Here is a 142,392-nt window from a genome sequence, read left to right on the forward strand (position 1 = left end):
AAGAGTATATTTAGGTGGCTCGTTTCCCTGCTGAACCCAGGACAAGTGCAAACTCAGGTGGAGCTCTATCAGCCCAGCTGAGCCAGCTGTGCTCTGTATTGCAGTAGCAGGGGTGAGCTCTCTGGGGGCTTGCGCAGGGCACAATAGGCATCGCTGACACATGGTATGGCCATAGGGACAGTTATCCATGGGAACACACACCACACTGAAAAGGTCGGCTAGATTTACCACCTGTGGATGTTGCTTTGTGAAGGGAACCTGTGGCTGAGCAGAGGAATTGATTTGGGAGACTGGGAAAAGGCAAATTGGTTACCTCTGGAAAACCTCCTCAAAGCTTTCCTCTTGGGGAAATGGAGATATACTAAATAGGGGTATTTAGGCTTGCACAAATAAGATATACAAGCCTTTCAGGTAGCAAGCCCTAGCAGTATGTCTTCATGGAAGGGGAAGGTGTGATGCTTATATGAGCCTTCGTACCTGTACTTGCTTCATCCAGCCAGCTTCTTACGGAAACAGAGAAGACTGTGATTTAGAGAACAGCTTCATCTAGAGCACATCCTTGGAGAAATTAAGCATTAGCCGTCCATCTAACCTTCCAGCTACCTTGTACCTACACTGTTTATCTCCATGTGAGACAAACTGAGCTAACAAATGGAACAATCACACCTCCACTGCATTCTTTTTTAATGACAATTTAACCAATCCCTTCTTCTTCATTTGTTAGGCTTGGAAAGTGATTGATCCCTCAGGGACATTGTCACTGGGAGTACTCAAAGCTGCGTATCTGGATGCAGAAGGTAGGGCAACTGAGGCAGTGAGACAGTATGACAGATTACTATAGACAGACTAGGTTACAGTTGCCAGATTAAGTGGTGCCTGTTGGCCCAAAATAAGACAGATATAGCCTGACAGGTTAGACCAGGGTCACAGGTAGCCTCCTGCAAGCTCTTTCTTTTGTCTGTGGTGGTGAAGTTGTTCTATCATGATTTTCAGACGCCATATGTGACCTGCTATACATCTCAGGTCTCCTCACACTCTGGCTCCTTGTCATGTGCCTGCAGCTATAACTTCAGTTTTAAAGTGCTGAAGAGCTGTAACAGGCATTTCTGTGACACATACATGTGTCTGAAAGCCTGGGCCCCAAAGCTATTTATAGGCTACTAGACATACTTACCTCCTATTTCTGAAACAGGCACTTCCCCATCACATTTGTGACCAATGTGACCCAAGCCCAGCTCACGCAATTTAGGTTTTCTTCTCTCTTGTGCCACCCCTTAACAGAAGACCTAAAGTGGTGGAACCAAAATACGTTTCTCCAGCAGGGAAGAACTACGAGCAGAGGGTAGCTCTTTTACAGGAGAGAGATTTGTTAGGGCAGGGACTCAGCCATCAGCAGTAGGTGGCTGACCATAACATCTAGCCCTGGGAAAGGAGGGACCTTGCAGACAGGAGCAGAGCTGTACAGTGTACAGTAAATAAGTAGATCAAGGAGAGGTGTGTAAGGCCCTGAGCAGAGGCTTTGGGGGTTTTATAGATCACTGTTTTGGACTGATGGTACAGAGACCATGTCTCCAGATCAGAAGGAAAACAGTCCCAAAACAGCTCCAAACGTCCCTCAGGTATTCCATTATTTTCAATGAAGTTCAGCAAAATGAAGGAAAAAGAAAAACTAAAATACAAAGCACTGAAGCAACCCACATAATTCTCCAGATACAGGCTGCCTCACAGCTGCAATTCCCCAGTCCAACCCATTTCACTAACAAACAAACAAGAGGCGAAGATCAACCTTTTTCCAAGTGTGTGGGTAAAAATCCTGCTGCCTCCTCTCACTCTGCCTGGCAGACTGGACAGTGTGATCATCCCTGTGGATGGTCACTTCACCCAGAGATGCCTAGGAACAGCCCCAGGCATCACGCTTGTTCCCTGCCTGGACACTGCCATGCCTTAGGAGGGTTACAGAAGAGGCGGGTGCAGGTGGCTCTCTCTGCAAGAGCCAGGCTAGCCACCTCTCTGCATGCTTATAAAGCGGTCTCAGCTCCAGGGAGCTAGTCAATGCAGGGTTAATGGATGGTGAAAACGCAGACTCTCTATGCAAAGTATGACATCTTGTATTGTATGAACTGACTGTTCACATAAGGTAAAAACACGTTTTAAAATCACCTAAGCATGTAGGTGGGAGTGGTTTAATTTCTTTCAAAATAAAAAGTACTGAAGGGTGCCAGGGTTCCCCAGTAAAAAAGCTAAAACCCTCAGCAGAGGCCTGGGTTGTTAAATCACCTTTAACCATGGTTCATGCCTATAGGTGAGGGGTAGACATGGCAATGCTGCTGTGACAAAGGAGGCAGGATCATGCTCTCTGCCCCGGACTAGGCTGAAGGGTGCAGAAGCATCCTGCAGGATGCCAGGAGCATTACCTGGCTATGGAGATCCACCTCCCTCTGCTCTGAAAGGAAAAGCGCTGGGGCCAGATGTGAATCTCACGGTGGTTCCCCTCAATTGCATTTTTCAGACCACCCCAAACTTGCACCTGAGTCCTTAGGCTGCATATCAGGAGACAAAAAGTTTGAGTCGTACTGGGAAGCGGTTTCCAAAGTACAAAATTGATTTCACTGGAAATGATCCCTAAACTCTGAGCATGTACTTAGGACAGTCAGGGAAAGACTCAAACGTATGTAAATGTCCACCCTGTCTGAGACACGAAGGGGAATGGCTTTAAGCTCAAAGAGGGGAGATTTAGATTAGATACTAGGAAACGATTCTTCACTCTGAGGGCGGTGAGTCCCTGGCACAGGCTGAGCAGAGAAGCTGTGGCTACCCCATCCCTGGCAGTGTTCAAGACCAGGTTGGACAGGGCTTGCAGCAACCTGGTCTAGTGGAAGGTGTCCCTGCCCATGGCAGGGCATTGGAACCAGGTGGTCTTTAAGGTTCCTTCCAACCCAAACCAATCTATAATTCTACGTATAGTTCTTGGAGGTGAGCACAAGTTTAGTTCTCTTCCTGGGACTGTGGGGCTATGGGCTTGAAAGCCAGAGTCTGGGAGCTGGTCCCAGAGTGTGAGCAGAGATCCAGGTACCATGAACATAGTGGGGTCTTTGTTCTGCACACCAAAGACATTTACTCCCACCTCCTCATCCTTCTCCCCACCTGCTAGCGCTTCTTCCCCACTGTGACAGGGGAAAGGTGCAGGTTTGACATCAGAGAGAGGGTGGAAAAGGAAGACCCGTGACAACAATAACCTCCATGGGGAAATGTCTGTCCCTAGTGCAGTCTGTCCATACATAGTACACTGCTACCTGCAAAACCCCCACTGCATGTGGCTGCATGACACAAAATCCAGCCCCAGCTCAAGGGAGTCGAGCTGAAGAAGAAGACAGCAATGACACAGATGCAGAAGGAGGGCATCCTTGCAGGGAGCCAGTTTTGTAAGCCTGTGGCACTGTTTTCCTGTTAAATCCCAATTAACTCAGGCTTAAAGGCTCAGCCCTGGCAAGTGTCTGATATGGAAGGAGTCCTTGAGGCAGCTCAGGTAAACTATATGCTTTATAACCTCTGCTTTTAGTGTCTTCTTTTTAAGAGCCTGTTAACTTAGTGTATAAGTCACATCCTTTAACATAGGAAAGAGAGATAAGCTTGAATTAGAAAATGCCTGGAAATTCAGGTTTTGATTACTATTCTTCCTCTGTACTTCAAATTAAGAGCAGGCTATTAATGGCAGCACAGAAATTCCTGAGTAATACAGTTTAAGCTGGATGTTTTAAACCATTTAAATGTAAAGGACCAGATTCTCCTTTATACAAAGGCACTAAAGTGATAGAAAATAATATTTAAATCCTCTTCCAGACTTAAATATTTTCATTAAGAGCAATTTTTATAGTGTCTAATCCAGTCTAATCTTGCAAAAGATGGTTTACTGCATTTAGTACAAAGTATTTACATGATAACAGATAAAATGAATACTTCATTTTGCCAGCTATTAGAAAATACTTAATAATTCCAGTTGGAGCACTCAGCTGTAAGAGTTGCTGCTTTCCATTTCAGTGAACTTTCTGTTACAGAGAGGAAAGAAATGATTCCTCCACATGGCTGAGCATCAGGTTTCTTTGAGCATGAAAGCTGGCTTGTAAAGGGTAGGTGTTTATTGTTGCTTGTTTCCATCAGGAGTGTTTTCTGACATGTAAATAACCTGCCATCCGGTAGCAGTTTTAAGCAGCTCTGCTTTAAAGCTCTCTTCTATGAGCCCTTGTCAGCCCATCCCAGCATGTGCACACACTAGTTCCATTTTAGGAGGCAGTCTGTAGTTTCTTTGGTGCTGTGCAGCTACAGCTGTGTGAAAAGCACTGCGTGCCAGAAGGGAAAAGTGGAAAAGGTATCCATGGGTCACAGGCTGGCTCTCCTGCCCTACTTCATCTCTGAATTCAGCTCTGAAGACAATCTCTGCTACCTCAGATGAACCTGAGAGGTTGATTTTCAGCTAAAGGCTGACTGGGGGCAACTCTTTTTCTGAACTAGTCTTTACAGCCCATGGCTGGTTTTTAGTCTTGTTTTGTTTTAGCAGTGCTCATTGTTTAAACAAATGAGGTTGTCCTTGTACTTTCTGGTAAACTGAATGGTGCTCTGTGCTCCACAGGCTGTACATGGTGCCTGAGTTAACTCACTCAGATGTTTAAGCTATAGCATCTACAAGCCCCCAGCTGGTACCCTACCTTGTGCACATGTGTATATCTGACTTTGCATCCCAGGAAACAAAATGTTTGTATTGCACAACCAAACTTACACCATGAAAAATCCACTTTGGTAACTGGCAGCTCAGGAATAACCTCAAGCTGAAGCCAGAGTCTCCCTCTGTATTTAAAATATCTAGGGACAACACTGCTTTTACACTCACTCAACAGAGAGGGGTGGGCCCAGGGCCCCCCTCAGCCTGTCAAGTTGATGCCGGGGGCAATGCTCTCTCATGTGGCAGCCCTGCTACAGGTCCCAGGTTATGAAGTCACCCTGTCCCAGCTCTCACAGCGCTCCTGCTGCTGACATGCCAGATCTAGCAACCAATCTGGATGATGAAAAAAGCAAAAAACAGACCAAGTTTTGAAGAAAAAAGCTTCTTTATTCCAGCCTAGCGGGGAGGTAGTTTGTGGGTAAGAATCAGCAGCCAAAACCAGGGCAAGGCAATAGCCGTCTAAGCCATCTGACAATAGTAAACTGAAAAGTGCCTGGCAGATGACACATTAAAACTGTCCAGTCTGTAATCTGGAGTGAAGGGAGAGAGAGAAGAGAAAGGCCAAAAAGGCAGGAAGGAGAGAGCTTACACCCATTGGAGCTTTGCCCTGGATGGAGCAGGACAGTTCAGACCCTCTTTCTTGGGCAGCCACACATGTCCCTGCTCCATAGAGGCTCTGCAATAAAACGTAACTTAGCAGGCAGCACAGGGAGCAATCCCCAGGTCCCTGCACTCCAGCCACACCTGCACAGCAAGCAGTATGTCTGCCATGTCACCATTCATCTATGCAAAAAGAACTAAGGGGATGTTTTGGGGGACAGCTAATGTTATGGTACTTTTCTGAAAGGCAATCTGCCTATGGCAGCATTTCATAGTTGAACACCAGGCTCCCATAAATAATTAGTAAGGCAAATCTTTTCCTTGCCTTTTATCTTTGTCACAGTGACTGGAATGCACCCCGCTACCATCTGTGATTATAATTCATGCGTCACTAAAACCACAAGGTATGCTTTTTGCACGGCTGATGTCCATCCTCCACCCACCAGCACTGCCCATAAATCTCCCTTTTATCCAAAGATGCTAGGACCCACTGGCAAAATCTGAAGACTCGCCAAGTATTTGCTTGAAATATTAATATATTGTTAAAACCAGGAGCTTTTCGCAAAAGACATATCTGACATTTCTAAGGAGTGCCTGGTGAGCTAGACTATCTGGAAAATGTCAGTTGTGAGCGTGATGGAAGAAGTGGTTCAGAATAGTCTTTTGCAGTAGGAAACAGTTTCAGCAAGGACCTTGCTTCATTAGGAGAGATGCTGATAGAAGCTAACCTAAAACAGCTGCTATATTTATTGCCATCTTTAGGCATTTTGGTATTACTAGCAATAACAATTACATCAATAACAACGATAACAATAATAAAACAATGGAGGCTGGACTGCCCACAGCAGGCTCACTGCCCCACAGTCTTTCCTGCTTGTTTACTGTGCTGTACAATATCCCTAAAAGTGACTGCATATTAAAGGAAAACTAAAACCAAAACCAAACAAAACCCATCTCTGCATATTTTTAAGACCCACTGCAAGGTCTATGTACAGCCAAAGTACTGAAATAATAACTGAAAATAATAAACCCCCTCAGGCAATCCAAACCAAGAGCCTTTCCTTGTGTACACAGACTTGATCCTAAACAAAACCAGGGAGACTGCTTAGGGCAGAGACTTTTTATGCCATGGCACTATGGAAAACCAGGCCATTCCCCAAGGGACTGACACCACAGGTATCTCACTTGTCTGGGTACACCTACAGGCTGATAAAATGTTTTTATCCTGACGATTGTTAAGGCGCCTGAAATCGCTTGATATTATGAAATACTTAGTTCAGTGTGGTCCTCTGCAATGCTGCCAGCTGGTTGGGAAATTATAGTACCCCAGTGCAGATTCTTAGGGAATAGGCTTTTTTTTCACCTCTGCCACAATAATGCAGGTGTAGTTAAACCATCCACAAAAAAAATCATGATTATTTTGTCTGAAATGGCTGGCATTAATGCTGCAGTGAGAAAAGGACAATGATTCTTCTGTTGTACAATACAGAGGTCATGACAGCCCAGACTCTGATAACAGGGAAGGGAGGATGCAAGGTGACTGAGGACTAGCTCTAGATCAGACCTATTTTCTTGTGTGCTGTGGTGTGCTTGTATGGGCAGCTTTTGAAATAACTGGTGTCAAGAAGAGGAATTTTGACAAACTCTCATGGAAAACCCCTAATCTCTTCTTGCTTATCTTGGCATATCTCCACCTGTGGTGCCACCACTGGTCAACCTCTCTGACCCCCTATGGCACAGCTAGCCACATGTTCTTCATTCCTTTGGTCTTTACCATACCATGGGGAAGGGGAGAAGATCCTTATGAGGAACAGCTGAGGGAACTGGGGCTGTTTAGCCTGGAGAAGAGAAGGATCAGGGAAAACCTTACTGTTTTCCATGAGGAGGTTGTAGCAAGGTGTGTATTGGTTTCTTCTCCCAGGTGACAAGCAATGGGACAAGTGGAAACAGCCTCAAGTTGCACAAGGGAGGTTTATATTGGTTACTGGGGAAACTTTCTTTCCAAACCTAGATGGTTTCTATGAATTCTATGAATATTGCACAGATGCTATGGGTGCATAAAAACAAGCTAACATCTGTCGGAAATGGTATGTCTGCAGCTGATCCGGCCCAGGGGCAGAGGATTCAGCCCTGCTTTTCTATTAGTCTGTGGTATGCAGTGAGTCCCACAGTCAGGAGGAGGAAAGCTGGAAGAAGCCACAGGGGCACCAAATTTTCAGGAAGATGTAATAGCTTTGAGAAAAAAGTTAATGGAAAAAAGAGCTTTGGGGAAATGTGAGAAGTATCAGAAATTCAAATTTTGAAACTTGCCTGGGGCACCACTTCTGGAATAATCAAGCCACAATAAACAGTATTGGCTTGATGTAAGGTTATCCTTACAGCTATGTAACATTCATTTTCACTAGAAAATGGTGCTAAGTGTGTGGGGTTTGCTATAAGATTTAGTGCCTTTGTGGAAGAGCCTAGTGAGAGGCTTTGGCAAACATTGTTCTGAGCTGTGCCTGGCACAAATTGTACCAAACAGAGCTTATAAAATCACTGGTAAATCCTTAGCCTTCACCTCAGCTATTTGCAACGTAAGGTCTCGGAAGCAGAGCTGGTCTAACTCACAGTAGTTTGAATGAATCAGAGGCTTTAAAACAGTTCTCATCACCTCAGCCTCTACCACTCTGTATGTCTGCATGTAGGACTACTTTTATGGCCAGATTCTTATCTGCCTCTGTAACAGCCTTGGTGTAGAAGTTCATATCAGCAGGGACTCAGGTCTGCAGAAGTTTATCTGTCTGTTGCATAAGCCATTGTCTCATCTATTAGGCTGCAGCTGAAAATTTGCTATCTAAGGTTTTTTGCATAGCAGAGAATGGAATTAAAAGCTACCTGTCTAAATGCAGCACCAATGGCCTCAGCCGTTTGAACAGTGTGGTGGCTATTTGCAGAGATCATGTAGAGTTCTCCAGCCCAAATTGAAGCAGATGGTACGCTACCGGAAACCTACAGTGTTACCAGAAAAAGTGTTATAGGGTTACAGAGCCACTTTCACAGGGCTGTGTGTGAAATTATGCAGTCAGGGACCAGGATAAGGACCATTCCTGTGATGTGCAGCTCCACTGATAAAGGCAATTTCATTGCTAGGACAGAGTCAGACCCATCCTTCTTTCTGAGAAGAGGTTCAACTACCATATCGTGACAGAGACCTGTTTGGGTGCTGGAGAAACAAGGAAAGGGAGAGGACGACTTACAGAGTGCTAATGTGCAATGTTTATAGGACATGTGTGTTTTCACCTTGAGTGTAAGGCAGGATACTCACTTTCTACCACACTGCATTTAGGGTTTGACTCAAAGACCTTGAAAACTTCCCATTGACTTCACTGGATTTTGGATCATGCCTAAAGCTACCCAACAGCCTGGAAGGGGGAAAAGATAAACTGCATTTTTTCACATGGAAAGATCCAGAGCAACAGTTCCGGCAGAGAGAGGTGGGATATTGTGATGTTTTGGGGTTTTTTAGGGGTTCTGTTTTTTGTTGCTTGGTTCAGTTTTTCTTCCCCACAGCAGCTTATAATCTAATGCCTGGCTTATTTTCAATGCTGCATTTTTCTTGTTGAGAATGTTAGGGAGAACAGCCCACATGACCTTTGGCCACAGGGCCCAGCAGACAGCTGAAATGGAACAGTAGGATATCCTGCAGAAAAATGCATTCCATGATTCAGCCAGGACTCCCACAGGGCCAGGGAGAGCAGGATGAGGTTGCAGAGCTGTGCTCAGATGTCCTCTCACCAGTGTCATGCTGGGCAGAGGCTGCCATGGGGGATAGAAAGGGACCAGCAGCTGGTACAGGAGCACCAGATAACATTCGGAGCCCATAGATTCAACAGCAGGGTTTACAAACCCACTGCAGTCCTTGTGACTATCCCAGGGGTTAGTGAACAAGCCCCAGGAAAGATAAAGGTTTGATTTTAACATGAGCCATGCTTCTGTTTAGCCTGGGCCTGGTCCAAAGTCAGTCTTAATGCTCTGCTTTGTGTTCTGGCTGAACTAAGCTTTGCTTTTCCATTTCTGAGAAAGACCAGAGAGCAGGCTCCTGGTGTAAAAGCCCTATCAGCCAGGCTGCTGAAGTGAAACAAAAACATCATGTTTGTTTCCTTTCACATCCTTTTGGGTTAGAAGCACATAGATGCAATTTAACAGGAACAGACATCCTAAAAATAGCATCTTCAAAACAGCTGGAAAATCAAGATTTTTGCTTTTTAATGATTACCTTAAGCAGCCCTGCTTTATGATCTGGCCTTGGAACTAACATCACACAACCAATCAGCCTTACAAACAAAAACAGTTTTCACACCTTGCTAGCTTTAAGATAGAGTGCCTTTTAATGTCTTTTCTACTAATTAGCAGCAATAACTTCCCAGTCTCTTGGCAGAAGTTCTTTTTAATGTATGTCAATAAACCCACCAAGCATTATGGTCTTTTATTCAAAGAGCGTTGATAAGGGATAAACAAACATAATGGCACTAATTTCTCCCTACAAATGGCCACCTCCAAACATCAGCCGTGCTGTGTCACCCACCTGCCTGGGCAGGAGTTGGCAGGAGGGGCTGAAGATGGGGAGACCCTTCAGTAGGGCTGCGGTGGCCAGGAGGATGGAGCAGAAGGTTACTGTTATGGCCCTGTCACAGGTTTCTGTGCAGCTAAAGCGAAGTGCGAAGCCCAGAGGAAACCATGCAGCACCCAGGATACAGTGGATTAATAAACCCTGTTGCTTTTCCAGAGGCAGAGCATGCTGTGCAGCTGCTGCGATGCTGCCTTACAGCTCTCCTCTTTCTCACAGGGGAGCTCTGAGACATCTGCCAATAAACATAATGTCAGTAAAGAAAAAAAGCCATCCGAGTACAGATGATAGGGTCCAAAGCCTCCTTAGCTGTGGTTAGTCTCAAAGCATCTCTGTGATCGGATGTTGCCAACAGTAAATCCAGCTCTTGCACTCTCCCTCTTACAAATAGCTGTGCTCAAGCAGTATCAAGTACTGGCTGGGCTAATATCAACAGTGGGCATTAAGGGAATACACAAGCATGCTAGGAATAATAAATGATCCGGAACACGTCCTTGCATGCCCATTTTAGAATAAACATTTACAGTCTGAGTTCTTCAGCAGTCCACAACAGGGACAGCCTAATGCCATAATGCTGAGATTTGTCATCTTGGATTGCACTGAACATAGACCTTTCTATGCAAGCTGTCTCATTATTCCTAGCTAACATAATTATCTGTGCTCATATTTTCCATGCCATCTCAATACAACACTCAGGCATTTCAAACTGATAGTTTAATTAAATTGTGGCAATTGGAGTTATTTCAGCTGCAGGAGTATCTGAGAGAGAGATAAACGTGGCACTTGTGTTCAGAGAAGGGGATAGACTCTGTTCTGTGTGAAGATGAGGCTTTCAGCAGGCTGAATTTCATTAGCATCCAAATCCTCTATAAATCATGCTCCTTTCACACATTTCAAGTTGGATGCTTCAAGATGGAAACCATCAAGCTCACTTGTGGAAATCTTGTTTTACACACATAAGGAGAGCTGGAGATCCAGCTATTCCTCTGTGCTTAAGAAGTATTTTTATGTGGTTTAGACATCCTCCATGCAGCCAGATTGGCCTTTACTTTTACTAGCCACCAAAGACCAACATTAGATTTCTGTGTTTCAAGTTATGTGACTAAATAGCAACCACAGCAGGCAGTAAGACCAGCAAGGATCAATAACAGACAGAGGCACCCTGGTGACCTGAGCAATGAAAATAGGGCCCACTAAATCAGCAACATCATCCGTCAAAGGAGAAGGATTAGACCATTACTGATGTGAAACAGCCCATGGTAGGACAGCCAAGTGGGTCAGACAGCCGTGCACAGGAAAGGCAGATACTGCTTAATATGATGCAGGACTTAACAGGAAGGAGAATTTGAGGATTGTATAAAATTTCTTATGGAAGATTTTCAGGGGACTGTGGATTGTGTGGGTCCCAGTAAGGGGTGCTTATGACAAGGAGGAGGCATTCAGTAGTGGAGGCATCAATATGACTTGGAGGGGTAATAAGCATGGAGAAATAGAGGTGAAAAGGAGATAAAACGTCCCAGCTGAGTGTGCATTTGCTTGACTGAGTCCTGTGCTTCATCACCACCATCTGGAATGGGTTGCCAAAGGAAGTTGTGAATCATAGAATAGTTAGGGTTGGAAAGGATCTTAAGATCATCTAGTTCCAATCCCCCTGCCATGAGCAGGACCACTACACACAGAACCATGTTACCCAAGACTCCATCTAACCTGGCCTTGAACACTGCCAGGGATGGAGCATTCACAACTTCCCTGGGCAACCCATTCCAGTGCCTCACAAAGAACTTCCTCCTTATATCCAATCTAAATTTCCCCTGTTTAAGTTTGAACCCTACTGCTACAGTCCCTAATGAAGAGTCCCTCCCCAGCATCCTTGTAGGCCCCCCTTCAGATACTCGAAGGCTGCTATGAGGTCTCCACGCAGCCTTCTCTTCTCCAGGCTGAGCAGCCCCAACTTTCTCAGCCTGTCTTCATATGGGAGATGCTCCAGTGCCCTGATCATCCTCGTGGCCCTCCTCTGGACTTGTTCCAACAGTTCCATGTCCTTTTTATGTTGAGGACACCAGAACTGCACACAATACTCCAGGTGAGGTCTCACAAGAGCAGAGTAGAGGGGCAGGATCACCTCCTTTGACCTGCTGGTCACGCTCCTTTTGATGCAGCCCAGGATACGGTTGGCTTTCTGGGCTGTGAGTGCACACTGAAGCTCGCTCATGTTCATTTTCTCATCGAACAACACCCCCAAGTCCTTCTCTGCAGGGCTGCTCTGAATCTCTTCTCTGCCCAACCTGTAGCTGTGCCTGGGATTGCCCCGACCCATGTGTAGGACCTTGCACTTGGCATGGTTAAACCTCATGAGGTTGGCATCAGCCCACCTCACAAGCGTGTCAAGGTCCCTCTGGATGGCATTCCTTCCCTCCAGGGTATCAACCGAACCACACAGCTTGGTGTCATCGGCAAACTTGCTGAGGGCGCACTCAATCCCACTGTCCATGTCAGTGACAAAGATGCTGGACAAGATGGGTCCCAACACCGATCCCTGAGGGACACCACTCGTTACTGGTCTCCAGCCGGACATGGAGCCATTGACCACAACTCTTTGTGTGTGGCCATCCAGCCAGTTCTTTATCCACCGAGTGGTCCATCCATCAAATTGACGTCTCTCCAGTTTAGAGACAAGGATGTCGTGTGGGACAGTGTCGAACGCTTTACACAAGTCCAGGTAGATGACATCAACTGCTCTACACCTGTCCATCAGTTCTGTAGCCCCATCATAGAAGGCCACCAAATTGGTGAGGCAGGATTTCCCCTCAGTGAAGCCATGCTGGCTGTCACCAAGCACCTTGTTGTTTTTCATGTGCCTTAGCATGCCTTCCAGGAGAATCTGCTCCAAGATTTTGCCAGGCACAGAGGTGAGACTGACTGGTCTGTAATTCCCTGGTTCATCCATTTTCCCCTTCTTGAAAATGGGGGTTATATTTCCCTTTTTCCAGTCATCGGGAACTTCACCTGACTGCTATGATTTTTCAAATATGATGGACATTCACTGAGCAACTTTGTGAGCCAGGGAACTTGGAAAGAAACATTTGGCTACCTCTGGCTTTGTATCTTTTCTAGGAGAACAGTCCAACACCTCCCTTTACTGAATTGTCATTTCTTTTGGTATGGAATGGAATGGCAATGGTTTCCTAGTTATCCTTAAATCACTCCTACCACCAGACAGACTTGAAGATAAAGTAAGGAATGTATTTATTCAGGAATCCAAAGATCAGCGTAAAATACCCTTATTTAGAGGCAGCTGTGCAGAAATAAAAGAAAACTTGCAGCTGCAGACAGATTATTCTAATGCTGTTCTCTGTTTTATCCACTTAAAAAGTTCTCAACATGCTTACATACTGGAAACTTATCTTTAAGCAAGACTTTGTCCAGAGCATGGGTTTCAACGAAGGGATGTTTTTCAGGGATATGTGTGTCCTTGCACACCTACTTTCTCCCTTAGGATGTTTCAAGTGCCACTCACACCCCTCCCACTCATGCCATCAGCTGACTTTAGTGTTGGTGCCTACTGGGCAGGTGGGCACTTACCCATTTTTTCCTCAGACAGGGAAAAGATATCACTATCCTAGTGCTTACCTTAATGCATGCTGCCTGTGAAGGAAAGCTTCTCCTTGAAGGCTGAGGAGGATTTAAGCTTCCCTGCATTAATTCTTTATACACTCAAAACACTAGCTCATATATATGCATAAGCTAACAATTATAGTAGATACAAACATATAAACAGTGATAATGTGTGTAGTTAGTTAGATCTTGGCTGTGTCAAGACAAGAATTAATGTTAGCAAAACTATTTCAGGCTGACAATGACATGAACATGCTTGGCATGAACAATGCCCCTGCAATATCCTGTGAGGGTATTTTCTTCCATTGGAGGTATACGGATATACTGCATGAGAGATTTTTGGAAAACATTAAAACCAAAAGTCATTTATCATACTCCATATTCTATTAGCACAGTTTGATTTTCCATCTGTTCTCCTAGATCCACAAGCCATGTCAGCCAATGCTTTGCATCAAGCAATCTCTGTGTTTAGATCCCGTGAGACATTAGTGCCCATCTTCATTTGCAAAGTTTCCAAACTGGCCACCAATAGCAGAAGTTTTTGTTTCTTTTGTTAAGACTGTAGATACACATGGCATTGTCACTTTAATATTAGGAATAATGATCTTGAATTGTTTGACAATAACCCAATTCACCCCTGTGAAGAATGATTTTGATCTACGAGTTATTTTGCTTTGCACAAGCACTGCTGGCTGGTCATTATTATGCAGGAGGGTTGTTCTTGATCAGATCCTGGCATTCAAATATACCAAGCTAGCAAGAAAAAGCTGAACAATTTAAGCTGCTAGCATGATGCACTTTTTGAAAGGAGCAGAAATGCTCTGTTACAGTCACACTGAGAGATGATGCAAATAATTTTTCATCATAGCAGTAATAGGTCACATGTTTGAAAGGCTTCTTTATTCAGTCCTTTAGCACAACTGTGCCAGAAAGGTGACTTTAAGAGCTGTGTTTCTGGGATTCTCTGGGCCTCCCTTACCACACCTTCCTCCTCCTCTTCCCCAAGCCACAGTGCCCTGCAGCATGTAACATAAGTGGTGTAACACTTTTCTATAGACAGGGACGTAACTTCACATCATGTTTGGTGTCAGATGGCTATGACTGCAGAGTAACTCCTACTGGGCTGGGTACCCTGGGGTGAAGCTGCAGCAGAAGCTGGGGAGTGAGGTGTTTCTCCTACTGGGACAGTGAGAGGCCTTGTGGGAAGGGTCCATCACAGAGCTCAGTTTTGTGTCCTGAAACATCCCATGGGTGGTTTATGGGCCTGAATGCCATAAACCAGAGGAATAAAAAGAGCAGCTGAGCTGGTTAAGTGCTCAGGTGAGCTTTTACGGATGTTCCTCTTGGCTCTGCACAAGCCAGCCTGGAAAAGTCCTGCAGCTTTGCAGAGGAGCAGGTACCCAGCTGTAGAGTAAATGGAGATTCACACCTCTTCTGCAGCATTCAGATTTTTCTCTTTTTTTCTTTTTTTAAGATATAACCTCCCCCAACCTATTAGATTTTATTAATGAAATTATTGCATTTCTATACATCAGCATTTGCTTTCCTAAAAATTTGATCTGTAGAAGGCAAAGTTGTCTCTAGAGCCTTTCCTGTGCAGAAGGATAGATCAGGACCAAAGCAGGATCAGAGCCACAGAGCCCACCTCTGGGATCTGGTGTCATTTTAGGGTTTGTTGTGATGATGCACAGAGTTGAATACCCTAAAAACATTTCAGCATGCAAGGCAGAGATAGCTTTTCTATTTGCACTTCCCTTTGTTCTGGTCTTTTCAATGCCATGAGACCTTTATTTTTATAAACCTTTAGGTTTAGCAACTATTGAGCATCTGCAGGTCCAAGCTCAATTGCAAACCATGGACAATGCCCACAGTTCATGCAGGGACTCAGAAAAACACCTTCTTGATATGCTCTTGCAAAGCAGCACATTCTTCCTGAAAGATAGAAAGAATCACTGCTGTCTGCTGAGCTGGAGCCAAGTTTAGTGCAATCACAGATCAAAGAGAGGTGTGAACTTCTCATCTCCATCTTGGCAGGGTGCTTTCAGGAATAGTTAATGTTTGTGCCCCAAAATCAAATGGCAGATTTGTTTACAGAAGTGTTTTCCAAGAGAGGCTTGGGTTACACTCAGCAGCTGCCCCTATCACTGGTGCTGGGCATAACTTGCATGTCTGGGTGATTTATCCATTTGAACTGCTTTCCACAAGGCCCTCCCTTGCGAGGCACGAGTGTGCTCCAGCATGGTGGAGGAGCTGTAAAACAACAGCTGCAACAGATGGCTTCAGCTCTTGTCTTGATTTGGTGTGCCCTGCCAAAGTAGAGCCAGTGCTTGTGCACGGCTTGATGGATGAGGGATAACACGAGAACATTTGTCAACTGTAAACAAAGAGGAATAATGTGGAGATAAACTGGGAGATCTGGGGAATGAGGTGAAGGGGGGAAACTGCAGATGTTTGGAGGAAACACCTGTTAATCCCAGAGGGGAAAGAAGTGGTTGCAAGGATGCAAAGGAGGCAGAGATGGAGAGGATTAGCTTGTGGGTTTCATAGCTTGAATGGGGAGGGGCGGTTGGCAGAGCACACTGCTGACACCACAGGTGCCTGGGGCAGAAAGGAGGCAGGGGAGAGATGTGGTGTGCCAGCTGTAACAGCCAAGAGGAAAAGAGGTGGTGGAACATGGAAAAAAATGCAAAGAAAATGATGGCAATGCTAAGGTGATCTAGTATTACATTGGATGATAGTTTTGCGCATGTGCGTACATACGCAAATTCATGGTCAGGAGATGTGCAAAAGCAGAATGCAGATTTTGCATGATAAAGGCTCTAATCTTGCCATCCTTCAGTATTTTGTGTAGAACAGGGATGGATTTTGGTTTTGTCTATTTTCCCTCCAGTGAAAAACAGGTACATAGGTTCCTAGGTAAACTGTGGTCTGTTTACCATGACCATTCTCAATGCACAGAATCATACTTCTTCTATTTTATAATTCGGTACAAAAATAAAACAGGAACAGTATCCGTTAGCTTGGTGTATCTTTTTAAAGCGTGAAAAAGTCACTACGGTTTGGGGCTTTTTTTCACAGAAATTTGAAAATCAGAGAGCTCTTTGTGCATTTTGATCAGTGTGTTAACTGACACATGGCAAAGACATGCCACTTCCTGGTTCAGCATGCTTTCATTTTGGTTTCTGCCCTGTAATGACTTAATGGCTAAACATGTCTGTTAAGACTTTTAACGCATGACTATAGAACTTATTATCTGTCTTAGAATCTTTTTGGAAAAATCTGAGCAGCTCTGATGATGACAGAAGTAGCTCCGATGTTTAGCTGAGGTACCATAAAAGCTGTCCTCCTGGTAAATGTCCTGTTCTCTGCCAAACTTGGCCATCAAATTAGGATGCCAGTTATCACCCATATAGCTTTTTCAGGCACCAGCAAGATCACTGTGTGCTTTCACAAAAGACATCACTGAAACAGATAGAGTATTCATACAATCAGCTGAAGAATTTTATGTTATGGATGAGAAAAGAGGCAAATCAGTGACTCAACAAAGACAGAAAACAAGCGTTTGAGGCTCATCACAGTCATGTACAGGATCTGGGTAAAGGGAAACAGTAGGTGTCAGGTTTGACATTAATTTTGGCACTTGTGTCGTGGCTAATCTAGGCTCCAGAGTGAAATTTTTCTCCTTGTGCTAAATGGCCTGAAGGGAACGTGGTAACCCTGTGCTGCACTTCTGTCAGCAATGCAACAAACCACTAGCGAAGATTGAGTTACCAGTTACGAAACTGATGATGTCTCCAGGGGAAGGATATACACCGTAACGCCAACAGCTGTTCTTTATAAACATAGCTTTTTAATATTGCTGGGCTTGTTGCAAATTACACACAATGGCTTTCAGCAGGCTAACCTGAGCCACAAGGCTTACACCAGGGGAATGCCAAAAAGGGAGGACACAGCCCTATTCCACAGTGTGCAGACGTGATACAAGGCTTAAACTTTTTGTGCACCATGTTAGATTTACCATCGCTGCCAGCTGCATTAGCCTAGTTTCTATTCCTGAGCTGTTTTGAGAAGCGCCTTTGAAGGTAGTGTAATGTCATACTAGTCTTACAACTGAAGTCCTACTTCATATGTCCTAAGAACAGCCTATTGATTGTGATATAGTGTGTCCCACCAGATGATTTTGGGGTGCTTAAGCACTTCTGCTTGAGACCATGTGCTCGCCATCCAGCATGAACCTTGAGGCCAAAGATGTAGGGACAGGGTTATCACAGCCAGGCTTGGGGCTTCTTGCTGGGCAATGTGCTGCTTCCACAAGAATCCTTCTAATGGCTGTGGAGGTCTCAGAAGTGCTTAGTCTGTTGAGAGTTGGTGGGTTTTACGATCTTGGTGTGTTTTCCAGATCTTGTTCTCAGCAGTGCTCTCTCTCATAGTTTCCCCTGTAAGTGGGAAACCTGAGCCCCCAGGAGCTTAATTTGATTTTTTTTAAGTGGCTGGCACTTACAGCTCCTCTGTCCTTCAGCAGGACTTGCACACACTTGCCAGGTTTGATAAAGTGGATGTGAGTGTCATGTCCAAGGTCACACAATGAATTAATGCCACAGTTGGAATTATTATTACTTATTATGGGTGGGCTGGCAATTACACCTATGCTTAGGGCAATCTACAGCTTCTATTACAAAAGTCTGCTTTAGTCTCTTAAGCATGCTAAAATAAAACTGTTTAGACTGAAATTCCTTATCCACACAAACCACCCTTGTACTTGGGGGCAGGGGAAGCAGGCTGGGCTTTTGCTTGCCTAATTTTGCTTGTGGCTATTCCTGACTCTTGCTGCTGGGGTTGCAGTACTGCATTTCTCTCAGATAACAGTTGTCTCCTGAGAAAACACCTCTCTTCTAAAAGGAGTCCTAAAAGTTTCTTTTGCACATGTACTCATACTCACTGGTGGAGTTAGGTACAGTGAGGTAAAGACATCAATTCAAACAGGCAGGTAAGCGTGCAAATGGGACACCGAAATTCAGCGCTACTGGGATTGCTTCTCTCATCTGCTTCGAATTCAGGCAATCACTTGGATCCCTTTGTCACTGCAACCCATAAATAGTTGTATTTCAGCCTGTTGTTAAGTGAAGCCTGCTTAGCTTTACCAGGATTTAGTATGCTGGATTATGAGGGTAGATTTAGTTTTGGATTGAAGAAGTCTTAGCATGATCCAAAAACAGCAGCTACAGTGGCCTGAGTATTTCAGCCAAAATGGGAAAGGGCAGAGGTGGGGCCATGAAACAGCTGCTAAGAGCAGTGGCCTTTTGTGAGCTGGAACATTTGCTGGGCAGATAAATGGAGGAGTGAAGAAATTATTTCTTTTTTTCCAAACTTGTTTGCACTCTGAAAATACATCCAGAGCTCCCTCTGGATAAAGAGGCACCATCCAGTCCTCTCTGTCCTCAGGGCATTTGTCAGTGCTGTGTCACTAAGATATGGAGCTGTTAAGTAGGGGCAGAAACACAGCAGTGCAGAGGGAAGACTGGATTCATCTCCCTCAGCGTGGTTTGAGAATTGGGTATCTGAATCTTCAAACTAAGGCTCATCTGCATCACTTACCTGAATGTGGTATTTGTGCTGGGGAAGAGCTCCTCCCTGTGCTCTGAGCATCTGACAGCCTCCAGGCCTGGGGGGTGCAAGACTGGGCATGGGATGGACCAAGCACCCTGAGCGTTTGGGTTCAGAAATAGATGAGAAATTAATGGAAAGAAAAGGAAAAAAAAAAAAAAGGGGGGGGGGAAGTCTATCAAGGTCATTAAATTTAGTTTGCTCTGTCTCAGAGTGTCCCCAAACCAAAACCTGTGGGAATTCAGGAAACTGTTCTGGGAAGTATATATTCCCAAGCATGAGTTACTGACCACTGCCGAAGGCAATAAAATGGGCTAGGCTAACCTACATCTGGTCGACACAGCACTTTTGTGGCACATGACACAGAGCAAGGGCATCTCACGCTGAGTGGGGCGCATTTCACACAACTTCAGTCCCAAGAAGTTAGCTGCCTGGTGTGAGTCATCTCTCCCCCTGTAGTCAGCAGCGGGAGACAGACACCTCTACGCACCAAAGAAAGCCTGCAGATAATCAGCTTACTCTAGATGCCAGCTCTTGATGGCAAAAAGTAGGTGAAGTGAACTGCTGATGACAGCACCCATGGAAAACACAAAGGTCACAGGGCTCTGAGTGTTTCAGCCTGTTCTCAAGCCCGCATGTATCTGCAGTGATGACATCTTCTTGGCGCTTCAGCTCAAAACACAGGGCAGGAGGGGAATCCAGGCAGAGATGGGGCCCTTGGGAATCACACACGCACGTTGCTGCTTCATATGAAGGCACCTCCAAATTGCCTGAGCTCCAGAGCCTGGGCATGGTGGTGGCAGTGAGGACAGCCATGCACCAGGAGGTAGCTAGGGTTGGGATCCTTCAGGAGCTCCTCCATCCTCAGGATCTAGAGGTCACAGGCATCCCTGGGGCTGCCACTGCTGTAGCCCAAATGCTGACTGCTACAAGCATTTTTCACAGGCATGGGAAGGACTGAAGTTATGCAATGCTCCTGGTGCCTCATGTGCCTCCTGGCAAAAGCTCTGTGCCTGCAGGTTTGCATAAGGGTCAGCATCTGTGCATGCTCTTCCTCCACGTGCAGCATGGCTGGGTTTGAGGTTTTCATAGAATCATCATAGACTTGTAGAATGGTTTGAGTTGGAAGGGACCATAAATATTATCTAGTTCTAACCCCCTGCCATGGGTTTTACCATTGATCCCTCACAGTGGGGATTTGCCTTGCCATTCTTTGCAAGTCACAGAAGATGCCAAAGCATCCAAGAAGGATGTATATCTTCAGGATAGCTTTAACGAACAAAAATCTCACCAGCTCACACCAATACTGCCTTTTCTAAAGGAAGAGCTCTACTAACAGATACTCAGGGGAATCTGACCTCGTTGTCCTGACATTTGTGCTCACGGTAGGTAGCACAGTGATTAAAACCATGATGTTGTTGAGCCTTTAATCTAATTTGGGGGATTTAAAGGTGGGTTCTGTACACACAATATTGACTGCCAGAGACTTAGCAGCAGGCCCAGAGGGGAAGAGACAGCCTGTGGAGATTTTGCTGGTAGTCAATATTTTGCAAACACTTTACACTCAGGTCCTTGCAGTGAGGAAGATAGGATTAGCATTTGCTGCTATGAACCGGGGATTTGGCTGTGCTAGCAAGCCACCAGCTTGCCTGCTTCTTCTAGCCCTTTGCAGTCCCAGTTCACACCAGTACCTTTCAAATAAGACATTTGCACATAAAAAAAGGACATGAAGTGATAGGCCAAGGGGAAACAGCTTCGAACTGAAAGAGGAAAGATTTATATTAGGTATTAGGAAGAAGTTCTTTACTGTGAGGGTGGCAAGATACTGGGACAGGCTGCTCAGAGATGTGGCTGCCCCATCCCTGGCAGTGCTGGATAGGGCTTTGAGCAACCTGGTCTAGTGGAAGGTGTCCCTGCCTGTGGCAGGGGTCTTGGAACTAGATGAGCTTTGAGGTCACTTCCAACCCAAACAATTTTGTGATTCTGTGAAAGACAGGACAGTGGGGGCAACCAGCTTTACAGGACATTCTCTTTTTTTCAGAGAGAAAAGAAGTAATGCTCATGATAACAGATCTGTAAACCACATTCTCTAGTAGTTAGATGAAGTGTGCTGGGAGTCCACATCTACCCCAGTGTTTACACTAGATCCAAATGTGCTCTGTAATTGGGTTGACACCTGAGGATTAAACATGTCGTTAGTGCTCAGTACATCCTGGACTGGGGAAGGGGACAACAGTCTTTTATCCAGGTTGTTTCTACAACATCACCCAGACCTCGGAATCATGCAAACAAAACAATTGGCTAACATGAAAAAGTTGAGGCTTTCCAGAGCTGTCCAAACATATGTCCCATCTACCACATTTTTGCTGCTTATACAGCTCCTCGTAACTGTTTATTGTTCTGGGAAATGCGAAAGGGCTGTTTACACAGTAGCTAAAGGAACATGTGGCAAAAGGCCACCAGATTTAGGATGAACACTGTTTTCATCAGGAATCATAGAATCTGTGTGAATCTCATCTCCCAAACCTCTCTAGGCCATGCTCCTCATCCACAGTGCTTGGAGGCTGGGCACTTCTGCATAGACAAAAGGAGATGTGTGAAAGTCATTTGTTCCAAGAGACTTAACTCAGGCTGTCAAATCATGTTGCTTGGCAGAGGCTGAGGACATGCTGTTGTGAGCTTTTTTACTTTGGGATGAACCTTTCAGATGCCAGCTTCTCATTGGTTTGGAGTTCAAACCATAAAACCTGACTGGGCCCCATGTCAAGCCATAAATCAGTTTGTCATGTCAGAAAGCCCGGCACATGGTCTGTGTTAGTTTCCAATCTGCACAGTTTGACCCGTGCTTGTTATCCAAGTCAACTGCTCAGAGACAAGCTGGGAGGTGACACTATCTCCTAGAGACTACTGCTTAACAAACACTCTGAAGAGAAGAGAGAGAAGAGGGAGATAAAGGGAACGGAGGGGTTCTTCAGGACTGTAGAAGTAATAAGTAAATCCAGCAAAGAAATTAAAGCCCCAGGGTGAGTAGTCGTGCTTCATCCAGGAGGATGAACTACATGCAATCTCAGTGCAACAGCACATGAAGTACTTCTTCAGAGGAGTATGCTGCTGTGTAAAGGGGTGCCATTTGCCTGCACATGGATACTGCCAGAAGCTATTTCTTCACCTCCCTGTCTTAAAGAGAGGTTTTCTTTTTCCTCCCCTTAATAAAGTACCTTAAAATAGTTCAAATCATATCTAGGACTGTGTCTCTGCCACAGCTTTCTCTGCAGAAGTACATAGAAATGCAGAGATGGACCCAATATTGGCAAATTGTATAGGCAGGTTGTAATCCCACCTCTGCACTGAGCTTTGCCTGAACAGATTTTCCTCCAGAACCAGCAAAACACTGTCTACACGAGCTGCTGGAAGAGCTTTTTTCCACCTCTTTCTCCTTCCATGTATGACTGTCCCCGTCACCCAGAAGCATTGAGGCAGGAAGGGAGTCCTGAGCAAGGAGCTCTCTCCTGAGCTATAGCCCCACTGCCCATGCAGATTAATTTTGTGACCTCAGGCTAGTCTCTAAAGTTGCTATCTTTTCTGCTGGGACACGATAGCACTGGCACTACTGCTCTCCACATGAAGTGGTGAAAGGCTAAAACAAGACAGGGCACAAGGCACAGGCCCTCCCGCAACAAGCCTGTACACCTGGGATGGACAGGCAGACAGATGGATGAAGCAGAGCTGGAATATGTTACATCCACAGAGCAGTCAGCATTCCCTAGGGTGTTTTCAGTCAATCCCAGAGCCCTGGCAGATAATCTGATTGAGAAATGAGAGTTGCTCACAGCTCAGCCAAAATATCAAGCCCTGAAATATTGCCACCTCCTTAGGGTCCCTCACAGGACCTCCATGTAGCAGGTGAGTATATTTTAAGGTCAGGCTCTCAAGTGGAGCAGAGTGAAGGGTTGGCACAGCTCAGGAGTGTGGCAGTCCCTTCCATCGTGTGCCCTGTGTTGCTCTCACTGTGATGCCTTAAAAGGCTGGTAGCACTTAGATGCTGTGGTCCTTATCTCTTGCTGATGGATGGTACTTTGGAGATACTATATTTATAGTTCACTCGAGGCACAAATGCCTAACTGTCTAATTGCTGAACACATAATTTGGGCAATCCAATAAAGCAGCAAGTCTGTACCTGTCCTCTCTCATTCACAGGCTGACAAGCAGAGGCAGCATAGAGCTGCAGCAAGGTAAGGCAGTGCTTTTTTTGTTTGTTTTCATTGTCCTTTGGGCCCTTTCCTCCTTTTAGCCTTTCCCTTTGCAATGATTTCTCAGGGCTCGGTGTAGACATCGTGAGAGGAGCGCTGTTTTCTCAGGGGAAGAGTGGATTTTAAGCTGTTTGTTCCCTGGTTGATGCAACACAAAGGGCGCCTCTCTTTGTATTTCCAGTCTGCTGTTGAGAACCAGGTGTTAACTAACAGCTGCTCTTTAGTTTCTGCACTAATAATACTCTGCCAGGTTTTCATGTTCTCAAGGAACACAGCTATGTCTGGCTATAGAGACTTTCCTGGTTTGAATAGCAAACTGAATGACTCCAAGCAAAAAGCTTTTAATTAGGTTTGTTTGTGTTTTTTTTCTTCACTTTATAAGCATTTTCTTTTTTATGATGACTATTTGGAAAATGAATAGGTAGTGGAAAAAAAAAAGAGGACAGAAGGAACACTTTAGTGTTTTCCCCTCTTTCAGTCTATTTCCTAATGGCCATGAAAGAAAGGCAAATTACAGGAGATGCTTGCTGATTTCATGTTTCAAAGAATTCCTTGTTATGGATTACAGCAGCTGGGGGAAAATTGAAAAGAAAGAGAAGTTACTGAAATGTAACTGTGTCTCAAAGCAGAAATTTATCAGAAGTAGCCTGTTAAAATAGCTTTAGGAACAACTGCCGAATGCCAATTATCAGGCTATTGTTACATTAAATGACTTTTAAACTCATCTTATGAGAGCATTAATTTTCAAATGAAGCCAATAAAAGAAGAACTCTTCGGAAAAATAAGATTGTTTGTGCATGTGTGTACATTTGTTTGGATGCATTTACACATGCATTTTCAATATAAACATTCTTATAACAAAAGGCTTTTTTATCCAAAGATCACAAAGTATGACACAAAGGTAAGCAATACAAATTTACTTTTAGCCGGAGAACTGAAGCCATCACAGTTTGCACCAGAGTTTGTTTACTATTCCATTATTTAGGAAATTAAGTGAAAGAAGGCTTTTTTCCAAAATGCTGAGCAACTACTGCTGCGTGGGCTTTGACAGGATCGTGGGTCCCTGGCACCCTAAGGAGCAGGATTCCTTACTCCCGACCCAAAGTCAAAGGTAGTAAGAAATGTCAGCCCACTTAAAAGAGTTTGGGATTGGGCTCAGTCCCTAAGTGAGGATTTCAAAGGCAAAAGGGTAGGTCCTTAGTTGATCTGAAGCTGACGGAGAGCCACCATCTTCTGCCGAGAGCTGCTTCAGCTCCTGATCTGTTCAATGGACATGGAGCAATTGTGTCTGATCCCAGGGCTGTATCTTGGGCTCTGTCATGGCAACGCATGCAATACACTCAGCAATGTTCCCGTGGCAGATGCAGCACTGGGGCTGTGTCCAGGTCATTAAACACCCTTGGCCTCTGAAATCAAGTGGCCACATCCAGAACATCTTGTAGGGACAGGATTTTCTCCCAAGCCATGTTTTGGAGGGAAAGCTGCAGCCAGGTCTGGGCAGCTGACCAGCGTGGTTGACTGAGTCTCAGTGCCTGGGAGCATCCATGTTTGATTTATGAGCATAGACATGGCCACTGATGGTGCCCTCACATGTCCAACTTCAGCCACAATAGGGACTCAGTTCCGTGCTGGATGTCCTCATAACATGTCTTTCTGGCTGAGCTGTCCAGACTTATGCTGATGGGGGCTGTGGTAGTCAGTGTAGATAGTGCTGAGAAAGCACACTTAGGAACAAGCTCGCTCCACGTATCATGTGAAGAACAGCGCAAAACTTAATTGGAATAAAAAGGAATGTAAAATACCCAAATCATCTGCACATGCCTATCTTATCTTGGGGCTTACTGTCCCTGCATAGATGTCTTGGAAGGCTTAATGTCTTCAGACACTGCAGCCAGCGCCTCCGCATGTCTCTCTGCTCTCCAGCAGTAACAGTCTCACCACTAGACTGTGGTCTGCTCTGTTCAGATCTGCACAGAGCTCCGATCTCCTGCCCCCCAGCACTGGTGAGATGAGTTTTGTACATTGGCTGGAGCCCAAAGGTAGTGTGTTCCACCAGAGAGCACAGCATTGACTATTAATGAGCCACCAGTAGGAGCTGGCAGCTACCTTAGCTGGACCTGCTGCTCCACTCAGTTTGTTTCTTCCAAGATCTTGCTATTAAGCTAAACTGATGTGCCTGCACAGTAAACTGTGCAATAAAGAAATCATGTACAAAACCAATATCTTTTAATAGTGTCACTTCTTCCGTACTAGAACTTTTCTCATGTCCTCAAATTCTTTGTCTGTCATCCAAACCTCAGGCTAAAACAATAAAAATAACAATCATTCTGGTTGGGCACTTAAAGTATTGCCACTGGTGTATTAACAGTATTCCCTCTGAAAAACAAGAAGCAGACGCAGCATTCCAATCATGTGCAGCAAAACATGAGGGTATTTTAAAAAAAAATTACATTGGCCAAACATCTTTAGCTTGAAAAAATGCAGGAACATGCGTAATAATACAGTGTTTTTTCCACTGGATTTGAATTTAAAAGTGAAATATAACAAAAAGACCCAAAGCCTCATTCCTGAAGTGAACCCATTTTAAAAACAGTCTTTCCAACAATAATACTTTTTTCTTACCTACCATTTGAAATTATGATTAATGGATGAATAACTTTACTTTTTCCCTTCCAAACAGCAAGCCTTCAGAACAAGGCAGACCTTTGATTGCAGCTGGCAAGAGGCTGGGAGGGGGTAGACTCATTCAAATGCTTCTTTAACGCAGAAAATGTAAAAGGCCATTTTACAAGGAAGAAATCCAAAGGAGGAGGGGGATGTGAATACTGACTTGGGGGTGAAATCCTGTCCCCACTGAAGTCAATGGGAGTTTTCTCAGAAACATCCACAGATTTCAGCAAAGCTCAGATCTCCTCCTTTTCCTTATGATTTTGATAGTGCCAAACTTGTGTAAATTTGTACCACCAAAGCGCATTTTCACATTTCTTCTTGACAGTTTTCCTTTTTTGTAGCTGTGTGTTGTCTAACCAGGGTACAGGCACTCTGACACAGTTGTTTTTCAGTGAGATGAATTATTACTGCCTACAATACTCTATCTTAGGCTTTATATCACAGTGAGTACAGTTTCATGCTGATAAATCTGAGGCTGTTTCAACAATGTTCATCATCTAATGCTGATAAGCTGTGAGAAGCATAGGGTGTATTACACAGAGTCCTAGATTTTCTGAAAGCAGTTGGAGCAATCCTGCCTGGTTTTGCTCATCTCATTCTGACATAAACGTGGAAGGAGCACTACACATTTTAAAGGGATCCATCAGCTTCATAAAACTCAAAATGTTTCTGATGCAGGTTGATTTATTAGCTACAGTTAACATGTGCCGCCAAGAAGTAATGAAACTGAAAGAGCTATAAGGAAAAATATTTCCCCCCGATTCCACTTTATATTGTCAGTAACATTCTGTGTGAAGTCAGTTGTGCAGCTTCTCTTTTATAATATTATTTCCTGCTGCCTCTGTGAAACTTCCTTATTGCAACAAATGAGAGGAAAACTCTCCTTCAAAAAAGGAAAATAAGTACACTGTCAAACCGCATTGCCATGGAAGTAGAAGGGGCACAGATGTGGGGACTAAAACTATTTCACACACTTCATAAAACAAAGCCAGGGGGTTTCAGATCAGCAGATTCTCTATCAAGCTTAACGGGCTTTCACCGAAGTCTGACTAGAAATTTGCATGCTTTCTGTGGAGGGAAGTAGGTAACACTGACTAGTGCTCCTTTTTGGTAGTCTGCGGCTAGGAGAGCAAAGCCCAGCATGCCTAGAGATTACCATATGAAAACTGGAATACCTGCAGTCCACAGATGCCACCACACAGAAGCCCGTTATTCTGTTATTTACTCCCTTTTTTGAATGCTGAGTGTCCTAATTTCCTATGCATGAAGTCATCAACAGCAACACACCCCACAGCCTCCAGCATTGGATGCAGAAGACGGCAGGACACTCAAAGGGTTAGGATAGCAAATATAATACAGAGAGAGATATATATGCCAATGCTGTATAGCATGGCACTCCTGGTGCAGAAAAACACAAGAGAAGAAGCTGTCAGAATAAACTCTATTTGTTATTGCTTTCAACTTTTGGGTGTAAATCCCCCAGCTCAGGAATTCTCATGAGCACAGATTAAACATTCTGTTACATACTCGTATTGCTCTTATTTCATAGTGTAGAGTATTTCTTCTCTCAATATCCTTTTAGGGAAGAAAAGTAGCACTTTTGCCTAATTCAGAAAGGAGAAGTAAGGGCCAGATCTGAAGGCACACTCTAGCGCTGAAGTGTGGCGAGGATCGGCAGGCTGTGAGACCCAGCTCAAGGCTGCAGTGACCCAGGGCTCCAAGAAATATGTCTTGGAGACAGACTCATCTGCCTCTTCCTTTCATCTCCCTTAAAAATCCTTTAGCCAGCATGAGTGACATTGTGTCCAGTTCTGCTCAATTAAGCAGGGGGGAATATAGTGCCTGAATTCAGGTGTGAATTCTGCCTGGACATAATCTGCAGTGCTTTAGCCATTCAAGGTTAGGTATCTGTGTGAATCAAACATCTGGATTCCCTCTAGATTCAATGTGGAATGAAAAGCACATCTATAGGGCAATTCATTTCATCCTCAATAGGTGTCTAACAAATCACTGCTCACAGCCACCTCTCTTTCCTTATCCGCTACAGTGGGACCACAGATGGGTTGTTTGGGTCAGCTCACATTTGGTCAGTTAAAATGAGGTGAGATGGATGTCACTATAGGTTTTTTGCAAAGATTACACAAAGCATTTTGTTGATCAAGGAACAGGCTTTGTTATCACAAGTCCCTGACTACGACCTGAAAACTCTCCCCTCCTTTATAATTTTATGAACCAGGGTGCTTTAGTAATGCAGACTCTCTGTAATAAGAAGTAGGTTGTGGTGATTTCTCATCTTTCTCCTTGGTCATTTTTACTTCTGGTATTTGTCTTTCTATATATTACTGCGTTCTGGGGCATTCTCTGGACATTCATGAGGTGAACCATCTGGGTGCTGTAGGAACTCTTGAAAGTCTGCTTCCAGGAGCAAAGTGGGATCAAGATCACAGAAAGAATAGATGAATGGGAAGTGCTTCTGGTGGAAACAAGACCCATGTGGAAGTGTTTTGTCAGGAATTTTTCCTGTCTTGGTAGGGCTGTAATAGAGAGCAACAGTCTAAAGAAATTGCTTTGCCTCTCAAAACAAAAGGCTATGAAAGAGTTTGCTCAGGAATGAAGGGTTATGAAAGAGCACAGAAATTTAGGATGAGACACAACTCTGGTGGTTTTCTTGATCATCTGTCGTGGTTTAAAACCAGTGAGACAGCTTGTTCACTCACTTCCCCCCCTTCTTGCCCTCCCTCTACTCCTGGAGGGACAGAGAGGAGAATCGAAAAGAATGCAACTCCCACGGGTTGAGATAAGAACAGTTCAGTAACTAAGGTATAACACAAACCACTACTGCTACCACCAATAATAACAATGATAAAGGAAATAACAAGGGAAGAGAATACAACATCTCAGCACCAGCCGACCGATAACTCCCCCCCCCCCAACCCAACCAAGCACCAACCCATACCTCCTCCAACCCTGCAGTCCCAGCCCTTCCGGCTCACTCCCAGTTACATCCCGGGCATGACGTGCTGTGGTATGGAATACCTCTTTGGTCAGTTTGGGTCAGGTGTCCTGTCTCTGCTTCCTCCTGGCTTCCCCTCCTCCCTGGCAGAGCATGAGGCTCACAAAGTCCTTGGCCAAACCAAAACATCCTTGTTATCAGCTCTGTTACCAGGCCGAAAGTCAAAACGCTGCACTGCACCAGCTACCAAGAAGGAAAAAAATGACTGCTACTGCTGAACCCAGGACACCATCCATTCTCATCTACAGGGAGAAAAGAGCACAAAACTATTTGGAAACTTGTAGCAGCAACAGCCTTTTCAGACAGCATGACCTGAAAACATTTCCATCCAGTGCATCTTTTTGTGCAAAACTGTAGGTCTCTGACAAATTTGAGATTGCAATGGAAACATTAAGAGTCTTTTGCAGAAATCTTGAACGGAAAGAGGAGGTTTTGCATGGGATTGGTTTCCTGATCTGATGCTCTGAGTTAGACTTGTAGTCCAAATTATTTTCACTGAACTGCTTCAGGGTGGCTGTGGTACCAATGACAGCGAGGATGCCGGTGTCTCTCATTTTAGACTGACCATTTAAAATAACAGAAAGAACAGAACTTGCACTACTAATGGAAGGTGCTTATGTAAGTTTGTTGGTTAGACAACCAATGGGAAAATACTTAATCACTATAAACAACCTATTATGAAAGACAATTAGAACTTCTTATCAAGACTGCTATTCATTTGTAAACTCTGTAACCCTCTATCTCATCTAATTCAGCAAGAGTTTTACTCTGAGGCCTCCAAGATTGGCTGCAGAAGCATTTCTGAGCTTCCTGGCAATAATATTCACATTTCTTTGTAAACCACAACCTTAAATAAAGCTGTGGTGTTATTTGTAGTGTCATCTTACTTAAGTCCCACAGTTCAATAACTTGTAGATTCATAAGCTAAGGAGGATTTAGATTTATTAGTGTAATTAGTGTCATAGGATACAATTATTTGTTGCTGTAGAATACTGGTGGCTAAGCAGAGGATATAATTATACGGACTTAATTACACGAACATAGTATATGATGTGCATAGCAAAAAGACATGTTGTTCTGCTTAAGAATATCTTCAGGCAGACAGAAGTGAGGAAGACAGTGGTTGCAGGTGTCGTAACCCCAGCACACACTTGAAAAACAACCAGCAAAACTGTTTCAAGGATCCATGCTCCACCACCTCTAAAGACCAAGGGACCACAGAATTACAAGCAACAAAGTACTCGAGAAAGAGGGACTAGAGTGGGCCAAAAAGGCTTGATCCTGACCCTGAGGAATAAACAGTGCATGAGACAGAGGAACAGACTACATCAAGCAAATTACTGAAATCTCAGGAACAGGTTTTCTAAGGACATCCTTATGGAAAATAGCTAGATCTGCTTTACAGTCATGTTTCTCTGTAAAATACTTCTGTCTGAGTTAGAAACATTTTGGTTTATAAAGGAACTATTGGCCCTGAAGCCACCTGGCGCTCGCACAACTGATGTCCATACTGTTTTACCACGCAAAACGAGATGGGCACATCCACCCTCCTTTGAGCAGGCCGGCTTTTGGGCCTTACTAGAGACTCCTTGGGAGAGCAATGGGGGCTTTGGGCTCAACCAGACCTAGGGCTGCACTTACAATTGGACAGTGTGGACCATCCTCTGCTCTGTTTGGACGAACACAAGCTACAGGTACAGATGCAGGAGGGGAAGGCAGAAGGGCCAGAGGAATGGGTGGTGCGGTCACCCTGAGATCTCTCTGTCATTGGAACAAGGAGGTTGCAAGGAGGTTGCAGTATGTGAGAGCAGTTTGTTCATCCATCCTTTTCTCCTTAGCAGCCCTCACTTTGCTTCCAGTGGCATACTGCACAGATATCATGGCATGACCAGGCCACACTCTCCCACCATCATGAGCAGGAGCAACCAGATTGCACGCTGGGGATCATTTGGGTCCATTCACAGTCTTCCCTTTGCCCTAGCCATTCTTCTCCATGCTATCATTGCTTCCGACTGGAGTCTGCCACTTCTCCCAGTTGTTAATGTTTTCCTCATTTGGTGAATTAAAGCAGCTGAGTTAGCTGGGACCTATCAAGTGAAAGGCATGGGCACATGCAGCTTATCATGCCTGGAATGGGTTATGGTTTGATTATTCAAGCAGTTGTGCCGGCTGCTGGGAGACGATTTGTGACCAGACTCTCTGCCCTGACACCTACAGCCATGCCTCCTTTCTCCCTTTTCTCCTTGTGCTTACAAATGCAAATGTAGGGTGGGTATGCAGCTTACTAAAGGAAACAGCAAACAGCTCTGGGTCCAAGGCATGCTCACATAGAAAGCCAGCAGGAGGAGCAGTGTGAGCATGGCTGTAGAAATGCTGGGGGCACCCAGCAGGGAAGCCTGCCTTCCTCCCAGGTCTTCCTCTGCCCTCTCCTGCAAAGGAAGTTTCTGCTGCCTGCCAGTTCTGTGTCTGCTGCCAGACAAGCCAGTGTCTTCCCCACAGTTTTTTCTGAACATCCACGTATTAGGAACCCTTCCTTGCAAATAAAGAGTCTGGATTCTTGGAAATCCTTCTGGATATAAAGAAGAGACAGCATCACTATGGACTGGGTCCTCAGGGAGCAGCCTAGCAGGCAGACAGTGCCATTAAGAATAAAAGAAAGGACTAGTGCTGCTTCATAATGTGATTGCTGATTCCACCCTAATGACCCAAAACAATTACTTATCTTCCAGCATGAGACTCATTACCCTCAAGACAAGCCATTGTTACAAACCTTTATTTCATTTTTGTTTGAATTTTATTCACATTAACACAGCGCCTCCACCAGAGAGTCTTGTGAATATAAACTTGGCAGGGACAAACACAATCCATATGTCTATCAGGCTGACAATGGATGGTATGTTTTTTCAGCTCTGTGTGAAGTGCTAGACATGAAATTCACATCAGCAGCTAAATGATTATTTTAATCCTATTATTTAAAGAACCTGAGCAGTTATAGAGCTCAAACTAAGCACAGGATCAACAGGACCCTACTTCAAAATGCACAACCTAAGCTCGTATTTTCAATTATATGTCTGAACCTATGTCTCAGACCCTCTCATCTTATCTGTAGTATATACAAACAGTAGTTGAGCAGAAAAACTACTGTTGCCATACAGAAGGACCTTTCTGCAAAACAGGATGTCCCTAATCATATTCATATTGGAGAGGGTGACTGTTTCTACTTATATCAAAATATTAGGAGTCTGAAGTAATCTGGGAAGTGATTTGCAAATGCATACTTCTTTTGAATACTGGGCAAGTTGAAAGGTTTGGGAAATTATAGGGCAAATAGATAACCAGGGTACAGAAAGAAAGAGTCCTCAAGGAAGAGATGGTAGTAACAGGAAAAGCTAAATGATTTTTTTTTCTGCTCCTGTGCTCACTGTGAGGAACTTGGAGAGCTTCCCACAGCAGAACACTTCATTATGGGGATCGTCAGAGGATCTATTTCAAGCTGAAGTGTGTGCAGAAGAGGTATGGAACAAATAAACAAAATTAATAGGAAGAAAATGTTAGAACCCGATGATGTTCACCCAACAGATCTAAAGGGACTCAAACATGAATTAGCTGAAATAATAATAGTGCATGGCCTCTCGTTTAAAACAGGCTTAGAACTGATCATCTAAAAGTAGTTGATAAGGTGCCAGACCTTTTATATGGTTCCAAGAGAAACTGGGGAAATTAGACCCTGGTGAGTTTGATAAATTACTAGAAATTACTATACAGGGTAGGAAGGAGGATAAATATGATACTTTGGAAGAAATTCCATACAGCTTTGTAAAGCAAAATAATACTTTACTAATCCATCAGGTTCCTGTAAGATGGTAGGAAGCATGAAGATACAGGATGTCTTTGGTTGGTAACATCTGCTTATTTGTACTTTTCCATGTATTCAACAAAGGCCCTCACCAAACACCCTTAAAACACATAAGCAGCCACAGAGTGAGAAGGAAGATCTTTGCATGTATTGCATAAAATCAGTTGAAAGATAAACAGGCAGCTCTTACAGCAAAGGAAGATTAATAGGAGGTTAGCTTTGGAAATCCTACTAAGACTGAGAAACAGAAGGATCTTAGGCAACAGCATGAGTGGGCACTGGAACAACATCTTAAACTGAATGTAAAGAGATGCACACAGTGAAAAATGTAGGAGGAAACTGTGCAAGTTCATGGAAGTGATATTCAGTACAGATACTGCCTCCAGGTTGAGAAGTCGCTGAGCTAAAAGATGTTGGAGGCTGGGAAAGTATTGTGACAGACTGTTCTCACTTTCTTCCCAGGACACATCTTAGTCCCCAAGAACAGGATAACAAGTTGCCAGAACCCTTCTGTTCAGTGATTCTCCTCTTGCTATGGTATGGTCCAAATACATACAAAATTACAGGTTCTACCTGACATTAGTAATCCTTTAAAGGCATGAATGTAGACTGAAAAGTCCAGTCTGAATGTCTTCTTTCCTTCTTTCTGTCATTTTACATCTATGTTGGACTGACAAAACTTATGTTCATTCGACTTTGGAGGCAGTGGGGTCTTAATATTAACCTTTAAGGACAAATTAGACAAATTTCTACCAGGAATGAGTTCCATGTTGTCAGTCCTGCCTTGGGAATGAGTTAGGTAAGTTCTTGAAGTGTCTGCTAACTGCTCAGTTTTACAAACCTCTCTTTGCTCAGAAGCTCCCAAGGCCTCTGGCTGCCTGATAAAGGGAAATGGCAGTTACAAATGTTGCTGTTGGTTGTTTCTGGAGGGTCATAAAAGATGTCAGGGATGCAGGCAGAAAAAGAGTTAAGGGAAGTAGAAAGAAATTATTCACAGACAAATTTCTGGAGGAGAAGCCATGAGCAGTGGGGGGAGGAGGAGGATTCTGGAAAGGAGTCTTTGCCTAAAAACACTGGAGCGTGCTGGGAACGCTGTGGGGAATGTGAGCTATTTTGTATGGAATTGAATGTCTCTTGTACTATCAGAAACACGGAGCAATTAGCTTTTTGGAACAATCACAGTGTGCTTGTTTCATGTGTCTGAAACAGGGAACAATAAATCATGATTATACTAAATGAGTAAACCCTAAATTGAGGGGCAGTATTTGCCAATTCAGAAGACCGGCAATTACTGCAAACTCTGGAGTAATTTGCCATCCCAGGTTCCACATGCGGGGGTAGGAAACCCAAAAGCCTCTTCCAATCTGTCGTACTTGGGGCCCCACACTGCAAACAAGCTGAATGCAGAGGAAAGGAAAGAAGCAACAGCTCCTCCTCATACACCTCCACACTGTCAGAGTTTAGAGTCATTGTTTCTAAAGACCGCTCACCTCTTGTCAGAGATTGTCTCTGGATCCCAAAGCACTTCCGAAGATGTGCCACCAAGCTCTCTGTCCCAGAAGAACAAACAAGTCTTACAGAAACACCCTTGAATGTGAGTCAGCTTCATATATCTTATTACATAGCAATATATTATCCTTCTGCAGATAACTTTTCCTACGCAAACCAGAAGTTCTTTGGTGCTACTGAGCCATGGCACCTTTTTCTAAATTCACTGAAGAAAATTGTTTAAGACTGTATGTGAAAACTATTCTAACACATTAAGAAAGCAAACATTCACACTGATTTTGGCTAAGCACCCTCCCCAAAATAAATCTTGCATCATCCCAGAGCTGACAGACTTTTACTTCATGTTAAGTTCCCTATCTGCCTTGGCTGAGGAGGTTTTAATGGGTTGTCCAAAGGTACCTGTAATTCCTTCATCAGAATCTAAGAAGCTCTATTATTTCTTACTTGCTGAGTATTTGTGCTAGAGGATCTAGTTACCTAGGGGAAGAAAGGAATATCAGAGTATTGCAAAAAGCTTTGTGACTGGGAGAGTGGCTGGGGAGAGAAAATGCACACTAAGAAAAATTTGTTTACCCTTTGCATATTCCTCATATGTTGGAGAAAACTATGTATCTGAGAGCATTTTGTAAGAATGAAATTTCGGGAAGATATAATATTGCCTGTCTATTATTTTAGGTTTAATGAACTAAAATGCAACATCTGCGTGAGTCTGTAATACTTCTGAAGCAGTAGTGCCAAAAATAGTAGTTCTTCTAAATGCATCTTCTCATATTCAGTGGAACCTTGTGTTGCACAGGTTCCAGCATCAGAAAAGGATTTGATGAATTCTGATAAAGTAACTTAAGTTTCCAGGATAAAATAGCTGTGGAAGGAACCAGCCAGCATCTTCGCCATTTTCAAACCTAAGAGTGCGGTTTTCCATCTCCCCTGCACCCTCTCAGAGACATTAAATCTCTCTACAACTCAAACTGGGGGAAAGTGAAATATTCCACTTAACAGCTCTTTCCATTATTTTTCTTTGTTCATTCTATTCAGCCAGAAAAAGAGGTAGTTATTCCAGCATCAACCCAGTAGCTGAAGTGAGATTTCTGAAGGATTAGTGAAATCATTGAGAAGCCCTGCTATGAAGATGATACGTTTTCCATCTTGTTTCCCATATGTGAGGTATCACCTTCTCCACGTAGAATTAAACCTTTTAAAGCACACAGGCCACTGAAAAGCAAAGAATATGTGCTATGTAAATGCTACATATATGAGGAATACATAAACCATAGGATAGGCTTCTAAGTCACAGGATGGCATTGAATGGTACTTGTATTTTCAACCTTAAATTTAGGCAACCTGTTGGAAACATTGTCCTGTTTTCTTTGTGTTGTGAAGCCTTGAAGAGGAGAGACAATGAAGTAGGAGGGTGTGGGGGGAAATGTGAGTCACTTAAACATTAAATTTGTCAACAGTGAAAAAAAGCCCCTGCCCTTTCTCTCCATCTCCCTGATGATTAAGGAAATACAGTTTTCTCCCACGCACCTCCATTGGATTTGATGCTGGTGGAAAAGAGAGTATATGGGGATTTGCCAGTCACTGATGAATATTTACTTACCAGATAAAAAGCTGAAGTAATCAGGATCTACTAAAGGAGGATAAGAGGTCAGAAGTTTCCCCTGCCCTCCTTAGTAGTGTTTGGTGGCATGCATTCACCACATCATGGGATGAGGGAATGAACTTGGTAACTCCCTCATCCCTTTCACAGCTCCATGTAGCCTTGATGTGGCTGCTGAGAACCAAGTCCCCGAGTGAGCCCACAGATCATGGGGCTTTAAATTGTCAGAGGCTGTTCTGCCTTCAAGGAGTCAGAGATGTTAGATTAAATCAGAAAAATTATCTTCCCAAAGTAAACCCATGACCTGCAACAGTTAAACTAAACCATTTCAGCTGGAGCCAATACATATTTTAACTTGTAACGGCGGAAAACACTCGTATTCCAGCAGGTCGCATCAAAAAATCTCAGGTAGAGTTGCTGCAGTGGCTGTCAAGGGAGAGCTAGGGAAATAAAAATATCATGCAAATTGAAAAAAAATCAAACAAGTTTGGAATATTTAATTTTTTTAGAAATGTTTGGGAAGAAACTGACTCAATTAGCCCAAATCTAATCAAATTCAGGGCCTATTTTACTTCTTTGCACACACTTCCAAATCAGCTTTGAGCTAAGAACTGTAACTAAGATGGAAATTAATGATTATTGTTGTCACTGTGCAATAGTTTAAAAGAAAGAAACATTATTATTATCACACTCTAACTAGTCCTTCGTCAATTTGTTAACAACTCATATAAAAGTTGGTTTGTCCTGATCTCTATATTTAGGCAGTGAAACTAAAGAACAGAAGGATGCAATGTCTTGCCCGAGGGCATCCAGCAAACCAGTGACAGGGCTGGAAACCCAAGCAACAGCTCTCCCAAGACATAAGTGCAATTCCATGTACCTCAAGGGCTCACTGAAGATTGCTCACTGGCTGGTTTAAGTCATCTTTTAGTGCCAGTAAAAAGGCAAGGGAAGAGACAGGGATGTGTGGCTAGCAAGTGCAGCAGCTTTGATTTAAATAAGCTTTAACTTCCATAGAATCATACTTCTTAAGCCCACACATCCATGGCTATTCCTTCAGGGAACAATGCCTGCATTTTGAAAACACAACTGCAAAGGCTGCAGCAACAGACAGACCGACCCATGGGCATTGCTGTTTATCAAAATAACTCTCATTTCAAGATGAAAGGTTTTACTTATGATGGAAGAATTAGGACTAGCCTTTCCCTGCCATTTCATTCTGTCTGCACTTTTGCAGATTTGGGGTAGCTCTTTGACTGACTAACACATTTCATCCCTATATCAAATCTGATTACCACTTGGCAGCATAAGAGGACAGTAAGTACAGGACAGGGTTCTGGGATAAGTTTGCTTTACAGAAGAAAGCCTTAGCTAACCCATATGGACACATGTACCACTGCCCAGACATGTGGCAGCACCCAGTGTCCAGCACAAAAGGACATTGGACTGCCTTGCATCATCTGGATGCAAAACAACAGCATCACTGTCTGGGGCCAATGGGTTTTGCATATTTATTCTACAGGTTTCTGTTAAGGTTGAAAGCATTCATATTAAAGCACCTCCCTTTGGCAAGAATGAGTAACTACTGAAATGTTTCCCCACTCTACACCTCAAATGTCAGACAACAGCCATCTCCCATGTGCTTCTGATCCAAATTCTTCCCTCTGGGAGGTTTCCCAGGACCCTCACAGTTTTGATTAACAGAATGTGTTTCTGCTAGAGTGGATGATAGATGAAATTGGATTTTGCAGCAGAAAAATTAGTTCCTGGTTATAGCACGATTAATGGTTGCCCCTTTCCTTTCCATGTGCCCACTGACAGGGCTCTCCGCTGGGTCCTGAGCATGTGCTGAGACAATCTGTTCCTTTGGCTTTCTCTTACACAAGGGTTTTTTTTTGTTTCATTAATTTCCCCTGCTTCTTTTTCCTCCTCACTATGGAGGAGCTTGGAAAGAAAGAAGGGTGGGGAGAGACAAGAACAGTCTCCGAACACTCATAAAGAACCACCTGCACACTTGCTCCTCATCAAAATGTGCACCTCTCCACAAAGGAGAAGAGAGACAGCTTGTTTTGCTCTTCTCTGGGCAAGGCGCTAAGTCGTAGCAAGCAAAACAGTCAAAGCAAATAAAGCCTCATACCAGTTTCAACCAAATACTTTATCCTCTCAGCCAGGTGAGGAGCCTTACAAATGTTTGGGTGTGAGTCGCTGTAAACCCTTCTGTAAAGTGCGGTCCCTTGGATTTAGCCAAGCTATGCGATTAATAAGCATCGGGGGTTTAGAGAAACAAAGGCTGGAGGAAAGGAGGGAGGGGGAGCCCTATTTTAGGATGGGGGCCAAGACAGACAAGATGTTTAGGAGGGGGAAGCATCGACACCCTTTGGAATAGAGAAAGTGTCGAACGCCAGCTGCAGAGCGCCTCAAAGAATGAGTGTCTCTGAGGCTTTTGTCTCCTTATATGGTAAAATGATAGAGAGGGGTTTTGCCGGGCAGGGGAAGGCAGCAGCCTCCTTCCACACAACGCCGGCTGCGGAGCGCTGGGATCGGAAGAGCACCGCTCTTGGCAGGCAGCGCAGAGCCCCGGAGAGCTCCACGGCTCTCCTCCGCGAGCAGCCGGTGCGCTCTTCACACATCTGTTCATGGACGTGACCCCCTGTCCCCGGGCCAGGAGGTGACATTAGCTGCCCGCTACTGCTCTGTAAGTCGATAACCCTTTTCTTTCCTCTCCTTCCCTCCCTCCCTGCTCCCCATGGAATATATCTCTGAAGGTGTCGCTTTAAACAAAGGGTGCAGAGAGGAGGAGAGGGTTGTTTAGTGAATGCCCCAGTGGGTTGTCGGGTAAGGATGTGCCGGTCCCCCTTCTTCCTAAGCACACCCTGAGCACGGGGTGTGAAGAGGAGAAAAAGGCAGATTTCTTAGCGGCACAATTACTGCTGCATGTCCAACCATAAAGTGACACATCAGCGAGCTGATGAGGCACTGGGTCATTTCATGTGCAACTATTTTTAATGACTGTATTGTGCTGCATGTGTAATCTACTGGGGAGGTGATGAAAAGTAGGAGCCAGGGTCTTATATCCTTTACACCTACCTCTGTGCACACTCCTGCTGCCGAGCTCAACAAAGGAGCATTTTGCACTGTAGTAAGAGCAGATGCACATGAAACAAAGGTAGCTTTTCCTCTTTGCAGACAAACGCTGTGGACAGATTGTGTACTGAAAAATGGGTAGGCATCAGCATCCTATTTCTTCTTTTTAAGTGGAAAGAATAAATTAGAATGCAATTCCCAATTAATAGCTCTGAATTCCTTCTTTTCAGGCTTCTCTCTGCATGCGTGTGTGTGCAGCCACAATAATCCAGGTCCTTAATGTATGCTGTTTAACGTGGATTTCTCTGTGTATATAATAAAGGAAACACTAACTTTCTTTGTCTGCATTAATGGCTGTTCCAAACTTTCTACTTCCCTAAATGCATACAGCTTCTAGTTAGTTCACCTGCGTGTGTCATCTTTCCTGTGTACAGAGACACATACATGAAACGAACAAGAAAACGAACCTTTTAAAAATCTGTATACAACCAGCAGTCAGTCTGTTATTGTTATGCCCCTGACTCTTATTTAGAGATATCTTAACTAAGATTGCTGATTGACATCGAGATTGCCATGGTCAGTAGCTATAAAATTTATTGTTGGCTATACATATTTGTTTGCTGTCTTACATAGGAATTGTCCTAAAAGGGACCACCAGAAGGTTGTGTGTTATTAGATACTCACATGCATTTGAGTGTGAAGGAACGCTATAACTGAGAACTAAAATTCAGTTTCTGCTATATCAGTTCATAAACATATGGAACTCCCTGGTTTTTGGCTAAAATCTTCTGTGCCTTTTATCAGCCAGATGGTAAACTGAAAATGATTGCTTCAGGCATCTGGATCTGGAAGGCAGGACAAAAAAAGTCTATTTTTTTTAAATTTTATAAAAATTTCAATCTGTTTTTTGTTCCTATACGTATAACTGGGAAAGGATGTACTCTGAAGTCTGCTCCCTCAATAGAGCACCTGTATATTCTTGACCACATTAGGAGATAATATTAAAAAATAAGATATGAGATACTATAATTATTGAAAAACTCAATTTCTAACACTACCATGGGGTCTCTTCTGTGTCCGAAATCTGAGCAGAGCACCAATAAAACTATCTTTCACCCTGGCCATAACACAGGTGATTAGCTTTGGCTTCCAAACCAATACATGGTTGAGGTGAATGGCACAGCTGGAAGGACACAAACCACTATTGCTGAGAATTCATATTTGTGATAGTTACCTGGGGTTCCCACCTGACGTCTCTGTCTGAGTAATAGAGGCTGTGGGATGGACCAATTCTCAAGCTGTTTCAGAAAGCTTAGAAGATCCCAAGACTGTAGTGGTGGGGTAGAATATACCAATTTTTGGTTCTTGCCATTCTGTTAAATGTGCTCCCATGGGAATCAGCAGCACTACACATGCAAGCACTGAGTAGTTACTTCAGGTGGTTGGGATTCATAGTAAAATATTATTAATCTTTGTGAGATCACTGTTATCACATAGCAGTGGCAATACTGTGCCAGATACTGTTTGTATATGCAAAGCTCCAGCCATGAAGAGCATGTAATGGTGACTGCCAACTGAAGTACTTGGGTACAGATAAGGCCCTGTTTCCTACCAATGATTATACATTAATTAATATGATTATATGTTTCTTAAGGAAGTCTAGGGAAGCCCTTTCCCTGAAGTCACATCTTTCCTGTCCGTTGAAGCATCAGTACTTCCAGCTGCCACACTTTGTATTAGAGAAGAATCAGACAACTCCTTCAATCACACAGAGCACAGTCCTTCAGCATCCCATCTTGCTTTAAACACCAGGAGCCAAAGAAACAAAAAAATGTTGGTGACAAGGTACAACTCCTGCAACTGTGGGAGCTGGTGACGGTCTTTTCTGCATTGCACTGCAAATTCAAGGTTTTGTTCCAAAAGAAAGGGATGAGGAGGGCTGAAAAGACCTATACTCACATAAGTGACTCCTGGCTCAGTTCTCCAGGGCACTGAGCCCTGAGCCTGCAGGCCAAGCAATGCTGTACGTACTGTCATCCTCACCTCCTTGCCTTGCCTCACAGAGGTCATTCAGAATTAAGGGAGGATGACATAAATTTTAACAATATCAGCCAGAAGAAATGGCTGCTTCTCCATGAAAATCAGGCTGAAAACTGAAGTAATGCCTGTTGTGGATGACCAGCATGCTGCCACTCTTGTGTGGTCCCCATAGAATACTCACATGCAGGTCTGAGGCTTATTCATATTTCTCTGATGAATTAATTGGTCCTGAGCATCTTCAGAGAAACCCTGGATGGTGCAGCATTGTAGGCAGTCACCTTCCCCCACTTGGGAATTTCTGTTTCAGAGATTGGGGATCTCATAATTTGCATTTTTAGACTGATTAATTCTAATTGTGTCATTTTAATTTTTCATTTACATATGCACAGTTATTTGAGATGCAGATTCACCCCAAGTGAGGGTGTGGAATGACAGGGTAATGACAGGTTTCATGGAAATAAATCTTGGTTACATTGACAGCTGCTGAAGCATTAACATTCCAACAATACTAATTAGCTATATATACAGAAAGAGTGTTTGATTAAAAAACACTAGAGGCTTTTTTTTTTAAGACTGAACATCAAAATGCTCATGCCAGGTTAAAAGTTACAGTCCTAATTAGGTTACTTTTCACACAACCTTCTGTATTATATTGGATAATATTTACTAGGACGCTAAATGGCTACTGTACATATAATAATATACTGTAAGAGGAATGTAGGTGAGCATGACACCGACATAAGAATATTCACCTCTCCCTTTCACAGCAAATTTTCATCTTTAAAGTTGCAAATATATCAACTGCAGCAGAGCAAGGCCTAAGGTTGCACTTTTGGTGGTGGAAGCTAGTTTTAGACCCTTGGCAGGCACAAAGGCTCAATACCCACCACTCTTTACTTCATCTTGTATAATAAAAGTAGCAAGTTGCATAAACCCACAAAATACCTGTAAGCCTTTAGCTAGCTCTATTTTGTCATCACTCTGAAGCATTCTCAAGGTTTAGTCCAAAAGTATCTTCAGAGATCAGGATCCCACTGGTGATGAATTTGCTCCTCTGCCCATACTATGCTATGCATCTCTCCATGGTGGACCCAGCATCTTCGTTCTTTGGTTAGAAAGGATCTCACCCACAAGAGGCTTGTCAATGTCCGTGTCCCCAGGCTCTCTGTGTCTTTCTGCGCTTGCTCCTGCATCTCTCAAGTACCACAGGTATTTGACTCAATGTTAACAGCTGATCTCTTTGCTTTTTGTGTCCACCCTCCAGCCCCAAACTCCAGCAAACAAATTGGATCAAATTAGTTTCACCCATCTGTAGTCATTCCATTTTGCTAAGATGTGCACACTGAACAGGTACCTCTAAGTTTACCCAGACTCTTTTGCTGTGCTTTGGAAAGCCAATGGCCCAGAAGCTAAGCAAGGAAGTATGGATACCTCACAGCCCTGAAGAGTTCACTGCTACAATAGTTTTATACAATAGCTGAAAGACATACATTAACTGATCCCCCAAGTCACCACACATGTCAATTATCTTAGACAGAAGCAGGCTTTTTGGTCTTGCCTATGTAAACAGAACCAGACAGACCCCTGTCTGTTCAGCTAGAGGCCAGGACAAATAACAAAGTATTCTTCCTCAGTAAGGCCCTCCCAGTTTTGCTTCTATTATTTCTAGAAAGAAGGAAACAGAATATTTGTGACACTGTTCTGGTTCTGTGCCCTGGATAGTAGTACGCAAGCTTTCAAAAATACAGGAGAAGACAGAAATGTCACTGCATGGCAATACGTGGCCTCTGAGATTATCAGAGAAATTATACCCTAATTAACAGAGAAAATCCCTGTCAAGAAGAGAAAGCAATCCCTTTCTTGGAAAAACAAACCTCCAATGGGGTTTAGTGTCTACAGTCATTTAGCTTATGCATGACTTCTGTAGGGTAGGGCCAGAGGTAATATTTTATTAATCTTATACTATTTTTCTCCTCTATCATTTTCTGTTACCTGCTTAGATGCTTTTATTAGCATCTTCTATTCTTAAGTACTATCAAGTATTTGATCTTTCTCTTTGAGTACGTCCTTTCTTATTTTTCAAGGGAAAGAAGGTAGAGAGCACTTTCAAAGGCTTTAAAATAGAAAATAAGAGCAGCCTTTCCACTTGAACTGTGCTCTTTCTTGCTGTGGTAAAAAGTCATGTTCCATGTTATTTCAATAGGGTCCTTTGTAATGAAATGTATGCAGGAATGTTGTTAAGACCATACATCCTCCATTCATTTTAGTATCAACCTCAGATAATCATAGTGTAAACTGTGTGTGGTACACTTTCAAAGTGTCAGCACTCAGTTCTTCTGTGGCATCTGTAGTTACTACCACCGGTGCTTGGTCCACCACTGCTGGAGTGGATCCATAACGAAACAGATCTCTATTGACAGCCAAACACAACAAATCACGCAGAAACCACAACTAGAGTGCTCCTTCTTCACTACTATGACTGGGACTGCTTTAGAGAGGCACATGAGGAGCTTCACCACACAAGAAATATTTTCTGTTTTTCTTTATTAATAGTATGTTAAGGAAAACAATCTTAAATAGCAGACTGTCCACTTTCCAATTTATGATAGGCTGACTTTGAAAGCCAGACAGGAACCAGGTATGCTTTGGTTACCTGCACATGTCAATGCAGTCCATCTGCTCAGAAAGCAGACCTTTTTAAGGACCTGCACAAAGATGCTGGTAGGAGCAATAGTGATAGTAACAAGCTTCAGTGTCCCAGTAACCTTGCAAATGTATTCTCATTTTCCTCTCTTTACTCAAGGAATGCAGCAGTACCCCAGTAGCCACTGGCAGGGACACAGGGGCTATGGAAGGGAAGAATGGCTGGCTGGGGTTCCTGCAGCATGGGCTGTGCATCACTTGACACTCAGCACCTGACTAGCTTTTGCATTGGCTGTCTTTAGCGTAAGGAAGTTAATGTCCTCCTCTGGCCCAGGGAGGGAGACCTGGCTGTTGTGCATCAGCCCCCTTGGCTCCCCATGGCCAGGAGCCTGCTGCTGAAGGGTCGGGGATCCAAGGAAGTCAAAGAGGCAACACCTGCCCTACAGCCAGCAAGACCTCCAAGGATTCAGGTTCCCTCTCCCTCTGCTCTGTCATAACAGTATCTGTGGGTGCTCAACCCATGAAGAAGGGCATAAGCTACACCTAGCCAGCCAAAGAAAGAGGGATACCACCCCTTAATGTCTAAATCTAGATTTAAACACACAGGACTGTTTTAGTGTCCATGGTGTGCACCTACACCAGCTAACTTCCACACGCTGAAGTTTGGATGGATTCTGACTGTGTACAGCTCTTTTTCACCCCTTTTTAGCCAGTGCTGGTGGCAAATGGTGATTCTTTCTTTTCCTACAGTAAATGAAAACTAGACAAGATTAGCTTTCCTCTGCATCCTCTTGCATGGCATTATAGCCTGGTTTGGAAAAATTATTAGCTGTTCTAAGAGTGGCTTGCAGTTGCTGCAATGAGATAATAGATAAGGAATGTGGCAGTAGCTGCAACAGTTACAGGAAAGCAATCACCTCTTGCCAGAAAGACCAGCATAATTTGAACTTCTAGTTCAGAGCTGCAAATAAATCTTTGCATTTTAGCCTTTGGAACATTAACATAATTTTTTTCCAAATGCTCTAGACCTGCATGGGTTATGTCACTGGAGTTGCCAGAGACAAATCTTCCTTTCTCAGGGGAAGGAAAATAAACAGATAGAAAATTCCCAATGTTCACAGTTCTTCTGGGAAAGAAGCTGGATGAGAGAAATGTGTGTTCATCTTGGAAGAAGAGGGGTGTCTCCAAAGACCTTCTATTTCCTGCACACATGGCTAACAGAACATCCTGCTCCAGGGGCACAGGTAGATCCCCATCCCTATTAACCTAACCGAAGTCAATAGCAAGTCCTTTGGCATCTACTGGGGCTTAATTCCATGTCTCCAGATACTGTTACAACAAGAGATCAGATATAAATCAAACAACTCTGACATTATTTAGACAGTTTCTCTTGGCTTCTTTCTCTCTCGGCTTCCTTCTCTCTCTTGTGCGTGTGTGCCTGTACCTCTCAGTGTTCAACATCCCCTAAGGGGAGTTCAGGTAAGGGATGGGCAGAACACCTTTTATTAGGCTTGCAGATATAGTTGAAAAAGCAGGCAAGGTCAGGTCCAGCTACTCCCCTTTCCCAGTAGTCAATAGTTTCATGCAATGGGAGAACACTAGATGATTTCTTAATGACATTACAATCCCTAATTTTTATGAGGTGATATGTTAACTGTAACGATTACTGCTAGTAAAATGAAACTGAGCAAACAGGGGGAGAAGAGGAAAGAAGCATAATTTTTAAGTCAGCCTACTAACTTCTTGGTAATTTTCATGCCAATTCTTACTTCCTGGGAGACACAACGTGGGTAGTGCTAACATTTGGCATAAGCTATAACTTCTCTCCTAGGCACGCAATGGAAAGCTCTTTTCCTTTTGAAGATGTACTTATTATGTCTAATGTTGTAGGAGGAAGGCTGCATGGCAGAAAAATCAGTTTCTCCTTCATGAAGTCTGAAAAAACCCCACAAGTATAGAATGACTACTTTTGTTATGATCAGATCTAAAGACCTTGTTGTACTGCAAAGAGGTGCTATAAAGAAGAGCCTCTGGCCAATAAAGTTTTACAGTCAACAGGTATCAAATACGTGAGGAAGAAATAGATCAATGGCAAGGAAGCTGAACTGCAATTTGTGTCCATCCACAACTGTGCATGTCTTCTGCATTTTTTCCTTAAAGCCCAAAGCAGAGCATAAAGCCCACACTAAACTAAGCATGATTTTTTTGTATGACAGGAACCAACAGACCTGTACAAAGTGACGGGCAAAAACATTTACTTAGGATTATTTCACATTTCTTGTTTGTAAGACAAAAGTGAACCAATTTGTTTGACATTCCTGATGATTTTTTCGTAGATAGGACCCATAATTACTTTACATTGAATTCTTTCTAGAGGAAAAAAAAAAAATTGTCAAATACCCTCAAATTACCACATAGTAGATCATGAAATCCAATCCAAGATCCAGATCTAAACAGCCTGGAATTTGAGATGCACCACCCCAAATTACAATTTTCTGAATGAAACCACATGAACCTGAAATCCTAACTTGAAGAGATATTGGATCTGAGACTGGTGTCAGATCCAGTAAAGGATTCATGCAATTAAAACCAAAACGCAGATCTTGGAAACTTTCCCTTCTTGTCTTCTGATTTCCCAGATCTCTGGAGTTTTGCTTCGAACCCCTTCCAGTGATGCCCCTCCACTGTCCTCATACAGCAGAGTTCACCCCTAAATCTGTTTGGGACATAGAAATCAGGCCTGCATATCCCTGCTTTGGGTGAGGGGTACAATCCCTGTGACAATCTTAGAGCACATTTAACAAAATGAGATGGCTTTCAGGATAGGGAGGCAAGTCCACAGGTATTTTCTAGAATAAAGGCAGAGACTATTAAATGATTATTGCATAAAATTTTTAATAATTAAATAAATTATTAAATAGATCTATTAAATAATGCTTAAATAATGCTTTCTGCTCCCCTGAAAAGCACTCAGAAAATCATACAGCACTCACGAAGAAACCTCATGTGACCAAGAGACAGGAACGTCCATCTCCAAAGGAATAGTCCCTCTTCTAGTCACAAAGCACTTCTGTATTTCAGGTTTAGCAGCTTTGGATGAAGGACAGAAATGGTATAAACCTGTAAAAGAATCACAGTCTATGGTTTTGCTTTTGCACATCGTGACTGCAGGGAAATTTTTGACCCTTTGGTATCACACATCTACTTTTAATTCAGGGGTAGAAAGAACTAATCCTGAAAAAGGTGAAAAATGCAAGTTCATAAATGGTTCCTGCTCACACTTTAACTTAGTAATAATGTACATTAATTGCATAACCAAATCCTATCATCTGGAAAAATTATCTAATAAAGTCTGGTAAAAAGTACTGATTTGTCTTAAATATAGACTATTTGGACAAAGTTATCACTCGTCTCAGACCCAGTTTATATTGGTCTAACTCCATTAATTTTGCTTAAATTACTCCTTGAAGGAAATTAGGTCCTTTCTAGTTCTTTCTTAGGAAAGTGCAAATGTGCTATGTAGGTCGGGCATGTAAAACTGACATATCAGAGGGGAAAATAAATTCACCATCACCTTTTTAAATGTTGTGGCAAAGATGACATATCTGCTTCAAGAGGAGGATAACTTCCTGGAAGCAGCTATTAAGGAAAGATCACTCTGTGCTGGTCCTGTTCTCCTCCCTTATATTTTCATTGCTAGCTGCTGCTGTTGAGACATTCTAGAATGGAACTTTGGGTAGTCATTGCACTTTTCTCTCCAGCATAAGTCTTCTTACTTTCTGTCTTTTTGTTATCACCCTCTATGATCCTCCCTGCTCTTTAAGGACCAAGAGCACCTAACAGCCTCCTAGTTCCCCTTTGGGGTAAGACAGTAAATTAGTTCCCAGAGCATTTCTAGGGTCAAAGCAGCTGGACTGCTGCTCCTGGGTTGTCAGTAACACAGATAACCAGCTGTCAGGATTTTTCTTCCAAGCACAATTTGGAGCTTAGCAGTTTCTTTCTCTTTCTTCATCAGTAGTTACTTGGAGTTCAAAAGACTTCCCAGCAGCTGAGCCATCACTTGTCTTCTTCTACGTGCTAAGAACACTCACCCCTTAGTCTGTGCTAGTTGCTACACAAATCAGCAGTTGAGCATAGAAAAAAGCTTTCTAGCCATTAAAACAAACTTTGCCTGTTCAGACTGCCCTAAAACTTTAATCAAACCCCAGAAATGAGGAATAAAATATAATAATAAAAGCTGAAATCCTGGAGGAGAACTCAGGATTTCAGAATGCCCTAAGGGTGATTTCTACTGGAGAAAAAGAGGACAAACTCCAGAACTGAGCAACCTGTGCCAAGAACACTAAGCAAGTAACAGCTTTCTGTTTAAAACCGAGAGCTGAAGTTGGCAAAAGGACTGCAGCTGCTGTAAATGTCACTTGCACATGAAAGACAGAGGTAGACTCTTAAGCCATTAGTACCCAAAACATTTTAGGCTTTATAGATCAAATGGGGCTTAAAGAGGAGATGAGTCCTAGCAGGCAGTGAAGATCATGCAGTCCAGGTGGAATGTACTTTCCGCCTGGGAAATTTCCCTGCCTAAATGGACAGCTCCAGCTGTAACCTTCTAACAGATTTCAGGTGCAACACATGCTGCAAGCCTCAGGTTAAGAAAGAAGTTGATGACTCCAATGAAACTCAAAATAACTTGTCCCAGGCAACAATGAGTATTCATGCAAGTAATCAAAGGCATTTGTGTCATCATTGCTTGTGTGCACATCAAAAAAATGCTGGAGATATAACAAGTCCTGAGGAGCAAACAGCAGTTGTCCCTAATTCAGACAAGCTGACAAACCATTTGCAGGTTCTTCTGCTTGTCAACAGTCATTGTTTGACATTTGTCTGAACAAGGGCAGCTAGCTCCCATTTGTCTCCCAGTATGCCACACTTGTTGGATAACTCATTCAACGGCATCAGGGAAGAATCAGATGTACAATCACTGCCCCACGTTTCCTGCTGTTAACAGCGCCCATAGTCCCATGCATGAGCAGAGCTGCAGGGTTGGTGTCTCACTGCAGGGCAATGATTGCCAGACATTGGCTCATTGAGAATGTAGAGAAGGGAGGGGCAGGAGCACCTAACAGTGGTGTCCAACAATTTGTGCATGACTAAAGTCTACCAGCAATGCAAACCTTTTTCTTGCCCTATGGAGGAGATGTTGCTCCTTCTGCAGACTAGCTGGCTCATTCTCTTAATGTACTTGGCTCCCTCCATCCCCTACAGAAATAACTTCTAGTTTTGGACCTATTGGTCAAATCCCATTCACAAATCCTATGTGAATTCTTCAAACACAGGCTTTACTCCTCTCTCACCTCTAACACTAGCTCTGGTCAAAGACAAGTTCACTGTGGGGGCTAAAGTTAGATAGACTATTTTCATTACCCAGCACTGCAAGATTTAGGGTCCAGTTTCTTCCTATTGTGTTCATTTATATGACTGAAAGATTTACTTCAAGTAGAGGTAAAATGTGATAAACTAGAATTGATATACCTTTACTGGGGGATTGGGTCAAAGGTATCTCAGTCTGACCTGTGCCTATTTCTGTCTTCATGACAGGTTAGCTGGTCTCCAGACACCAACATGACTGAACGCTTTGACTGCCACTACTGCAAAGAGTCACTGTTTGGTAAGAAGTACATCCTGAAGGAGGACAGCCCCTACTGCGTGAAATGCTACGAAAACCTTTATTCCAACACCTGTGAGGAATGCAAAAAACCTATTGGCGCTGACTGCAAGGTATGCCAGACTTGTGTCTTGTTACAGAAACCCTGACAGAGTAACCTGGATACGTAGCTCTGAATCATGGTGCTGGAAAGACCCAGCTTAACAGCTACCTTGGGGTTTCTTGTGATGGGAAAGCGTGCTTTCTGCCCCCCTGTATCTGTTTTTCACCACTTCACATGGCAAACCTTTCTTTAGCAGGCATGTTAAGGAAGAACACCTCTTTCTTCCTGTAAGATATAGGATGATCTGATGTTAGAATATATCTCTAACTCATCAGCAGAGTCCAGTTGTCTTTGGGGCCAGCTGGGATTTGGAAAGGTGGCAGAAACTGATTCTGCCAACCTTTGAGTCAGAGCCAGCTCACTGCTGGCTTTGCAGTGACCTCAGTTCAGTTGCCACCAACAGACAAGATGCATTCAAGAACATTTGCCAACTCACGGACCACAAAAATCTGGCTAATGTTGACCCAAGCAGTAAGTCAGAACACAGAATAATTATTCTTGTAAATACAGTGGAGTATAACTAAAGATTGGAAAGGACAGAGAAAAGGCCTCACTTGCCTGAGCTATGCACTGCTGCACCCCATGGAAACACCTACCTGGCACAAATAAGGTGCCGCCACCTGCATTTCTTTAAAATTAACCAAAGCTATCAGAATTCATGACAGTTTGACTGAATGAAGCAGGTGGTATTTGAGCCATCCAGTGAAGTGTGTGTTGGGCTGCTACAGACAGACTTCATCCAGTATACATCCTCCTTGCAGAAAACTGACCTGCTCAGAATTGGCTGAGAGTTTCACTGACAGAGTGAGTTTGCATTAGAACAGCAATTTGCAGTGCATGGCCATGTGATTCTTGAGTGGTATGAGGAGGTCTGGCGTTTGATTTCCTACATCACTGATCCATATCTCTAGAAACATCAATCAGTTCCTATTACTCAAACTACCACTCTATCACTAGTTCAGAGGTATAAAAGCACATGCTTTCTCAGACTGGGAAAAATAAATGTCTCATGTTCCAAACTGATCTATCCCACCCTATTGGCAAATCAGTAGGAAAGCCCCTTTCAGAAGCCTTAAAAAGGTTCACCATCATGACAGGGAACTGGCAGTAAATTGTAAGAGGGTATAAAACTGCCAGCTTTCCTACAGCTCATAAGTATTCAGATTAGAGGAGAGATACAGCTGGCTTGACCCGAAAAAGCAAAATATTTCTGCCCCATTCCAGAATGTGCTTTTGTTTTAAAGTCTCTTTCTAATCCCCTGAGAAGGTATTTCCATGTGTTGATATTCAAGAATTTAAAAACTTGGACCAGCTTCAACAAATCTTGGACAAAGTGTCCAGGAATTAATCAGGCTGAACTTTTCAACCCAGATTTATGGATTTAGGGAGTGAAGGTGTTATCTGATATACTGATCCTCTGTATTTTTAAGCAAGACACACTATAACAGCAGATAGGAAAAAAAGCCTCTAACTGTCTGCAATATAAGAATATCTTATATTGGTAAATAATCAGACCAATATGTAGAAAACACAACTAAAAAAGATTCTAAGAAATCTTTAGCACCTAGGATAAAGATTTCTTTAGAGAGCTATAAAGTGCACCAGAAACAAATGCATCTTTTTTGTTCCTGTGATTGCTGAAATTTGTAGCTGTTCATGCTTTATGCTGCAGCTTTCAAACCTGTTGACCAATTTTAACCAAATCCTGACAGATGAATAAAAGATGCAAACTTAAATTCCTGCAAGCTTTCTGAAAAAAAGTGTGGTTTGGTAGAAAAAGAGGTCATATCAAAGTTCCCACTGAGAGGAAAACTAGAGTAGCTTTTCAATGGAAGTAATAGATTCTAGCGAATATGTTTAAGAGAGCCATTACAAGTGCCTCTATATGACACTATATGACAGAGCATAACTCACCCATGAACAGAAAGGCACAAAAAAAATCATGTTTCTGCTCATCATTAAACTGTATCTATACATAGGTATATAAATACATGCGAAACATTCACAGACATATATTCATGTGTCTTATTATATATCTTTTTACACATTGCGTTTTCCCCCAAGCAAAGAAGATAAATTGCACTGTGTTTGAGAATAAAACCTGTATGTTTACTGCAAGTACAGAATAGACTTCATATTTATATGTTCTGACATAGCCTTTATATAGCTGTAAAATCTCAAACAAAAACCTAATGGAGTGACAGCATTGTCAGAAAGGGTCACATTCAGATTTATGCATCTGGCAGGGGCACCCACCCTCACACCCACATGACAACCTGAAAAGTAATATGTAACCCTTACCTCAGATCCTCAGTCCCTTCTTGGGCAGCACTGTTTCTCTATACTAAGAGGTGAACTGAAAACCCAGCTACAGTTGAGATGCTCTTAATTTCCCTCCTACAAGCCCTCCCAATTAAAACCAACTACCCTATAGCTGAAAGGGTTTACACGAAAGTAAAACCAGTGTAGACAAGAGGATAGCCACTTCTCACACTACTGTAGTGTATCAGCGCTGGTGCGCAGCATCAGTTCACCTGGGCTGAACTTAAGCTTCCTCAGACACTGCTAATACTCCAACTTTGACAGCACTGGGCTCTGAGAGGATCAAACTGATGCTAGGTTTTCACCTTGTGTTTTAGCTACAGCACAGAGACACCTATCTGAGGAGAAGCTTTCTTTGAATTCAAATCAGGGGAGAATTTGCTTCACTATCTTTCTATGGTAATTTATGGGTAACTCTGAATGTAACTGAGTAATAGCTAATTTGTCCCTTATTTTAAATCCTTTTCTTTTTCCTACCACAAAAACCTCCCAAATGGCAATATGTGTCTGAATGATAGACACCTTTGGACTAAAGCCATTTCATTAACTGTAAACAATTCTAGCTGATGTTTATGAAACCTTCACAGGCAGATTAAAAGCTTCATATACTGAGTGGTAGGAGGCACTGGCAGGCAGTATGAAGACACGATGCCATTTCTCTCACAGCTATTACACATTATCCATATGCAAACAGGTTCCAGTAGAAATTTACTCTTTCTGAAAGGAATTGGCCTCTCAATGCCCACATCCCTGGTGAATGCTGACAACACCTACAGCTTCATACTTCTTTCTAGAAATCCATCCATTATGTTCTCATTTGCTTAACTGCTGAAGTGTGACTTTTTGTTGATTTTGCCTTTTTAAATTGCTTCCTTGCAGGCCTTATGGTACAGAAACCATCACAAATACAAGCAATAGCTACAGTAATCCAGTGTTTAATGCAGTCCATAAATTGGCCTTGGCAGGCAGGAGGGGGTGAAAACCTCTGCAATATGTGAGAATGAAATTAAGAGTGGATTGTGAGATAAAGCTACTGTTTCAGCATGCAGGAGGCCAAAATTGAATCAAAAGGGTTGGTATTACATATAAACTAAACAAAAAATAAGCCCTTTAATAATGTGGGTAAGGAAAGGCAGAAAATGTTTGGTTTCCTAATTCTTAATGTTTAAACCCTGTCTTGAGTTACAACACCCTTGCAGTATATTACTGAATATCAGACTACTTATTATGAAGTGGAATATTAAAAGAAGGAGATACATTTACCTGTTCTCATATGCCTAAGGGGATGGGTTCAGCACAATGGCTACAAAGGACTTCCACTTGGCCCACTGTGTGATGTCTGTTTCAGAAACATCCATCATTAAGTTGGTTGTCCCAGGGAATGCTGAGCTGAAATTCTCAGCTGAGGCTAAGTCTCAGATCAGGCTGAGAAAAGCACCCATTCAAATTTGAGTAGCTTCAGGGATTGCTAATTTGTTTACTTTTCATCTTCAAATGAAACCAGATAAGGGAAACATTATCTTCCATGTTCAGAAGAAATGTAACTGTTCTTCCTGCAAATTCTACTGCAGGATTTACTGCAGCTCTGCAGAGACAGGCATTGCCCTCTTCCCCTTCTCTTTTCACAGCTGGAACTGGTCTGGTGCTCTCTGCACTTCAGCTGCAAAACACTTGTAGAGGACAGAACACATCCATGAGCATCTGCGTGCTCTGTATAGTCTGACACCTATACGGAGCACCAGGGACTCATTTCCCTGGAGCTGCATAAAGTAGCTGAGAAGTCATGCTTATCAATATTTTACAGATACACTGAAGTAGACCAAACTATATTTTCAGTCACCTTGTTACACTGACCTGAGAACAATCATTAGACAAAATCAGACTTCCTTGCTTGATATGTGACAGATTCAGAGAAAGCAATATCAAAGAGCCACAGAATACCAGGTTGGAAGGGACCACAAGGATCATCTGGTCCAACTTTTCTAGGCAAAGCATGACCTAGACTAGATGTCCCAGCACCCTGTCCAGTGAATCTTAAAAGTGTCAGAGATTGGGGAATCCAACACTTCCCTGGGGAGATCATTCCAATGAGTGATTGTTCTCATTGCGGAAAATTTTCCTCTAGTGTCCAGTTGCAATCTCTCCAGGAGTAACTTGCAGCCATTGCTCCTCATCTTTTCCACATGACTCCTTCTAAAAATAATCTCCAATTTCTTGTAACCACCTTTTAAATACTGGAACGTGGTGATAAGGTCTCCCCTGAGCCTTCTTTTCTCAAGGCTGAACAGACCCACTTCTCTCAGCCTTTCCTCACAGCATGCTTCCCAGTCCTTTGGTCATCTTTTTGACCTTTCTCTGGACTCTCTCTAGCCTGCCCACATCTCTTTTTGTATTGAGGGTATCAAAACTGAATGCGGTATTCCAGGTGTGGCCTGGCAAATGCTAAGTGGGATAATGACTTCTTTATCTCTGCTGGTGATGCCCTTGCCGATGTCACCTTGCTTACTTTGCCAAAGCAGCACACTGTTTACTCATATTGAGCTTGCTGTCCACCAGGACCCCCAGGTCCCTTTCCACAGACCTGCTTCCCAGACACTTTACCAAGGTGACATGTCTGCTATTTTCACCTACCCAGCTACTGCCTGTACCATAAGATAACTGACTCAGGATCAAGCCTTTCATCATTGACACCTAATCCTTGTCTTCATTACTCCTCTTCTAAAAGGCACTCACCTTCCCCAGGGTATAATTTTATTGATAAAACAAAGAAGAACTGAAGCAGATATCAGCACAGGAGTTTTGGATATAAAACCACCTTGTAGAATATTGCAGAAAAAGGAGAAAAGGAGCAGGTAGGGGGGAAGTTAGGAGGGAATAAACTGAATACACTCTGTTGCAAGAGAAAGAAAACCACATCTGTTGTCATTCTACTTTCTAGTTGGCAAATTTCACATTTTGGAAAACTGTTGGCTGTAGGTCGTATTTTTTTGTTGAAAATATTATTCCCCTTTGAGATCAGATTGAGGCTATTCAACTTCAGTTAAAAAGGAGAAAAAAAAAAAAGTAAATAAATTCCAATGAAGATTTTTTCATTTTTCTCTTAGAAAAGATTAAAATTTGGCAGTAGAAATTTGTGTTGTTTCAAAATGAGTTAGCTGAAAAGGATAGACAAGCTGAACAAACAACTGTCTGAAAGCTTTAAAGGAGGAACTTTTGATACTTTGAGTGCAAGCTCAGAGATGAGACACCTTGGGTACCAATTGTTACTCACAGCGATTTAAGAGATTAGGTGAGTAGCACAGATGTCCAGACAAAAAGCTTAATTGCATGGTCAAGTTCTGACTGAAGTTACTCTAGTTTAACAAGTTACCACATACCAGCTGAGCTAGGAAAACTATTTCAGTGTTGTTTCCTGTTAGCTATTCATGAGAACAAGGCTCCTGCAGGCTGCTATTTTAGGTTAGCCTAACACACAGTATCTTCCTTTTGCTTTGGGCCGAGATTGAACATTTGGAGTTACCTGTGACTGTAGTGACTTAGAGCAGCTTAGGCCTAGTTGTGTTTGAACACTACGAGATGCTTCCATTTTCACAATTAAAAAATCTGCTGATCCACAACTCATTCTTTTCCTTCAGGTAACCAAATTCAGCGCTTGAAATTAATATATAGTGACCTTGAGCTACAACCTGAGAAGCTATTTCTGCTATGTTTTTATACTGCCCATTCACTACAATACTAGCCCCCTGCACTCCCACCTCAAACCAAAGCCTGTATATTTTGGGGTTGACACCTCTTCTTATAATGATCTAAGCTCCATTTTCTTTGAAGTCCAAAGACAGTGTTGAAGTATTGCATTTAATTTAAATTTTAATTATTTTAAATTAAATTCATTTAGATTTTAAAAGGCACAATTCATCCCTTCAGGCCACAATTTTTAGAAGGACTGGGTTTTTTTTAAATAATAAAAGTGCTACTGCAGAGAGTTTTATAAGTACTCAGATGCCCATGCTAATCCTTTGGCCAGAGTGTTCTGAATCACTGTCTGCAGGTACAATGTAGCCTCTCATCTTTCAGTTTGATTCATACTTGAAACATATAGGTAAACCAAAACACGAGAGCCAAAAATTAGTTGTAGTGAAAAAAAAAAAGTAGCAGAGATCAAACCAATTCCATCATTTGTGGAATCTGTTGAACTGAATAAATACCAGAAAGCAACTGGGAAAAGGATTTATGTCCAGTAGTGAAGAGCTAGAAGGAAATGACATACAAATCAACAACAGTTAAGATGATCAGTGGAAGTCTATTATACCTATAAGGTTAACAACTTTAAATCTGACTCAAAAGTGGAGCTTTTTTCAAACTAAATACCTACCTGAAACTAACTGTTCCTCTGCCACGCAAAAAACATGAAGGTTGCCTTGAACTGAAAAAGGATTAATAGTTGTCATGAGCTGTTCTTGGTTATCAGAGCAAAGCAAGATCACCTTCATGAGCACATTCTGTTTTCTTGAGCTGTGTGAATTAGCCTCAGCTCCTGGCTGTGGTTCAGGTTTGAATGTGTTTGTATTCCCTGAGCTTCCAGTTGTGCAAACTATTCACTCCACTTACTCCATGGTTTTGGATTTCTACAGGATCTGTCTTACAAGGACCGCCACTGGCACGAAACCTGCTTCCACTGCTTCCAGTGCAAGAATTCATTGGTGGACAAACCTTTTGCTGCAAAAGAGGAACATCTACTTTGTACTGATTGCTACTCCAACGAATACTCTTCCAAATGTAATGAGTGCAAGAAGACTATTATGCCAGGTTAGGATGCTCACTTTTTGGACTAAGAAAAGATTAGACTAAATATCAAGCCCAAATTCAGCAACATTTATAACAAACATTTATCCTTGACTCTATCTGCTAAGTCATGGTGAACTTTGTAAAATACAGTTGATGGTGCATTCCAAGTTATTTCCTTGACCAGAACACATAATTTTCATAATGGAACAAGATAGAATTGTTCTTCACATGAAGCAGGTTACTCTTGACAATTAATATTTATTTCATTTAGCATTTTTATTAATAGGATTTATGATTTTATATAGCAGTATTCATTACAAGGCTTTTGATAGCTAGACAATTAAAATTGATCTCTCTGTCCAATCCCAACTTTGTGTTCTGTCCTGAATGGCTTCCACTGCTTGAAGATCAAAAGCAGCTTGAAAATTTAACAGCTTGCTTAATTCAAAATTTAGCTTTCTATGTAATTACTCCAAGTTTAGCTTCTCCCATAAAAAATGAAAAATTGGTCAAAGCGCCTCCAAAGTCTTTCTTGAGCACAAAGATATGAAGAAACAGGAAAGAGCTATTTTCTTTTTCAACATAAAACATGAGGTTATGGTGATAGATTGCTAAAACCTCATCTGCTCATGTCAGTACAATAGCATTCTGTGATGATTTGAGGGCTTAAAGTGGAAGGAATATTGGTCCAGAAATAAAATATTAAAAAGCAAATTGAAAAATCCATGTACATGCTCCATAACAATTACTAGTTAATTCTTCCAGTAAAATTTTTCCTTGGCTGGTTCTGACATTGGTCATCTTCGACAAAAGCTAAAACCCACAACACTGTGCATCTAAGGGCTTGATGATCAAACAGGACATATAAATGAAACAACAATGATATTTAAAAGCAGATGGCTCTATCCATTCATGATTGAGTTTAGCATATCCTTCTATTATTCCATGGGCACCTGGTTTTACTGATGCAGCACTAACACCTGACATGTTTGGAAGTAGCCAGTGCTAGTTTTAAAGCTGGAACTACGTATTTGTATATATTTTTAAGATTGTTCATCAAATTCACCCTCATGATCAGTGAACTTATCTACCAAATGGATCTCTTTTGCCTATTATGCAAGCTATAGATTGATATGTAGTAATGGACTGATATACCCAGAGAATCCCTTCTTCTCTTGTAATCAGAAACAAAAGAAATCAATTTTTATGAAGCTTTGCAATCACCAACTGGTCTTGAGCTGCTTACTCAAGGTAGCCACGATGTCACCACATTCAGAGACCCATACACCCAACTTGTATTTTCTGCTTACACAGCACACCATGTTATTAGTACAGAAGCTGCACCAGAGCACTGTGTCCACCAGCTGAAGCATAATTCATTTTGAAAGAACCAGCAAGTGGCTGGATACCCTTTATGGAGATGGCTAATGCTACACTTGCCCTTTGCTTTGCTCCACTAAATGTACAATTTAGATTTAATAAAGCATTATCATGACATGCCCATTAAATACTAAAGTAATTACAAGCCTGATCTTTCTGTCCTTCTTCAAACTGAACTCCCACTGACTTCAGCAGCTAACAAACAGAGCTCCCCCTGCCTTGAGTTTCAGTGGCAACACAATCCCAAAGAGAGAACAGCTAAAATGTGAAAATTCTAGGTTATTAAAAAAAAAGCAACCCTACATCTCCTTTTTCCAGAACATTATTCCTTCAAGGACTGATTTATTTCACCTTTGTATGATATGGAAAGCTAGCGGCACAAAGAGGGCATAATTCTTTAAAAGGTGTGCATTAATAAAATGACACAGGAATATTCATGCATGTAAGCATCATGCAGAAAGATAATTAACAGCTCCCTTATGCAAGTCAGTTCTTTACAAAAAATGGAATAAATTAAAAAATCCTGCAGTATGCCTCTGGGCAGAATTTAATAGGACAAAAGTAAATTAAAAGAAGAAAAATATGCAATTAGTAAACAAAGAGAACTTAATGCTTCAGAAGGGGAAAATGGTAAAACTCTACCCTGAAGTAATGGGGATGTGGAGAGTTGGCATCAAAGGAGTTAGTGTGGTTCTTCATCATTAGCCAACATGATCAGCTTGTCAGTCTTCCAAGCACTTGATATCATGCTTGCTGCTACAGGCTTCAATAGTAATGCAGAACCGTAGCAGCATCATTTGTTTCCTTTCCCTTCTGGCCTGTATCATATATTCAGACTTAAATGGTACATAAGAAATTACAGTGTGTAAAGAAATATGTCCGTATTATAGGGTATCTCCAGTCCCCTGGAAGGGGTGAGTCCACCTGTCATACAGTGGGCTGAATCTGCAAAGCACAGTATCTGTACCCTAAAACTTCATTCTAGACAAGTTTATTCAGCTCCTAGCTACCATACCACTTTTCTGCTTTTTACAGAATCACAGAATGGTTTGAGTTGGAAGGGACCTTAAAACTCATCCAGTTCCACCCCCCTGCTACAGGCAGCGACACCTTCCACTAGACCAGGTTGCTCAAAGCCCCATCCAGCCTGGCTTTGAACACTGCCAGGGATGGGGTAGCCACAGTTTCTCTAGGCACCCTGTGCCAGTGTCTCACCTGAAAGTTTCAAGAGACAGAAAAACATTTGTGATAGGTGTTGCACAGCTGGAAACCATTGCAAATTTATAGTGGACCTCAATGAGGGCAGGAACAAGGCCCCACAGCATATATGAAATAATCCTTTGTCTCAGACAGTGACTATGCTTTATTGGGAAAGGGACGCAAGAAGGTTGCAAGGAATTAACCAGCTATCTTGCAGATGTCTGAAAAAACAAATAAAGAGAGACTTGGAATTAACAAAGTCAAACTCTAAGGAGGTATGGCCTTACCTTCACTCAACACTAACAGGAGCTTTTATTGCTGTCTTGCTAATCCTCAGAACCTTCCTGTGCATTAGAATTTATTACTAACTCAAATAATATCACAAAAAGGTGTCCTAAGCCTTCATTATTAGCAGTAAATGTTTCTCTTCTTCACAGGAGAAGAACCACTCACTCTTCAAAAACCAAAATGGTACCAAATACCATGCAAAGCTGGTAGGAACATGAAATAGGCACCTGTGTCACAGCTGCGCTGCTTCCTAACTGACAACCAGCTGCCAGGCAAACAGGAGGTACAAATTGCATCTGTCTCAGCCAGAAGTGGTTCAGTTGATGCTCTGGTCTCATTACAGGTACTCGGAAGATGGAATACAAGGGCAACAGCTGGCACGAGACCTGCTTTATCTGCTATCGCTGCCAACAGCCTATTGGGACAAAGAGTTTCATCCCTAAGGACAATCAAAACTTTTGTGTACCCTGCTATGAAAAGCAGTTTGCCATGCAGTGCGTCCAGTGCAAGAAGGTAAGGCTCTTACTTTACTTACCTAAAACCCAAGTGACTGAAGTCCATCCCATTTTACCTCCAAGCAGGTAGAATGCCTTATTTCCATGTGTTAAAACACTCAGAATCAACTGATTTTAAGAGACCATTTCAGTTCCCATTCTGCACCAGGCACAGCATTTACTACAATGAGAATTCTCTTACTCAAAGACCCTTTGTGTTGAAACCATAAGGAGAACACATTTAAAAAGAAAATAATTCTGCAGTGGAATAACTTCATTAAAGTATAACCCATCATACACTTAAACATTTCAACTGGAAGGAAAATAAGCTAGCACTGATAACATGTTAATATTCTAATGAAGTTCAAGACAGAGATAAGTGTTACACAGAGCAAATGCTGCTCCTGAAATGAACACTATAAGCTAAATATGCTCAGGAATATGACTTTCTAGGCTAAGGACCTTTTATTTGTGAGTTTTCTAAGTTCTATACACAGGCACTGATAGGAATTTTAGAATCATTTCCTAAAAAGAATCATTAATTATGGAACTAACAAATCCCAGTTTCGTATGGATATACGCATAGGCAACCAAACATGGCTATACCCACATTAAATTCCCTTTCCCATTGCCAGTGTTTCCTTCATCTTGTCCTGTGTGCTTCCAGCACACCACCTGTGCCCAACCTACCCAGACTTTCTTCCACGTACGCTACCTGCTCATTTGACCTCCCAGTCAAGCAAAGCTGGAGACTGGTCATATAACAGCTGGCCAAAAATAACTGCATCTTTGCTGCTGCAGAGGCAAAACCAAACAAGTAAAAGCAATTTTTCTTTCAGCCTTTGACCTAAAGTATACCTAATTACCTCCTATCCAGCCATTAATTTTCTGAATTGGAGTTTCATATCTTAAAACCTCTCTAGTATCCCATTTTAATCACATTTGAGAACAGCCTCAGAAATATTTGTGAAAGAGCAAAGACACAGGTGAATACAGATACTAGGTAGAGTGATCACACACAAGCCTGATTCCTAGGGAATCTCCCTTTACGGAAGAAAGGAAGAAAACTTAAACTGCCCAATTTTACAGCTTGCTGAGGAATACTCAAACGGTCAAAAAAATTCCCATTTGCCTAACATCAGGACAGCTGGTTTCGCAAATAACTTGCTCTAAGAGAAAAGTCTAGAAAAGCACAGGGTTCAGCTAAAATTTGAAATAAAAGTCTTTGCCAAGGAAAGTGATGGGTAAGTCGAAACACATGAGGTAGCTCCTTCACCATGAAGAATGTGACAGGTAAAAGAACAGAGGCGAGATGAATCCTAGCACATGCATATGAAAAGCAACATACAAAAGACTAGCTTTAAAAACAAAGAAACAAATGAGAGTGAGATTATCCAATATAGGGAGAAGAAAGTACTTTGAGTATGGGACTTCTTTATATAAATTAGGAAATTATCATAAAACACTTGCATGATTTTCTCAAAGTCAGCTCCAGCCAAAATGATGATTTTGCTGCTGCTTTCTTTCCCTCCTCCCACCCACAAAAACCTCATTGCCTTTCCTCTCTCCCAAAGCAAAGGTCAAACCTGCCACCCTCAACAAAACACTTCTTGTCTTACTTTCCATGAAACAGGCTATCACCACAGGAGGTGTCACTTACCGAGAGCAGCCGTGGCACAAAGAATGCTTCGTTTGTACTGCGTGCAAGAAGCAGTTGTCTGGACAACGCTTTACCTCCAGGGATGAGTTTGCATATTGCCTGAGCTGCTTCTGCAACCTCTATGCCAAAAAGTGTGCTGGATGCACAAACCCAATCAGTGGTAGGTCCCCCATGGCCAGTGCCTTTAAACTTTGCTTGCTTGTTTGTTTTCTCCCAGTGAACTGCTTCTAATGTTAAAAACAGTTCAGTAGTTCATTGTGAGTAACTTGGGAAACTCAAGACACTGTACAATTCACATACAATACAATGTGTGAAATTAAATACTTAAGATGCCTTTCAAATGCCTAACAAAAAGAAATAGAAGAGGTCCTTAAACTGAAGTTTCCCACTTACCACCCAATTTTCATGGAACATGGTGGACCCACAGCAACACAGCTGTTCACGCAGTGGGATACGCATGTTCTGCACATCATTCCACTTGAGTTCATGAAAGGGATCACTGATCTCAGCAACAACAGTCCCTTTGCCAGCAGAAAGTGTCCAACTGGCTTATATCTCATGCTGTATTTCTAGAGGATTTCTATCCTGACTTTTCAGGACAGCAACTGAGACATCACAAGACTTTTAGATACTGCTTTCCAGTATAAAAGTACTTAAAGGAGCAACTGCTTAGAGCTTTACTGCAAAGCACCTGGCATAAAAATATAACCTCATGTAAGAAGTAATCAGCATTTAACAGTATGATGCATACAGGCCAAGACTGCAAATCTGACTTATATGTGGACCATTTTCTCCTCACATTACTCTGCCCTTGTGCCTGTCCCTCAGCAACATGTTTCATTGCACAGCTCCTAGAAAAGTCAGTGTGTAACACCACAGGTACTGTTTTCTGTTTGTGTGAAAAGAGGCATTTCCCTCTTGAGTACTGCATTTCTATCACATGCTGTTTCTTTCAAAAAGTTGCTACTAAAGGCAAAACAAAACCAAACCCCCTCTCATCAGGTAAGAGATATGCTCAACTAAGTCTTTCCACTGACTTCCAGCTAGTCCTTCGAAAGCATCATATTAAAATTGTTTGCCCTTTCTGAGGTTAAGCAAAAGATAATTACTAAGAGACATTTATCCCTTTTTTTTTCCTGTACAGTTTCAATACCCCTCATGATAACCTCCACAGCCTCACACTCTTCAGTGCTTTTTGCAGTTTGCTATCCTGCTTCTCTCCTTGAGGCACTCTTCTCTCAAAGCTGTGGCTCAAGTCATGACACAGCCTGTGAAGACTTTATGATCTAAGCACATATTTAGAAAACACAATTAACTGAAGACACCATAAAACATTCAGAAAAAAACTATCAGACTTCTGTTCAGGGGCAGTCGCTTTCCTTTTCTGCTGTATATCACAGTGCCATACCTTGAAAATTATACCTGGTACAGAATAAGGCTAGCAAAACAGGCACAGCAACAAACAGATTAGTCACAATGGCATTTTTTCACTGCTCTATGTCTCCCCTTTGATACCTGAGTGTTGTCTGAAACAACACCACTTGATGGCTGATGTGCTATTCTTTTCTTGTAACAGAATGCTTTTGGTTTTCAAACAGGACTTGGAGGAACCAAGTACATCTCCTTTGAAGAACGGCAGTGGCATAATGACTGCTTTAACTGTAAGAAGTGCTCTCTCTCATTAGTGGGTCGAGGCTTCCTCACAGAAAGGGATGACATCCTTTGCCCTGAGTGTGGGAAGGATATTTAAAGATCAAAACAAGAGGTGAGGAGAGGGGAGGAAAGCCATGCTTGCAATATATAGTCTGAAATACACAGATGTTCAGAACTAGCTTTGCCACTCTGACTTTCGCTGTACTATTAACATTACTTAAACTTTTTCTCCAAACTCTCCGAATCTGGAGGGAAAACAACTTCAAAATCCCTAGTAGCAGTGGTGGTGTTCAAGATTGCTACAGCTAACCAAAACTAATGCAAAACCCAAGACGTAACATCATTTGGGGGTTACTGACTTAACATACTCTTTTTGGTTTTGCACTCCATATTCTGGTTACAAGCAAGTGATGTAGTTCAAGGATTACAATGGCCACATACAATACATTCATAGATGGATATTCAGGGTGAAACCCTCAGCCCACTGAAATCAATGGCAAACCCCATTCAATTTCAGTAAGGATGTGGTCTCGCCTCAGTGTTCTCAAGCTATGTGACTAGTGTGCGCTGTCAAGTGTGTAGAAAGACCGTGAATGTAGAGGGTGTTCAATGTACAAGGATGTGTGCCATGCAATGAAGAGATATAATGATAAAACAGTTGAAGTGGGAGTGCTTTGTAACAGGTACATATTTTATTGCATGACTAGCTGATCATTGTGTGAAGTACAAGTTCTGATTGACAGTGTCAGTATTACAGTTAGTCGACATTACACTGCACATTGTATTTTTCAAAATAAAATCATTTAAAACAAAATAGTGATTGTGGTTTAATTGCATTTACATATTAGATATTTACAAATGAAATGCTTTCATAGTCTGAAGGAACATTATGCAAGAGCCACACAAACACAACTTTTTTTGCACTTCGTCATTACGAACCTGTGGGGTTTAGGCAATCCTCAGATGGACCCTGCTGATACAACATAGTCTGCTACTAACTGAAATTAGTGTGAAATTATCGGCAAAACTAAACAACTGTGTGAAAATACTGAATGGAATGCAGCTGATAAAAATGTGCTAGTAGGCTCTAAACTAAAAAACAAAATACTGTTTTTCTCAGCAAGAAAGGTCAAGACAGCTCAGAAGACATTCATCTTTGCAAAAGTCAGAAGTTTAACTTCTATGCTAGGGCATGCTTTCATTTTGTTATGTATTGCAATATGTAAATACCATTTGCTCTAGCATCATTTCTGCTACATGTCTGCTGCAAAGGCAAAGTTCAGCCACAGAATGCTAGCAGGTCAATAAAATCAAGAGGAAATAATCCAAAGGAAGATTAACACTTCCCAAAACAAACCTCAAGAAATCCGGCCATGTTACACAAATGTATGATCCTGGCACACCTTCTGGATGGAATTCATTTGCATCCAGCAAAAGGAGGAAAGTAATATGTCACACTTCCAATTGGAATCTTCAGATGTGGAAAGAAGGATTAGGCATATACTTTGTGTGTAACTAGGTAGGAAAAGTTTGCTCCTAGTTCCTGTCACCACTCTTGAATTTGCCTCTTTTTGTACCAAGTGTAGTGCGCTCACAGGTCATTCCTCTCTCATTAATTCAACAAATACATGCGTCAGGTAAGATTTGGTTAGGAAACCATTTGAAGAACTTTGCTGGCTGACATTTTTGAAGTGCACACTGTGTAAATCAGATCTCATTGAATTACTAAATTCTGTTGTTTGATTACTTTATTCTATGATGAAGGCTGTGGTAAAGAATGGCCATGAAAATCCCTCTTACAGAGGAGGGCAAGCAGCTCAGTTTCTCCTCTGGAAGCTGGCAATCCCCCAACACACTGCAGCTCTGATACTTTACTGAGAAAAGAAAGATTACTAAGGGGATAGTGGAAGGGAGCAAAAGCAGTATGGCTTGTATCTTGCCCTCCAATAACTACAATAGATGGCAAAATGGTCCCAGCTTTGAGGAAAGTGAGGTGAAACACGACAAGCCTGAAAAGCAAACTAGCCTGAAAACAAGACATCATGCTATTATTCCAGTACAGTTCTGCATACTCCTTAACACGCAACAACACACATGATCGTACAACTGGAACTACAACAAAATATAGACTAAACTCTAAACTACTGCCAAGAAGCCACACAGAAAACAGAACTCCTACCAGGCTACTACACTAGTGCAAGGACCAGCACTTCACACAACACTAACTGCTGCTAAACTCCAGAGCTGCTACAGTCTTTTACCCTGTAAGCTCTTTCTTAATTTCTAATCACTTCAAAGTCCACTGAAATGTGTGTAAAATGAACAACCTTAATTACATCACAAAAACAAGTCTTTTACCCTGTAAGCTCTTTCTTAAGTTCTAATCACTTCAAAGTCTACTGAAATGTGTGTAAAATGAACAACTTTAATTACATCACAAAAACAAGTCAGCACTACTTTGTTTGCTTTTAACTGAATTTATTTAAATAGGATAAGGTTACTTAAAAGACAACTCTTTACATACAAAATGTACATTACGTTAAAGTTTGCTATACTCAAGTACAAAACCTGGACAAGAGTTTAGTAAAAGGAAAACAGCACACTATTTCAAAACACACATTCTTACCATTTTACAGCATTCGAGAAGTGCCTTTTATGTTGTAACAGTGAATGGAGAACTTCTGTCAGTAATGAATTAAGCTACAGGTTTTGGTTTCAACATTAACCAATATTACAAATGTAAACATCTTTCAGATCACTACTGAGAGCTTCTCTTAGTGGGTTAACTAAGCAGATTCAGAAGTTGATTCTTTTTCTGTTTTACTAAGTCCAGGAGTGTTGCTGTTATTATTTACCATACATATCTAAAATGGATCTAAATTGGCTTCACCCTGTGCCACTGAGTTTTAGTAATAATATTTCTATGAACTTAACGGGATTTCTGCCTTATAAGGCACTACCAACAATGCAGATGAAACACCAAGTTTCACAGAAAACCAACACCCATCTTAAATGATCAAAAGAAGGGAAAAGAGGTTACCAATTTTTATTTATTTATTTTTTAAGAATGCACCTACATACGCTAACACTCTCAAAGTATTACTTTGTCTTCCTACTCCTGTCCCTTTCCAATTAAGTTGAGAAAGCACTGGCCTGCATTCCACATGTTTTCCCCACATTTTATAAGCATGACTGTAATCAGGAGAACAGCAAATTTGCTACATCGACACATTTTTGCACTTAAGCATGTATAAAATATGCCTGTGTATTCAAGAGAAAATGGCACTAATCCATTCACTACTTCCTCTCAAAGATCCATATCAAACAGCCTAGTAGCATACTCCCATCCGTGTATGTCTTATTTCATATGTCAATAAGAGAAACTTCAATTTGAAGTAATGCTGTTAAAATAGTTCATCTCTTATTACCAATCTAACTTGCACTGTAAATTCTACACTCCTGTCCAACATAAAGGAAAACATTTTGTCTCCGATTATCTTACCAGCAGAATGGTCAGTTTTCTCATCTAAATGAGTTATCTTTTTACTGTCAAGAAGGCTCTTGGGATGATTCTGAATTTCAATAGCTATTTTAACTATTTGACCATAAGTGGAACAAAACTGAATCTTACTGAAACAAAAATAATGTATTTCTAGGTGTGAATTGGAATGACATGCCAGAGATGAACTATAACAATCTTCAAAACCAAAAAAAAAAAAAAAAGGGGGGGGGGGCTGGTAGTAGAACATTGTAATATTACCACCTTTTAAAGAAATACTGAGCTACTTGCTGTACATAAGTAGACACTTTTAAGGTGACTGGTGATAATGACCCCAGCGTTACAACAGGGAACTTTTAAAGTCATTAAAACTTCACAGCAATCTGAATCCCTGTAAGGTTTAAAAAGAATTGTACTTCAACTGTTTAAATACAACTTATCTGTTTGAAAATATGGAAGTAATACTTATATTTCAAGCACCATTAGCTACTTCATGGCCATGTAACATGCTGGATTTTCTTCTTTGCTTCCGTAGGCTTTAGGTCACTCTGGAATATAAGAAAATATATAAGTATTCTTAGATATACTGTGCAAGTAGAAGTTAGAAATTAACCTGCTGTATTCAAATTTTACACTGACTACGGCTGGAGGCATCTCTATGCTACAACAACAGCTTTCTACTGCCATCTTGTGGAGAACGCTAAATATCACACAACTTCTTTAAAGAAAAATAAAGCACATCAATTCAATTATCTGCAAATCACATACATCATTTGTTTTTTCTTAATCCCACAATTAGTTATCCAAAAGTATCTTTCAATTATGCATCTTAAAGACAGTCACATATTGGAGTTTCTAAACATACTTCTATGTTTACATCAGATTGCCTTCTTAAAATACTTGTTGAAATGGGATGGTCTAAGAAAAAAAAAACAACACATACACAACTAGGAAACCCAATTTACTTCTGCCAAATAGTAAAAACGTTAGAAAAAGGGGAAGTTGCTTTTCCTTTGTAATAATCAGTATAAAAAGTGAAATAATTGCCAAAGTCTCAGATCAACTCATCTTTCAAGACCCACCCCAAGAAACCAGAAAAAAAAAAAAATAAAGCAAGCAAGCCCAAAGTAAAACAATGGGAGACTGAAGTGGTGAAATAATTAGCTTTCACCATATAACATAAGAAAAAAAATCCTGAGAAATTACAGCTTTAACAGTTCACACAAGCAGAGTAAAGAGAGGTATATGAGTTCTCAAGAACATTCTACTCCTCTACTCTGCTCTTGTGAGACCTCACCTGGAGTACTGTGTGCAGTTCTGGTGTCAACATAAAAAGGACATGAAGCTGTTGCAGCAAGTCCAGAGGAGGGCCATGAGGATGATCAGGGGACTGGAGCACCTCCCATATGAAGACAAGCTAAGAAAGCTGGGGCTGTTCAGCTGGAAAAGAGAAGGCTAGGTGGAGACCTCATAGCAGCCTTCCAGTATCTGAAGGGGGCCTATAAGGATGCTGGAGAGGGACTCTTCATCAGGGACTGTAGTGATAAGACAAAAGGTAATGGGTTCAAACTTAAACAGGAGAAGTTTAGGTTAGATATAAGGAAGAAGTTCTTTACTGTGAAGGTGGTGAGGCACTGGAACGGGTTGCCCAAAAAAGCAGTGAATGTCACATCCCTGGCAGTGTTCAAGGCTAGGCTGCATAGAGCCTTGGGTGACATGGTCTAGACATGGCAAGGGGGCTGGAACTAGATGATCTTAAGGTCCCTTCCAATCCTAACATCTATGATTCTGCAGAGGAGTGGTTTGGGGAACACAATCAAGAGATCTCTCTTCTCTGTAAGAGTTTCAATGTTTATTTACAGCAATGTTGTAGACTGCAACCACTGAAAGGTTTAAGGGAATTAGACCTTAAGGAGAGACAGTTCTGTGCTAGTCAGTACAAGAACTTCAGTTTATCTTGACAGTCAAAGAACAGTCACTTGCTTGAAAAGGCAATTGTCCTTACGGTCATATTAAAAAATATATCAGGCTTTACACTTTTCAGCCAAGTACATTGACTCTTCCTGGCTCCATGACTTATTACTCAGTATTATGTTAATTTCAGACAGTAAAGTAATATCCATACAATACACTTGCCTAACTTCAAACATATCTAACCAACACTAACCAAAGAACTTACCGGTATTAACCTGAACAACAAAAACTGTGGATAAGGTAGAAAGTAAAGTGTCAGAGATCATAGCTTTTAAGTGTCAGATGTATAATCACTTAAAAGTGCTCATCACTGTGTCTACAAAACATTTAAATGCAATGTAAAGCAGCTGGGAGGTGCATACTAAAGAAGTTTCAAAAGCTCTATGGGCTCAGAGTCCTAAGTATTAAAATAAGCTAGTGATACTGGTAAGTAGGAAACACACCTCTTCAGCATAAATCTGCCACAGGGCCGCAGCCATGATCCTTGTAAAAGTTCTTCAGAACAGCCATATGTTTAGGTGCTCATGTTTAACAGAAGTCTGAGGGAAACTACCAATCCACACAGCAAGGATATTACCTGCATTCTTTCATGAAAGCTTTTTTTTAAGAGAGAGAAATTAATAGAAAGCATTTCATGACCCAATACTGAGAAAACAGAAGTCTGATGACCTGAGAAAATTTTAATCAATGTAATTCACACTGCGTATCTAAAGCTCCCCCTGCAGCTCAACTGAGAACAGACAGAAATACCTCCTCCTTTGAAGCCCAGACTTACTCCAGACAGTCCCATACTCCAGTGGAAATGTGAAAGTGCCTTCATTTGCATCACGAAGAAACAGAAGACAAATGCAAGGCTTATCCCTACCTCACGGCATGTTTTAAAGAGGACATAGCCCATTGCTCCTTGCTCACTGACAAGCTCTTAAAAGACTAATTACACCTTTGTCAGAAACAACCACTGTTCTATCTTTCGCTGCAGCTGACAGCTAGAAAACGATTACCTACACTTTCAAAGATATGCCTTGCTGAATTCATATATCTGGCCTTAGCTCTTCTCTCATCACTTCAACTCACTGGCCTCCTTCTGCACCCAGCTGTAGTGTAGTTCTCTATAGGAAATTTGTTTGCAGCTGAATCTAACTTGCAGAAAGAAAGGTAACTATTTACCTTCATGGTTAACAGCTCACTCATCAGCCTTCTACTTGAGAACAGCACTAGTCTGCTCAAGACCTCAGCTTGTCTTTCTCATCATCTTACAGAAGCCCAGATACCTGATTAAGACCACCATGGCTCAAAATGAGAACTCAACATTTAGCCTCTCACTTCAGTTAGTACAGCTTGTTGTTACAGCTTCTCATTTAGACCCACAGTCCAGGCAGCTCTCCAGATATTCATATCCAGTTCCTTTCTCTAGCTTGCCAATTCCTATGTGAGATTTAAAACAGATGGCATTCTTCCTCTAAGGATATATTCTACAGCTCTCAGCATCCCACTTCAGATCCTATAACATCTCTTCCTTCACTCTGACAAATGAAAGCTTGTCCTACTCAACCATTCAAGTGTGATTGTTGCAAATGTTATCATTCCATTTTTTTCTTCCCTACTACAAAAAACAGACCACTTGTCCTCCCTCTAAGGCTCTTCATGTTGTTCTGTAATATCTGTTCTCTCTCTCAGACCTGCCAGTAGGATTATTTTGTGTTTTATTTGACTGCTACCAGCACCACCTTAAGTATTACCTACCAACTCGTTTTAAAGTTACATACATATATGTTTTCTACAAAACTGCTCCTCTCACACAGACGTTTCCTATGTACAAGTACAAAATACTTAATTTCTTTCCTTTTAATCTTTCCCAGACCAGCCACTCTTTTGCCCGTCTCTAAACAAAACTCTGCTATTACTCCAAAATAAAATAATCCTGAAGACTCTTACAAGGGTCTACATTTGGCTCCTGCAAGTTGCTATTGAATAAAAAGCTGCAAAGCAATGTACATACCGGCAAATCAGATTCTTCTTTTGGAACAGCTCTCTTTAACTTCACAACAGTAGTTCCTGCTACTGGAGACAAGGGGTACACCTTCAGACTAGCCAACATACTGCTGTTAGTCTTTGAAATATTGTTCTGCTTAGTCTCATTATTCCTCATTCCCAGCTTAGCGTCCTCTGATAAACTGGAGGCTGAAATGTACGTTGCGGCATTCGGAGGAACAGATAATCTTCTAACAGTGTTGGTGGTGCTTCCAGCTGGAGGAGGTTTTAGGCGATCAGCAGCTCCATTTTCTGTCTTTTTCACTTTTATGCTCGTACTTGTTGAACTGCCGTCAAATACAATTAATGGCCGTTTCCTTAAACCTTCTGCCATTGTAACACTGAAAATGCAAATTGTAAAGTTCTCAGAAACACAAGCTACATGATCCAAAAACAGTATACTCAAGACACAGCTAGTGAAATATGAATTTAATCTTGCCTAAAGTAAAAATATCCCAAAATGCTAACCTTAAACTCTTAGCTACTTTAAACTTAGGCAACGGAAATTGCTTTCAAAATATAAAGGGGGAAGGGAGGGAAGCAGCGGATTGTGTGAGGAAGTGTTCCTTAGCAAAGAGGGCTCTGTAGGAACTTTCTAGGGAGGCAATTATAGTTGTATGACCAAAGACTATGCTTATCCAACTGTAGCTATTTGAGAATAACTAAAGAGACAATAGCTGTTAAGTATTTTAAAAGGTATTTGAGAAAGTATAGGCCACCTTACCTACAAGAACGGCTCACAGAGCAAGAGAAAATTCAGCTCTTATTCAAATTTGCTTCTACATTACTATCTGTTCACAACATTATATGTCACATAATCCTCCTCTTTTTCTATTCATCCACTTCTGGGAACTGATAGAGACAAAGACAGACCTTCAATTCATTTGGAATTTGTTTGTCGAAAGATCAGACACAACTTTTTGGCTTATATTTACAGTAAATGCAGTTTCAAAAGGCTGCTGGGGAAATGTGCCCTTGTCAGGACCAGGAGTGTTCAGCCAGGCAAGCTGCGTTGATTAAGTATTACCGAAACAGCCCTATTTAACAGATACGATGCATATTTTCACTTGAAAAGTCTAAAAAGTGACACACACTTCAAAAGTAAAACATGATACATTTTGCTCATTTGGGTTTGTCTAAGAATTTACTCAACACTCCTGACAAGGACACCATTTCCCCAGCAGCCTTTTGGAACTAGCTTTTCATGTGAAAGAAGAGATTTAATGCATTTTTTCAGTTATCCTCCTTAACAAAAGTCTAATAAAAGTCTGCTTTTCCTATGGAGGTTTTTTGTGATTTTGTTTCTGTTTGTTGGTGATGGTGCATTTTTTTGTTTGGTTTTTAATTCAGCATGGTGAAGACTGGCAAGCCAGGAACTAACTGCAGTTCTGGGAGGATCATTATCTATTCCGAACTGAATTTTAGAATTGTAGCACTTGTATAAATGACCACATGCTACAATACAGATAATATTCCCAGAGAAATACTTCGGGAAAGTTCCAAAAGAACTCTGGACGCTGTACCATCAAAAACTGTCACATCTCATTTTTAGCTACATGGTTCACAGAACATAGAACCTTGGTTGTGACATTCCCTTTCTCTATATAAAGTACAGGCAGCTTAAAAGCTTCAGAGCAGGACTCATGTTAGCCAGCACTTGTCTGAGAGAGGACACTGCTGCTGGCCAACAGCTGAAAAGAACATTCTGGGATCCTATTTCCTGTGGCAGGACACTCCCTGTGAAACCTAGATTTCAACACACATCTTCTACATCCAAGAGAAATGTTGTAGCCACACTTTGAGCTGGCCTGGACATAGAACACACTCTGAGATTCAGACCATCCTCTTTCTTCCAGCAGAGAAGATGATATTACAGATTTTCCAAATTAACTGTCCCTGAACATGAATACTCTGTGAAATGTTTGAAGTTGGAGAGACTGCATTTGGTTTTATTTGGTATGATTGTCTGCAAGCTCTAATATTCAGTAATAAGATGTATAAACCACCATCTGTGACCTCAGATAGTATTATTGAGGTATATAACTGAAGCTCAGCTGATATACAGCAAATCTTTTAGGATGTGCCATCAATTACCAGCAGTAAAATTAAACAATATGCAACACTGACTTTCAATTTTCAATCTGTTTTTACCTCTTATCTGCGACTCCTAGAAGCATGCAAACACACACTGAACTGTGCTGATCAAGCCACCATGCCTCATATTAATTTCAGTGCATGTTATAAAGCTGTGGTTTCCACAGAGGAACTCATCAGAAAGCTTCCACTGTTCATGCAATCAGTTTACCTTACTTCTAAATTGAATTAACAGCACGCTTAGCTCCTACCTCTGAATTGTACATAACTTAGAGCATCAGAATACCTAGGAATTTTATTTTCCTTTTAAAAACATGAATGTCAAGTTCTACTTCCTCCTCTGCACAAACGGCAGTTCTGCTTAAATAGTACACATAACTGTGAGGAAAACTAATACTTTAATATCCAAAAAGATGATTGAACTTAATTCTTTGTCAATATACTAAAACTGAAGTTTTCTTAGTGCAACTTTTACTTGCTGAAAGTCTATTTCTCCCATTTCTCTCAAGTTAGTAGTATTAGCAATAAAATCTTAACTTTTCTAGACAGTATTTTGCCAACATGTTAAGTATAAAAGATACAACCATAGCAGGAATATTGACTGCTGGAAAATCTCAAAACTACCTAACAACAGAGCAAAAGACTAAGCCTAGTATGCTAGATATTAAGTGCTAAGAGCAAGTGGTACAGAAAAGCAGACTGGTAGATTAAACATACCTCCTTTTACTTACTACTTTCCCAGAAAATGCTGCATAGGTAACCATTAGTGAATTTTACTGCACTAAAATAAGAGCCCCTAAACTTATTTTACATATAAACGCTGGATGAAGCCATTCTCTCACCTGAACATTAACATTGCTTCATCCTCTCAAAAGCATCCAGCCTACTATCTTCCTTTTGTGATAAAAAAATTTCTTTTGCACCTATTTCGGCACACCAACAGCTCTTTTCATTATTCAAACACTAACCTTGTGCTTTTATCCTCAAGGTGCAAGTTGTAAACAAACTGAGGTACTATAAACATTCATGCACGTGAAAAAGAAAAAAAAACCAAAACAAAACAGCATAACAAGACAACTCAGTGCACTAGTCACTGCTAACATTAAAAAAAAAAAACAAAAAACCAACAACAACAACAAGCAAATCAACCACTTGACAGAATTTGCTTAGCTCTTCACAGTTAGAAACCTCAGTAAAGCTAAGACACACCCATGAAATCAACAAGCTGTAATACTGCAAAACTACGAGAATTTCTATCCACCTTTACTTCGGATGTACTACTGAAGCTAAACCAGAACTCCACCCATGTGCATCACACATCAAAGTCCTGGGCTGGGGGAAGACTGGGAAGAGACGTTTTAGTAAAATAAACTTCTAAGGAAGATTTTGCTTTCTGATTAAATACAAACACAAAGATTTAAAAAATAAAGCAGAATGTTCTTCAGAAGGCAGATGTTAGTTTTGAATTGGACACAAAACTGCTGCAGCATACAGCCCAGACTCTAGACCATCCCTGTCCAAGGAAAAAGCATAATTAAACATGATTTTGGCCCTTTACTTAAGCACTGTAAAAATATTATTATTTAACAATTATATAGTGAAACAACAAAATAACTTCTTTTTTTCTTCATTATAAAATACCTTGAAATGTACCAATAACCCTGTATCAATACAAGCTGGGGGATGAAGGGATTTGAGAGCAGGGCTGTGGAGAAGGACCTGGGGCTGATGGGTGATGAAAAGCCCAACATGACCCAGCAATGTCCGCTCCCTGCCCAGAAACCAACCACATGCTGGGCTGCATCAAAAGGAGTGTAACCAGCAGGTCAAGGGAGGAGATTCTATCCCTCAATTCCATTCTTTTGAGATTCCCCCTGGAGTTGTGTGTCCAGCTCTGGGGCCCCCAACACAAGAGGAACGTGGACCTATTGGAGTGAGTCCAGAAGGAGGGTTGATCAGGGTCTTGGAGCACCTCTGCTATGAAGACAGGCTGAGAGAGCTGGGCTTGTTCAGCCTCAAGAAGTGCAGGCTCTGGGAAGACCTCACAGCTTTTTCAGTACTTAAAGGGGGCTTATAAGAAACATGGGGACAGACTTTTTAGTGGGGCCTGCTGCAACAGGACAAAGGGTAAAGATTTTAAATGAAAACGTAGATTCAAACTGGATATAAGGAAGAAATGTTTTACAATGAGGGTGCTGAAACACTGGAACAGGTTGCCCAGAGAGGTGGTAGATGCCCCATACCTGGAAGTGTTTACAGTCAGGCTAGACAGGGCTCTGAGCAACCTGATCTAGTTGAAGATGTCCCTGTTCATGGCAGAGGGGTTGGACTAGATGAACTTTAAAGGTCCCTTCCAACCCAAACTAGTCTATGATTATATGAAAAGCACTATAATCCAGCTACCATTAATAACATTTAGATGACAAAAAGGATCACCTTCCCTTTTTTCCTGTTAGGGTAGTAGTAGAATCTAACAGTTCTGACCCAGAAGACCTGAGACAGCAATCTCTACAAACTGTAACAACGTCCAAAAGCTGTACAAGTTTCATTAATCAGGCAAACAAAGATTAGACCAATTGCGTTGCCCTAAATTCTGCAAGTGTAGCCCAATAAAAGCTAAATTACCTTTTATTCTCACTTTTAAACTCATTTTGCTGTCTTTTCTTCTCCATCATTTTTCCCCATCTACTTTTTGGCAAGTCACGCTGAGGCAGAGGAATGGCATGTTGAATATAGAGATCAGTGAGACCATCTTTATCCATCTTTACATCATTTTCAACTAGTATATTTTTCTGTGGGGAACAACAACAACAACAAAGTTGTCATTATTATGACAAATTCAAAGCACAAACATCTTAGTGGCATCATTTCTGTTTTGAAAAGCCACTTTAGTGTACCAGGTACAAATGCCAGGGTTTCAGAAGTGACAGGACTACAGAGGTGACCAGTGTGGAGAGGCCATGAAAAGCCCTGTGCCAATAACAGCCTGATCTGCTGCCTTCCTTCCTACTGTCAGCTTCGTTTTCCATGTGGATTACACTCGGTCCTTCCTTCATTGAGTCAATGGGAAATGAAAGATATTTGGGTCAGTACATAGTGGTTTCTTTTTCCACCACCTGCAAGCACATCTCTTCACATATTTCCCCACGTGCCTCTCCCTGCATGTCCTTTTGTGTCTCCTGCCTCTGGTAGCTGCAGCTCTTTTTTAAGTGCATTTGAGCACAGCTGCCATGACCAACTTGTCTTGAAATTTTAATGTGTGATGGGCTGTTTCTCTCAGTGTCAGAGACAGCTAGATCCACCTACAATCAGTACTGGGCAGTACACTGCCTTTGCCCACACAAGTGAACTCTCCAGCCCCTTCCTAACCAAAACCCTGCAGTATTTCCAATAAAAATAGGAGGGGGAAAAAATAAAAAGGGGGGGGGGGGGAGTTACGTTGGACATCCTGTTGATGACTGATGTTTTCACACACTCTTTAGCACACTTCCCTGAATCCAATTTCCCTAAATCCAACTACAGTACTGCTCTTCAGTCTTCTAAAAACCAAACTAGTAAAACATACTGCATTTCAAAAAACGCATTAAAAGTGTAGAGATGCTTCCTCCCCTAGATCCCAAAGAAGGGGGATTTCTAGCAACTGTCAGGCACAACAGAGAACCAATTTTCTTTCTAACCATGTATAGGGTTGTGAAAACAAAATTTCTTGCTACCTCCTTTCAAATTTATTAAAAGAGGAAAAATCCCAGTAAATTTCTACAAACTAGAGGTCACTGAAAGCAGGTGATGTCTGCCACTATTGGTTTTGACACCACTTTGTGACTTCTGATGTCAACCTAAAACCTGTACATTTTTGTGTATATAAATTACATGACAAAAATTCAGCGAGCTCGTGCAAAAAATTAAGACTTTGATTGCTACTGTTTCATGCACCTAAACTTTTCAGGCAAGGACCTAACAACTACTCCAAATCACATCAACTGAAGCTTCATATGGTTCAAAACTCTTTATAACTCACTTCCAAACTCAGTTTTTTTTTCAGTTATGCATACTTAAGCAGTAGCTTGACTGACTTTGTAAGACACATTTCCTTAATTCACTGGGTATGAACGTGGCAATTATAACAACGATCACCCTTCCACAGAAAATTTTACTGTATGCAAACACTGTCTCACATTCAGAGATTAGAGAAAGTTGTTCTTTATCAGCTGCAATGTTCAAACACAGCCCCGGAGACACCTCACACCACGGGCCTCCCCTAATCGAGTACCCAGACTACACAACCAACTTGTGTAATACCAACTTAGATTTTGCTTGTTTATTCCCTGAACTCTTCTTGCGCGCCTATTTGTGAAGGAAAGAGGAGAAACACACAGAGCAGGTGTGACGCGGCGGAACGGGGGTCAGGACAACAAGCATGACCGCAAGGCAGCGAGGCCTCCCCTCCCCGCCTCAGGACCCGCTGCTAAGGGCCTGACTTCCTCCCCGACGGCGCCCTGGCGCACCTGCTCCAGCGTGAGCAGCAGGAACTCCTCCGAGAGCAGCTCCGGGTGCAGCAGCAGCTCCGACTCCGGACGCCCCGACTCCCGCTCCACCTTTCCGTCAATGCCATCGCGGCCTCCACCTCCGACCCTGCCCCTTCCCCGCGCAGCCATCTTCTTCCCCCGCGACCCCTTTCCGGCTTCCCACAATGCCGCGCGGGGCGGGGGCTGGCGCAGGAAGTGGCGCGGCGGGGTTACGTCAGGATTGGCCGCTGGGTTAAACGTGTCCGTGACAGCGGCAGCGGTGTGATACATTGCTTGCTATGCTGTGTACCTGTCGTTGGTAGCCATGGTTACACAGCTCGGGCCTGGGATGAAGTGACCTTCTCGAAACAACAAGGATCTCATTGGCACAACTACATCCTGGTCGTGTTTGAAGGATCAAAGGAGAACATTCAGGACTGGTAGTACTAAAGGATGAGTTACTTGACAGCTTGGCAAAGTGACCATTCGGTTACCTGACTTGGCAATGAAACCAACTTTTAAGATGTCCTGAAGTGAACTGCTTTCATTATTATACTAAAAATCACACCCCCAGGTCAGAAAGACCCTAGCCCAGGTGAAGGCCTCTCATGTGAGCATGAAGAGTGACTAGAATGAGTGACACAGCAAATGTTACATACAGATTACAACCAACACTGGGAGTGTACCATCTTGTAACTGTTGTGTATAAACGTAACAAGAAAGCCAGCATTGGTGCATTTGATCTGTGGAACAGTCCACCCAGCACCCAGGCGTGAATAAACACAGTATCTCTCCTGAGGCTGTGGAGCTGGTTTACTGCATGCCAGGCACAAACCTGCTTTCAAATACACTTTTTGGACAACAGCAACTAATAACACTTCCTGAGCTGCAATGACTAAAGCTGCTTTGCAGTTCCAAAGTAAAGTAGCTGCCGGCACGTTTGAGTTGGCAACCTGCCTACGTACTGAAAGCGGAAGGGGGAATTAACAAACGATTACATTAGTAAATTAACCACGCTGTCGTTACAATATGAAATTGCAACGTAACTCAAAGTACTTGATGCACTTCACAGCAGTAAGGAGGATGAGCAATTCTGAGTAACGTAACAAAAACATACACACAGAACACATTGCATACATATGACCCTATGTGTAACATCATTGCTATACACAGCACTTCCGAGAATATGAATACAAGTTCTGAATACCTAAAACTCATTTAAGCGTACAAACAGTGTAATAACACGTTATGTCACGTGGTGCCCCTCAGGCTGCGCTCTGGTAGTGTGTACCGCCCGCCTCCTTGCACTCTCCCCCTCCCAAACCACTCACAACCACTGTTACATTCTCATTTCTCTTGGAAGAGCTGCTTTTCCGCCTGTGTCAGGAAGGACCTGCCCTGTGGCCACAACCCGTAGCGCTCCTACAGCGATGGGAAACAACAAACAGCCACCCCTGGCCGTCCCCAGTCCGAACGTTGTGCGCACCACAGGGGCTCCTTCCAGCCGTCCTTTCACGGTGCGGATGCGCCACCCGACTGCAGGGGTTCCCCGTCCAGGGGCGCAGGGCGGGGTTTGTGCGACACCGGAAGCGGCGCTCTCGCCGGCGGATCCCAGCCCGCCGATATCGCGGCTCGGGGCGCCGCCCGCCTGGCCGCTGGCTCTGGACCGCACCGCCTCGAAACGGCGGGCCCGGCTCCCGGTGTTGTGGCGGCGCCTGGCGCTGGCAGGTGCTGCGGGAGGGAGAGCGGGAGGAGCGACTGTCGTCTGCTGGGGTGGAGGCAGGCGTACTGGGGGCCGCGGGACGCCGGGCCTGGCTTGCGCCCCCAGGTCAGGCTGCGGGTGTGTGAGGGGACGGGGTGAAGCGCAGCACGTCCTCCCGGGAATAGCGTGGCCCAGTATCTCGGGTCTGCGGAGCCATGTTCACGGGTTAATTAGCGCTTGCTAACTACACAGCGTGTAGGAGTACGTGTGCGTAAGGGAGCGATGCAGAGGTAAAGAAGGCGGTGTGCTGGTTTGCAGGGCAGCAGCAAACAGAACGTGACTGCAAAGCAAGACTTTACCTAATGCAAGTGGGGGAGAGTTGCTTTCTGCTTTTTATCAGAAAAGAGTGTGCAGGGTTACTGGTGCACTTAAGAAAACAATATCTAGTAGACTAGTAATCTGCTTGGCTGTTGATTAGCTTTTGATAACAAGCAACCCATGATCTTGTTTTCTGGAGCTCAAAAGTAGCATAGTGACTTCCATTTGTAACTGTGGAGTAGGCTTTTGCACTTTCAAAAAACAGCATGTTCTGCAGAACCTGTTTCTTTGCATGTGTGCAGGCCCTGAACTCTTACAAATGACAAAAAAAACAATAAAAAAATCACGTACAGGTTATGTATATTGACGTTGGTGACTTTTAAAAGCCTTTTTCACGGCTTTTTTCTAGCATGAATGTTTTAGTTTCTTTGCTACAGATTTATGTAGTACTATGGGGTTTTTTGTTCTTTCTGCTCATGGATTGCATGTCTATTTTGATTTCTTTTATACTCTTAGTTTTCATCTTTCTTTGTTATGTTTTTGGGAGGTTTTTACTGCATTTTGGTCAAGAGCAGAATTCTGTAGTTCTCCCAATGGCATACATTAACATTTTTACCTTGGGCTACAGGAATGTTAAGTTGTTGACAGCTTTAGGTATGAAAGCTGCCTAACCTCTCTAGTTTATCACTTGAGGCTACACGCAAGGTCTTAGAAATGGTTGGGTTTTTTTTGGCGATCAACTATTGGGCAGCCCTTTTTAACTTAATACACTGTGTTTCTTTTGATAATGGTGGAGGATATCAGGACTGTGTTCCCAGGGACTTGCGTTATCGTTTTACCTGAGGCTATTTCTCTAATACTTCCTAGGTTTGTTTGGTTTTTTTTTCTGTTGAAGGTCAGAACGCTGATATACACCCCAGATGAGGATGTGGTTTGAAAATGTCGTGGAAGACTGAAATAAAGTCTTTTAATTTCTGAAAAATAAAATGTGACGCTTTTGGCATAAAAGATTGCTACTACCTCTTGATAACATGGTTTGCTTCTGGCTGTATTCTTAGCTTGATTTAATCTTATTTAGTAGTTTCTTGTGATTTGTGTACCTTACCTTTTCTCACTCAGTCCTAGAAAATTTTGCCATGGTTTCCAGTGTTCTTTTGCAAAGGCAGAGGGAGTTTTCAGATAATAATTCAGATAATAATTTGAAACTAAATTAATTTTAACTATATTTAGTTTCAGGATGTTCATAACAGCATTTTGTTGATTTTGGTGTCTCTTTTGGTCTGCAGAAATTTTGCTTGATGTTTTATATCTCCATCTTACTTGTGGACTGGAAGTAATTGTGCATGTTATTTCTTAAATCCATTCAAGATATTTAGTATTGTGTTTTCCCCAGGGTTGGATAAGTTGTTGTTTCAGACCAGTCACGACAAATTAGAAGGTGATTAAACAAGGCCAGCAATTTCTCATCTGCTCTTCTTTGGAGTGTTGAGCACAGCTGTCTGCTGATCTCTTATAAAAATAACACAAGTCTGGAGTACAGTAAAATTACACTGGCTGGTTTTAAAACACTATTAATTGCTTCATAAATTGCATCTGTCCCTTGGCAGGGCTTGATTGCAAAAGAGTGGGTATAGTTTGTAGAATGAATATTAGAAGTGCTGCCTAGCACTTAAAAGCAGACTTCTGGAATGGTTGTGATAGTAGAGAACAGAACAACTCTTAATTTCTGTGACATTGAATCCCAAGCTTAATGAATGTTTTATGGACCATGCTTCCAAATTTGTTGTATGAGTGTGCTTTAGAATTGTTGCTTGTAAAGCACATTTACATTTATAAAGTCTGATACAGAGAATATGTAAGTGGCAGACGCTTTGCAGCTATTATAAAAAAAAAAAACAACCACGAGCCAACAAATTCTAATACTATTCTAGTGGCTTGGAAGTTACATATTTCTGATTGCTGAAGAGTAAGGAATGTAAACTGTATGTGCTAAAATGTCTATGATAAATATATCATTTGACTCATATGCTAAGAGACTAGGTCCTAATAGGCCTAAATTGAGGCCTAACATGAGATGTTAACTCATCATGCTGAATACCTTGTGGCTTCTCTAGAAATCTGAGAGCTGAAGCTTGTATATTTTCATGTATAAGTGATAGAAGACTGTGCATGACAGGTTTATAAATCTTTTAAGTACTGCCAGGAAGCACTTGTAGTGCCAGAGTGTCAAAGAGAGACAATAATATACTGGTTACATGTGGAGAAAGCATCACTTCAGAATAGCTGGGTGTTGTTCTGAATCTGTCTCAGGATAGACTCGAAGTGAAACATTACAATTTGATTAATTTCCGTTGTTATTAATGTGCTCATTCTGGCTTGTGTAATCAGGTTGGAAATAGAGTATAGACTATTGAAAATTGCAACAGTGAAGTTTTTGTATTGGTGTTTAAATTGCTGCCTCTGATATTTGATGTGTGTGGAGATAAATAGTGGGTTTTTTTTCTCTTTAATCAGATCACCCAGAAGACACAATGAGTGTTAAAGCTTTCAAGCTCGTTTCTGCTGTCGAGCGGGAGATGTTAATGGGAGACAAAAATTACATCAACATCGAATGCATTGAGTGTTGCGGAAAGAACCTCTACATTGGAACCAATGACTGCTTTATCTATCACTTTCTATTGGATGAAAAGATGTCAACAGCTGGAAAAATAACTTTTGCTGCCACCAAGCAACTACATAAATACCTCGGCTTGAAGAAGCCTGTGAGTGAGTTGAAAGCAGCCTCTGCCCTCACCAGGCTTCTTGTGCTTTGCGACAATACAATAACACTAGTTAACATGATGAACCTGGAACCTGTCCCCACTGGCGCTCGAATCAAAGGAGCTGTGACGTTCACATTAAATGAAAACCCTGTGAGTGGGGATCCTTTCTGTGTCGAAGTCTGCATTATCTCAGTCAAGCGACGGACCATCCAAATGTTCATGGTGTTTGAAGACAGAGTCCAGATAGTGAAGGAAGTGTTTACTCCAGAGCAACCCTGTGCTGTGGCTGTAGATGGTTATTACTTGTGTCTTGCGCTTACTACACAGTATATAATTTTGAATTATAATACTGGAGTCTCCCAGGATCTATTTCCTTATTGCAGTGATGAGAAACGGCCAATTGTGAAAAGGATAGGCAGACAAGAGTTTCTGTTGGCTGGCCCCGGAGGCCTAGGTGAGACTAAGGATTGTCACTTTTTTTCCCAATTTTTTGTCTTTTCTCTCTTAGTTTCTCTCAATTTGCAAAGCAAAGCTTAACTAATTGTGTTGTGCATGATAATGATGATTTTTTTTTTTTTTCCACAGGTCTGTACTGGAACATTAAGATCAGTAGGTAGATAGTAAATCTTGGATACTAAGTATTATTATTACCCCCCTGCTTTTTTAAGGCACAAAAAACTGGTTACTTGTATTTTAATTGTGTCTGTAGAAAGCTTCATTTCTACATAGGTGACTAATAGTAGTAGTATCTTGCAGCCCAATGTAAAAAAAATTGGTTGGTACCAAGTGGTACTTCAGAGCCTGATAGCCTTTCTGCAATGACTGGCTACACTGGGTTTGAGGAGCCCCATGTTGCTATAAAATCATTAAATTAGTGTAGATGAATTAATTTTTTCTTCAGTTGCTGTTCAGAGGAGTTCATAGGAAGTCCATTTAATAGATTGTAACAGTTTCACAAATAGATATGTCATGCTACAGTGCTAGTAGAAATGTCAGTGGAAGTAGACTGTATCCTAACTCCCGTAGACCTAAACTCTGTCCCAACTGTAGATTTTGGCAGATACTACCCAGGTTTTATGCTCCCATCTGCTTAATTTTTTTATAGTACTTGTCAGCTATGTATTACAGAAGGTGATAGTTTAATATTGCAAAATGCAGAATAATGCTCTTCTCTAATAGATAGATGATAGACTACTGCTGCTGTGATCTGTCTAAATAAACAATATGCTGTGAGCTCAGTAATCTTGAGCTTCTTTTGGGAAAAGCTGTAATACCCCAGAGCTGACAGACCACAGGCAGAATGCTTTCATGCTGTTTGCCATGACTCTCCAGGTAGGAGATGCAGTTTATGTATCTGCTCTGATACATTAGGAATAGTATGTGGCACAAAGATCACAACTATTTAAGCCCTTAATTCGGGGATCTGCATGGGTTTAGGCTTTTTGATATAAATTCTAAAGAAAAGTAAGAGTGTAATATAAATAAGTGGTTGGAGTTTTGTCTTGTGACTAGAATATGAGATGTACATCAACTCACCAGTGTGTTTTTCTCTGAAGAATCGGAGACTTATTAGAACATCAGTTTATGCAAATTAAAGATATTCCAAGATTAACTTGAGGATTTTTTTCAGTTGTGGGGCTTTTCTAAGTGATCTTGACTGCCCTCCTCATATTAAAACTGTTAGTTGCTTTAAATGTGGACATATATTTGTGGAAATTAACTATTTTAGTAGTGCTGTGAAATTTATAATCTTAATTGACTGTCTAAAAGTACTCTTTTTTGACATGTTTCTAAGGAGATCCTATTCCTACTTCCATTTGTATTTATCTTTTTAGGAATGTCAAACCAGGTTCTGGTCAAGTGGTTAGTTTCTTTTTTGATTTAAGAAGAATAGGTATACTTTCAAAAATGTAAATGTGTTTAGTTAGAAAGCAGAATTTTATTTAGTCTGACTTTTACTTTAATCTGATGTCCTGGAATAGGGCTATACAGTAAGACCTCTAGTCTCAAAATCCAACATGCCTGTGTAAGTAGATTGTCCTGGGGTTAGAATGTCAGGTGTGTGATATCTTAAACAAATGCACTTCTGCAGCTCTAAACAGGCTATAAATTTCCCCTTTTCTCTAGCTCAGAAACCTTACAAAGACTTCTTGCTATGGATTGTATGTTTTTTTTCCTTGCCTAATTTGGCTTGTGGGTTTGTGGGGGGTTTTTCAATCAGCTGTTCTTTATTCCCTCCCCATCTTTCAGTTTTTCCTCAGTAAAATTCTTAGTGTCTTTAACACTTCCCTCTTTGAAGTTGTGAAGATGGTTGAGCATCTTTATAGTATATAAGCATTGTGTGTCTTGGCATTTGAGGTAGGGCTCTGCTGTAAAGTGAATTTGCTTGAAAACGTTTGATGTAAATCTTTGATTCTAATTTTGGTTTGCTTTTGTACATTTTGTTGCTTAAGGCATGTTTATTTGGCACTTGGTAGAACACCTATGCTAAATTCAACCTCTTTTACTGAGGTGGGTGTATTCTGCATTAATATATTTGCTTTTACAGTGTTTGAAGTGGCATTTATTTACATTAATCTGCTTTTGAGTTAAGACTGGAATTTAGAATGCAGAAAGCAATTGCTTAAAAAGGTAATCATAAAGTAAAACATCTCTTGAGTTTCTTGGGTATGTAGCCTTTTTCCTTACCTGGACTGCATTTAAAACTGATGGTTAGAATTGTTCATAGCTGATCCATAGACTTAGCCTTTTGGTACTTGGTTTTCTCGACTTGGAGATAGTATATAGTTCAGTCTTTCCAAGGGACGAGGAACTTAATTTTTGATGCATCTTCATTCAGTCCTGTAATTCATTGAGATTTGAAAATGAGTTATTTCTGATGATGTATGAAACTGTGCTTACCAAAATTCAGTTTTTCATTTTATGAAGCTTTTGTTGCATGTTTCTGATCAGATTTCTTGCCATGTGGAGGCTTCAAGTTTTTAAAATTTCAAGCAGTTCTTGCATGTTTGCACAGGGCATGCTTCCTAGCACCAGCTGGAGCAACTGTCCTAAAATGTCAGAGGCCTCAACTCAGACCAGTCTCCCACAGGAGGGTGCAGCTCTTCAGAGCTTGAACTGAAGGGAGCACTTGGTGCCTCTTGCTGAGACTCTGACACAGGAAATTTTTTTGTCCTTGCCTGCAGGAGGTGTGTGCTTGGTTAAGGATTTCTGTTTCCAAGTAAAAGAGATGCAGGAGGACGTCAGCAGAGTACATGACACCAGGGATGACAAAAAGGAAACAGTCTTCTCCGAGACCCAGGCATGAGCCTGAACCCCAGCTGTACTGAGGAAAGGACAGGCTTTTGTTTCTGTGTGTTCCATGGTGGCAAAGGTTAGAAACTTGTGAATTCCCATAAAGGGAAGAACTCTCCTTCTCTGCCTGCAGATCTGCATCTATAAAATATGTTCAGTGCTCAGAGGCAGATGGGAAGCAGGAAGCTCTGTCCAACAAATCCTCTGAGCCTGTACAATGCAGTAGCACCAGGAGGAATTAGCAAGTAATAGTGGGAGACTCCCTGATACTGGAGATGAGGTTTTTCTCATCAGGCCTGCTGGAGAGGAAGAACAGCTTGAGGAGGAGTGTGCGGACCGTGCAGGTCATTGAATGATTGCACAATTAGTGGTGATGAGGGATTTGGCTTTTATGGCTGTAGATTTAAGGAAGAGGTGGTATCTACCAGACCAAGTGAGGCAGAAGCATTTTTACCAACAGGCTGATCAACCTGGTGAGAAGGAGTTAAACTAGGAAACAGTGGTGGTAGGCCAAGTTGGCAGAGAGCAGGATGATGTGGATGAGAGTCTTTGTAATCAAGAGAGAGGGCTGAAGAGGCCCTGCTTCAGGCATATGCACATTAAGTCTACAAAACAGCGTAATGGTGAAAGCTCTCTTATATTTTCTGGGAAATCATCACATCTGTATGTTAACAGCTGAGCTGAGGGGTTACTCTTTACGTGAAAGCAGCGAGAGAGTGTGGTGGCATGCCTTGGGTCAAAGGAGGAGGCAACCCCTGAGAGTTCATGCAGGACAGCTAGAAGGCAAACATGGTGATGTTGTGGTGAGTGTCTGCTACAGACCACCTTGTCAGGAAGAAGATGTAGGTAAGTCCTTCTTCAGATAGCAGGAAGAAACCCATGTTTGTAGGCCTTAGTTCTTAGGGAACACTTGAACTGTTCCAGTACCTGATAAAGGGACAGCACAGCAGGCCACAAGCAGTCCGGGAGATTTCTGGAGTATATTAATGGTGATTGAGGAGTTGATGAGGGGATGTGCTCTGTTGAACCTAGCTAGAAATGTGAAGGTCAGGTGAGCAGCCTTGGTACAGTGTCCATGAGATGGTAAAATTCAGGGTCCTGAGAGAAGGGAAAAAGACTACAAGCCTGGACTGCAGAAAAGCAGACTTTGGTTTGTTCAGGGACCTGCTTTAAAGAATTCCATGTGATATGGTCCTGGAGAGAAGGACTACCTCCTCCAAGTTCAAGAGTGGTCCATCCTAATAAGCCGGAAAACAAGCAAAAGTGGCAGGAAGTCTGCATTAATGAACAAGCAGCTCTTGCCCAAATTCAAATATAACAAAAGAAGCAAGCGAAAGCAGGGCCTAGGTGATCTGGGAGCAATACAAACGCTGTCCAAGCATGTGAGGATAGGGTTAGGGAGACCAGTGTCCATCTGGCATTGACTTTCAGCACCTTGAAGTGCAACAAAAAGCTTCCAGAAACATATCAGCAGCAAAGGAAGGCCACTGATACCCACTGCTGAATGGGGTGGGAGACCTGGTGCCAAAAGACATGGAAATGGCTGAGGTGCTTAGTGCCACCTTTACCTCATTGATTATTGGTATGGCCTTCCTTCAGGAATCCTCAGCTAGCCCCTAGGACCGGGGGAAAACATGAAGCAACAGAAACCTGCCCCCAGTAGAGAAGGATTGGGTTATGGATCATTTAAATAAACTGGACGGACAAATCCATAGGACCTGATGGGATGCACCCATGAATGCTCAGAGTTTGTGGTCAGTGTCACTGTGAGGCCACTCTCTATCTTTGAAAGATCATGATGATCAGGGAACATTCTTTAGGACTGGAAGAAAACAAATGTACTCAGTCCTGTCTTAAATGAGCAAAAGAGGATCCATGGATGGAGGAGAGAGGGGGTGTAAAGAAGACAGATCAAGACTCTGGGTAGTGGTATTGTGGTATCTCATCAGTGAAAGGATGTGAAGCAGTCTGTACAAATTGAAATACAGGAAATTCTACATAAACACAAGAAAACAAATTTCTCATTGTGATGATGGTCAAACCAGGAAATGGGTCTCGGAGAGGATGTGCAGTCTCTGTACTTGGAGATACTCAAAAGCTGACTGGGTGAGTTCTTCAGCAAACTGTCCTAGTTAACCCTGCTTTTAGGGAAGTTGGCCTAGACCGTCTCCACAGGTCCCTTCCTGCTTCAAATATTCCTTAACTTTAATAAGTAAAAAATAAAATTTTAAATGCCTAATTTTAGTTTATTCCTTCTGCTTTTCCAGAATAAACTCCTCAGTGGTGCATGGTTTGAGCAGTTGTATAGTGATTGAGTAGAATACAAATGGAGTTGGAGAACTGAGCCTTATAACTTAGGACAAACACACAGATACTAAGGAGGGCGATTCATAGATGGTTATGCAGTGCCTTTCTTGTAGCTGGTGACACTGCATAAAGCAATAGGGTAGTCAACAATAAGCAGCATGTTCCCTTCTTGTTTTCAGCCACTGGTAGTGTTCCTAATGCTGTCAACTTTTATAATAAGTGAAAGCTTTCATATTCCTTTTTAACCAAGTAGTAATAAAGATGTGTTATTTCATTTTTTACAGATATTTTCATGAAGAATCTTTCTGTTTTAAAGCAAGCAAATAAATAAAATCTGTAGTCTATTGTACAAAGTCCAGAGTAACCTGATAAAAGTTGGCCCTGCTTTAAGGGAGGGAATAAGACTGAACTGAATGTCCTTCAGAAACCTCTTCTGACTTAAATTCTTCTATGATTCTGTAAATTTCTAGATATCTTGATGCTGAAAATAATGTAGCTGTCTTTTGGATAACTCTTGTAACCTTTGGATAGTATATGCATTTTTAATACAGAAATGATTACTGGCTTGATCTATTTAATCAAATGCATTCTTGTGCTGTAAAAAGGCCATTGCTTCTGACTGTATTTGTCAAGTATATTGTTATCCTTAGGTGAGAACTGGGTGAAGAGAGAAAATGCATCATTCTGCCACAGAAACACTAGCTATTGGGGGCAGAGGAATGTAGAGCGATGTTAACTTGGAAAAATACTGTGCATTGCTTTGCATACCCTTTCACTTCTGTAATGGATTTTTTCGTATTACCTGAAAAAAAGCTCTGTCATTTAAAAAAAAAAAAAGAGAAAAAGGTGGTGTTAAAATCAGGATTTTATAAATTTTTTGAGAATGTCAGAGAAATAGAAAATTCTAAGAATTAATAAATATAATTAACTTTGAGTTTACTGCTGGTTAGTTTGTGTTTAACTCAAATTTTCTTCCACTTTTTGAAATGGGATTATAGCACAGAATAACAACTGGAAAGCATTAAAAATGGATAGTGCAGTCTGTCTGGCATAAAATGCCATTTCTAATCCATAAGAATAGTGAAATCTGTTGAGTAAATTGGGAATTATATATTACAGCCAAACAAAAGTATTTTCTCTAAGGTGCTCTGAGTGAAAAGCTGATCATTACAGTGAGAACACAAACAGCGTTATTTGCTAATAGCTAGATGTGAAATTCTATTTGTCTGTTGCACCCTTAGTCAAGGGAAGGGGCTGATGATTTCAATGCTGCTATAAAGGATGCAGAAGCTTAGTCTCTATACTGTAGTTCTGTAAAAATCTACAGCCTTATGTTTTCTTTTTTTGTTGTTTTTAATTCCAAGACGGCCCTTCTGCCCAACTACCCATGCCTCATTATCCTCTGTTTGGAAGAGATTTTGCAAATTCAGTAACATAATCTTTTAATCTCCTCTGTCCTTTAGAGCTCAGGCTTATTCTACCAGCTGTCAAGTGGCTCATTCATGCCAAAGAAGAGTTTTCATGGCATGTCTTTTTAAGGAATATGTGTTCATGTTTAGAACAGAAGTTTACATCATGCCTCGGTGTGGCTCAGCTGACAAAGGGTTACTGAACTAGGCCCATAAACTTTGACTGGAGTTTTTCTTTTATTAATGTCTTGGAAAGAACTGGAGAATAGGACCAGTGGCCCATTGTCCAAAAGCAAGTCAAACTCTTATTAAGCCAGGAGAAGGAAGGAGGACAGAATAGACAGGAGGAAAGATAGTGGCAAAAAAAACCCACAAATTAACTGAAGATTTAATGTAGTTATTTTGAAGGCCGCATAGGAGGTATCATTGGGATATTAATGAAGTCTTTACTTTGCACTTGGCTTTTGGGACAAACCTTTACATGCAGCCTCTGTATTCTTTTCAAATGATTGAAAACACAGATGCCTCGCAGGAAGTGACTCAGAATTGACAAGTAAATGGTTGGCTGTCAACTAAAATGCTCTCTAGATATTTGACTCTACAAGGAACAAATATGCCTGTATTGCCAGATAGGTCAGGCAGTGCAGTTCTGAAGCTCTCACTAAGGCAGTATTGTTTGAATGCTGGGTCTGACTAAATACCAGTGTTTTGAAATGAATTCAAGCTACATGGCATAACTCTTATTAAAAAAAAAAATCTTGGAACTTAATTAACTTGAAAATTCTTGCTAGTTCTTTCAGTAATCCTCTCTTCAGTTCTTGGTGTTGTCTGTTTCTGTGGTGAAGGAAAAATTGAACTGAACTAACCAACAGGTCTGTGTGGTCCAAGCAGGTGTGATGTGCTGTCATCATGCCACCTGACACTGCATTTGTTCTTCTGAGACTTTATTTCTGTACCTTGGTACCCGTGCTTCATATTGGAAAGGCAACAGTCTTCAATCAGCACAATACTCAGGCTTTGTTTTTCCCTTTTTCTAGGCATGTTTGCAACTGTAGATGGCATTTCACAGCGTGCCCCTGTGCACTGGTCCGAGAATGTGATTGGAGCAGCTTTGTGCTTTCCTTACGTAGTTGCTCTCGATGATGAGTTCATTACAGTGCACAGCATGCTGGACCAGCAGCAAAAGCAAACCCTCCCTTTTAAAGAAGGTCACATTCTACAGGACTTTGAAGGTATTAAAAATGACTGGTCTTTGAATCAGTAGTTCTGGAACAACCACTGCTGTGGGCATAGGCACTTAGTTTGTGTTTTAAACACAGTATCTAGTAAGCACCTGTTAAAAATTAGTTGTTAAAACTTCTGTTGCACATGCTTTCCTGATTAGATTCCTGCAGATTATGATAGGAAAACTTTAGTCATCCAAAATTTCATGCTTCTAACAAAACTTATGCTCATTAAACGTGCTCTGATTGTCAAGTTAATTGTTGGGTAGGAGTCTGTGGGGTTAGAGCTTCTTCATGTAACTTGATTATCTCTTTCCAAGGAGCAATGTTAATTTATGAATCAACAATTGTGAGCTACAGGTATCTGTCCATTGGCTGCCCTGACAAAGGTCTAACCTAACTCCTAAAAGAGTTCTTCTGTACTCCTTTCTAAAATGCCCGTGTAAGAGGCTTAAAATGGGTCATTTCATAAAGAATTGTTAAAGAAAAAACAAACATTTCTTTTGATCTGTTCTTCAATTAAGGACTCTTAATACATTCCGTTTCTGTTTTTTTTTTTTCTAGGAGAGCTACAAGCTCTAGCACTATGAAATGTATGTTACTTGCTACCTTTGACATACAGCTTACAATTTTATAATGTAAGCCTGTGGAATATCTGGCAGTGAAAAGTCTCTGTGCTGTGGAATCTGGGCAGTAGCTTCAGCGGTAGTTTTTACAGCTTAGTTCATCATGAGAGATTATAGCCACTTTCATTTACTCAGAGTGGAATATCATCTGTAAATAAATAAATTTACCATTATCTCTGTATTTCTGAGGTGCAGTTTACAGGTAAACTATACTATCTGGTAAATATGATAGCAAGAGATGAGCTTTTGGAACTTTAGCACCATTCAGGTTTTTGTATCTTAGTAAATCTTAAAGGTTATTTCTGAAAGCAGGGGTGGGGAAGAGGGCTTCTGTCAAGAATGTAAACTGAATATGTCCATTTTCTCTGCCCAGGAAAGGTGATTGTTGGTACTAATAAGGGAGTGTATATCTTGGTGCCGCTACCTTTGGAAAAACAGATTCAGGATCTTCTAGCCAGCCACAGAGTGGAAGAAGCCCTTGTTCTAGCAAAAGGAGCTCGAAGGAATATTCCAAAAGAGAAATTTCAGGTCTGTCCTTCCTTTAATTTTCATGAAAACATAATTCTCATAGAGGGACCATGTATATGATGGTCAAGTGACCAGAGAAGGTGGAGGAGGAATTTACATAGAAGAGAAATCTAATACCTTTTATGGTTTCAGCCTGATGAAATAGACATGCTGCTGAATTGGGTAGTGCTTGTAAAGGCTATGACATTGGCAGAGTTTGGTGCAGTTTTGCTGGTGTTGTTTTTTTTTTTTTTTATGTGTGTAACTTGAAAACAATTTAGAACAAAACTGAAAAACTAGTAATAGAAAATCTCATGTGGTGCTTCCCTCATACTAAGTTCAGTTGTTGGAGCATTTTGTTACCATTGAAATAGTATCTGTTTTCAGTTTGTTTAGGAAGATATAAAGTTAGGAACGTAACTGCGGTGATTGTAGAACTGCAGTGGTTCAAAATGATTCAGTCTGTAAGGATTTTTTTATTTTTAATGTCAAGAAGATTCTCATTCCTTGTCATTTAAATTTTGGTCAAGCCCTTGAAAAGTAGTCATTAAATTAAATTTGTGTCAGCTTTCATTTTTATCCTTAACTTGTTTGGTGAATGAACAGCTGGGTAGGCTGCTGGAAGTAAAAAGTTTGGTGAGAAAGATGTTCCCATCCTTTTGCAAAGATACAGCTACCCGGAAGTACTGGAAGCTGAAAAGTATTTAGGCAAATGCAGAATTCAGTTTCCAGCATGTTTTGGTTTGCATCTTCACTTCCAACTTTTCATTTACATCTGTTTAAAGAAATAAATCTTGCTGTGAGGATAGAATGCATGTTCTAATCAGTGTCTTCTATGTATGATGACCTGTAATTCTCGCATTATTTTTTTTCCAGTTTATGTAGATTTAGTGTAGGAGATGTCTTTTTGTGTTTTACCACAGGTTGAACTGCAATTCATTATCTAAAATATGTGACGTAAAATCTCATTCCTCTTCAATTTGCTTGCGTTTAGGGTTTTTCTGTCTGATAATTTACTTTATGTTCATATGTGTCTTACGGGCACAACGTCCGTCTACCTTAAGTTACTGTTTCCAAGAATATTAAATGTTCTTGCTAACTTAATATACTTTTAAGGGTGTTCAATTGCTTTGAGTCAGTGCAACAGCTGAAAAACAGAAAACATAGTACTTGCAAGCAAAATAGTAGCCTGTTCTAGTCTGTATTTGTAAACTGAGATTAACCAGTTTAAATTGAGTCTCCCACTGACTCATATTAAATTGACTCAACTTGGCTTAATTGTTGAAATATTAGTCCAATTTTTCAGAGCTTATCTAGTTGAAAGTGACACGTTGAGCTTGCCTCTGATACTTAATGCTGTCATTACAGGTTAGTTACAAGCACATCAGACTTTTATTTACTGTAGTCTCACATAGTATAAATCCGATGGAGTTCAGCCCAATTACATGCCATACATGTGTCTTTTGCAACATTTCTTTAGTATGCTTTCACTGATCACATAGTCACTTCTTTCTAACTCCTGTCTAAGAGAGACTCTGGAACAACCTGGGTTTTCTTTTTTTTGCAGTTCAATACTGCATTATCATTGCATGCATGCACATGGGGCTTGCTCCTTCTCTTTATATCAGCATAAATATATAGATATATTTGGTGGTAATGCAGAATGATAGTGGGACTGAAACAGTGAAGTATTGTACTCTCAGAATTGTTTGTACAGCCAACATTTAGTTACTGGAAAGAAGCAGATCATGCAGTAGGACCTCTAATATGTTATTTAACCAGTGGTACCTGCAGACTGCAAATTTATCTCTGCAATATTAAATGAAAATTACTTTGAGCATCAGGAATTACTGCTAGGTAAAAAAAAGGCTAAGCAAAAGTGTTGCAAGGAGATGGCTTTGCTGGATATCATTTTTGGCAGAAGAATACAAAGGCTTTTCTACCATGCTACCATGAACTGACTGAATACTGCTTATTAATTTTTCAGGACAGCTGAAGTTTGCAGAAATCATGGTTGATGGTAGTGAAGACCTTGGTTAGATTGACACACATCTTGCATAGGTATCTTTTTTTTTTTCCCTTATTTCTTTTTAGTTTCAAAAAACATTAACAGCACCCGAAAGTGACCAGAAGACAAAGTGTCTTTCTAGAAAATTTTTTTGGCAATCTAATTGGCAATTCTGACCTTTTTAGTTGTTTTTTTTTCTAGCAGTTGAAAGGCTAGAAAGGCTTCACTATAGCTATTATAGCTTCAGTAGTCATCTTCCTGTTCTCTAGTGCTTTTTCAGATACAAATTAATATAAATCTTATTTAATGGTTTTGTAGCTATTTTTTTTAATGTGAATTCAGTCAACAATATAGATTTTTCATAAAGCACTTCAAGTCCTATGGTGGTTCTTCAAAAATATTAGGTGAATAAACAATGTGTTGAATTTTCACTGGGTGTAACTTAGTAGTTTTAAAAAATAAGCCTATTGAGCTATTCTGGCAAACAAGTGTGGGATAACTCAGGATGTTTTTTCTTTCGTGAACAACAGTTAACTGTGTGTGGTTGGCATATAGGTTTAGCCCATTTTTAAAAACCTCAGAGAGAATATTGACTTTTTCACAAGCAGTCTGGTCTGTTACTTCCACAGTCTTTACCACAGGACATCTTAATGTCTAGTGTTTATCTTGTTGGCTAAAAATGAACCTCTTTACTCCCTATCCCATCAGTGCATCTTTAAAATGTTGAGAAAGTGTCTATGAACATTACAGTGGGTTTGTTGTTGTTGTGTGGCTTTAAGGGATTCATGAAGATATGGCAACATTTAAATGCAGATGAATGCCACTTAATCAGTTCAAATTTAAAACATTCATTGGGCTTATAGTATCAACAAGCTCTTTTTATCTTCTAGCTGCTGTACAAACTAAGCTCTACAATTAAAGCATTATTTACAGTGTGTTAGATCAATTCAAACTTCATTCCAATGTCGTAATTTACTAAATATGTAAATATTAGTGGTCCTAATTGCAGAGTTAAAAAACAAAATAAAGTTTCTACTTTGGTAGTGGTTAACAAGGTGAGAAATATTTGTACTTCAACCCTCCCTGGGCTGAAAGGGAAAATCTGATGCCAGGTTTTGAAGTTCTTTTGGTGCCATAAGATACAGATAGTTGCAGACTGAAATCCTTTACCATCATCCTTAAGAATGTGACCAGACAGGTGTTCATCCATTCACAGATTACTGTTTACTGATGTAATAACACAGTCGTATAGCCGAAGTATTTTGGATACTTTGTTAATTAATCACCTGAGGTAGTTTTACTTTATAACTGTAATTAAATTCCCTTTTAGCTTTAGTACACTTGGATGTAAGGGATAGTAACATTAATATAAAGATGTCTTTAGTGTTATTCATTTATTTTTATATTATGTTTGTCTGAAAGGGTGTGCCAGGTAACTTTTCCCAGTTTCGCCTTCACTCCCCCACACTGGGGGACAAGAAAAGTCCCACAGCCTTACAAATCAGTAGGTTTTAATGGCTTGCTAATGGTCAATATTAAGTATTTCCTTAAGACAAACTGCTGGTAAAGGATAGTAAAACATGCACAAACTAAGTGGGTTTAAGGCAAGCTTTTTCTTTTGGTAAATCCATAATCTTTAATCAAGGTGAAAAATTGCCAATTAGAGTATCAGTTTACCCTGCCTGAGACTGTTCAGCAATGCCTGCCTGGAATGCATTGCTAATTTATTGCAGTTCTCTGGGTGTTTGAAAAGGGGGTCTGTTTCTAGTAACAGAATTCATGTATGCTGTTAAACATTAGAAAGCTGTATACTCATGAGAAAGTTGAAGGGGAAAACTGAAGCATGTGAAGGGAGCTAGGTGTATTTGCAAAGTACCAGTGTTGTCACAAATAGTGGATACTTTGCAGAGCACACTTCGGGTTCCTTGCTTTTAGTAGTTCTACTTTGCCACTGGAAATATTCTGGGTATGAGGGTTTCATTTAACTAATGGACCATTCAGACTAAATAAATACCTAGCGTTTAAAGTAGTTTTGTGAACTTCTTGTAAACTTTTTTCCGTCTAGTCATGACCTTAACAGTAAAACTTCATAAGAGAGTTTTTTGTATGTTTTACTTGAGCTCCTCTTTTTAACCTTATTTTTATGTACATTGCATAACGTACTGCACGTTGGAGAAGTTGAACTTACCTGGAAATATTTTTACTTAAAAAAAGAGGAAAAATCAAAAGTAAGAAAGTCAGAAATATGGTGATCAGCTGGGGATGAGACTATGAGAGTCACTAGCAAGGCTGTGATTCAGCTGCTGCTGAAATGAGATGGGAAGGAAGTTGGCTCTCTGTTGTCAAGAGGGACCATCTTTCAGTTAACTTTTTTTTTGTGCCTGCTGAATCGTGGGGACCTTAAGGATGACTATTGGCTTCAGTGTTTGCAAATGCAACAAGCCAAAACTTGAGGCAAGTCAATCTGGTGTCAAATAAGTGATTATTTGAATAAGAAAACTTGAACTTGTAATTTGTTGACTTTGCTTTTAGTAAGAGCTTGGTATCAGTGTTGTGTTCACACTTGTGTATGAAATTGAGTCTGGGCAGCAGATTCAGCATATTCAGGTACATACAATTTAAAATGTAGAGGATCAAGGTTTTATTTTGCATGTAACTTGACAGGTGTGGTTGAAGATTGTCTGTTCAGTGGTTTTGGCAGGTAGTTTTTGAAGTAGTGACTAGCACTACATAAATAACTCATTACAAAAATAATAAACCTTTTCCCTCTCCCTTCTTTTTCATAGGTAATGTACAAACGAATCCTGCAGCAAGCAGGTTTTATACAGTTTGCACAGCTTCAGTTCCTTGAAGCAAAAGAACTCTTCAGGTAATTGTTTGACAAGAAATTTATTTATCTTCTTTAAATAAGGAGTTAATGTTCTTAGGTTTAAAAATTTAGTTGCTTGAATGTTTTATGATGCAGTTGTGGGTTCACTGTGATAAAATGGATTTTTTTAGGCGTAAGAACAGAGTAACATTGTGTCAGTTTTATAACTGAAGAGTTAATGCAACTTTTATTTTTTTGGGGGGGGGGTATACTAACATACAGTAGCAAAGTTTTTTTACTTTATGCCCATGAAGTTCAAGGCTTTATTATTGAGCCTCTGCTGTGATTTACAGCATGAACATTGATTGGTTCTTTTTTTTTTTTTTTCCCTTTAGGAAAAGAAATCTAAATATTAAATATTGGCTGCAATTTAAATATTATTGACAGAGTTACTTTTTTTTTCTTTTTTTTTGAGGATGCTGATACTGAATTTAATACTTGTTCTGCTAGGCCTTTTCCATTTGCTCTTGACGTGTGTACTAACCCTCCTGATTTAGCTGTTTCAGCAGTCACTTTATTTACAAATTGACCTTGGTTCTCCACTTTCATTCAAAAAATGGTGCTCAATTATCTTTATTTTACCTGATAATTTCATTTTTGCTAGCTGTGCCCCATTCTGTGATAGGGTGCTGTGCAGAGTTAGTGTAATCCATGCCGACCACATGAAATAACTCTCCTTGTTACCTGCTGAAATTCATTTTAAATCAGTTTAGTCTATGGAATAGGATTAAGGCTAGATTATTTGCTGTACATTTTAAGTTTGTACAGTATAGGAAAAAGGTGTCCTTGAGTTTACGGAAATGTATCAGGGAAATTAAAGGTTTGAGAAATGTTACTATTGATGAGGCACTTTGCCATTTTTGCCTCCTGCTCACCAGGATAATGGGAGATGCTGGGCCTGAATGGGCAGTGTACACTGAGTGAAGATTAGGGAATGACAGGACGGGCATGAGCAGCATTTATTGGCAATCTGTTTTGGCCACAACCACTTTCTGCATCACCTTGTAATTTTTGGCAGTAGTGAGCAACTTGCCGTCTTCTTCCATTTTGTAATCTTCCGGACACTAGACTGAATCGCTGCTGTGTTGTGTATCTGAACTACAAGCTGAACATCGTTAGGAATCCTTTACAGCATTGCCATCAAGCCTTTCCATATGGATTTCCAGTGCACTTTTGTTCATTTTTCTCAGTGTGGCCAGCTTTGGTAAAATAGCTTGTCAAGGTTGTACTGGCTATAGTGTATCTTCCATCATAGGTGGCCAAACTCATTTTGCTCTGCAGCTGTCTTGACTATGGCTAACAAACGGTTTTTCCTATCACTTTATTCCACCCTGATTGGCAATAATTCCCTGTAGGGTCTAATCTGGGGGCCCCATCTGCTGCTAGCGGCTGAGGATCTTTTAAAAGCAGCGAAAGGGGGAAATGTATCCTGTATGGAGCTCCAGCTCCTTGTAGAAGGAGCCAAGATCAGTTATGCAGCCTCCATCCAACTAGCAGTCCATCTGACAAATGACCTTCAAGGAACAGAATTGTGAGAGGTTCTCTATAGAAAGAAGCATGCTTCACAAGAAAATGTTCTGTCCAGGCATGAATTTTGAAGCAGAGTCAGCATTCCAGAATGTTCCTTTCCTCTAATAGCTGCAGCTCCAAAACAGAGCAACTGTTCATGAATTGCTGAAGTCTTCTAGGGGGGGAGAAAGCAAATACAAGTTTTCTGTGCTTTTCTTCTGGCCAGCTGTACATAAACTATTCACAGTATTTTGGTGACTTTGAAAAACTCCTTATGGAATCAGAGTTTCCTGATATTCAGCCCTGGTGAATGCACCCAGTTCACGTAATATCTGGTTATGCCCTGATACACACTCAAACGATCTTGTTCGTTCTAGACTGACTGATGCTCAGACAAAAAACGGGAAAGATAATGGCAGTCTATGCAAACGCTTCTGCTTGTCTGCTGGTGTATTTCTTCATCTGCCTCCATGGTCAGATTCTCTATCACAAGCTTAGGCCATCTCCAAATACTAGACATCATAGGCAGTAAGGGAATTATTGTTTATACTTGAATTTCTGTGGATTTACCAAGATTCCTTGCTTCTGCATTAATTTTGAGTAGCCTGTTGATGTTCAGTGAATAATCTTGGAGGGAGGTAAAAAATAATCTTTCTTTAGGGTTGTTTTTCTACTGTAATATCTCTCATTAATATATTTTATCTGGTGGTCCTCAGGCCTTAAGCTTTCATAAGTAGTTGAACTAGCCAAAGGTGTAGTTAGATTACTGTAACAAGTTCGTATCGAAAGCCCAAATGGTCTTTGAACCATCAGGTCGTGCCACTAACAGAACTTGCTACTTCTTGGTTCTTCTTCCCCCTAAAACAAAAAAAGAAGTCCTCATCTACTTTTGAGTTCCATCATAATTAGACATGAACACTTTACTCTTGGTTAGAGGGTGGTCTTTCTAGTGTAGAGGTGGTTTTTAGGCAGTAGGAGCTCTGTGTAGGAATCAGAAAAGCTTACTATTTAAACCTCTTCTCACAGGAAGGCTTCCCATGTTCAGAACTTCTCTGTTGTGGTCCTCTGTTGCCTGTGTTGCTGTCCCCCATGCTTTGCAGTCCCTAGGTGCTGGAACAGGTTACTTGCTGCTTTAAAACCTGCTGTTGCTGTCTCCAAGAATTTAATTCTCTTGGTATAGATTTTTGTAGCCAAAGAACATTATTTATTTACTTTTTAAAAACTTGTAAGTAAGTGTTGCCATTGTAGTGCTTCCTACTAGTTGATATTTCCTGGGTGGTTTTGGCAAAAAGTGAACAACTCTGGGCATGTCCCACTGCTTTAATTAGTTTATAACAGCAGGGAAGGGGTGAGTCTGCATGTTAAGGTCATTCACACTTTATTGCCTGCAGAAATCTGCTGCTTCATCTGCTTCCATGGTTATAATTTGTTTGTTTTTTTTTTTTTTAATTCTTTCCAATTAAGGTTGTGAAGGGAAAATCATGTTGAGGTTGTTGATCACGGGATATATTCAAATTATTTTTTAAAAGTTATATTTGCAACAAGATAGTAACCAACCAGAAAACTGTTAGTTCATTTTGATTTTTTTCACAACAGTATCTCCTGCATTTCAGGAATGCTCATCTTTAAAGATGAATTCTGAATACTGACTGTGACAGTGAAATAAAATACAAATCCTGATTTCCTGCTGTTCTTCTAAAGCAAGGCCTGGGAAGAGGAGTCATTCTAGCTGAGAAAATTGGGCAGTTTTGCCATGTGTGGAAAAATCTTCTTATTTTACTCTTCTGCCACATGACAGAAAAATGCTTGAGAAATTTATCTAGGCTGAAAGAAAAATGTTTCATGTAACGTATCTGTTACAGTTTTCTCCTGAATAAAGTATAGATCCCCTTCACATCTGAAGTGGAAAAGCCAATCCATACTATTTGACATAGATGGATGCCCAAGACCAATGCCTGTACAGTAGGCTACTACTTACTGGTTAGGTGGATGCATAATAAGTATCCATGGTTCATTTTCAGAAACTCCTTAAGAAGTGAGACAGAAGAATTTGGTACATTTAAGGGTTGGGGAAAAGGTTTTCATCATGCAAAAAGGTGTTCTGAAAGCTTTAGTTTTCTACAGGAAGCTGATGTTCTCTACGGAATTACACTTGCACAGTCTTTGTGGCTTCCTTGAAAGGGTTCACTCCGCATTTTTTTCTTCCCTCCATCAGAAGACTAGCTCCCATAGTGTATGGATGAAGTCTAGGACAGTCCTAGGAACTGCACTAAGGCTGTTCAGCAGATTTTTGTATATGCCACAGAGACAGCTGTGGGATGCCAAAAGCAAAACACTGGCCCATGTCCTAATTCTCAGAGCTTTCAATGTCTAGTGGAGGAGAAACAATAATAAACAAGTTTGTATAGAAATAGAAAAAAGAAATCCAGATTTATTCTGAATATATTTTCTCCAGCATAGAAGGCACTAACTTTAGAAACTGACAGCCTGTTAGTGTCCTGACTCTAAGCATATGTGAGCACATATTCCCAGTATGTTATTTTTTTGTGCCTATGTATACTTTTTCTTTCTTTTTGCTTCATCTAGTTTGACACTGTAATTGCAGAAGCGGCCAGCTTGATGTCCGGGAGCTGATCTCTCTCTACCCCTTCCTGTTGCCTACTTCCTCTTCATTTATACGGTCTCATCCCCCTCTGCATGAGTATGCGGACCTAAACCAGCTGACACAAGGGGACCAGGAGAAGATGACAAAATGCAAACGGTTCCTCATGAGTTATTTGAATGAAGTCCGCAGCACTGAGGTGGCAAATGGCTACAAGGAAGATATTGACACAGCTTTACTCAAGCTATATGCAGAGGCAAATCATGAAAGCCTGCTGGATCTGCTAGTTTCGGAGAACTTTTGTCTTTTAACAGATAGTGCTGCCTGGCTGGAAAAACACAAAAAGTGAGTGGATTTTTTTGAGTATTGCACCTTTGACACCAGAGGGAATATTGTCTTAAATGCAGTTGGCTTCTAGAGTAGTGTGTTCAGATCCTTGTAATTTCTGTGCTTTCAGGTTCAAAAGATCAACTTGGTCTGACTTACCAGCATTTGAAATGCTGGTGAAAAGGTATGAATTGACAGTGTGAGGTAAAGGAAATGCATTCTGTCTTATGCTGCTAAATATAAAGTTCACCCTGAAAGTTTCTGTGTCTAACACAAACGTAAAGGACTGTTAGAAATTGGGGGGGGGGGGGGGGGGATATTTGTTTGCCCTTGTGGTGATATAAGAGTTGAATTGATGTGGTAGTGGTACTCGGACAGAATGAAGTGATGCCTTAAAGCATGCATTACCTTAGGTGGAAGCTGTTAACCAGCTAGCAGCTTTAAAATTGTAGTTGCTTATTCAGAGAAGGAGATCTTTTGAATTGCATACTTTCTCTGCTCCCACTGCTTCACCACAAGGAAGTTGTTTAAGATGACTACACATGACTTCAAATTGGAAATGCCAGCAGGTGGAGAATTGACTGTCATTAAGCAGGAAAGACTAGATAGTAAATGTGTGAAATACAAACTCCAGTCATAGGCAGTTTCTCTGTCTTTAAATTAAAGTTTCTTTAATCTTTTTGAACTGTGGTACAAGAGTAGCAACTACAGTGGTGAGGCAGAGTCTTTAATTGTTGTTAGATTTAAGGTAGTTTCATTTATTCCAGATGTTTTGTTAAATTCTGTTAGTACCTTTGGCTTGCATGGCAAACTTCTGGAAATATAAAGGGTAGAACATTGTTCCATGAGAACAGCTGGTACGGATGTTCGGCTGTTTTTTTTTTATTACAGTACACAAAACCTCTCTGTGTAATGGCACTGTACAAAGCTCTTCCTTGCCTTACTTGATTTCATGCTGCAGTAAAGAAACAATGCTTCTGTTAGTAAAATTTTTTTAAGTAAAAGCATCATAAAAAATTAATTTAATGACACCTTATTAATTATTGGAGGAATATTTATTATTTGGAACTGTGTTAAATCTGTATATAAAATTCAAAGAATGGCATGGAAGCCAGCTCTAATTTGATACAGTTTTTTAAGTTAGAACTATTAACTAGAAAGTGCCTTAGAGACAGGAGAAGACACTGCTACATTTCCAGGACAGAACTTCTCTCCTTTGATTCTGACAAAGAGCCTACAGACACTTGCTGCAGTGTAGACATGGCTGTGTTTATGTCACTGCAAGCAATTATTTGTTGTGTTCTGTCCTACTCAAGCCATAATGAAGTTGGTAGGAAAGATCTAGTGCTTTTAATATTTTTTTTTTTTCTTTATATGCAGGTATTTTGCACTTGGTCTCCTGTATCACTACAATGGTCAGGATGCTACAGCACTTCAGGTTAGAATAAAGCTTTTAGTGTCATCTGTAAAACATTCCAAAATGCCAGTTTACCTCCGAGATGATAAAAATCTGAGGTGCTAATTTATCTGGTTGAAAGGTAGCGATGTATATATATGAGAAATTTATGCTAAGACTTCCTTGAATAATTTAGTATGCTAGATGTGAAAAACCTGAAGATCTTAATGAAGATGACAGCTATTTAGATGCTTGTATGCTTTTGTTAAACTGTGCATACCACAACATATGTCTGTACTCCTAAAAGACTGACAGAAGCACTAAAATAATCAAAAGATCATGTAAAAAGGTGTTTGAGCGACTTGTGCAACATATCCTGTGCTGATTAGTCTGTATGCACACAGCAAAGCAGTATTGTAATCTTACTGGCAGCAGTGTTCCCTTATTTGATGATGGACAGTGAACGCATTCTGAAAGATCTGTGGGTTTCAGGAGGGTTATTAATCCTTTTCAGGACACCCCCATCTGGTGTCACTGAGACTCGCAGTGGTCTGTAAGCTACAAACAAAACATTTTTGTTTTTCCTGTATGGAAAACTTTATCCAGAAAAATGTATGTATTCTTGATCAATAAATAGCATGAATGTCTAGGACCATATCCAATACCTTAAGTAGTTCGCCTTACTGTGTGGCTTTTTGAGTACATTAATCACAGTAACACTGTCAAATGCATTCAAGTCAGTTCTGTAAGTAGTAATTTCCTGAGCAGAAAACTAGTAAGGATCTTCATGATGTGCAAGATACTTTTCTTTGTTTCAAGGAACAAGGTTTATTGCTGAACTGGTCCACTAGATGTGGCATCTTTTAATTCCAATTACAATGTATATAAAAACAGTCTCACAGGGTAGTTAAAGCTCTTGAGTCAAAATGAAAGGAGAGCACAATATCAGGTTTTCTTCTCAACTGTTTGTGTCATTTGCTTTTAATCTTGCATGCATAGAATGCATGAGAAGTATACCACTGGAGAAAATAACTTTTACCAAAAGATTTCTTTGTGGTTAGCGTACCTCCACAAAGTATTTGGTCAGTCATTTAGAATGAGAACCTACATGATACAGGGTCCAAATTAGTTGAATATGGCAGGTGCAAAACAAGCCTGTAATGGCAAAATTTCATGACCAGCGAGGACCTTTACAATTGGTGTTCCTAGGAGCTCCAATTCCACAGGTACCAGTAGATAATACTAAATTTTGTAGTAGCTTACTTAAATTTTGAGTTGGAAGAACTTGTACATGTTTTAATCACTTTAATCTGTGTGTGTTTTTGTTGCAGTTATGGGTGAAAATAGTTGATGGAGACATTGAAGACTCTACACGTTCAGATCTCTATGAATATATAGTAGACTTCCTTACATTCTGCTCAGACCAAGATCTAGTGTGGAAATACTTTGAATGGGTTTTACAGAAAAATGAAGAGGTTTGTAATTAGCGTACTTCTCACAGAATATCAGTATTTCTCTGCAGTGCTGTTTGGGTGTCCAGTAACATCGTTCCATCTTGATAGCTATTTGGACCATTTTTGTAGACTATTTAATGCCAGTTAGCTAGTGATCAACAGAAGAAAACTTACAGGTTTTTCAATTCTTTTAAGTCTCTCTCTTAACAATTGCTAGTGATAATTGCCTTTTTTTCTTGAAAACAAAGTTTAGGTGATTCTGTACAAAGACAGCTACAGCATGCCTCTACTATGCTCTTGTGAGACCTCACCTGGAGTATTGTGTACAGTTCTGGTGTCCTCACCATAAAAAGGACTTGGAACTGTTGGAACAAGTCCAGAGGAGGGCCACAAGGATGGTCAGGGGACTGGAGCATCTCCCGTATGAAGACAGGCTGAGAAAGTTGGGGCTGCTCAGCCTGGAGAAGAGAAGGCTGCGTGGAGACTTCATAGCAGCCTTCGAGTATCTGAAAGGGGCCTACAAGGTTGCTGGCTAGGGACTCTTCATTAGGGACTGTAGTGACAGGACAAAGGGGTAATGGGTTAAAACTTAAACAGGGGAAGTTTACACTCGATATGAGGAAGTTCTTTACTGTAGGGGTGGTGAGGCACTGGAATGGGTTGCCCGGGGAAGCTGCGAATGCACTATCCCTGGCAGTGTTCAAGGCCAGATTGGGCAGAGCCTTGGGTAATATGGTTTAGTGTGAGGTGTGTCTGCCCATGGCAGGGGGGTTGGAACTAGATGATGTTAAGGTCCTTTCCAACCCTAACTATTCTATGAGTCTATGTTTTCTTTTTTTTTTTCATATTAGGCAAAATAATTTTCAGATCTTAAAAAAAGATTGGGGGGGGTGGGGAAAGAAAATTGCTTAATAGGTTAACTGTTGCTGCTGGGTTTTTTTTTTTAAAGGATTCCAGGGACAGGTCATGTGTCTGTACACTGGGATGTGGAATAAATAGCCTTCATTCAACATGAATGAGACCTCATTGCTACAAGAGTTAATTTAATCCACCAGAATTACAAAAGTTGCTTTGTCGCATTCATTAGTGTGGTATGCTGTTAAATGGGATGTCTGTTGCTGTATCAAACAACCTGTGCAGCTGGAACTTGTCACAACCTGATTTGTTTTAATTTAAAGCTCAGTTATTACGTGTAATGACGAGTTTCTGAACTTTTGTTATGGTCATAATAGAAGTCTCTTGCTCTGTGTATATCATCACATTTAATAAGGCTGTAAGCATTCTGGTGTCTGACTTGCACTTTCTTGTTGCAAAGGCCGAAGTCTCTCGTTCTGCTGCTATGCAGATCTGTTCAGTACTTTTTGTACCCAACACAGGGTTTATAGCTGGATAATGTATAGACTATGAATTGGGGTAGTGGAGATAGGAGTAAGATCATGTTACAGTCCTATTAATGTAATCTTGGTGGTATTGTGTTGGGTAGGGTGTTGTGGTGTTTATCTTCCTGAATAATGTGCTAAACAATCTGTTAGTGCGATTAAATAAGTATTTTTTAGTGTGATTAAGTAAGTATTTTTTTTAAAAATGTAATAAAGTGGTTGCTACTAAATGCAATTCTTTCTAGGTTGGTGTACAGATTTTCACTAAAAGGCCTTTGGAAGAACAGGAGAAAAACAACATTAATCCAGATGATATCATCAGTTGCCTTAACAAATATCCTAAAGCACGTGTTAAATATCTAGAGTATCTGGTATTGGAAAGGAAAATAGAGGTGAGTCCTACAAGAATACTTAAAGTAGGCATAAGATTCAGAATGCAGACTGATGAACAACTCTGATAAAAAGCCATAGTCTAGAAGCAATAAGCATAATTTGAAGGCTTTGGGATGCACTCAGAGTAGGGTAGGATTGGCTTTAAGATTAAAGTAGATGAGAAGCAGATATCTGCATTATTTTTAACTTTTCATCTCTCATGATGGCAATATAGTTGCTTTCTTCCCCTCAGAGGTTTGGATTTGGGTTTTATTTTTTAATATCTGATTACTGCATACTTTTTCACCAATGAGGCTCAAACCTCCATCTGGTAAGACCATGGAAAAATGATCCTATTACACTAAACTTGCTAATTCAGTCATTTACTACTAGGTATGTTTTATTCTGTCCTTCTGGAGAAGTTTGAGCAATTAGTGATAGAATTAAACCATGCACCTCTCATTGTAGAATTCCAAACCACTCTAGATTTTGAATGTCAAAAGACGTGTTAACAAGTCATAAATGACAGTGTATTCTACCATACAAATGCAGCCAAACACTTTGGTGCTTGCCTGTGGAACATTTTAAACACTGGGGAAGTTACTGCAAATAAAGCAAGGAAATTAACATTTAAAGAACTCAGCAGAACTGATGACCAGTTCACTAATTTACAGTTTTTAAATACCCATGCTAGATCAATGGTTCCTTTCTGTCGCTAATGCGAATACGTCAAGGTTTGTGACATGGTGGATGAATGTACTAGTTTGCCATGTCATGAATTTTTTTAATCAAACTTTTTGAGTCAAACATACACAGTTCTTTGTAGAATATTTTTCATAAGAATATTTTATAATTAAATTTGCCTGCTGGTAAAGGCTGAGTTATAAATTGATTTGGTCTTTAGAAAGTCCTAGTTTTATTATGAATGCTTTAGTGAGAATGTTTCAAACAGTCAAATCATAACTTGTTTTGATGAATATTGGGGAGTGAACAACACAAAAAGCGCTGTACCTTCAAAGTGCTTGTATGCTTCTGCTGGCTTTCTCAGTTATTATACTAGAAATTGAAAAGGGCAAAGAGCATACCTGAATATAAGGAAGAATTAATTAGATCAAAGTTACTCATTTTACAAGGGAAACAAAAGGAGGAGCCACAGTGGAGGACATACTTGTATTCATAGGAGAGAGATCTGCTTTACTGTGTTTACTTTCATTAGGTGAACTTTTGAAAGGAAATAATTTTGGGACAAGAAAAGCTACTTATAGAGGTTGTTTCTTGAAGGTGAAGAGAGGGGTTAGGAATAAGATACTCTATACCTGGATTTTGAAAATAGCTGTATTAGTGAAATAGAGAATCCCATACTATAGGTATAATGTATCTTGTGAAGCTGGGCTGAGTAAGTTGTCTATCTGCATGAACAAAAGACTTTGAGTAACTCTAAATAATTTAAAATATTTTTTCTATATAATTATGTAAATATTCATCGCTGTTACTGGTGGAGAGAAGGGATTGTCTTTTTAAACTAAGCTAACAAGTTCTTTTCATCTGTAGAAGGAAAAGTACCATACTCATCTAGCTGTCTTGTACTTGGAGGCAATACTTCAGCTAAAATCTGTGACCACAGATAATTGTACAGAAGCAACTGAACTGCTGCTTAAACTACGCAGTCTTCTTCAGAAATCTGATCTTTATAGAATTCACTTTATTTTGGGTAAGATGCGTGTTGTCTATTGTAAATGCTCTGTGGCAGTTCTAGCAGGAAACAAAATTAAGTCCTCATAAGGATAGAAAACTAAAAGATCTGGGATATCTAGGTGTACGGGGTTGATAGGCCTACCAGCTCTATTTCTAACAGACACAAGCTAATTCAGAAACTGTATCTGTTAGTGTTGTGTTTGGTCTCCCACAATTCATGAGGTATAATGATAAGTTTGTCACTGCACCAAAGACAGAATACCATAACTAGCTAGAAAAAATATCTTCATACGATTTTCTTAATTTATAGTCAGTTTCTTTTCCATGACAAGCATGTAACTTGTGACAGTCTTTTACAAATGGAGGACTTAAAAATTTAGTCAAGCAGCCTGTCTCGGTGAACTGAAACAAAAGCTTTGATAAATCTGATTACCAAGGATTTGTTTATTGTCCATAACCCACTCTCACCCCAGAAGGTGGGGTTCATGCCAAACAAAAACATGAGCATCTTCTTGAGTCAAAAATGCAACATATGCTTTACTGTTGGTATAAGGCCAGAAACAATTGGGCTATTTTTTTCCCTTGACCAGTGCTTATAATGCCTAATTTTTAAGGTTTCATCCACTGCAACAGTGGATGAAAGAGAAATGACTTGTTATTGTACTGAAAGATCTGAAATGTTTCTCCAAAATGTCATGGAAAAATCCAGTGGATGTGGAAATAAAAATAGCTGAGTAACAACTGAAATAATTTACCAATGTATAATGTCCCCTTGCCTTTCCAGTCAGCATCCAGTCCAGTGACAGATAATGTACCAATATAACAGCATCATTGAAACTTTTGCTCTTTTTCAACTTTTAATTGTTAACCAGATTTTTAAGGGCAAGAGTTACAACATGGATTATACTCTTGAAATCCACGTACTCCAAAACACAGGATTTCTTACATGACAATTCTTATCTTACACGAAGGTGAGATCAGTGCGCACTACTTTGTTCCTTCTTGATAACCAAAATATTTTTGGGAGAGAAACATTTTATTTCCATACTTTTTATAGATGCCTATGCCAAATCTTTTATCACCTTTACTGTAAGTAGAGAATTTTCTAATTTCTCTTGAAATGCGAGATGAACTTGCCATTCCCCCTGCCTGTTGCTGACACTTCACCTTTGAACTGTCAGACTGGATTAAGGGTTTGTTGTGTGCTTTTCTTAAAGCAAGGTACTATTTGACCTTTGTCTTCTGTGGACTTCAAACTTTTTTGTTGTTTTCTATAATGCGCAAAGCAGGGATTAAAAAGTTTGGGGCTTCATCTTAGTTTATCATACTTGGTAGCAGTGTGTGCAGAAATGTGCATGCTAGACTTCAAAAGATATGAGTGGCATTGGTTTTACAACTGTTACTTAGTAATCTCTTTTTCCTATATTTTTGTGTTGTTCTTTTGTGTGGGATGTTTCCATACATCTAGGCATTTTTGTGCTTATAAAAATCTATTCTCTATATAGCTGCCAGCACCCCTGCAAAAATAGCAGTTTTGTCTGTGGGCTTGGTTGCACTGACTGTGAGAGGGAGTAGTTGTCTACTCCACTGAGTAAATATTGCCTTGTTTCTCATTTAACAGACAAAATCCAAGGCACAGACCTTCATATGGAAAGTGCAATTTTATATGGAAAACTAGAAGAACACGAGAAGGCTTTGCATATCCTTGTCCACGAGTTAAAGGACTACCATGCTGCTGAAGAATACTGTATATGGAACTCTGAGAACAGAGACATGCAGTATAGACGGAGGCTTTTCCATATGTTGCTGTCAGTGTATCTAAATCTTGGCACTTCGGATTGTGCACTAGTCATGGCTGCTGTGGACCTCCTGAATAACCACGCTGCTGAATTTGATGCGAGTCTAGTTTTGCAGGTGGTGCCTGACAGCTGGTCAGTGCAGCTCCTCTCCCCATTCTTGGCTGGAGCAGTGAGGCAAAGCATTCATACAAAAAGAATGACACAGGCTGCACTTGGATTAGCACAAGCTGAAAACTTAATCTACAAATATGAGAAGGTAGGTTGCTTAGAAGCTTTACAGTTAAGTCCTTTGATATGTGATAATGACAAAAGGAGTTTGAAGAATTTGAGGTGGTGGTTGGTCTCTTCTCCCACGTAAGAAGTGGCAGTACAAGAGGTAATGGCCTCAAGCTGCACCAGGGGAGGTTTAGATTGGATATTAGGAAAAAAGTCTTCATGGAGATGGTGATCAGGTGTTGGAGCAGGCTGCCTAGGGAAATGGTGAAATCGCTAGCCCTGTTAGCATTCAGAAAACATGAAGATGTGGTCCTCAGTGACATGGTTTAGTAGAGGACTTGGCATGCCTGGGGTAATGGTTGGACTTGAACTTAAAGGTCTTTTCCAACCTAGTTGATTCTGCGATTCTATGAATTAGGCCAAAGCTGTCTTTGTGTCCTTGGCAAATATACTTATTGCATTTATTAACTTTTTTTACCATGACTACTACATTCAGATTTAATTTTATGCTTTCTCTGTAAAACAAAATGGAAGGTGGCGCCTTGAAATAGGAAGAGCTTTGGTGAACTTTTGGGCTGAATGAAAGTGAATCTGGGATATATAGATTAACAAAGTTCTTGCAGAAACTTTAACAAATGTGAGTTAGCATTTTTTCACTAGGATTGAGACATGTAAGAACTTGCAACAAAATTTACTCAGATACTTGTTGGTAGCTTTTGTTAGTGAGGAATTCACTTATGAAACGTTCTTCTCTTCCTAGCTAGAACTGTGTTGTTTAAAGCTCCCAGCAGATTCTTAAATCCATTTAGTTTTAACAATGGTATATCCAGCAGAATCTGTCTCAAATAAAAGTGCACCAGTGCTGAGTTTGTGTGGAGCTGTCCTGTGACCTTGTTTAGGAAGCTGCCTCAGGTTTGCAGTTGCATTAAATGTGTGAGTGCTTTTCTTTATTAAACAGAGAAGAAAAACAAGGGGAAAGTAAAAAAAAAAAGAAGTACATAAGAGGAAGCATGTAAATGAATTAATATGAATGTGGAAACTGAATTCAAGTTAAATCGTTCGAGCTGTTTTTTCATATGACCTTTATCATTGACCTGTTTGACCATTTGGTACAGATGAAATTACATACCTTTATAATTTCCCTTTCTTTCTTGTTAGACTCATGTTTGAATGTTTTTTCCCTCTTTTTAGGTTAAACAAAGAGGAACTCCAATTCTTCTTTCGGACAAAAACGTCTGTCAGGTGTGCCAAAATACTTTCTGCGAGCCTGTCTTTGTAAGATACCCAAATGGGGGTATGGTGCACACACACTGTGCTGCAAACAGGCATCTGAATTCAAACATGACTCATCACTCTTCCAGCTCCAGCAATCAGACTTGAAATATGTTCTGGTCCCAGTGGTTCCCAGGACTTACGCCCCATTGAAAGTGGGTTGGAAAAAAGAGCAAAGTGCAGCTACTTTAAGTGTAAATCAAGATGAACATTGAGTCTTTGGGTTAATGGGAAAATTTGCAGTAAATATGAAATATCACCACTTATCTTTTTTAATTTCTAATGAATGTAGATAGCAGTAAATTCACTACCAGAAATGGAGAGGTGCATATGTAGGCTCTTCTGTATATAGTAATAAACAGTTAAAGAAAATGAGCCTTCTCTTCACAATAATGGTGAATGTTATGGAGACAAGGCAGTTATTTTAAGAAATGTCACTTTGCACTGAATGTGGTGTTAATAAGTTTGTAGAGGTGGAGATGGCATCTATTGGAGTTGGGATTTGTGGAACATTATGTGACAAGACTGGCATCATGCAGCTTACTATCAAGACAAAAATGTGCATTGGTTATAACATTTGCTGCAGCATGTCCTCTTTTGGTCTGGATTCTCTTCCCCAGGATCACATTATGAACTTGATTTTTGCTCTACAAATCGTTGACTTTTGATGCACTTTTCAGTACTTCCCCTCTCTCCTCTGCTATATAAGATTTAAATGTAAGCACTGGTCCATTAGGTTTCTACTCCTACAGTTACTGTAAAAAAAAAAAAACTGACGTGGAAACTAATAGCCTCAGTCACACAGCTGTGCTTGGAAGATAAAAAGAGTTCAGATTATCTGGTCAGATTGTAGTCGCTTTTATATGGGGGAAGAGACCTTAACTTTAATATTGATTTATTTATTAATATGCAAATATACTGTACATACAGTTGAATAAATTGATCTTATATCATTCTAGAGTTTCTTTTGAGGCTAAAGATGCGCCTGATCGTTCAGTGTACAGGTTACGTGTTAAATGTTGGCTATAACATAACTTAGGCAGATGGGAACTCCACAAGAACAGGTTTTTATAACTTGTGGATGACTTTTTGCAATCAGAATAATGGAAAGAAAGTATAATTGGGAAGAAATCTACAAAGGTTTATTACAGAGGTACTGGATTTGTTATATTCTGCAAAACATCCTGTAAACAGAATTTTTTCAAATAACAAAACCACTTTAACTTCCCTGATAAGTATTGACATTGCTATTTAACCATTTTAAAGCAATCAGTTTAAAAGAAGCAGCTTCCCACAAGAGAGGTTAAAAAATGGTGACTTTAAATAAAAGTATTTCAAAGTCAAAGCATTTATTTTAATCCTGCAAGGCTCTAATAAATACCAAGGTTACTGACTAGCATGCAGTTGAGTTAGTACGGTTGCTCCCTGTTTCAGCTTTCCAAATCAGAGTGGAGACTTTCAGCAAAATGAGAACTTCTAGATGCAGTTTTGGAAGAGGTCTCCTGTTACAGAAAGGTTGGCTTATGAAACAGCTGTGTAAGCATGATGCTGCCTCCAGGAAGAGGTAACCAGACTGCATCTAGGGGAAAAAAAATATCCACTTCTCTGTTGAAGCAAAAGACCTTTGGATCGTTCTCTTTATTGAGTTTGAAATTAGAAAAGTGTACTTGTTGTGTTGGGTTTTAAAAAATTACATAAAATCCAAGTAAGGAGTATTAGTGCTTTCTGCTAAGATGTGTAAGAAATGTTTGGTGAAATGCACCTTCAAAAAAGACAAATTCTTCTGTGGCACTTGTATGAGCAAATCCTTCTGTATCTTGTATTCATGGCTTTCAAACATTGTATGTACAGTGGGCAATGATGACAAATTTGTAGTCCCCTGTCCTCAAAATCCTGATAGAGAGGAAGTTTTTTTACAAAGATATGATAAGCCTTTTGTGTGCAATAGCATACAGTAGAAATGCTTTCTTTTGCTGCATGCATCCTCAGTCTGCTCTTCTCCTGTCTAATAAGGAGGTACTAAGCCAAAGACTACTCTTCATGAGTAAGACTAATTCTAGCCACTAGGTAGTGATGAACTTAGTCTTGTCAACTAGAGATAGAATAGAGAATATAGAATAGGAATAGAGATCATACTATTCCAGGCCACATCATAACATTGTAATTGTTGTTGCATGAAAAGGTATGTCTGTAAAAGATTAGACAGTTTTTCATTAATATTCAACACTTTTCAGATTTGTACTTTGGCTAAAATCCTGCAGTAACAATAATTGTACGCACAAAACATACAGAAATCACAGTAATGCAAGGTAGCATACTTGCAGTCATAGATGACCAAAAGGGTGATAAAGTTGGAGGATTTAATTCTTTTAGCCCACCAGAAATATGGACTGGAAAAACATTGACATTTGATGCATGCGTTGTTACCCGTTTCTTTGTTACATTTCATACTAGAACTCATTTGGATGAATTAATACGGAAGTCCTATGGTAACAAAAAGATAAAGCCCACATGTGAGCCTGAGGTAGAGCAAAGAGCTCAGCAGGATGGTGGCAGATGGAAGATGCTCTTCCAAGTGTGCATACAGCACTTGAGCAATTGGGATGATACTTGACCAGAAGAGATATCAGCCTTCATCAGAGTGGCACATGGTATGCTGTATTTTATCACCAGGACATTCATGAAAGGTCTGCATTCAAATTTCCTTAGGTAGAACAATTACAACATGCCTTTTGGGTAGGAGAACCTCATATTGGAGAACCTGAGTTCGTTCCTCCTTTCATTTAGGCGCGGTCAGTTTGCTCTTTTCTCTTTGTATGTACCTGAAGTCCTGGGACAGCATTGCTACTGTGGTTAAGTTCTTTGTATGGCTGCAGCAGCAAGGAGGGAATGAGTTCAGTTATTAATTGCTGACTGTATACATAGAGGAGGCGTCAGGAAAGAGGAATCTTTCTTTCACCGTCCTTCTAGTTTGGAAATTAAATGGGTTCTGGGAGTTCCAACATGATGCAATCTTTTTCTCTCCATTTTGGCAATGTGGTGTCTTAAACCTGCCTTTAGAGAGAGGAGATTCTGACAATTTCTTCTTAATTTAGCTCTTGCTAAATTATTTGTGTTTGTAATTCATCTCTCACATTTATGTTTTTTTTTTCTCCCTGTAAGAGGCTCCTCCAACTTCAAAAGTGTGAAAAACAAAACAGTAGTGCAGATTGTTTTTTGTTTTAATGTGACAGTGTCTGTGATTCAGGACATGATAAATGAGGTTAGTCTCACACAGATGCTTTTGCAGGTATTAAGGAATGTTTGCTTAACATGTAACCTCTAATTACAGAACTACTGCAGCTCTGACTTTTTTAGCATTCTCCATTACAGTTGCTGCTACATACAAAAAGCACTTGTTAAATCTTTTTTATATTTCCACACTTCCTTACATAAAAATTACCTGTGCTGTGTATATGTCATTGTTTGCAGTTTTCCCACTCTCTAAATCAAAAAAAAAAAAAATTATTAATGAGAAAAAGTTGCCCAGAATACTCAAAGTGTGGAGAAAATAAGCAGCTGGGTTTTGTTATACAGAGAGCACCACAGCAGCCTCTGAACCGACTTCTTCAGGCAGCCCTTAACATGGTGGCTCACCAGTTTCCAAAAACTTCCCAACCTTTGTTACCTAATAAATGTCACTCTTTGAGCACGTAAGTGGCATGGGTTTAAATCTTCTGGGTGGACCCCTGAGTGCATCTGTCTTCAATAAAACGTTGCTTTATTACATAAACTACATGAAACCCTACTGATGTCAACTGTGGAAAGGTGATGGTAAGGATGGAGTATACATATGTTCTTCCAGACCTTCATTATGTGTTTGAACACACAAGCATTATTCTGACTGCTGAATCTTTTATAACAATGCCTGTACTTTGCAGGACTCTTATCCTGAATGACATTAAAAAAATACTTTATTTTATACGATTGTGTCAAGAAGTAACCTTTTATTCTATTGTTCTTCCCCATTTGCTACAGTCTCCGTTCAGCTGTAAGTGTTTTATGAACATCCTGCTGTTTATAATAGGCAGCAGTGAATGCATTTCCATTGTGAGCTCTTCTCTTGCCTGTATTTACTAATTAATTTTTCTCTTGCTGTAAAACACTTCGGGCTTATGCCTTGTGAACACTGATAATTAAATGTGCTGCTACTTTTAAAGGGAAAAGAAGTTAATGACATTCTGTAATGTCTGATTGATTACAAAACTGAAGTTCCCCTGCAGTAAATTTGTTCAGATGGAAATTTTTACCGTTAATGCTTTCTGACTTGGTGGTTATGTTGGTGAACATATGCAGCAGTATGTGGAATGTACAGATGTATAAATATGTTGATTTTTAATAAAAAAATCTTTTAATTATGTTTCTGTCATTCATTCCTAGGTGTATAAACCCTGGGATGTGCATGGCCAAGTGAATGAGAAAGATTCTTCAGTGGTAATTAGAGGATTCCTTTGGGTAACTGACAGAGGTGGTGAGATGGAAAGGCTGAATTAAGCAAGTGCAGGATGTTAATGCAGATAAACAGGTGTGCTTAAGAACTAAGGAATTTTACTTTGGGGAAGAAGTCTTGCTTTGTTTTACCTCTTCCTTGACCAAATCTGGGGTTTTACAGATTTACAGCAGCTGTGTTACAAATGTGAAAGGTCTTGATCTGCCTCTGTTGCAGCTGAAGCAATCCCCTCCGTGATTAAAGCAGACAGTTACATGAGAGGTCTAATTAGTGATGGGTGCATGGACATCCTGGAGCAATGCAAACAGAAGTACTAAAACATTTTGAGGGGAAGACTGCGAAACAGGGCTGGTGTTGATCTGGGAGCATGGGCTGGTACCTGAAAGAAGTAAAAGCATCATAAGCATTACCAATGCTGTGGTCATCTCCTGGATGCCAAAGGTAGGTTGTGCACTGGGGAGCTGGCAGGATAAAAGTCCAACAGAATGGGAGCTATAGTGAAGAGCTCTTGTTTGAATTTCGGGTCTATGTTCACTTGGCAAGGTTTCTGCAGCCGTACCAGGTCAAGTTTGTTTCTTTGGCTGAAGAAAAGGCTGTGGGCATATTTGGGGGTGCTCAGGAGACTTACAAAGGGTGCTAGGGATGCAAAGCTTGTAGTGCAGCATGATGCTAAGAATGAAAAACATTACTGCAACAAGCATCGCTTCCTTAGCTCAGCCAGCAGGACATACAGCCTTGGAGAGCCCTGGTTTGCATTTCTCCAGCCATCCATGCAGTCGGTGGAGGAAAGGCAACACAAACTATTAGAGAAGGAAGAAAAAAAAACCACCTCAACAGTTGTGGCTTTGGCACTGTGGGATTTCAGTTAGTTTTGCCTCTAGACAGTGGTTAGAGAATGGTCTATGCTAATCATCCAGATGGCAGCCCCTTCCAAGACAAATAATAAGGTATAGCTGAGTTTTGGCAGGAGTGAGCCCTGAAGGTCCATTTCATTACAGCAACCATAGCTGCAGCACAGCATAGGGTCAAAGAGGCCAGGGTTGCCAACAGAAAGCCAATAGCTGAGCACAGTGGGTTTTCAGTAGGTAACAAGGCTGATACTAATAGTGCCTAAAAATCCAGTAGCTGTCATGAGCAACATTACCATTGCCTGTAATTGCCAGTAACCCCCTGAAGATACTGCCTTTGTCAATGTGGTACTTGCATTGAGTAGGACATGACCATCCCAATGTGTGTTAGAAATCCTTCCTTAGAAGAACTTAGGCTGGCTGGGTTCTCCAGAGGCAGCATTGTCCAAGCCCAACTTGAAGCAGGGTCAGCCTGTGTCAGGTTAGTTGTCTTGTTTTGGACAGTGCTGACAAGCTTGAAATCATACTGGGAAGGGTCTCAGTGTCTTCAGGTCAGCTCTTTGCCGCAGGAATGTATTGCTTAAGCATCCACAAGACTGGGCAAAAACATGCATCTGTCTTGGAAAAATTGTTTGGTTTTTTCTCAGCTATTACAGAAGACAACGAGGGTTGGAAGCGAGTTCCGGTTCGACGTCGTGGGAAACCGTCCCCCCTTCCTGCCCTGCTTCCCCAGGTGTCCCTCCGTAATAGGTTCGAGGCCCTGGATCTTGAAGGAGAGGTAGGTGAGAATGTGGGGCAAGGCCAGCCCACAAGGCCACATAGGAAAAGGGGGTCGACATTGTGCCTCAAGACTGCCTCTGTTAAGAAAGAAAGAAGGGTCATTGTAGTAGGGGATTCCCTTCTGAGAGGAACAGAGGGCCCGATATGCAGAGTTGACCCTCATCATAGGGAAGTGTGTAGTCTGCCTGGAGCCCGGATCAGGGATATCACCAGGGCGCTCCCCAACCTGGTGCACCCGACAGACTACTACCCGCTGCTGGTCTTCCAGACAGGTGGGGAGGAAGCTGCTTCCCGCAGTCTGAGGGGGATGAAGAAAGACTACAGGGCCTTGGGGCAGATGGTGAAAGAGTCTGGGGCTCAAGTGATCTTCTCCTCACTCCTTCCATCTTCCACTGATGATGTGGGAAGGAATGGGAAGATTCAGTTCATGAACGATTGGCTTAGAGACTGGTGCTACAGGCAGGGCTTTGGATTCTCTGATAACAGCTGGTTTTATAGGGCACCAGTCTGGACAACGACAAGTGGGAAAGGTTTATCTCACAGAGGCAAAAGGATGCTGGGGCACGAATTAGCAGGGCTCATTTGGAGAGCTTTAAACTATATTCGAAGGGGGATGGGGTTGTAGCTGGGCTTGCCCCAGTGGGGCAGCGCTCCAGAATTAATGAAGACAGGGAGGCCTCCTACAATCCTAGGGTGACATCGGTGTGCTCAGCTCGCTCCCTGGAATGTCTGTACACCAATGCGTGCAGCATGGGAAATAAGCAGGAGGAGTTGGAAACCTGTGTTAAGTCAGGAGACTATGATCTGGTGGCAATTACAGAGACGTGGTGGGACAGCTCACATGACTGGAATATAGTCATGGAGGGCTATGTCCTTTTCAGGAAAGACAGGCCAGCCAGGAAGGGTGGTGGGGTTGCTCTTTATGTGCGGGAGCAGCTACAATGCACCGAGTTCTGTCCAGGGACAGATGACGAGCGAGTTGAGAGTCTGTGGGTGAGAATTAAGGGGCAGGCTGGCAGGGGGGATACTGTTGTAGGTGTCTGTTACAGACCACCAGATCAGGGTGAGGAAGTTGACGAGGCCTTCTACAGGCAGCTGAGAGCGGCCTCACAGTCACAGGCCGTGGTCGTCGTGGGGGATTTTAACTTCCCTGATGTTTGCTGGAAGGACCACTCGGCAACCCAGCCGCAGTCCAGGAGGTTCCTCCAGTGTATGGATGATAACTTCCTCCTGCAAATGGTGGATGAGCCGACCAGGAGAGGAGCGCTGCTGGATCTCATCCTCACTAACAAGGAGGATCTGGTGGAAGCAGTAAGGGTTGAGGGCTGCCTTGGTTGCAGCGACCACGAGATGGTGAAGTTCAGGATCTTGTGTGGTAGGACAAGTAGAATACCAAGTAGAATTGCAACCCTGGACTTTAGCAGGGCAAACTTTGGCCTTTTCAAGCAATTGCTAGGGGAAATCCCATGGGCAAGGCTGCTTGAAGGTAAAGGGGCCCAAGATAGTTGGTTGACATTCAAGGACTGCTTTTTCCGTGCTCAAGATCGGAGCATCCCGACACGTAGGAAGTCAAGGAAGAGGGCCAAGAGACCTGTGTGGCTAAATAGGGAATTGCTGGGTATGCTCAAGTGGAAGAGGAGAGTTTACAGGTCATGGAAGGAGGGGCTGGCCACTTGGGAGGAATATAAGGCTGCTGCTAGAGGATGTAGGAAGACAGCTAGGAGGACTAAGGCCTCCTTAGAATTAAACCTGGCAAGAAGGGTCAAGGACAGCAAAAAGAGCTTTTTCAAATATATGGCAGACAAAACTAACACCAGAGGCAATGTAGGCCCATTGATGAACGGGATGGGTGCCCTGGTGACAGAAGATGCAGAGATGGCAGAGTTACTGAATGCCTTCTTTGTCTCTGTCTACTCTGCTGCAGGCAGTCCTGAAGAGCCCTGTACCCCTGAGACCTTAGATGAAGTCAGGTCGACGGAGCGGTTTGCCTTAGTCGATGAGGAATGGGTTAGAGATCAGTTGAGCAATCTGGACATCCATAAATCCATGGGTCCAGATGGGATGCACCCGCGGGTGCTGAGGGAACTGGCGGAAGTCATTGCTAGACCACTCTCCATCATCTTTACCAAGTCTTGGGAGACGGGAGAGGTGCCTGAGGACCGGAGGAAAGCAAATGTCACTCCAGTCTTCAAAAAGGGCAAGAAGGAGGACGCGGGTAACTATAGACCGGTCAGCCTCACCTCCATCCCTGGGAAAGTGATGGAACACCTTGTCCTTGGTGCCATCTTAAGGCACATCAAGGATAAGAGGGTTATGAGGGGCAGTCAACATGGCTTCACCAGGGGGAAATCATGTTTGACCAATCTCTTAGCCTTTTATGAGGAAATAACGCGGTGGATGGATGATGGCAGAGCGGTGGATGTGGTCTACCTTGACTTCAGCAAAGCATTTGACACAGTCTCCCACAGCATCCTCACGGCTAAATTGAGGAAGTGTGGACTGGATGATCAGGTAGTGAGGTGGACTGCGAACTGGCTGAAGGAGAGAAGCCAGAGAGTTGTAGTCTATGGGGCGGAGTCTAGTTGGAGGCCTGTAACTAGTGGAGTGCCTCAAGGATCAGTACTGGGACCGGTATTATTTAATATATTCATCAATGATTTAGATGAGGGAATTGAGTGTACTATCAGCAAGTTTGCTGATGACACTAAGCTGGGAGGAGTGGCTGACACGCCAGAAGGCTGTGCTGCCATCCAGCGAGACCTGGACAGGCTGGAGAGTTGGGCAGGGAATAACTGGATGAAATATAACAAGGGAAAGTGTAGAGTCCTGCATCTGGGCAGGAACAACCCCAGGTTCCAGTATAGGTTGGGGAACGACCTGTTAGAGAGCAGTGTAGGGGAGAGGGACCTGGGGGTCCTAGTGGACGACAGGATGACCATGAGCCAACACTGTGCCCTTGTGGCTAAGAAGGCCAATGGCATCCTGGGGTGTATTAGAAGGGCGGTGGTTAGTAGGTCGAGAGAGGTCCTCCTTCCCCTCTACTCTGCCTTGGTGAGACCCCATCTGGAATATTGTGTCCAGTTCTGGGCCCCTCAGTTCAAGAAGGACAGGGAGCTGCTGGAGAGAGTCCAGCGCAGGGCAACAAAGATGATTAAGGGAGTGGAGCATCTCCCTTATGAGGAAAGACTGAGGGAGCTGGGTCTCTATAGTTTGGAGAAGAGGAGACTGAGGGGTGACCTTATTAGTGTCTATAAATATATAAAGGGGGAGTGTCACGAGGATGGAGCCAGGCTCTACTCAGTGGCAAACAATGATAGGACAAGGGGTAATGGGTACAAACTGGAACACAAGAGGTTCCACTTAAACTTGAGAAGAAACTTCTTCTCGGTGAGGGTGACGGAACACTGGAACAGGCTGCCCAGGGAGGTTGTGGAGTCTCCTTCCCTGGAGACATTCAAAACCCGCCTGAACACATTCCTGTGTAACATTATCTAGGTGTTCCTGCTCCAGCAGGGGGATTGGACTAGATGATCTTTCGAGGTCCCTTCCAATCTCTAGCATACTGTGTGTGATACTGTGTGTGACTGAATAAACAGGGAATTTCTGTAAAGTAACAACCTGCTGATGACATCTTCAAGAGTGTCTGTTTGGTGCTTCTCTGACTTGGTAAAGTATATTCAAATAAATGCAAGTTCTTTATATCTGTCTGGAAGTCTCACACTGCATGCAAAGATGACTCAGTCCCTTTAGTCCCTGTAATATACAAGGTTACTCTGCAGACTCATGCCAGAAAGCTGACAGAGTTTGATAGAAGTATGGGGTTTTCTACTTTAACCACAAGCAGTTAGGGAGGGAGGAGCACAGGGTGGATTTGAATCTGCTTTTTTAGATAATGTTATGCACTGGGGATTTATATTTGCAAAGCAGAAAGAAGGTTTTCATTTCTGTGCTCATTTCATTCATCTTTAGGATTTAACTTGTCATGTCTTACTCCAAAGTGTCTCTGTGGCCTGTTGTGACACACTGATTTGTCAAGCAGGTTTAGGGTTCCTCCTTCAGAACCTTCCCAAAAGCCTCTTGTTCTGAATAGCAGCTTCTCAGTACCTCCCCGCTAGATACTCCAGTCGACATGCCAGGAGTGTTTCTGTCAGCAGTTGCTCATTCTGTAATACTGAATGGCCACAGAAATGTGATGGTCAACACTAAAAACTACAGACTAAAGAAATCTCAATCCCAGAGGAATGAAGAAGTCTCTTGTTAAGCTGCTATTCATGAATGATACCTCCATACCCTACACTTTGGATTTTCCCATCAGCCTGATAATCAAGTCACTTACAAGTGTGTGTAGTGTTTTGTACATATAATCACTTGTGCTGTTAACCTTCCTCCCAGTGGAAAGACTTTCTTGATTGAAGCAATGCCATGACAGAATTCAAAAGCAGCCAAAAAAGATCTGCCAAGGCCTTTTTCAAAGCAAATACTCTGAAAAGTATCAAGAGGGCTCTGAATGCAAAAATCGGGCTTCAGGAAATAATGGGCTAGAACAATTTTAAAATGGAAAAAGCTCAGGAGTTGAGCAGGGAGAATGCTTTAAAGGTTTGCAAGCAGTTGAGGACTGACAGTGGTTACTTGCTGAACTGTTTTTGCAGGAATAATATTTGGGAGATATCTTTAACTTCATTGTCATTCTTCCTCATCTACAATACCCCAAACCAGAGCACAATAGATATTTGGCAACTGTGTTGAGAGCTGGGCCGATCCTCATTTCTTATGTCCAAGGTCCTCTGGATCTTGTCTAAAACCCTGCAGATTCTGGCAGACAGAATAGCCAGTAATGTTCAGTAATAGAGGTGACAACTAGAGCTGAACTTTCTAATTTCTTTCATATCACCAGCCTAACATCAAAATGCTAAAGCTGCCCAACCTCTTTGGGCAGTTCTGTTCATTTCATGGCATTGTCCTGGAGAAGAAAACCTTTATATTTTGTTTTATGTTTTTTTAACCTAATATTTTGCAGGTGAAGTGCAGGCCAGTTTTGGGCAACAAATTTTGCAGGCTGTGAGTTGCTCAGTTTCATCAGACTGACCTTCATCTGTGGTGGAGGTAAGGTGTGGGAGCTGGAGGAAAAGATAAGCATTATCTATGTTTTTTCATGTCTTACCTAGATACTTTAAGTCTGGTATAACATGGTACCTAAGCATTGTGTGCTACCTGCAGTGTTGGGTCAGACGCATCACAGAAAACTTATAAAATGTCTTTTCCAGGTAGTCCCAGCAATGGAAACCATAACAAAAAAACACCTAGCAACTTTGATACGCTCATTTTATGCATCATTACCTGCTGTTGCTTTGCACAACTGTCCACCTGCTGTGGGAGCACTGGGAATGCTTTTTTTCCTGTTCCTTGTAATATCTGAGGGAAGATGACTGTACCCGAGGTAGAAGAGGACCTTATTTCTCCTCGAATACTGTAATTATTTACCAGTGAAACAATGGTGGAGGTGCTCTTGCTGACTACTCAGTACCACTCAGCTGCTTGCTCACTGCCCCCAAGCCCCAGGTGGAATGGGGAGGAGGATCGGAAAAGAAAGGTAAAAAAAACATGAGTTGAGATAAAAACAGTTTAATAACCTAAACAAAACATAATATAATAATGATTCTAATGAAAACTGAGACAACAAAAAGAAATAAAACCCAAGAACCTCAAGTGCTTTACAATACAATTGCTCACTACCCACTGACCAATATCCAGCCCGACCTGAGCAGTGATCTGCCCTTCCCGGTGATTCTGCCCAATTTACATGCTGAGCATAACATGCTGTGGTATGGAATACCCTTTTGTCTAGTTCAGGTCAGGTGTCCTGTCTCTGCTTCCTCTCAGCTTCCTGTGCCCCTCCTCACTGGCAAAGCAGGAGATTGAAAAGTCCTTGATCGAGTTAAGCACTACTTAGCAACAACTAAAACATGGGTGTGTTATCAGCACTGTTCCTACACTAAATCCACATTGTTCACACTCTAAATCACTGTCAGCTACTAGGAAGAAAAATAACTCTGTCCCAGCCAAAACCAGGTCAGTATCCACTAGAAAACTTAAGGAAGGAATCAGTACAATGTTCTTTAGCAGGCATATTACAGAAATGGCATTAAAAAATCAGAGGCAATTCTGGAGGGGGCTGGCAGAATGGGGAAAGGGACAAAGGCCAAGGTGAAAGAAGAGGAAAGACGGGGGGGAGGTGATGCAAGTAATCTCCAGTGGCCACCAAGCTCTTAAAACCTTTATGGCTGAAGGTGCCCTCATGTGCCCTGGGGATTTGGTAAGGTCCCCTTAAGAGTCAAACGAAATCTGTCCTGCTGCTCTCCTCCTCAGCTTATTCCACCTGCAAATCTTATTCTGCAGTGTCAAATGCAGTGGATCTCTTTTCCCTCCAGCCTCTCTGGGGTGGTTGCTGGAAAGGATCAGGGACTAAACCCAGCTCAAGACATTTCTTTGTGCAACCATAGTATCACTCTCAGTGGCATGTCGAAGTTTTAGTCGGCAGATTCATTAGAGAGCTGACTTATTCACAACTTCAAATATATACAAAAAGGACAATAACGAGCCTACTTAATGATCGTGAAACAGACTTAATGCCATTTAATTACTGCACCTGTACCAAAAGGCAGAAGGAAAAATATAATTAAACTCTAGAATTAGAAAGGGAGAAAAACAGGCTCGTAATAGCTGCTTCACCAATAAACATAAAGGTTATATGTGGAATCCCCAGAATTTCAAAGTCAAAATAAATTTGTAAAAGTGAAAAGGTTAGATGCAGAAAAGATAATAATCAGGCAGGAAAAGGTAAATAATCCATTAATCATGCACATCTGCTGAGGTTAGGGAGGAAGCAGGGTGCTAGTCTGGCAGCACAGCAGCAAAGGCAATACCTGGTACCTGCCAGCCCCAGTAGCCCTGCCCTGTGGGCACCAGGTAGCACCACTGCCTACAGTAGCTCAGTGCATCGCCTGCTACCAGGAAAGACCACTGAAACAGTGATTGGAAACAGGCACTAGGCACAGTTCCTATAGGAAATGCTGTGCTTAAAAGGGAGAAGCATATGATAAGAGACAAAACTCAGTCGATTACAGCTAGACATGTGTCTGTGGAAAACTACACATGACTGCAGTGTTGAAAACAGTAGGCAAAGGAGTGCTAGCCAGCCTTGTGAGCACTGACATGACAGCTTCACTTCATCACTGACCTTTTTGTTTCCTTCTTGCAAAATTGGCAGGGTCATGATGAGCGTGAAAATAAGGATATGGGATGGGGCTTTGAATAACCTGGTAATAGAAGGTGTCCCTGCCCATGGCAGGGGCATTGGAACTAGACGAGCTTTGTGTGTCTCTTCCAACCCAAACCAGCCTATGTTGTCTTTATGCTGAGGTTAGCGGTTTAAGGCAGCTTGCTGCATTTACTTTGGATAAGTTTGGGATTTAGGCCTGTACAGCCAATTACTGACCAAAATGCTTCTAGTTTTTCAGAATGTGACTGAGACTTGACCTGATGTGGGGTGCAGTGTTAGCCAGCCAGGGTACCACCCCAACTCTCTGAGAGATGATGAGGGTCATCACTCACAAGCCCCTGGGCTTTGTGAGAGGCTGTTAGGCAGCAAGTGCTGTATTTGTTCTGGAGAATGGGGTGGAGATGCTGGCAGTTCTTATGAGCTTCTACACAGGCAAGGATAAGGCTTTCTGTATTCACAATACCTTATGAACCCAACACATGCCCCAGCAAAACAAAACTGGGGTGGGAAAGTCATTATAGGACAGTTTTAACACCTTGAAAATGCATGGCATCCGCCACATATAATGGCTATTGCATCTCTGCAGTCATTGAAGCTGAGAAAGAAAACATAAGTGGACCTGGAGCTGTAGCCCTTTGCTGGCAGAAGAGTTGAGAACCTGCAATTTTAGCACTGGAGAAGCCAAACCCATCCCAGGCTACCACTGAAGCCTACTTAGATTCACATAGAAGATATGTTTCACAGCACTGTCTTGAGACCCCTTTTCCCCTGATAATAACTGACATTAGGACACTTTCCCCGCTGTTCTTTGACAGTTACTTATAAGTTGAAGACTCTCTTGAGGAGCAAGTTTTATCTGTCTTGAACAGGTGATATATGTGTCTCTAGCCTGGTTGAAACAAGCTGTGTCTGTGCTGGATGTTCACCCCTTTCCCACTCTTCATTAGAAACCTCTGCTGTCACAAGTGTTCAGCCGAAGTAGTCCATTTGGTTTAGTTTTGAAAGTGAATTGCACTGGCACATCAGTCCTTCAACTTTCTTTTTAAGATTTTGAGTTTATTTTATCAACATTCTAGGTGTGGAAGCAGCCAAAATTCAGAGATTTAGCAAACTTTAGGTACACCCAGAAGTGGCAGAAAACAACATCTACAGCAAGGCAGAAGTAGGGGACTTTCAAAACAGAAAAACTCTGGGAAGAGCATTACATTGATTCAGATCCCAGAAAGGTAAATTTATGGAACTAGATTACAGTAAGTAACTATACATAGCAATTCAGCACTGCAAAATTCCCTGTTTTCCGTGAGTTTAAGGTTAAGGAGTGCATCACATTGCAAAGCTCAGAGTCTACTTTCGCACAAGGGAAGTGTTAGTGGCTTCCAAGGGTTCCTTCAACTTTTGGAGCTTTAAAAGACATTTAGATGAAAGAAACTTGCCCGGTTTAAAGAGTTGATACAGAAACTGTAATAATGAACTAGTTGAAAGCAAAGCCTCTCTGATTACTTTTTCTCTTGGTATTAGCATTGCTGTACTAAGCTGGATCTCTCTTCCAGAGAGGTGAAGCTATAGAGGGTTATCATTAATCACAAGCAGAAAAGATTCTGAATTGAAGATTCAGAAGAGAAAGTATCTAAATCTATTCAAAAGACAACTGGAGCACACAACTGGAGCACACAGACCTGAGAAGCAGTTGTGCTAAAAATGCCAGTGCTATAAAGCCACAGGTGAACATTTAGCGTTACACTCTGCCGTAGGGTGGCAAAGTCACTACAGTGGCAATGCAGAAAAAGAAAGGCTGATGAACTGCAACAGCCATGTTTTTCATGCAAGGTTCAGAAGCCAGCTTCACAAACTGCTCCCATTCTGGAAAGCAGCAAAGCCAGATGGGGTGGGTTCCCCTTCCCTACAAATTAAACTGAAAAAAAGATGTGAAATAGTTTACTAGAAATCTGCTTTTCACTGCCAAAACTTGTTAAAAGAACAGAGTTCAGTATAACCAAAGTATTATGGAGGGTTTTTTGTCTCAGAAATATATATTTTTCCATTTTTATGACCACAGGTCACAGGCAGTTTACATCATTAATGTCAGTGTAGCAGAAAATTGATTCCATGGTGCTTTACACCGCTGCAATTTTATATGTAGTAATTCCTAAGCCTATTCCTCTACCTGTGTGAATGCATAGCAAGTCTCTTCTAGTAGCTCTGGTAACCTTTTCTAGCTCCATTTGCTTTGTCTGCTTTTCTGTCACTTCTACCCCCAATCCCTTTCCCTCTGATGCAAATAATTCCCAGCAGAAAAAGGCCTATGCTCAAAACCATCTTTTCACCCCGAATAAGGGTCCATGTAAATTAAATGCTCAGCCAAGTAAAATCCAGCTTGCTAAATACCAGTGAATTTATGTCATGGAAACAGACTCCCATAACCTGACTTTGCTTTTACCCACCACTTGTCAGACATGATCATAACAATAGCAAATTAACTTTAGAGGCAAAAGAAAAAACCAACCCTGACAGGGCAAAGATACTCGGGCAATATTCAAACCAACCACTTAACCTTTTGGTACTAAAAGCATCCTGCAATAATGAAACATTAGTCATTAACTCAATGTGCTTTGTTAAATATTAGACGAGAGCTGACATTCAATTTAGCACTCACATACCGTTAGCAACAAAGAGCCATCTGTGTTGACTACAATCTCCAGGATGGGAAGGGTGCTGTGAATGGCACTCTAGCATAGTAAAGCTCTGGCGGTGAGGGAAAAATGCGTAACAGCCAGTACATCATGGGAAAAGGTGATCCAGAAATGAGACTAATCCTGTTTATGAGACTATTCGCCTTCCAGCCTGTGCAAGCACAAAGTTATTCCTATTTCTCAAAGTAAAAGACCTACACCTAGCTAATGGGTAGGCAAGGAAAACTCTGCCCAAAGTAGGGTATTGCCCGTGCTGTTTGCATGGTTTTGTGGACAGGTTGCAGCATGTTACTCCTTAAACTGGGAGTTAGAATGCACTAAGTCACTGGATGGCACAAGCATTGCGACAGAAGCAGTGCTTGCGTAAGTGCCTCAGGGGCACTGGGGAGAAGAAAGTGAAGAGAGCAATGACTTTAAAATAGTTGCCCAATTAAGCATGTGGACACAAAGACTGCATGAGTGGGACCTACATCTAAAATGTGCCAAGTTCCTTCATGAGCAAAGAAAAGAAGGAAGAGATTTATTGCCTACCAAAAATTCATTTTTGTCTTCTTCTGTTCAGTCCAGAAACTGCTGTGTAGTCCCCTTCCCCACTGGCCTTTCCTAGCCCTTATGGGCTCTCTGTCCACTCTGATTGAAGGGCAGTCGCTAGTTGGTAGCTAATGTCAGTAGGGCTGTGTCTGCTCTCCAACATTTGACATGAGGGATAAAACATCCTGACATACCTCCGCTGGCCATCTGATAAAACACAGATGTTAGCCCAGAGCATGTTAGTGGATCCTCAGACAAAGACTCTTCAAAGTATCTGAGTTTCATTTACTGTATGATTAAAAGTTTCAAGATGAGCTTCTGAGCCATAAACCACTCAATTTCTTCATTTTAAACATGTGTATTAATATACCCATGAATTCATGTTAAAATAAGAAACATTATTTGGCTGTCATCATATGTATTTCAATTGCCTGTAATTTCTTTTCTTGCTCCACAAGAACTCGGAAAGTGCTTTAGACAGCTCCTGACCAAGACACAGTACAAGTGTTGTCTTGTTTAGCTTTAATGATATTGCTCTGGGCAAGGTCAGCTATTTCATATTGTTCTGTCAAGAAAAGAAAACGTATAAGTAATAAGATCTGAAAGGTTTCAGGCCTTTTGGGAATGCTTCTTGTAAGGAACACTGCAGCAGAAAGTCTCAACTGGAACGACACCGAAAATATGTGCAATAGGAACAAGCTTCTATAGCAAAAAAAAAAAATATATATTCTGAATTATTTCCAAGTCCTTTAGCTGCAGAGAAATGCTTTTACAATTTCTACTGAGCCCTATAGAGGGCTTTGCATCAGCACTTGAAAATTCAGGGTATTCTTTACTTGTACAAGTTCCTTATTTGTGACATATATCCAAGCCCATAGCGATGTAGTTCCTATTTGGACAGCACCACAATTAAGTTTCTGGAAGCAAACAACCAAAATCCCTCTGAGCCATAATTTCTGTATATTTGGGTTTTCTGTGCGAGGTGGTTGGTCCCCACTTTCAAGGACAAAGGTGATTTCTACTTAATCTTGGAACACCTATGGAAACTTCAAAGTTGTGAATCACAGGAGTGTTCAGCTGGTGCCTGCTACTTCTGTTGGAAGATGCCAGATAGAAGAACACGCAGGTTAAAAACAATTGTAAAACAATTGTAAAACAGCAAGAGAAGATTTGCTGCAATTTGTCCTGGATCTCTTACTACAGATTTTTTTCCAGCTACTTCTCTACAATGAAAGTCACCCTTTCCAGACACAGTGAAGAGCTGAGAATATATTAAGTGCCAAAACATAAAGCTGAACAGTTCTTGTCACAGTACATTATGATATGATGATAGTGCTTTGTCTGAATTGTTCCATTTAAAAAGCTATTCTAAGGGGAAAAAACATGGTTAGCAGTCAAAATATTAGGAAGAATTCTTAGTAAATGCCGCCTTTAAAAGTCTACTAGAATAGCTGTGGAGATTGCACACATGGAATAAAAAAAAACCCAAACAGTTTTATTCTAATATCTATCTTTAGCTAGGTTTAACTGAAAGATTCAACCTACAGTAGGGCAACAGAGCAAAGAGGGAAAGATGCTTTTTTTGGAGTATTCATTTTTTGGCCCATAAAAATAATTGCATTAAAGGTAACTAGCAAAATGAATTTGTAACTGAGGAGACCTGCTTCTACTGGGAAATATGAGCAGGCACCTTATAACAATCTTCCAGTACCTAAAGGGGCCTACATGAAATATGGAGAGGGATTTTTTACAAGGGCATGTTGCGACAGGACAAGGGGGAACGGCTTTAAGCTGGAAGAGGGGGGATTTAGGTTAGATATACAGAAGAAGTTCTTTACTGTGAGGGTGGTGAGGCACTGGCACAGGTTGCCCAGGGAAGCTGTGGCTGTCCCATCCCTGGCAGTGTTCAAGGCCAGGCTGGAAGGGGCTTGGTGCAACCTGGTCTAGTGGAAGGTGCCCATGCCCATGGCAGGGGGGTTGGGACTGGATGAGCTTCCAAGGTCGCTTGGAAGGTTGCTTCCAACCCAAACCGTTCTGTGATTCTAAGATTCTATAAACTCAAAAGGCCAGAGGAGGATTTCAAGTGAGGTTTCCCACAGCTCTGCTATGAGTTCGTGGCTCATTTCTGAGGCGCTCAGAAGCTGTAATCAGCCCAGCTGCCCCAGTGGGGACCTCCCTGCCTCCCCGCCTCCCCTCCCTGCACCAGCACCTCCAGGAGACCTGGCTGGGGGCAGACTCCAGGGAGCACGGGTGGCCTGCTCTGTGTCCATGGAGTTTGGTGGGGTCAGCTAGAGGCAGGCAGGCTTGTCTATGTGCATACATCCATGTACCCGCATGGGACATTTCAGAAGGATTTTGCACCTAACCTGGGACGTTACGAACTGTTTAAAAGAAGGTGTTCAACTCCTTAATAAAGGTGGGTTTCAAGTTTGGCTTAAATATGCACTATGTGTTTTATCAATGCATGTTCAACACATAAATATGATTTTGTATTTGCATTTATATCTATACACATATATATTTACATATGCACCTATATATAACTATGCAATTGTCATTCTTAACGACTGATTTCTATAGAGCAGCAAAATAGGCACCATGTGGTGGTCTCATATCATTATGACAAAGTTCGCCCAGAGTTGAGGGGGAAAAGGAGGAGAGGAGAGGGAAGGAAGAGAGAAACTGCATATGAACATTTTTGTTTGGGGGGATTGAAGGCATTTAAGGGACCTTTACAAAGCCCACATTTAAGAGCCCTCTCGTTCATCTCGCAAATAGTACAACAACAGCTTGCAGGAAATGATAATTATCTCCTACTACCACTTATGGTACCCTATAAAATATTCTTTTAAAATAGCTAATGCGTTGAGGTGTGTCAAGTAGCTTTTTCACCACATGATGTGTGATAAACAGGATATCTCTCATAATCAGAAATCTACAGCACGCGGAATGTAAAGATTAAAAGAGCAGTGTTTTTCTTTAAATGAATGTAATCAATGTGCTTATTAGTTTTCTGCGGCAGAAGGAGGGAGTGGGTGGGTGTTTCAGAGCTGGCACATGTCTATTTGGCAACAGTGAATAGAGTGAGTGTTTATAGAGAGAGCTCTGTGGAATCCCTAGATTCTGCAGATTTCCTTACCAATTTTGTCTTGGATAATTAAGGATTTTAAATAATAAAAGGAAAAGTTAAAGAGGAAGTACAAGCTCCAGCTGGATCAAATGAAAAATTTAAAAAAAAAATAAAGAAGGGTTTTTAAATTCTCAATATTGCCTTAAAACTAAAAATCAGCACTAAAGCACAATTTGGCTCTTAAAAGTAACTATGGGAAACTGGCACCTGCTTCCTCAACAGATCTACTCCCTGGATGTATCCAGAGATATATCTTCTTAAACTAGTGATTACAAAAAGTTTCTACAGCTGTTGGACCTGCGAGACACAGCCCACAAATGAGACAGGATTGAGCTGGAGACATTCTGGTCTGTACCTAGCCAAACTGCACCACTGCACTGACCTGAGTCCCCAGCCACAGGTTCAGTATAAAGCTGTTGTCAGTCACGGTGATACGCAAGCAACAGCCCCAATGTCTTCAAATCCCACTGTGTCCTAGAGGAAGGCTAAGGTGCCAGCAACCCTCCTTGGCTAAAATGGAGATGGATGTCAGTTTGCACAAACACAGCCTAGTCAGTCATGCCTAGGAATAACGGTGGCAGCCCTCCAGATGGGACAAAGCCTCCCTCTCCGGTGAGCAGGAGCACTTAGCGCGTGCATCGCCCGTGGGAGGAAACTCAGCGCAACAAGCTGGACAGAGCATTACTACACCTCTTTCCTGCTCATGAGACTCCTGGAGAGCTAGTGTGGCAGCTGCTGCTGCTGTTGCTGCCCTCAAGGAGGAGGTGAAAACACAGAGAAAGAATATCATTCATTTTTGAGGAAGAACTGGCACCAGTTTTGCTAATAGCAGCAAAAACAAAAGGTCTGCCCTGCTCTCCAGACCCACCTTTTTCTCCTTTCTATGGCTCAGCCTAGCCACACAATTCTACAATTACAGAAAGCCATTTGGGGCCAGTTTTGACCACCACCTAAAAGTTATATAGCCATACTATGTTTAAAATGTCTCAAACGCCTGCTGAACCAAGCCCTTGGAGGTCTGGTGGCCAGCTTGGAGCAGATAAGGAAGCAGCACTACTCTGAGAGCAGCATCACTGGTGCTCTCAGACATGAGGACTTGGCTCAGGACCCAGCACAAAGGCAGCAACACAAGCATCAGCCTGCCTGCAAACAGCCATAGGGATGGACAGACAAGGTCAGGTTGGCAGGCGCTAGCACTCCTTTATTTGGATTCTCAACTGAAAGCTTGGACATGCTCAGAAAGACCAAGAGCTAAATAGGCACCCAGTTACCAAATTCCTGCAGCTCATGGTCATGGTTAGCAATTTCTTTGTAGACACATACAAGCTCTGGAAAGGAGCAGGAGCTGAACTATTTCTCGTGTCCTACCCCAGCACCATAAGAACTTCTCAATTGCGATATCCTTCTGAATCGCTTCAGTCTTTATAGCTATATGACTTCCCTAAGTCATACCTATAGCACAGCTATCAAATTAGCTCAAGAAACACTTTTTTCCTATTTTTTTAATCAGAAAGAGTAAACTATCTTCCTTCTTTCTAATAAATATAATATATATGTATAAAACCTAGATGCATATGTGTGTGTATATATGTGTGTGTATACATATATAGGCATATAACACACTGATCAAATACTACTTTATTACAAAGTGGTAATGTCTGGTTGACCAGAATCTGTTTTCGACTTTCACCATGACTAAAAAAGACTGATACTCTCGGGCAACATATTATTTTGCCAGTTATAAGACATTAAAAGCTAAAATCAGCAGCAATTCAGAATGGGGTAAAATCTTTGTGCAGTAGAGATGTTACACCTGGTTTTGTCCAACCAGCGGCTAAAGGAATAGATAAAATGGTGTTCAGGATTATCTGGGGTTTTTTCAATGCATACTGACTAGATGCACTTTGTCCTTTTTTCCTTTCTAAAATGTAATACTTAGAAAGCTACACTGACCCACCAAGCCATAGAACATCACCATGGTCTGTAATAAAAATTCCCATATCACAGCTCTGCCAGACCCCCATTGAGGAGGCTCCTTTCCTGTGAAGCCAGCTCCTCCTCAGACACTGGCACCCTCCTCCTGCCCCCCCCAACAAAAGAGCATGTGCTCTGATACTCTCTCCAAGAGCCACTTCCATACTGCTGAGTAGCTCGAGAGAGGACACCTTCAACACCGGAGCGGGGGGAAGCCCAGCGTCCAGGAGCCTCAACTCAGAGCAGCAAGAGCCACCGAGGGAGCCTCAGGTCCTGGACAGGACCTGCCCAGGAGCCGGCCGCTCAGCTGACGGGAGCGAGCGGGGACTCACAGCGGGCGGAACCAGGAGCACCGGCACCAGCCCTGACTGGGTAAAAACCTGCCCCGGGGAGCGCGGGCGACCAGGGCTGGTGGAGGCAGATGAGCGCTCGCCTTATGAGCAGGGCTCGGTGTGCGAGCTCTGCTCCGGCTGCCCCGGCGGTGGCCAGCGTAGGCACCCAGACAGAGCCGATGAGAGGGGAGGCTGCAGTGCAGAGCTCGGAGCGTAGAGGGTGCCCGCACCGGTCCTGTGAGGGGAGGGTGCACAACGGGCAGGGCTGCACTCGGTGCTCCCTGGTGGAGGTCCTCCTGCAGCAGGGGCTGAGCTGCGAGACGCTGTCAATAGACTGCGAGATGTCAGGGAAGCTGAGAGGAAGCAGGACTGCTTGCTCCAGGCCCAGACTGTGCAGGCGCCTCAAGCGTCCCCCGTAGCTCATGGAGGAAAGAAGGAGGCCGTTAACCCGGGAAGATGGGGAAAGAGCAACAACAACAACAACAACAACAACAACAAAAAGGAGGAAGAGGAAAATTAAAAGCAAGGGGCTTCCCCCTAAATCTGTTGTCCCCACCCAGAACTGCTCTGCTGTCCTGCAGGGGCTGATGAGGAAACACACTCGCACCAGGCTGATGCACTGCCAAAGAAGATCACTACTGGTGCTGCCAAGAAAAAGCGGAGGGTCGTAGTAGTAGGGGACTCTACTTTGAAAGGGACAGAAGCACTCATCTGTCAGCCTGACCCAGTCTCAAGGGAGGTGTGCTGCCTACCAGGGGCATGGATCAGGGATGTTGCAGAGAGGCTGACTGCTCTTGTAAGTCCCACTATTACCCACTTCTAGTGATACATGTGGGTGCTAGGGATATAGATAGTAGTAGCCTGGGGAACATAAAGAAGGACTACAGAGCCTTGGGGGAGGTGGTTAGGGGCTCTGGAGCTCAGATTGTCTTTTTGTCAATTCTCCAGAATACAGGGGAGGATGTTAAAAAGGCTCAGAGGATTGCCCAGGTTAATAAATGGTTAGAAGGGTGGTGTCATAGTCAGGGGTTTGGGTGTCTTGAACATGGGACCCAAGTTTGTAGGCCAGGTCTACTGGGGGCTGGTGGAGCTGCCATTTTGGTAGGAGGCTTGCCAGACTGGTCAGGGATGATTTAAACTAGATGAGTTGAGGGAGGGGAAATCATTCCATCCCAACACACCCAGTCAGCTGCCAACTAATAAACACTCGCAGCAATGTAGAGATATTCCAGCCAATGAGCTGGCTTCATTTGGAGCTCAGCTCAGATGCCTCTATACAAACAGCCGTAGCATGGGGAACAAACGAGGAATTAGAGATGTGTGCATGTCTACGGGGGTATGATATAACAGGCATCACAGAAACATGGTGGGATGGCTCCTATGACTGGAGTGTTGGAATGGAAGGTTACAGGCTCTTTAGGAAAGACAGGCCTGGCAGGTGGGGAGGGGGAGTTGCCCTTTATGTTAGGGATAGGCTGGAGGGTACGGAACTCTGTCTGGGGACAGGTGAGCAGTCCACAGAGAGTTTGTGGGTCAGGGTTAAACAGCGATGGGAGACATTACTGTGGGGATCTGTTACAGACGGCCTGATCAAGAGGAATCTGTGGATGAAGCATTCTGCAGACAGATAGGAAAAGCCTCACGCTCACAGGCCCTTCTGCTCATGGGGGACTTCAACCACCATGACATCTGTTGGAGCGATGTTACTGCTTGGCACAAGCAATCCAGGAGGTTCCTTGATTGTGTGGAAGACAACTTCCTTCTGCAAGTGATAGAGGAGCCAACAAGGAGAGGTGCCATGCTTGATCTCGTGCTCACCAACAGGGAAGGGCTCGTTGGAAATGTGACGCTCCAGGGCAGCCTTGGACGCAGCAATCATGAGATGGTCGAATTTGAGATCCTCAGGACAGCGAGAAGAGTGTGCAGCAAGCTCACTGCCTTGGACTTTAAGAGAGCAGACTTTGGCCTCTTCAGGAACCTGCTTAGTAAGGTTCCATGGGATACAGCCCTAGAGGGCAGGGAGGCCCAAGACTCTTGGTTGATATTTCAAGGATGACCTGCTACAAGCTCAGGAGTATTGCATCCCAACCAGAAGAAAGTGCAGCAGGAGGGCCAGGAAACATCCTTGGATGGATAAGGAGCTCCTGAGGAAAATTCAATTGAAAAAAGAGGCTTATAAAAGGTGGAAGCAAGGACAGGCAGCCTGGGAAGAATATAGGGATGTTGTCCAGGAAGCTAGGGAGCAGGTTAGGAAAGCTGAGGCCCAGTTAGAATTAAACTTGGCTAGGGATATTAAGGATAACCAGAAGGGATTCTACAGGTACATAGCAAATAAAAGACAGACTAAGGACAATGCGGGCCCTCTCTGGAAGCTATCGGGAGAACTGGCTACACAGGATTTGGAGAAGGCAGAGGTTCTGAATGACTTCTTTGCCTCGGTCTTCACTGGCAAAGGCTCTGACCAAACCACCCAAATCTTGGAAGGCAGATGCAGGAACTGTGAGAATGAAGACCTTAGGCCCACTGTAAGAGAGGAACTGGTTCGAGACCATCTTAAAAATCTGAAAGTGCACAAGTCCATGGGTCCTGATGAAATCCATCTGTGGGTCCCAAAGGAGCTGGTGAATGAAGTTGTGAAGCCGCTGTCCATCATATTTGAGAAATCATGGCAGTCAGGTGAAGTTCCCGATGACTGGAAAAAGGGAAATATAACCCCCATTTTCAAGAAGGGGAAAATGGATGACCCAGGGAATTACAGACCAGTCAGTCTCACCTCTGTGCCTGGCAAAATCTTGGAGCAGATTCTCCTGGAAGGCATGCTAAGGCACATGAAAAACAACAAGGTGCTTGGTGACAGCCAGCATGGCTTCACTAAGGGGAAATCCTGCCTCACCAATTTGGTGGCCTTCTATGATGGGGCTACAGAACTGATGGACAGGGGTAGAGCAGTTGATGTCATCTACCTGGACTTGTGTAAAGCATTCGACAGTGTCCCACACGACATCCTTGTCTCTAAATTGGAGAGACATCAATTTGATGGATGGACCACTCGGGGGATAAAGAACTGGCTGGATGGCTGCATGAAAAGAGTTGTGGTCAATGGCTCAATGTCTGGCTGGAAACCAGTAACGAGTGGCGTCCCTCAGGGATGGGTGTTGGGACCGGTCTTGTCCAACATCTTTGTCGCTGACATGGACAGTGGGATTGAGTGCGCCCTCAGCAAGTTTGCCAATGACACCAAGCTGTGTGGTTCGGTTGATAGGCTGGAGGGAGGGAATGCCATCCAGAGGGACCTTGACACACCTGTGAGGTGGGCTGATGCCAACCTCATGAAGTTTAACCATGCCAAGTGCAAGGTCCTACACCTGGGTCGGAGCAATCCCAGGCACAGCTACAGGTTGGGCAGAGAAGAGATTCAGAGCAGCCCTGTGGAGAAGGACTTGGGGGTGTTGGTTGATGAGAAAATGAACGTAAGCCTGCTTCAGTGTGCGCTTGAAGCCCAGAAAGCCAACCGTATCCTGGGCTGCATCAAAAGGAGCGTGACCAGCAGGTCAAAGGAGGTGATCCTGCCCCTCTACTCTGCTCTTGTGAGACCTCACCTGGAGTATTGTGTGCAGTTCTGGTGTCCTCAACATAAAAAGGACATGGAACTGTTGGAACAAGTCCAGAGAAGGGCCACGAGGATGATCAGGGGACTGGAGCACCTCTCGTATGAAGACAGGCTGAGAAAGTTGGGGCTGTTCAGCCTGGAGAAGAGCAGGCTGCATGGAGACCTCATAGCAGCCTTCCAGTATCTGAAGGGGACCTATAGGGATGCTGGGGAGGGACTCTTCATTAGAGACTGTAGTGATAGGACAAGGAATAATGGGTTAAAACTTAGGGGAAGATTAGATTGAATATAAGAAAGAAATTCTTTAAAGGTGGTGAGGCACTGCAATGGGTTGCCCAATGAAGTTGTGAATGCTCCGTCCCTGGCACTGTTCAAGGCCAGGTTGGACAGAGCCTTGGGTCACACGGTTTAGTGTGAGGTGTCCCTGCCCATGGCAGGGGGGTTGGAACTTGATGATCTTAAGGTCCTTTCCAACCCTAAGTATTCTATGATTCTATATGCTTATATCGGACCCTTTGTCCAACACCATTATAAAGCAATCTTTGCTTTAAGGCCATTGTTCTGCAGCCTTTCCCCATTTGGAGGCATTCTGTCACCTGGGGAAAAAACATCAGGCACCCAACAAAGGTCCCCCAGAGGGCATGGCAGGGCTTGCAGCTCTCTCGAGGCACTCAGTGTTTAATGCCAAGCTGAAAGGGGTAGTCACAGCTCCAGAGCCTTTGCCAGCTTCAGGAGCCTCACTGACCTTTCTGGTCACAAGCTGTAGAGGGTGGAGAGGCCTCTTGACTCAGGACACTTCTGTCTGGTGGGAAGGAGAGGGAGAAGGGATAATCCTCCACCCTGTTTGCTCTCTGGTGGACTGGTGGATCTGAAGAAGCCATAGGAGGAGTGCAAACCTATAAATCACACTGTGCCATAGGCATTGATGGAACTCCACAGAGGATAAAGGTCAGATCTTAAATCCTTGAAAACATAAGGGCCTGATGTAAAGGGCCTTGAAGTCCATATGATTTCCATATGATTTCCACTGACTTTGAATCAGGTCCTGAGGGTACCAGACAGTGGGATGCTATCCTTAGGCAAGACCAGGACAAATGTCACCCAGAACAGGCGGGCTGAGAAAAGAGGCTTTTGCTCGTTCTGAGCTGTGAGCTCCATGCTGCATCTGTTCTCAGTACACATAGCATCAGGATAAAACATTTTAAATCATACTCTTCAAAGCACTTCCCAACTATTCAGCTTTGGCAGTGACCATTTTCTCATGTGATGTTGATTACCCCTACCATTTCCATGACCATCTATTATAAATAATGGCCATGCACAGAACTGTGTAGGTGAAGCACATTAATGTGCTTATACCACTCTGCAATGGGGGCATGCGAAGCTGCTTCTATGGGAAGGTTCCTCCCCCCTCCTATTTTGATTTTTCTGCTGCTATACTTGATGACTAGCAATAAAAATGGGTAAACAGAGATCCAAGGGAAATGAAACTACATCTGCGGAACATTCAGAGCCAAAATACACAAGGTGGATAATTTGCATACTGCATGTAAAAAGTAGTTACGCAGCTTTCTTCCTACTCTTTACATCTCCACAAAACATAATAATGGATTTCTAATTATACATCCAAATAATAGGCAAGCTGCAAGATGCTGGGAGAAATTGGAAAGGGGGAAAGAAACTAACCATAGGTACAGATGTAACGAGGCTAGTGACATTTCTATAAAGATGCTTTAATGGCTGTTAAGTAGTCATTTTGAAACAGAAAATTTTAAGTGTCCTAATAGGAGTTTTCATTTTCAGGCAATTTGCTACGCAGTTAAGTGATGTCAGACTACAAGCTGTAATCTACTACAATGACCGAAGAGGAGCTGTTTTCACGCCCACTACAATATATAATTGATTCTTAAATTGGCGTTCTACAAAAGAAACCAATCAGATTGGTGCCAAATTCAGACAGTGGATGAAGTCTTGACTTTTGATGTTAAACATCTGATAAAACTTTATGCTAAAGTAAAGCATTCTATTTGTGAATGGTAAGCTCCTTAAGGTAGAAACAGACTCACAGCGTGTTATGAAACACAGCCAGCATCCCCTTTTCATTGGCAAATGACAGAATTTGGATTGGCCGCATTGCTGTAGGGAAGGGGCACATAGAATCATAGAATTGTTAGGGTTGGAAAGGACCTTAAGATCATCTAGTTCCAACCCCCTGCCGTGGGCAGGGACACCTTACGCTAAACCATATCACCCAAGGCCTCGTCAAACCTGGTCTTGAACACTGCCAGGGATGGAGCATTCACAACCTCCCTGGGCAACCCATTCCAGTGCCTCACCACCCTCACAGGAAAGAATTTCCTTCTTATAGCCAACCTAAACTTCCCCTGTTTAAGTTTTAACCCGTTACCCCTTGTCCTGTTACTACAGTCTGTAACGAAGAGTCCCTCTCCAGCATCCCTATAGGCCCCCTTCAGATACTCCTCTGCCCGTGCAAGGTGTGAGAGCTCTGGCCAGCAGTTCCTCCTTCCCTTCCCCTCCACTGTCCTGCCTAGCTGAGGCCAGCCCAGCTGCCTGCCTCCTACTGCTGGCCAGTGTGTGGTGGGGAAGATCCAGGACCCCATCCCTCCTGAATGAAGGGTAACATCCCAAAGGACTGAAGTGCTAGACACCATCACTGCACGGGTTGGTACCACAGCATCCACACTGAGCAGCAATTAGCTGCCTGAGCTGGCTTTTCTCCCAGAACCTCCCCAGCCTTCAGCAGCCACCTGATGCTCTAACAAGTTCAGTTGCCCTTGACCCTCTGCTGCTGCTCTGAACTGTTCTGCCTCCTGCCTAGTTTTTGTTTTGTACCTTGGGATAACCTTATGGGACAGCCATTTTGCACATTCCTAGTCTGAGGCATCTTCCAGAGGGTAATGCGTATGTTTTGCAGGTTCAGCCTGTCAATATCAGCTCCCTCAGCATAGTACCTGATGCAATCAGCTCTCCCCAACATATTAAGGCAGAGATTACCCAGTAATCTTGCTGTTACAGAAACAAAGCAGCAAATGTTTTTCTAATGAAATTTTCTAAATATCGTTTTCCTTTCTCATTTTGCCTTAGTCAAATAAAATCATTAAGTGTTCTTCGCAGCCTGAGTACAAATGAGTCCTTCAGCCTTCGAAGCAGGCAGTGAGAGGAGGAAATCATCTGCCTGTTTGCTTAACAAATTGCTTTGAAATTAAATGGAGTTCAGAGGTAACGTTAGGGGGAGATTTAGACAGGTCTCAAAGTGACTTTTTCACAGGGAAAGAAACACTTTGAGGGAAGCTGACTGTTAAACCTGAATGTCTCATCAGCTCTCCTAGCAGAAGCAGTAACTACCAGAGAGTTGTCTTAAGTGAAAGATACAGGAGGGACCCCTGTGGCCTTGGCTCAGAAATACACAAGAGATGTCAATGCTCTTGTCAACATCTTCTCAATGTCTCACTAAAGAACAAGTCTTCAATTCCTAGGAATTTAACTGCAGCTGAGTGAGGAGGAAACAGAATTCTGCTCTGCCTTGCAGTGGGCACACCTGCAAGGCCCAGGATAGTGTTCTGGGCAGCGGCATGGGGCACAGTGTATGTTTCCAGCCACCCGGTGGTTGCTTCCACCATGGTAAGCACATGGCGGGTTGGTGGCAGTGTGATATAGTCAATCTGCCAGGCCTCCCCATATTTATACTTCAACCATCGTCCTCCATACCAAAGAGGCTTTAACCGCTTGGCTTGTTTAATTGCAGCACATGTTTCACACTCATGAACAACCTGGGCAATAGTGTCCATTGTTAAGTCCACCCCTCGGTCACGGCCCATCTATATGTTGCATCTCTGCCCTGATGGCCTGAAGTGTCATGGGCCCACCAGGCCAAAAATAATTCACCCTTATGTTGCCAATCTAAGTCCATCTGAGCCACTTCAATCTTAGCCGCTTTATCCACTTGTTGGTTGTTCTGGTGTTCCTCAGTGGCCCGACTCTTGGGTACATGGGCATCTACATGACGTACCTTCACCACCAGGTTCTGCACCCGGGCAGCGATATCTTGCCACAGTGCAGCAGCCCAGATGGGTTTACCTCTGCGTTATCTGTTGCTTTGCCATCAGATCCAGAGACATCTTTTTCCCTTTCAAGGTGCTGGATAGTGTTGAACAAGGCCCTGTAAGCTTAGGCCAAGCCGCAGCACGTTGCCATGATTTGTCCATCTCTGGTATGGCCAGAATGACCACACACCTCATTTAAGTGTTTTACTAATTTTTCTGGATTTTGCACTTGTTCAGTGGTGAACTTCCAAAGCACTGGAGGGGCCCACTCGACTACGTACTTGCCCATACTGTCCCACCCACCCTGCCACTCATGGCTGTCCAGCCTCAGGGAAAATCTCTTGGTCCTCCTATATCGTCATCTAACCCTAGACAAGACCCAAACATGACTCTGCTTAACTCTTGAAATCAGATGAAATGGTTGTGGATAAAACACACTCTGTATGTGTGCCAACATGGTGATCCCATCACAATCAGCAGGCAGCTCTCAAGGGTATCCAAAGGCCATTCAAAACCTTCAGAACTCTCAAATGATGCTGTAAACGGTCTGGTGGTGGGGCTGGGAAGGTGAGGGAATGTCTCCTTTACAGGTTGACCACCAAAGGAGGGAAAAAAGCTGTGTAATTGCTATACATTTCTATTATATACCTCCCAAAGTATAGAGGTGGTGACCACACTAGGAACACAAGCCAGATCAGTTTCATGGTCAATGACTCTATTGTATTACAAGCCATTACCATAAAGTACAATGAAACAAGAACCTTAGCCCAAGGCCCCCCCAGCTGATAAACACTAACACGGCAAATACTGGCTGTAAGTAAAGTATGACATGCTGAAACTGTGAGATCAAGAGCAACAACTTTGGGAGCCAATAATTCAGCATTGTGACGAGTGACTATTAATGTAAAACAATGAATGCTTATCACAAATATGATCAGACACACTCTGGTCAGATCTGTCATTATCTCAACCCTTTGAGCCCCACATTGGGTGCCAAAATGAACTGTCGTGGTTTAAGCCCAGCCAGCAACCCAGAACCACACAGCTGCTTGCTCACTGCCCTCCCTTCCTCCCCCTGCTCCCAGAAGGATGGGGAGGAGAATCGAAAGAATGTAACTCCCATGGGTTGAGATACGAACAGTCCAGTAACTAAGGTATAACACAAATCACTACAGCTACCACCAGTCATAAGGGAAATAACAAGGGAAGAGAATATAATCCCTCACCACCTGCCGACCAATAATACCCAGCCCGATCCTGGCAGTGATCTAGCCCTTCCAGGTAACTGCCCCCAGTTTATATCCTGGGCATGACGTGCTGTGGTATGGAATACCTCTTTGGTCAGTTTGGGTCAGGTGTCCTGTCTCTGCTTCGTCCCGGTTTCCCCTCCTCCCTGGCAGAGCATGGAGTCACAAAGTCCTTGGTCAGAGTAAACATTACTGAGCAGCAACAAATAAAAACATCGGTGTTATCAGCACTGTTCCCAGGCTGAAAGTCAAAAACACAGCACTGCACTAGCTACTAAGAAGAGAAAAATGACTGCTACTCCTGAACCCAGGACAATGATATAATGGATAAACTTTTACTAAATAACAGATTCTAGATATATTACATCTACATGAGTAGAGGCAGCCCTTGCTTTAGTGATGCCGGGCTCCAACCCCACCACAACTTGAGAGTCTCACTGAGACCCTTCCAAGTCTCACACCCCCTTTGCAGTACACACAGACAGCAAACATGCCAGCACCAAGCAGTTGCTAGTGGGGGGTCCTTAGCTATCTCCAAAGTTGCTTACAGAGATGGGAATGTCTAGCTCTGGCTGAGCGTGAAAGGTGGCTTGCAGCAGCAAATTGGCAGATCACAGAATGGTTTGGGTTGGAAGGGACTTCTAAAGATCATCTTCCAACCCCCTGCCATGGGCAGGGACACCTTCCGCCACACTGGGCTGCTCACAGTCCCATCCAGCCTGGCCCTGAATGCTGTCAGGGATGGGGCAGCCACAGCTTCTCTGGGCAACCTGTGCCAGTGTCTCACCACCCTCATAGTAAAGAATTTTCTTCCTAACACAAATCTCCCCTCTTTCAGCTTAAAGCCAACCCCCCTTTTCCTGTCTCTATATGCCTTTCCAAAAAGTCCCTCCCCAGCCTTCCTATAGGGCC

General features: G+C 41.9%; 3 protein-coding genes across 6 annotated transcripts; 2 read left to right on the forward strand and 1 right to left on the reverse strand.

Moving 5' to 3' along the window:
- Positions 1 to 23,198: 23,198 nt before the first annotated feature.
- Positions 23,199 to 64,171, forward strand: FHL2 (four and a half LIM domains 2). Of its 2 annotated transcripts, none has more exons than XM_062606972.1 (6): positions 23,199 to 23,377; positions 49,406 to 49,585; positions 56,529 to 56,703; positions 59,894 to 60,063; positions 61,678 to 61,864; positions 63,303 to 64,171. In XM_062606972.1, the coding sequence occupies exons 2-6, from the start codon at positions 49,430 to 49,432 to the stop codon at positions 63,452 to 63,454; spliced, it is 840 nt and encodes a 279-aa protein (XP_062462956.1). In that variant the 5' UTR covers positions 23,199 to 23,377; positions 49,406 to 49,429; the 3' UTR covers positions 63,455 to 64,171. The 2 variants fall into 2 exon arrangements, with proteins under 2 accessions (XP_062462956.1, XP_062462957.1); XM_062606973.1 differs by lacking the exon at positions 23,199 to 23,377 and adding an exon at positions 38,548 to 38,738.
- A 1,643-nt stretch (positions 64,172 to 65,814) lies between these two features.
- CUNH2orf49 (chromosome unknown C2orf49 homolog) lies at positions 65,815 to 78,965 on the reverse strand. Of its 2 annotated transcripts, XR_009962441.1 has the most exons (5): positions 77,461 to 78,965; positions 75,581 to 75,747; positions 70,830 to 71,202; positions 69,998 to 70,255; positions 65,815 to 67,404 (listed from the first exon to the last, which is right to left on the reverse strand). XR_009962441.1 is itself a non-coding variant. In XM_062606971.1 (4 exons), the coding sequence occupies exons 1-4, from the start codon at positions 77,749 to 77,751 to the stop codon at positions 67,348 to 67,350; spliced, it is 888 nt and encodes a 295-aa protein (XP_062462955.1). In that variant the 5' UTR covers positions 77,752 to 78,693; the 3' UTR covers positions 65,815 to 67,347. The 2 variants fall into 2 exon arrangements, 1 of the variants encoding a protein (XP_062462955.1); XM_062606971.1 differs by lacking the exon at positions 69,998 to 70,255 and having other exon boundaries at positions 77,461 to 78,693.
- Positions 78,966 to 79,050: 85 nt separating this feature from the next.
- On the forward strand, positions 79,051 to 111,688 carry TGFBRAP1 (transforming growth factor beta receptor associated protein 1). 2 transcript variants are annotated; one of them, XM_062606974.1, is made up of 12 exons: positions 79,051 to 79,188; positions 81,995 to 82,696; positions 90,290 to 90,484; positions 91,475 to 91,629; positions 96,403 to 96,485; positions 100,600 to 100,941; positions 102,304 to 102,361; positions 103,651 to 103,794; positions 105,398 to 105,544; positions 107,076 to 107,235; positions 108,841 to 109,274; positions 110,426 to 111,688. In XM_062606974.1, exons 2-12 carry the CDS (start codon positions 82,012 to 82,014, stop codon positions 110,612 to 110,614), a joined length of 2,592 nt encoding a protein of 863 aa, XP_062462958.1. In that variant the 5' UTR covers positions 79,051 to 79,188; positions 81,995 to 82,011; the 3' UTR covers positions 110,615 to 111,688. The 2 variants fall into 2 exon arrangements, with proteins under 2 accessions (XP_062462958.1, XP_062462959.1); XM_062606975.1 differs by lacking the exon at positions 79,051 to 79,188 and adding an exon at positions 79,232 to 79,300.
- The last annotated feature ends 30,704 nt before the right edge of the window (positions 111,689 to 142,392 follow it).

Source organism: Pezoporus occidentalis, unplaced genomic scaffold (assembly GCF_034315485.1).
Source record: "Pezoporus occidentalis ecotype Australia unplaced genomic scaffold, CSIRO_AGI_Poc_V1 ctg99, whole genome shotgun sequence".
NCBI lineage: Eukaryota > Metazoa > Chordata > Aves > Psittaciformes > Psittacidae > Pezoporus > Pezoporus occidentalis.

Coding starts and splice junctions, on each gene's coding strand:
- FHL2 (XM_062606972.1), top strand. CDS start 49,430: ATGACTGAACGCTTTGACTGCCACTACTGCAAAGAGTCACTGTTTGGT. Junction 49,586..56,528: donor CTATTGGCGCTGACTGCAAG/GTATGCCAGACT, acceptor GGATTTCTACAG/GATCTGTCTTACAAGGACCG. Junction 60,064..61,677: donor AGTGCGTCCAGTGCAAGAAG/GTAAGGCTCTTA, acceptor TCCATGAAACAG/GCTATCACCACAGGAGGTGT.
- CUNH2orf49 (XM_062606971.1), bottom strand. CDS start 77,751: ATGTATCACACCGCTGCCGCTGTCACGGACACGTTTAACCCAGCGGCC. Junction 75,748..77,460: donor TGCTGCTCACGCTGGAGCAG/GTGCGCCAGGGC, acceptor TGTTCCCCACAG/AAAAATATACTAGTTGAAAA. Junction 71,203..75,580: donor TTTAAAAGTGAGAATAAAAG/GTAATTTAGCTT, acceptor TTGCATTTTCAG/TGTTACAATGGCAGAAGGTT.
- TGFBRAP1 (XM_062606974.1), top strand. CDS start 82,012: ATGAGTGTTAAAGCTTTCAAGCTCGTTTCTGCTGTCGAGCGGGAGATG. Junction 102,362..103,650: donor AGGATGCTACAGCACTTCAG/GTTAGAATAAAG, acceptor TTTTTGTTGCAG/TTATGGGTGAAAATAGTTGA. Junction 105,545..107,075: donor TATTGGAAAGGAAAATAGAG/GTGAGTCCTACA, acceptor TTTCATCTGTAG/AAGGAAAAGTACCATACTCA.